The sequence below is a fragment of the Mobula hypostoma genome, chromosome 6, assembly GCF_963921235.1.
Source record: "Mobula hypostoma chromosome 6, sMobHyp1.1, whole genome shotgun sequence".
In the NCBI taxonomy this organism is placed as follows: Eukaryota; Metazoa; Chordata; class Chondrichthyes; order Myliobatiformes; family Myliobatidae; genus Mobula; species Mobula hypostoma.
The window spans coordinates 31045754-31153667 of NC_086102.1; the positions used below are offsets into that span (position 1 = coordinate 31045754).

At 40.8% G+C, this 107914-nt stretch overlaps 1 protein-coding gene across 2 annotated transcripts; it reads right to left on the minus strand.

Annotated features, from left to right (window-relative positions):
* Positions 1-5580: 5580 nt before the first annotated feature.
* On the minus strand, positions 5581-70468 carry LOC134347902 (zinc finger protein 654-like). 2 transcript variants are annotated; one of them, XM_063050499.1, is made up of 9 exons: positions 70329-70468; positions 59763-59908; positions 40607-40688; positions 40285-40420; positions 23501-23700; positions 23123-23259; positions 20757-20898; positions 13729-16204; positions 5581-9647 (listed from the first exon to the last, which is right to left on the minus strand). In XM_063050499.1, the coding sequence occupies exons 1-9, from the start codon at positions 70452-70454 to the stop codon at positions 9640-9642; spliced, it is 3453 nt and encodes a 1150-aa protein (XP_062906569.1). In that variant the 5' UTR covers positions 70455-70468; the 3' UTR covers positions 5581-9639. The 2 variants fall into 2 exon arrangements, with proteins under 2 accessions (XP_062906569.1, XP_062906568.1); XM_063050498.1 differs by having other exon boundaries at positions 23501-23703.
* Positions 70469-107914: the final 37446 nt, after the last annotated feature.

The window sequence follows — 107914 nt, forward strand, 5'->3', positions numbered from 1 at the left end:
CAAGACAAATTGGAAGAATGGGCAAAAAAAAAAGTGGCAGATGGAATATAGTGTTGGGAAATGTATCACAGTGCATTTTGGTAAAAGGAACCTTCTCCCCAATATCTAAATGGGGAGAAGGTTCAAACATCAGAGGTGCAAAGGGACTTAAAAGTCCTCATGCAAGGCTCCCATAGGTTAATTTACAAGTTAAGTCTGTGGTAGGGAAGGCAAATGCAATGTTGGCATTTATTTCAAGGGGAATAGAATATAAAAGCAAGGAGATAATGCTGAAGCTTTATAAGATGCTAGTCAGACCAAACTTGGGAGTAACGTCAACAGTTTTGGATAAATTTGTCCCGATGAGGAAGATAAAGAATGGTAGGGTGAAGGAACCATGGGTGACAAGTGAGGTGGAAAATCTAGTCAGGTGGAAGAAGGCAGCATACATGAGGTTTAGGAAACAAGGATCAGCTGGGTCTATTGAGGAATATAGGGAAGCAAGAAAGGAGCTTAAGAAGGGGCTGAGAAGAGCAAGAAGGGGCATGAGAAGGCCTTGGCGAGTAGGGTAAAGGAAAACCCCAAAGCATTCTTCAATTATGTGAAGAAAAAAAGGATGACAGGAGTGAAGGTAGGACCGGTTAGAGATAAAGGTGGGTAGATGTGCCTGGAGGCTGTGGAAGTGAGCGAGGTCCTCAATGAATACTTCTCTTCGGCATTCACCAATGAGAGGGAACTTGATGATGGTGAGGACAACATGATGTTCTATAGCATGTTGATATTAAGGGAGAGGAGGTGTTGCAGTTGCTAAAATACATTAGGACGGGTAAGTCCCCAGGACCTGACGGAATATTCCCCAGGCTGCTCCACGAGGCGAGGGAAAAGATTGCTGAGCCTCTGGCTAAGATCTTTGTGTCCTCATTGTCCATGGGAATGGTACAGGAGGATTGGAGGGAGGTGAATGTTGTCCCCTTGTTTAAAAAAAAGTAGTAGGGATAGTCCGGGTAATTATAGACCAGTGTGCCTTGCGCCTGTAGTGGGAAAGCTGCTGGAAAATATTCTTAGAGATAGGATCTATGGGCATCTAGAAAATCATGGTCTGATCAGGGACAGTCAGCATGGCTTTGTGAAGGGCAGATCGTGTCTAACAAGCCTGATAGAGCTCTTTGAGGAGGTGACCAGGCATATTGATGGGGGCAGTGCAGTGGATGTGATCTACGTGGGTTTTAGTAAGGCATTTGACAAGGTTCCACACGGTAGGCTTACTCAAAGTCAGAAGGCATGGGATCCAGGGAAGTTTGGCCAAGTGAATTCAGAATTGGCTTGCCTGCAGAAGGCAGAGGGTTGTGGTGGAGGGAGTACATTCAGATTGGAGAGTTGTGACTGGTAGTGTCCCACAAGGATCTGTTCTGGGACTTAGTCATTTTTATTATTGATCTGGATGTTGGGGTAGAAGGGTGGGTTGGCAAGTTTGCAGACGACACAAAGGTTGGTGGTGTTGTAGATGGTGTAGAGGATTGTCGAAGATTGCAGAGAGACATTGATAGGATGCAGAAATGGGAGATGGAGTTCAACCCGGAGAAGTGTGAGGTGGTACACTTTGGAAGGACAAACTCCAAGGCAGAGTACAAAGTAAATGGCAGGATACTTGGTAGTGTGGAGGAGCAGAGGGATCTGGGAGTACATGTTCCACAGAGCCCAGAAAGTTGCCTCACAGATAGGGTAGTTAAGAAAGCTTATGGGGTGTTAGCTTTCATAAGTCAAGAAATAGAGTTTAAGAGTCGCGATGTAATGATGCAGCTCTATAAAGTTAGGCCACACTTGGAGTACTGTGTCCAGTTCTGGTTGCCTCACTATAGGAAGGATGTGAAAACATTGGAAAGGGTACAGAGGACACTTACCAGGATGCTGCCTGGTTTAGAGAGTATGGATTATGATCAGAGATTAAGGGAGCTAGGGCTTTACTCTTTGGAGAGAAGGAGGATGAGAGGAGACATGATAGAGGTGTACAAGATATTAAGAGGAACAGATAAGACCAGCGCCTCTTCCCCAGGGCACCACTGCTCAATACAGGAGGACATGGCTTTAAGGTAAAGGGTGGGAAGTTCAAGGGGGATATTAGAGGAAGGTTTTTTTTACTCAGAGAGTGGTCGGTGCGTGGAATGCACTGCCTGAGTCAGTGGTGGAGGCAGATACACTAGTGAAGTTTAAGAGACTACTAGACAGGTATATGGAAGAATTTAAGGGCGGGGGAGGGGTTATGTGGGAAACAGGGTTTGAGGGTCGGCACAATATTGTGGGCCAAAGGGCCTGTAATGTGCTGTACTATTCTATGTTCCATATCTCAGAGAGTGTGTTGTGATTGGAGAAAGTCCAGAGGAGGTTTATGAGGATGATTCTGGGAATGAAGGGGTCAACATGAGGAGTGTTTGGCAACTTTGGGTCTGTACTCAGTGGAATTTAGAAGAATGTGGTCTGATCTCATTGAAACCTACCAAATGTTGAAAGGACTAGATAGGATGGATGCGTTGCCTATGGTGGAGGTAGCCAGAGCTAGAGGGCACAGCCTCAAAATAGAAGGGGGCAACATTTTAGAACAGAGGTAAGGAGGATTTTTTTTTAAGCCAGACAGTAGTGAATCTGTGGAATGCTCTTCTACAGACTGCAATGGAGGCCAAGTCCATGTGTATATTTAAAGTGGAATTTGATAGCTTCCTGATCGGTCAAGGCATCAAAGGATATGGCATGGGGTTGAGTGGGATCTGGGGTCTGGGATCAGCCAGGATAGAATGGCAGAGGAGACTCAATGGGCTGAATGGCCCAATTCTGCTCCTATTTCTAATGGTCTTTATGGATGTATACTGTCCAGTGAACTTTATGCAAAAATACAAATCATGGATCTTGACATGCTTCTAAAATTACGACTGATTAAGAACATCTTCAAAACTTCTTTAACTCAGCTCTGCCTTTTACTATGATTTTACCTTCTCACTTTTTTAAAAAAAAGTACTAAAACTCCTTGTTACACCCCACAGTCAATCCTATATATAATTGCAATTTCAAGAAGAATTTAAGAACAAACGTTGTGCTTATAGTGCAAAATCTTTTAAAGCAGAAAATTGTCACTATGACAGAGAGACATGGCCAAGTCTTTACATGTAAGCAAAATGTTCAAAAGAGAAGAACAGCAGTTCATTGGAAAATATGCTGTAAAGGACCAGTGAGTATGGTACTTCTGCAATGAGCAAGCCAAGGACCATGCAGATCTCTAAATAAAAATACATTCCCTAAAAGGCTGGCATACAAATCTTAAAAAGTTGGGTCTGACAACTCTGTACGATGTATGGGATATTTCAACAAGCATTAGAAATTCTTGATGGGCAAATAGGCGGGATGACTTCTGTCTCCTCGTGGTAGGATAATGCTGTTTAGAATCAGCTTATTTTTCAGGATCACAATAGTATCTGTACCCAAACCCAAACAAATTACCTGGTTACAACACACAAAGTGCTGGAATGACTAAGACTGTCAGGCATCGATAGAGAGAAATGAGCAATGTTCTGGACCAAGACCTTGCATTGGGACTGAAAAAGAAGGGAGCTAAAGGCAGAATAAAAGGGTAGTGGGGGAGGAGCATGAGCTGGCAGGATAGATGGAAGAGGCAAAGGGCTGAAGAATCTAAGGCTACGTCCACACTACGCCAGATAATTTTGAAAACAAAGCTTTTTCTCTTCGTTTTGATCTTCCATTCACACTGAACCAGCGTTTTCATCCCCTGAAAACGGAGATTTTCGAACACTCTCCAGAGTGTCTAAGTTTGAAAACGATTGTGTCACGTTGTAGTGTGCATGGGGTAAACGGAGAGATTTTAAAATATTGTCATGACACCAACACACCAATGCTTTTTCTGCTTCTGCTGCGCAAGCATTGCTGGACGGCTGTTCTTGGTTCTTGATCCTCCAAAATATTCCGCATGGAATTTAAACTGGAGGTGGCTTTCAAGCTGGTCCCCTCGGTTTCTCTGTTTGCATCCTCTGTTCTTCTGCCCGTACCCTCCGGTCTCCCAGTCTGCGGTGGTTGTACCCTCGATCTCCTGTACCCCGGGGACTCCAAGCCGGCACTGTCACTGACTGACCACCGGTGTTATAACGCGCAGTCGGTGTGAACGGCGTGAGAGTTAAATTGTAAAGTGAGTTTTTTTGACTAGATCTCCTAAATTGATTTGATTGAGTCTATCTTTAAAAATATTAATGTCAGAAATACTGTTCAGGTCTGGCAGCCGAAGATTCCACTCACTTGTTGATCTTGGGTAGAGGACAGCTTCATGCGTGTGTTGTTTACTTTATTGTCTACGTTAATAATTTGTTTGGAATTAAACATCCCTACTGCTTTGCTGACTTTGTAGTCGTTCGTAACTTGCAGAAACAGTTCGACCTCATTGTCTGTCTAAAAGGAGAAGTCCGGTCTGATTTTTCCAGCGGAGATTTTCTTTGTATTCTTCGAAGACATTGTTAAAAACTTTCTTTCGCTGTTGTTGGTACTCTAGTTTTATTCTATGGAAATAGCACAATGCCGCCACGGAAACGTAAATATTATACCGTTTCCTCTTCGCTTGTTCTCTTCAGATGTGTCTGCGTATGCCCAGTAGATTTGCCCAAATATCCGTGTTGGTGTGGACAGAGATATTTTGAAGAACGCGTAGTGTGGACGCCTGTCGTTTTTACTCAAAACCGGCGTTTTCAAAATTATCCAGCGTAGTGTGGACGTAGCCTAAGAACTCCAGTCCTCCATGGAAAGAGGAAGCTGAAGGCGACAGTTATGAGGATAGGGGAGGGGTAAGAGGAGTACACGAGCCATAAGCAGGAGAGAGAGAAAAAAAATCGGGGTGGGGGGGCGCATAATAGTTACAGAAAGTTAGAGAAATTGATGTTGATGCCATCAGATTGGAGACAACCAAGACAAAACATTTGCTGCTTCTCCAATTTGCATCTGGCTTCAACATGGCAGTAAAGGAGGCCATATCGGGAACACCAAATGCAATAAGTGGCACGGATAGATTTACAGGTAAAGAGCTGCTGCAGCTGGAAGGACTATTTAGAGCCCTGAATAGTGGTGAGGAAGGTGGTATAGGAGCAGGTATAATATTTAGCATTGTTGCAAGGAGGGGGATTGGTGGAGAGGCCCAAAAAGTCAACTGTTCTTTCCTTCCATGGATGCTGCCTAACCTACTATTCCTCCAGCATTTTGTGTGTTTCTCCAGATTTTCACATCTGCAGTCTCTTTTGTCTCCAAACTGTACTGTCAATTTGCATTGTCGCTTACAAGTAATGAATTGCCAATTTTAACTCTAATCTTTTAAATGTTCTCACTTTTGTGTCAGTTACAGAGAGAAAGGAGAAACTTAAAAAGGTCACCAACACATTGTTCTCCTTAGGCTAGAAACATTCACTTTTGTGAGAATTATGGATAAGAGAACATTTATAATCAAACCACCCTGAATCTCTTAATTCATTAGAAAACACGATACAAGTTACTCACCATATGTTCACTTCCATCGATTTTACAGTTACTTTGGAAAAATAATAACCACAAATAGAGACAGTGATTTTTTAATCAATAAATTCAGGCAAAATACAAAAGAAACGCTAATTTTTCAAATCGTTTTCAGAGAACTGCATCAAAATTAAATGTCCTAGGCCACATCCACTAGAATGACTGCAGTTCAATTATGGCTCAGCTTGAGCTTTGTATTAACAAACACAAAAGTAGAATAATGTACAAATGTTCAACAAGGAAGCACAAAATGTAGAACTTGCTAGACCAGATATAATCTAATTTTAAATAGCCCCGATACAAATAATCAATAGAGAAAAGTGCAAAAGTTATCATTTCAAAAGTGTATTTAATCTTGTGTGGAAACCTTTACCAATATCAATTTACAAATATAAGAAAACATTGATACCATATAAGGCTTTCCTCTCTTAGTTGTCAGTGCCTTTTTTGATAAAGAAATAAATAGTTCTTTAAAGGCTTATTCTTAAATCATAAGGAAAATAATGCTGTGATGACTTGAGCATGACAACTGTAACCAAAGTGCTAATGAAGGACAAACTTCTACCATGGACAGAAGGGCAATTTATTATGATCTGCAATTGGTTTCTTCTAAGCAAGCAAGCTCTATTTCCATGTAATCCATCTATATTTTAAAAGACTACCCATTCACAATTTAATCTCTAATAATTACAAGATTGTTTGAATTGAAAATATGAAACCAAATTGTATAAATGGTAAAAATGTCTTCAAATGTACACTTTCCTACTTAAAACAGTAGTTCATATTATTATTTTACAGGCACCACAGTAACTGTGAATGGATAAATCATACTTGGAAACAGTGTAATGCTCATTGGGAATTTACATTATGCTTCTCTGCAAATTTTACAGTAACTACCTCTAAGATACAATTACTTTCATTATTTACTGGAAATTATCAATAGAAAACACTTTCCAGCATAGTTTAGTGCACATGTTAAAAATAGACAATTAAGCATACTCAATTCTAAAAGTAGGAAAAGGCCCAAATATAAAGTTTAATCTCTGAACATTTAACAGCAATTTTAAATGCCTGCATGATTTACAATCTAGATTTAATAGCAAGTGGCCTTGTCACAAGATGGTACATCTCCAAATGGGCTCAACTTTTTCCAGTTTCATTTATACCTACTATATGTGACATTTCTCACCATATTTTCATTATTTTTCAGACAATTATCAAATTAAATGAATTACAGCTCCTGTCTAGCAGTTAACAGAAATTCATTCTTCAAATTGAACACTAACAATTTTCCTTATGCCTTATATGGCTAAAGATCTTTTGTTCAAGCCTTTATCCAGCCTTTATTTTGATTTAAATTATTCTAGTGTTGATCCAAAAAAGTAAATTTTAGAGAATATTGAGTTATGTGAAACCAATCACACAGTAATATGTGACACAATATATATTTTAACGTAAAAAGCAAATTAGTCTTCAAAACTTAGTTGGATTACATGCAGTTTGTTGACCATAAAGACTGTTCAAGGTGAATGAAAAACAAACTATAAATATTGACTGAGCCTTTTCATCATGTTACTGGACAACAAAATTGCACTGTGTAATCTATTTTTGCATCTAAGAACACTTTTAAAAAAAAGGTGCACCCTCAGGTCATCATTGTAGTAATCATCTACCACGTCGCATGCTTTCAAAATATACAGTGAGAAGTATGTTATTTTCCAGGTCCAAATATGAAAAAGTGACCATTTCCCCTATCTCCATTCAGAGCATTTATTTTGGTGCACAGCAACCAGCTTTGCCAACAGGTTATTACCAATGGAGAATGAGCGTGGTCCCTCTGTTGATCTTCGGTGAGTCAAAGAAGGTGAGTGGAGTACGCACTTTTCGCTTTGCATCTACAAATGCTTTTTTTTACAACTTCAATGGTAGAATTTAGAGGGAGCAAATTACTATAGGCAATACTCTGAAATGGCAGACTTCTTCAGCATTAGAGAGTTTAGTACATTTACCTTTTCACCTGCTTTGTTTCCTAAATGCATTAATCAACCAGCACAGAGCATTAAAGCAAATTTTTCAGTTGATGATGTCGTCTTTAAATATTATGGTGGACTTTCAGACCGCTGGCTATCATGGAATATAACAAAATCTCAAGTTATTTTCTACAAATTAATTTAAAATAAAGCCTTGTACTCTTCAACAGCCAAGGATCCCTGCGCACAACATAAGGCATCTAAGTTGAAGTCCTGTTTGCCCAATAAGTGAGTTTTCTATACAAACTCATTTTTTCATATTATCCCAAATGTGGCTTTATTGCTTTTCTAAAAAAAAACCTTGTAATTGTTATAATGCTCTGGATTAGAATACATTTAGCTTTTCAGAGATGTTACATAAAGGCAACCTCTGGTCATTCTGATCTGCAAGGTAGATTTTAAATTTCACTAAGCACTGCTTCTCCACCCCCATTTTAAAATTTAAAAATATAATTATTATGGGGATGTAATTTAATCCCCAAATCAGTCTGATTTGCAAATAACTAATTCAACGTTGGAAGTTTATTGTAAAGATGAACAAAATGTTCAGAACTGACAAGCTTCAAGAGATATTGTAGTGCATTAGGAGAACACTTAACACATTTGTTGTGGTAAACAAAACAAAATCTATTAATAGCCTTCTTCGGGAGACATACTAATGACATACTGATGTGCATGCTACTATACTTGCCACTTCATCAAAGTAACTTTAAAATCTAATGCAGGGAGTCAAAGTCCACTGTTTTATAAATGATAGGATTAGCCTTAACAATACTAATACATACATTAATATGGTATCCTCACTGCATTACAGCAGAAGATATTGCATCAAGAAAAAAATATTTATTAAGCTAGTCAAATTTGAACTTTGTGTTCATCCCTTATTTCTTCAGCAAATGCAGAAAGCAGTAACTCTTCAACATTGTTGTTTTGGAAGACAACTAGCCACATATGTAATTACACTTGTGAGCAATCCTCTTCAGCTATTATAATAAGCAGCTTTAAGGTTTTTGGCTGAATTTAAATCAAATTGGATGTGTTATAATTGTGCTCAAAGGCACCTACATTGGGCCAAATCTACCTGGATAATTATTGTTCATGATGCAGAGTGTTGCTTATTCCACAAACTGACCAGCAGATTCACAGCAAGGGATACACCATTGCACTGAATCTCCAGAACTTGCTCCATGGACTGGCTCCTAACAATGCCCCTCATCCTCAACTTTCCAATTTTAAGAATTTCTCAGATTTGTATTATTAAAAGCCCAAAGGCTTATTGCAACATGATTAAGTTTATAATTAGAAGCACATGGTCTTTTAATCCCAGGATGAAAGTCAATGAAATGCCAATATGATCACACCATTTCAGAAAGGGATTTTTTTTAAACCATTAAATCTCATTCCTATGTAGTAATATACTTCTTAAAAAGTTAAAAATTTATATTTTTTTTACTCCCTTTCTCCATTTTTGTTTTCTTGATAAAAAACATTGCTATACCATGAGATATGTACTTGATGTGGCTCTAGTTCACCCATTTCCTTTCTATCTCAATCTTTAACTATCAATGATGAGATAGCTGATCCGGTCATTACCAAGGTCCCAAATACCATGACATCAGTCCAAATGATATCCAAGCATTTACATTTGAGCTAAAGTATGCAGGAAGTTTAATTAACACCACAAGATGCTCAGCCCCAGCAAAATTTGGCCATGCAAGTTGTCAGGTGCTTCTCTATTGTGCTGTTAGATTGTTGGCCCAAAACAAATGAAAAATAAACATACGAGTTTCCAATCTGAGGAGGTAAAACAAAGGTTCTGCACTTCAAATCCATTTCTACAAGGCATCACACTTTTCTCCATACTTCTCCAGACTCTTCAGTGTAAGAGCCCTTCCTGAATAAGTGCTACCACTTTTAAAAAGATGTTCTTAAAGACAGAAGCTTGCTATTTTGTTGTCTTTGATCCTTTCTGTCCTTACATGGCACTTGGATTAAGTGAAGGTGAACTCTGCAAGTTGATTCCCTTGTTTGACTGTCAACTGCTATGTCGGAGCGGCCATTCACTTTCAAGGAATTCCTAGTCACCTGAAAGGCAGAAATTATTCACAATTATTCACATGCACTCAGTGGCCACTTTATCAGGCACACCTGTACACCTCCTCATTAATGCAAATATCTAATCAGCCAATCATGTAGCAACAACTCAATGCAGAAAAGCATGTAGACATAGTCAAGAGGTTCAACGTCCAAACATCAGAATGGGAAAGAAATGTGATCTAAGTGACTTTGGTCATGGAATGATTGTTGGTGCCAGTTGGGGTGGTTTGAGTATCTCAGAAACTGCAGATGTCCTGACTTTTTCCACACACAACAGTCACTAGAGTTTACAGAGAATGGTGAAAAAAAAACACATCCAATGAGTGGCAGTTCTATGTGCAAAAATGTCTTGTTAATGAGAGGTCACAGGAAAATGGCTAGACAGGTTCAAACTATCTGGAAAGCAACTCAAATAACCAAGCATTGCAACAGTGGTGTGCAGAACAGCATCTCTGAACACACACTTCAAACTTTGACGTGGACAGTCTGCAACATCTGAAGACCATGAACATAAACTCAGTAGCTACTTTATTAGGTAAAGGAAGTATCTAATAAACTGGTCACTGAGGGTACATTATTTTTGATAAGTATTTCTCATCATACCAGATGGTAAAATCTACTTGAATTAGAATTGCACTAGGTTCTTCTGATAAAACAGTTTAATATCTGTATATGTCCTCACTTTCTATTGAGGTTAAATAAACACCAGGGTCTTCCTGTGCAATTTAAAGGTTAATTGGTATGCTAAGTTACTCAAAGGCTGCTGCTGTTTACGCAGATATATTACATATGTGCTTTCCTATAAACTGCTCTTACATACCACCAGCGTATAAAAACACATTTATTTTGCTTTCTACAATTAAGTCAAGTATGCAGAGTCTCAATTTATTATAACAGCAAGGGTTAATTTATACATGTATCTAAAACAAAAAAAAACAGAACAGAAATATACAACTGCAAATCTTGTTCCACTGCTTTCCACAATTTCTCTGCACTAAAACTAGAAATAGTTGCAGCTTGGTCCAGGCCATTTGATACAAGCAAAAATGGATTGCTGGATCTCACTGTCTCTGTCTCTGTCTCTGGAGGCAGCTTATCTACTGATGTCTATTATAAACCCATGGACTCTCACAGCTACCTAGACCATACCCCTTCCCACCCTGTTACTTGTAAAAATGCCATCCCTTTCTCTCAATCCTCCATCTCCACCGCATCTGCTCTCAGGATGGGGCTTTTTATTCTAGAATGAAGAAGATGTCCTCCTTTTTTCAAAGAAAGGGGCTTCCCTTCCTCCGCCATCAACACTGCCCTCAACTGCATCAGTTCCATTTCACGTATGTCTGCTCTTAACCCATCCTTCTGCCACTCTACCAGGGGTAGGGTTCCTCCTGTCCTCACCTATCACACCAGCCTCTGCGTCCAGCACACAATTCATCAAAACTTCAGCCATATCCAACGGGATCCTACCACCAAGCACACCTTTCCCTGCCTCCCATTTTCTGCTTTCGGCAGGGATCACTCCCTATGCTACTTCCTTGTGTCCCGCCCTACTGATCTCCCTCCTGGCACTTATCCTTGTAAGCGGAACAAGTGCTACACCTGCTCTTACACCTCCTCCCTCACTACCATTCAGGGCCCCAAACAGTCCTTCCAGGTGAGGTGACACTTCATCTGTGAGTCTGTTGGGGTCATATGCTGTGTCTGTTGCTCACAGTATGGCCTCCTATATATCGGCGAAACCTGATGTGGATTGAGAGACCACTTCACCTGGCACCCATGCTCCATCCACTTGAAAAAGTGGGATCTCCCTGTGGCCACCCATTTTAATTCCACTTCCCATTCTGATATGTCTATCCATGGCCTCTTCCACTACTGTGATGAGGCTACACATAAGTTTGGAAGAACAACACCTTATATTCCGTTTGGGTAGCCTAATGGCATGAACATCGATTTCTCCAACTTCTGGTAATGCCCCTCCTCCCACCTCCTTCAGCATTCCCCATCCCCTTTTCCCTCTCCCACCTTATCTCCTTGCCTCCCCATTATCTCTCTCTGGTGCCCCTTCTCCCCGCCCCCCCACTACCACTTTTCTTTCTTCCATGACCTTTTGTCTCATTTATCAATTTACTTCCCAGCTCTTTACTTCATCCCCTCCCCATCCAGGTTTCACCCATCACCTTGTGCTTCTCTCTCCCCTCCCCCAGATTTAAATCTACTCCTCAGCTTTTTTTTTCAGGTTTCAGCCCGAAACGTCAACTGTACTTTTTTTTCCCCATAGATGCCGCCTGGCCTGCTGAGTTCCTCCAGCATTTTGGGTGTGTTGCTCGGATTTCCAGCATCTGCAAATTTTCTCTTGTTTGTGAATGGTTTGCTGGAGTTGTTATTCTATGCTTTTGAAGTCTTTTGAACACCATTGTTATGCTTGCTACCTTCCAGTCAGCCGGAAATATGGAATTTTGTAAGATCGTCATCACTGTATCTTTTTGAAATGGGATGCAAGCTATTAGAGCAAAAGGAATTAACACATTTTGACTACTTTAATTTTGAGTATTTCTTATTTTTTAAAATCTTCATTATCATTAGATCTTTACTACTTCATTATTTATATTTGTGTCTTCCACAGTAAAGACAGATACAAAATCCTTGGTTAATACTTAAATCATTCCATTATTCTCCATTATATTTGCTCTTACCTTTGTCTTCAGTGGCTTAAACATCTTTTTACTATTCTCTTTTTACACTGTAGCAGATCTTAATCTTTATTTATTACATTTCTGTAAAACTTATTCTCATTCTATTTCTATTTCATCAGATTTTTATGGTCATCCATTACTGACTCTCAAATTTAACAATCCCCATGCTTACCAACTTTATTGGGAGTACTTTTAACCATATTTTAATCTTTAAGCCTTTCTTTAAATCATTTGGTTTGTATTACTGATCTATTCAACTAATTTTTGTTATAACTCTGAGTTTATATTTCTTAATGGAATCAGTTGAGAAATATAGCGTACCTTTAAACATTTGTTACAGGTTATCAACTTGAAGCAATTTAATCCAGTTCACTGAAGACGAATATAATTGGTTGGAATGAAAACAGCTGACACTTCTATGCTTAAGCACACTACATTTAATGTTGATGTACCTGAAAATGGAAGAGGGGTTGCCATACAGGTAAGGCCGATCAGAGCAGAACAAATTTTTCACTATTTCGTTAGGAGTTTTAGGAGATTTGGTGCGTCACCAAAGACTCTAGCAAATTTCTACAGATGTACTGTGGAGAGCATTCTAACTGGATGCGTCACCATATAGAAAGAGCTATAGAGGGCTATTAACTCAAGCCAGTTCCATCATGGACACTAGCCACCCCATTATCAAGTATATCTTCAAAAGGTAATGCATCAAAAAGCTGGTATCAATCATTAAGGAACACCATCACCCTGGATATGCTCTCTTCTCATAACTACCATCAGCAAGATGGTAGAGGACCCTGAAGACACACATTCAACATTTTAGGAACAGCTTCTTCCTTCTGACAATATATTTCTGAACCTTCCATGAACACTACCTCACTGTTTGCTCTCTTTTTGCACCTTTTTTTGTGCATTTCTTATTGTAACATCCATTTTTTTCTGCATTGCACTGTTACTGCAAAACAACAAATTTCACAACATTATATCAGTGATAATAAACCACAGCAACAGCAGTTGGTCTGCTGCATTTCTGCTTCATTCGATCTAGACAAATGAACTTTGCAAGAAATATCAGAACAGACTTGTTCAAAATTAATAGAAGCTACAGAATTACTACATATACTGTATGGTTTTCAAATGAGCTTTGGATTTATTTTCTATGTTACAGGCAGTGGAACTCTTTGATTTGATTCACCTGTGAATCTTTATTAAGCAATGTATACAACCACTTGTAAATTTTATTCAACTCTTTCGTCAAACACAGTTTAACTGGAAAATTGTAACTGAGGCACTGCTTATCATTTCAAAATACAATGAATTTTATTAACTGAATTACCTGCTTATATTTGATAAATTAAGTTTAATCATGTACTTACCCTCATCACTATCTGATTCCATAACAAAGAGTGGTCTACAATTCTTCTGGGAGCTGTGTCCTTCCAGTGCTTCAATGCTGTTGAAGATCCTGAAACATTTCCGACATATGTGTCGATCGTTTATTACATTAACTGCATTCTCATGTGACGTGGGAGACTGGTTTATATTAGTAGCCAACTTCCTTCGTTTTGGCATACTGATATACCTTTCATCCAGGTAGCTTGGTGGCTGAGGCCTATAGTACTTGTGCTGCCTGCCACCACTTTCAGATTCTCCCTTACTGTTGCTATTATTCTTACTACTACTGCCGTTCTGTTCTTGATTGGAGGATGACTGCAAACCTGAAGGAGTCTTGTTTTGCTGTGACGGGCAGCCACTGTTTTGTGACACTCCTGTAGCTTGCTCCCTTAAAGCTTCTTTTGAAATGCTATTATTCAACACTGCTGATGTAGACTCTGATCTTGAAACATCCATTGAAAGACCGGTCTTATCCAAATCAGCAATGCCATCATTTGGCATATTACCTGAGGAAAGTGTATCTGCATTTGAATTATTGAAATTCCCTTTTAATTCATCATGTCCGTTTATAATTTGTTCATTATTAATACAATTTAAATTGCCTGATTCAACAGTCAACAATTTTTGTTCCAATTCAATGGAAGCATGTGGAGTATCATTAAGTGTGCCTGTTTCATTTTGATTTCCACTTTGCTTGCCAGACAAACTGTGAAGATAAGTCTTTGGTTCTAATAACTCTTTCCGTGACTTCCACGATGGAACTGGGAATTCCACAACGTTCTGTTCATTTTCCAAGCTCGCATCTTCATTTGCCTTTGCTTGATGGCTTAGTATTTTGTTTGCTTCAGTTTTACTGCCGTCACAATCTGTGATGTGAATAGGTTTGCTACTTAAGTAATGCTGTGCCTCATGTTCATAAAGCACATCAACTCTATCGAACAACTTGTCACAGTCACCAAAGCTGCACTGTGCTTGAAAAACTTCATGACTTTTAGAATGGGTTAAAAGCTCTGAAGCTGATTTAAACCTCTGACTACAACCACACTGTAAACAGAAGAATAGTTTGGGATACACGTGCCTTTTTAGATGGTCAATTAAATGTTGAGAGTGAATAAATTTTCTTTGGCAATAACGGCACTTCCCTTTATACCACTCCATCAGGTAATCTCGTACATTTTCATCGGAGGAGTGAAATTTCCGTGCATGCTTAATCAAAAAATGGATCTTAGTAAATACCTTTGAACAGCCATGGCTTGGACAATTAAGGAAACCATCACTTTCTGTATCATTTTCTGTTTTTTCTTTTGACATAGTTTTATCTTCTACCTGTTCTTGTTTGCATAGAGCTCCATTATGTCTGTGACCTATTGAATTTTGCTTGGCAAGAAAACTGCTCTTCATTTTCTTTTTGGTTGGAACAGCAGACACATCTGAAGCAGACTCTTCTTCTACCACCTGAGCACCTGTAGCATTATCAGCAGCTGTATCAGGAGCAACATCTTTGTTAGGATCTTCCTGAGTTTTGAAATTTTCATTCAGTGCTCCATCCAGACCAGCTGAACTGTGTGGCTCAATTGGAAGATCAACAATTTTAATATCTTCTTTTTCTGTAAACGTTTTAGAGCAAGTCTGTTCATCTGCATTTGCAGATTCTGAAGTAGTTGATACTTTTGCATCAAGAATCCCATTTGTGAGAGGATCGGTTTCCTGCGTGTCATTGGCAGCACTAGAAGATTGAGTATTTTTGTATGCAGCAAGTTCTTGTTTTTGAATCTTCCTCAGATGAGTCTTTAAATGCTTCAGCATTTGTCCCCTCAATCTGAACTTCCTTGCACAAATGAGACAAGGAAAGGCACCTTTTTGCTGATGAACCTGTGCATGTCGCATAATGTGTCCACCAAGGAACTCTTTTTTACACAACACACAACGATGCATCACGGCACTGTGGCCGTCTGCCCGGGACGTGCCTCGGCTGAGCAGCAGCCTATCAGGTTTCTCCGTGGTCTTGATATCTGTGGTGCTATTAACTGACACGTTGTTTCCAAACTTTACAAGCAAATCTCTTCCACGAGCTTTAATTAAGGCCACTTTGCCACGCATTAGAGCAAGACAGTTTTTCTTCAAAATCCGCCAGTCCCAAAATTCTGGATCAAAAGGCCAGGTGTTCTTTAAAACAAGCAGCAGCTCGCAACGAAGGAAACTTGGAACTGAGCTGGTATCTTCAGTGTATGGCTGATCTGGCTGACTGTATAGATTTTCAACAGCATGAAAAGTTTCTAATGTACACTCAGAGAAAAAAACTGTAATAGTGCATGCTCTACAGAAATCCAAATCATTTGGCAGCAGATATGACAGCGTTTTACACACTAAAGTTTTTGTATTTGGTTCATCTTGATAATCCATCCGTAGAGCACGTGCACAGAGCTCAACGCAGAATTGCAGACCTTCAGCTCCAACCTACAATGTTTCAACATTACATATTCACAAGTTTAGAGATATTCACATTACAAACAGACAAAAAATGTAAAATTATCTAGTAGCAAAAGTATATTTCTCCATAGACTTGCAATGAGACACTGATTTATATCATCATATAAAACTATTTCGATAAGGAATAATGCTAGACAGTTTATCGACAAGAAACATTTTTGAAGAGGCTATGGCAGAAGAGTAGTACTATTGTTATACCCCCAATACACTCCACTAATGAAATAACTTAACACTCTACAAACCAGTGAAGGACAAAATTTTCTTCTGAACAATTCAACCATTTAGCACTCAAAATAAAAGCTCAAACAACGACCAAAAGCTTCCACAAGAAATAAAGGTTTAGGAATTCAAGAATCTAACATGCAGACATTAAATTAAAAGGACCTACAGTTGTGAAATAAGTAGGTCATAAAGTTATCACCTACAGGGTATGCAATTATCATGCTTCCCTGGAATGTTGATCACAAAAGAAAAATCTCCAAATCTCCAAAATAAACAAGTGCATATTAGTAGGCATTGTTCATTACAATTAAGCTGAAAAGTGTCACACAATAGGATCAACTGGATAAAGATGTGTGATTCAATTCCACAGAGCAACTTTGCCCTTAATATCTGAAATGAGGAAAAAATAATTTTAAATTTAAAAGTAACAATTGACCTCATGTCAATTTCAATCTGCAAAAGACAGTTCCAAAGTTACAGTTCAATTTACCCTAATGCTTTCCCCTAATACAGGTTGAATACCCCTTATCTGAAATTCCAAAATACAAAACTTTTTTGAGTGCTGACATGATGTCACAAATAGAAAATTCCACAAGGCAACAGGTTCCCATGCAATGCGCACACCACAGAAGTTTCTGAGAATTGATCACAAATGCAATGGACAAAAATAAATGAAAAATAGAAAAACACTGCATAGTGAAAAATGAAAATCTCAATCGTGTATTGAAAGAGTTGATTTGTCAGCGTCAGAGTAAATATATGCCACTAAACAGTATGCTGAACATGAAGCAAAGATCTATCATGATGAACTGAAAATTGAAGGTAATTACGAATATTCAGCAGGCTGGTTGCAGAAATTTGAGGCTATGTCCACACTAGACTGGATAATTTTGAAAACGCCGGTTTCAAGTAAAAATGACAGGCATCCACACCAAGCGTTTTTCAAAATATCTCTGTCCACATTAGAACGGATATTTGGGCGAATCTCCTCCTACTGGGCATGCGCAGGACACACAGAAAACAAGCGAAGAGGAAATGGTATACTTGGTGCGCATTTCTCCAGTTACAGAGTAGAAAAACTTCAAAGGAATTGCTGTTGGCTCTCGCGCAGGAGGAATTAAAACTAAAAAACAACAAATACTGAAGCGTATGGAGGCAACCGATAGGGAGTTCATGGACAGTATGACCCGGCTGACGATGAATATTAAGAATCTGACTAACTCTGTTACATTAATAAAGCACCTTGTTAAATGTATAAAACATGTCTGCATCAGTGTTATCTTGTATTTCCATACAACGTTACATTAGGCTGTTACACATCTATTGTCAGAGAAGTACTTGCATAAATAGGTAAACCACCTTCATACAAGCAAGGACAGAAAACAGGGCGAAGTGAGTATACTTGTTTATTCAGTAAGCTATGGGTCAAAGTATTTGGTGAGTACATTTCCAACTCTTCTAGCTTCAGTCTCGTTGCTGTCTGTTCTGAAATTGTTAGGTTGTGTGGGGGGTTGCGTTCAAGAAAACAATGAAATGCCGCACTGCCGCCATCTGTTCCGGCACATCATGACAGCGTTTTTAAATTGTCAAAAAAGCTCACTTTACAATTTAACTCTCACGCTGTTCACACCGACTGCGCATTATAACAGCCGTACGACAGTGCTTGCGCAGTACCAAGCAGAAGCAGAAAAAGCATTGTTGTTGTGGTGTTGTCATGACAGCATTTTTAAGTATCTCCGTTTACACCGTCCACACTACAATGCGAAACAATTGTTTTCAAATTTACACACTCTGGAGAGTGTTTTAGAAAAGCTCCGTTTTCGGGGGATGAAAACTCCGTTTCAATGTGGACGGAGGGTCAAAACCAAGAGAAAAAGCTTCGTTTTCAAAATTATCCGGCGTAGTGTGGACGATTTTGGAATAGAGAAAGTAACAGAAATAGCAAATGAAATCTATGATCATGGGGAGATACCTGATGATTTAAGTAAATGAATCATTAAGTAAATGGACCCTCCGTCCACATTGAAACGGAGTTTTCATCCCCCGAAAACGGAGCTTTTCTAAAACACTCTCCAGAGTGTGTAAATTTGAAAACAATTGTTTCGCATTGTAGTGTGGACGGTGTAAACGGAGATACTTAAAAATGCTGTCATGACAACACCACAACAACAATGCTTTTTCTGCTTCTGCTTGGTACTGCGCAAGCACTGTCGTACGGCTGTTATAATGCGCAGTCGGTGTGAACAGCGTGAGAGTTAAATTGTAAAGTGAGCTTTTTTGACAATTTCCAAAGAAAGAGGGAGGAACAGAATGTGAGGTACATCATACCATAAGCCCGATGAGCCACGTGGCAAAAATTATTCTCAGAGTAATCATGATGAGAGCAAGGCGCTGTATAAAACCAGAAATCAGTAAAGAACAATGCGGCTTTGTGGAAAACACTGGAACCAGAAATGCAATTTTCATGCTACGGATGATCTGTGAGCAAGCCATCCAGGCACAAAAAGACATCTACCTATGTTTCGTTGACTATACAAAAGCTTTTGACACTGTCAGACAGCAAGATCTTCTGGGAATGCTTCAAGATCTTGACATAGATGGGAAAGATATATGTTTCTTAAGAAACTTATACTGGGACCAGACAGCATCCATCAGAATAGAAGGAGAAGTGAGTGAGTATGTGAATATCATGAGAGGAGTCAGGTAAGGTTGTGTCTTTTCACCAGACATATTTAACCTGTATAGAGAAAATATCTTGAGAAGTATCAAAGACATCAAAGGATTCACAATTGGAGGTCATAATATAAATAACATCAGATATGCTGATGACATCGTACTAATAACTGACTCAGAAACAAAACTTCAAGAACTACTCACTATAGTGGCAGCAGAAAGTAATAGCAGAGGCCTCTCAGTCAACACAAAGACGACAGAAAGCATGGTCATCTCCAGAACGACAAACATCCCACAATGATCAAAATTGGAAATACAAACATCAAGCAAGTCAACAAATTCAAATATCTTGGCAGCCTAATAACAAGTAATGGCAGGTGCAACACAGATATCAAATACAGAATAGCAATGGCGAAAGAAGCTTTCCAAAAAATGAAGACCATATTAACAGACAGAAAGATGAGCACGTACACTAAAAACAGAATACTGCAGTGCTACATTTATTCTATCCTGACTTATGGAAGTGAATGCTGGAACATTTCTTCAGCAATGGAAAAAAAGACTAAAAGCAGCTGAATTATGGTTCTACAGGAGAATGTTAAAAATATCATGGACCACACACACATCAAATGAAGAAGTTCTCAGAAGAGCCCAAGCAGTTCGATCACTCATACCAACAATAAGAGAAAGACAACTCAGATTCCTAGGACACATCATGTGGAAAGATGAACTGGAAAAATTCATACTCTCTGGAAAGACTGAGGGGAGTAAACCTAGAGGAAGACCTCTGATTATGTACACCAAAAGCATAGCCAGGTGGCTACACATCGAGGAAATGGAAGTCATCTAAAAAACGAAGGGTAGATCTATATGGAAAACCATGGTCACCAAAGTCTGCATCGGATACGGTACCTAGACAGACAGTGTGGAAGTAGCCCAAGAAAAGGCACAGCATTAAATATTTAAAGATTTGCGGTGATAAAGTGTCTACTGATCATAAAGCAGCAGAGAATTTCATCCATGAGGTTGCCAAGGTCATCACTAATGAAAATCGAACACACAGAATGGCTGCATCAGTACATAAGTGTGACGAACATAGACTGCTTATCGGTAACACATACATTCAGAGTCAGAAATAATGGTGATTCCAAGCCATCTTATTACATATTCCAAAATCTGATAAAAATCTGAAATCCAAATCACTTCCGGCTCAAACATTTTGGATATGGGTACTCAACCTGTATTTTCAAAATTCAAAACACAATACAAATTTTCCAAATGCAAGAGAACATAATTCTGATTTGTGTAACACCTCATTCTAATTCAAACAAAACTGTAATAAATGTTTGCTGCTTTCCCTCTACAGCTCATATATTCTTCCTGTGGTGCACACAATTAAACAATGTATTCAAAGTATGATTAATAGAGCTTTATAAATTTTAGCAGAGCAACTCTTAAAATATTGCCCACCAGAAATCAACAATTATGTGCTTTGTCATGTTTATTAGGTACACCATCTCTTATTCACTGCAGAGGATGATCCAAGCTTAATAAAATAAAACTATCCAAAGTAATAAACTTAAAATACACAGCCTTTCATTTACAATGCAGCGCAGTAACTCACCTCATTCTGAATAACCCTGATAAAGAGAAAGATATGGTTGACATTTCTGGATGTTAATAGAAGGTGATGACACTTCTCTAAAAAGTGTTGCTTGGATGCATCAAGTTTCAGCTGCAGCTTACTCCATACTAATATCAACTCCCTAAGTAAGGTGAAGTAGATAGCATTAAATTACAAAGTTACTGTGGGATAATTACATACTTATCTTAACTAAGTGGCATATCATTTGAAGGTATCTGGTTTGGCATGCTCAATTAGGATTTAAGCAAGTAATTTAAAGGAATACAACTTTTCAACCCAATTGTTGTTCTCCATTAAAAAAAACCAAAAGTTAATAATACTACAAACCAATGCACAGGGGGAATACCAAACTCAAGTTTATTGAATGACTATGAAATCATTTGGCTCAGCGACCTTTAGAAAGTACGAAGAGTGATTGATAAGTTTGTGGCCTAAGGTAGAAGGAGTCAACTTTAGAAAGCCTAGCACATTTATTTTTCCTACATTTATACACTTAGTCCAGTGGCCGTGGCACGGATCCCTTCTTTGTAGAAGTTGGCGTCTTCGACCTCCAGAAAGTGGTTCAAAGCAGGGGTGATTGATAAGTTCGTGGCCTAAGGTAGAAGGAGATGAGTTATTAACTTCAAACTTTCTGCATAATCACTCAAAGAGTTCAACTGCATGTGCAAGTAATAAGAGCTGTATAACTAATTTCCTTCTACCTTAGGCCACAAACTTATCAATCACCCTGCTGTGGACCACCTGGAGGTCCAAGACGCTCTCATTACATGCATGTGCAGTTCAACTCTGTGTGATTATGCAGAAAGTTTGAAGTTAATAACTCATCTCCTTCTACTGTAGGCCACGAACTTATCAATCACCCCTGCTGTGGACCTCTTCTACAAAGAAGGGATCCGTATGCTCCACGACCACTGGACTAAGTGTGTACATGTAAGGAGGGGACTAGGTTGAAAGATAAATGTATTAGGTTTTCTAAAATTGACTCCTTCTACCTTAGGCCACAAACTTATCAATCACCCCTCGTAAATTTTGAATAGAGAACTATACTCAGGTTATAGTGGGAAAGTGTAAACAAAAGTCTGGGGAATAAAAGTAATGGAGACTTGGTTAAGGCTATTTCTTTACATAGACTTCTCTGAAGCCTGGGTTTTCCTTGAATGGATCTGGCAATCTGCATTCAGCAACTACGTTCCCCAGCCCCGCAGACTGAATTTGCATGCCAGCATGCTGGCTCAACCAGACAAGGAACAAAGTCCTTAGCAACAACAGGGCCTTGAATGATGTCAAAGCCATCAAAAAAATCCAGTGCTTCTAAAGATCCATGACATTCAAAAATGTTAAAAATTAAATCACTTTAAAGCTTTAAAAATCTGAAAATGGAATTTATCCTAAAGCATTTAAGATGAGAGCTCACATTAGTTTCTGACAGAAATGCAATCACTATTCGAAGAATGGGTAAATGGATCCTACAGAAAGACTAACTGTCAGAATATTCAAAAGCAGATTTCCTTATATAAATGCAAATATAAATGTTGAGAAATCTTAGTAAGTCCCCATGAAACTGTTAGTAAACTTCAGTTTTTCATGGTTATATTGCGGTTCTGAAATGCACTGGCACTAATCTGAAGAAATGGTGGGACCATACGAACATGCAGAAAAAAATCTGGGCTAATACTACATTATACTATTACTTATGATATCACAACAAACACAAAATTCAAACATGAATGTGTGTTTAAACAACATGAAACATAGTAATTAAAAAAAGATTACTGACAAATTCATTCAAAACTAAACCACCTAAAATATTGAAGTTAATAACACAAAAAATCAAATTTATAGCAATTTACATTATTAAGGCTGAGCAACACACACAAATCTCTGGAGGAACTCAGCAAGTCAGGCAACATCTATGGAGAGGAATAAAGAGTCAATATTTCAGGCCAAGGCCTTTCATTCCTCTCCATAAATAATATATAATGTTGCTGAGCTCTTCCAGCATTTTGTGCAAGTTATTCTGGAATTCAAGCAACTGCAGAATCTCTGACGGTTATTAAAACTGTTTCCCCATTAACTAAAATAATCTGACCTGAATTTTTTTCTGTTTTTTTTACATAACAAATAAATTTTAGTTTTTTTTAAATGGAATCCAGTAAATAATAGCCATAGATCAGAAATTGATTACAAATAATAAATAACTAATTTTAAAATGGATTTACAACATGTCCATACAAAGCAAGGACAAATATAAGATGTAAACAGATCTAAAATTTAAACGGATTTAAGATCCATTTAAAATTTGCTTACTATCTGGAATGACGTTTACAAAGAAAAAGAATATTTACCTTGTACAATACATATCTCCATTTCTTAGCTGCTGAGTAAGAAAAGCCACACACAATATCCATGACAATTCCACTTGCCCTTCTGAATCCAGTCTGCAAATAACATCAAGGGCTTCCTGGCAGTCAATTCTAGAAATCTTTGAGGGAAAACAAATGGAAAAAAGTTAAAAAAAACTCATATTCCCCTAAAATTTGCAAAGTTGTGCAAACAGCCAAGAAAACTAATTGCAATTGTAAAGTGCATCTTTCCTTTGAAATATTTATCTTCCTACTCCTTTCATAGTCACATCTTCTGACAAAAATACATCACAATGTATGTTAAATTTAATAAACACTATTTTTTTGTTGAAATTTACAAAATCTCATACAAATCCTTACCTCCTGCAACATGATTTCTTCTGGGAATGAACGGCATAACCATGTTAAAAATAAGTGGAGAAAATACTTGTTTTTGCCAGTTTGCGGGTGATTCACACAGTATTTGGTCAGCGTCATTGCTTCTTTGATATGCTTATACTTCATCAAGTATTTCACTCTATATTCAAAGAACACTGGAGATTCTGATCCCAAATATTCATCTACTGTAAAAAGCACACAATAAACAGGAACACAAAATGAAGTCCACCAGATCATTCCTGTTAGTCTAATTCTATGCAGTCAAATCAATAATGAAAATGCAGTTTCAGCAAATATAACAATTTATAACACTGGTACAATATCAACATCAATGATCCTATTTATAAATTCTTCAATTTGACTTATGTGGTACATGCCATGAACTAATATTTCTATAAAAAGAAATCAATGCATGTTTCCATGCAATATTCAAGTTCAAGTTTAATTGGCGTTCAACCATACAGCACAGCCAAATGAAACAGCATGATTCTGGGACCAAGGTGCAAATCACAATACCATCAGTCACACATAGCACATACAAGCCAGCAGTAAAATACAGTCACACAAAAAAGACCAAGTCCCTGAGTCCATGAATGTTGCAACAGTCTGCAGTTGAAAACATCTTGTCTTCTGCTGAGCAAACACTGAAGAGCAGCACCAACTCCAGCATGTACACTGCCCCCCTACACCCACACTGTGTGCTGGCTGCCAATGAACCATTGAATTGGACTTGCAATATTTCACATTAATGTCCAACAGGGTCTTGCAATCACAAGAAAAGTGACTAAGACAATCACTCGCTGTTAGACTGCACACCTCCTTTACACACCCATTCTGACGCAGGCAGCAGCATGACGCGCACTAAATCCTGCTCATTCAGTTTTTCTGCATACGAGCAACTCGCTGATGGGGTAGACCTGCAGTACTCCAAGTTATTAACGTCCAGCAGGGTTTTGCAATTGCAAAAAATACATTTATAAAACACAGTATTTTTCCAAAACAAATTCACACTGTGAAAGCAAGGCAAAGGATGTGTCAACACAACAGCCCTACAATGCTTATTTAGATATATTGGATCAGCAGATGGAACTGCAAAGCAAGTCGATCATTGTTCTACAGTTGGCTGAAAGATGGAAAGAAACTGCAAATGTGCAATCGTTACAATCCATTTGATAAAATGACATTTTTGGCAATACAGTTCCCGACAGTTCTTTCAATTTGATAGATTGTTGATGGCATGCCACTATAACAATTAGTATCCTATGCATCAGAATTGTTCTGAAGATAAAGTTTTAATACACACCCCTTCGAGAAACTAGATTTAAAATAATATGCACATGTGAACACAAAAACATTTTGGTTAATTGTACACTTAAAATACAAAACTGGATGTGCAACTGCTTATTCAGATTTTTTGAACAATTTAAACAAAAAGGCAGAGTAAATCAAAATGATTTTAACTTGCATGAATAAATATGCACCATCCCCAAATACTAAGCAGGCTTGTCATTAAATCCAAATAGTTGAGGCAATTCCCTTTGCTGCTTTAACCATGACTGCTTACACTTTCAGGGAATTTTAATTCTGCACAGCATTGTTACTTTTCAAATTTTTAGTTGAAAAGCTGGGTGCTCAAACCTTTGGAACCGATTTTGTTTTATTTTAGAAGAAGTTGATTTTAGGAGTTGAAGTTTAATGATCTTCTCACAAACTGGTGAAGACAAACATAGTTTATAAATAAAAATGTCCAAGGGTCAATTTCTGTCATGAACTGATCTAGCTGAGCTCAGCAGATTGTGGCAGAACAACCATAATCACTAATGGCAGCTGGATCAAAATAATCAGCCACAATTCAAGCTTCAATTCAATATTCAAAGACTTCTCACTGAAAAATTCAAGTATATAGTTATTAGTTACAAGTAGATAGTTACCCACCTGCTTCATGCAGGCTTCAATCATACCAGTACCCAAGAAGAACATGGTGACCTATTGCATTTCTTTATGCTACTGTGAATGCCTGCAAAAAGGTGAATCTCAAGGTAGTATGGGGTGATATATATGTACTTTGATAATAAATTTACTTCCAACTCTGAATCAAGTTAAATAGAATTTCTTTTGGCTGAGATGTCCTGTTGATATGCAGGATCCAGGTTCCAGCAGAAGATGAGAACCATCAACATCCAGAATGGAAAATGTTAGGGTGTTTTAGTATATTACCACTGTAAATTATACCTATTCCCATCTAAATCTCATCTCTTCATTCCTCTATTTTGCTGTTCTATGAATACATTTCTCACATCAATTCTCAATCTTAAAAAGACATCTACACAGTTGTTTCAGCTTGTTACTGACTGAACAATAAATAACTTTCTTTTGCAACTCTTTTTCTTAAACAGTCCTTTGGGAGTAAGGATGACTTTTGAGGGTTCCAAGTTGGCTGATTAGACCAATGTGACTCAATGGACTTTTGCCATTCATACAGGAACATTGTTATTGAGAGCCTCAAGTTCATGCCTCAAGAGTGCCCAATGTTGTTTTGGGATTTCCAGCATATGCAGAATTTCACATGTTCAGGATTTGTTGCTCCACTGCAAAGTCTCTTCAAGGGATGCCTACCCTGAATACGTTTAAATCTTTGCTTCAATGAGGGTTCAATAAGACCCTCTTTTACTGCTCTCCCTCTGACATCTCTGCTGCCCACCAACTCCATGTACTCATCCAGACTTGCTACCACAGCCATGTATCCTTCATGGGAACTTGTCTACTCCCTGCTCCTATCAAATTCCTTCCTCTCGAGCCCTTTACCTTTCCTACGCACCTGGCTTCACCTATAACCTTCCAGTTATCCTCTTCCCCCTCCCTCACCTTTTTATGGAGGCACCTTCCTCCCTTCCAGTCCTGAAGAAGGGTCTCCACCTGAAACATCAACTGTTTATTCATTTCCATAATGTTTCCTGATATGCTGAGTTTCTCCAGCATTTTGTATGTATTGCTTTGGATTTCCAGAATGCAGAATTTCTCATGTTTAAAACTCCTTCACCACCTGAGCAGTCAAAGATTTCTAGATGTTTGATCTTTTTTTTTCCAGTCATCTGATACACTTTTCCCATGACAGAGCTCAGAACAAACTGTCTGTGTTGGGAGTCATTGTGAGCACAATGACAATGTGCCTGGCCTAATATATAGCTGGTTGAGGCAACACAGACCCAAAGCATCAATATCACAAAACTGCTGTTGTAATAAAATCAACGACAAAGCTCAAGAACACAACTATGATATCTCTTATCAATCAGCATCTTGCATAGTACCCACAGCTTATATGCTTCTGCACCACAAAGAATTAGGACTGGTTTGAAGATAATGGTCAGGAGATTAAGGTATTAATTAACTGCAAATGCAAGGCCTTCCTGGATTGTAACTCATTCACTCCTAGAAAGAAGGATTTTACAGACATCTGAAATGAGAGATTCAGCTGAAAACCCATGACAAGGAATATTTGGTTGATAGAGAGAGCACTCAGCAATTTGCTGACATATTCAGTTTTTCCAATGCTGTCAAAGCCAACTAAACTCAAACATCAAACATATTAGTCAAATGAGCATCAAGAATGGTGCTGAATTCTTCAGGTACAGATACTGTAGTATCCCAATAACCATTGGAAGAAAACATAGATACTTTATATACTTTACTTTATTGTCGCCAAACAATTGATACTAGAGCAATCATCACAGCGATATTTAATTCTGCGCTTCACACTCCCTGGAGTACAAATCGATAGTAAATATTAAAAATTTAAATTATAAATCATAAATAGAAAATAGAAAATGGAAAGTAAGGCAGTGCAAAAAAAAACCGAGAGGCAGGTCTGGACATTTGGAGGGTACGGCCCAGATCCAGGTCAGGATCCATTCAGCACTCTTATCACAGTTGGAAGGAAGCTGTTTCCAAATCTGGCCGTACGAGTCTTCAAGCTCCTGAGCCTTCTCCCGGAGGGAAGGGGGATGAAAAGTGTGTTGGCTGGGTGGGTCGTGTCCTTGATTATCCTGGCAGCACTGCTCCGACAGCGTGCGGTGTAAAGTGAGTCCACAGACGGAAGATTGGTTTTGTGTGATGCGCTGCGCCGTGTTCACGATCTTCTGCAGCTTCTTCCGGTCTTGGACAGGACAACTTCCATACCAGGTTGTGACGCACCCTAGAAGAATGCTTTCTACGGTGCATCTATAAAAATTAGTGAGGTTTTTAGGGGACAGGCCAAATTTCTTTAGCTTTCTCAGGGAGTAAAGGCGCTGGTGGGCCTTCTTGGCAGTGGACTCTGCTTGGTTGGACCAAGTCAGGTCATTTGTGATACTGACCCCGAGGAACTTAAAGCTTTTGACCTGTTCCACTTGCGTACCACCGATGAAAATAGGGTTGTGCTGTCCGCTACTCCTTCTGAAGTCAACAACCAATTCTTTCATCTTGCTGACGTCGAGGGATAGGTTATTGTCTTCGCACCATGCCACCAGGTTCTTAATTTCCTCTCTGTATTGAAACTCATCATTACCCGAGATACTGCCTACAATTCTGGTGTCATCAGGAAACTTAGATATTGAGTTTGATGGAAACTTGGCTACACAATCATGGGTGCACAGAGAGTACAGCAGGGGGCTGTACATACAGGATCTTCCCAAGAATATGTAACAATGATGTGAACATACTTTGTAGCAACTTATCCAACTACACATCTTGAGACTTAAAATTCCAAATCAAAGGCCACATCATCCAAACTGACAACATAATCACCTGAAATTATGGTGAATTAGGAACAAGGCAGACTTTATACTTCCTTCCCTCCATAGGCAAATCATGTAATTAAATCCTTTTAAAGTAACATCTTATTTTAAAATAGACCCTATATAAACTTTACTAAGCACTAGTACTTGGATAAATTGAAAAATCGTGGCTAAGATCAAGTTCGTTTTTTTAAACCAGGATATTTGTATAGCTGCAAGTAGCACTCAAGTTAATTTCAACAGTACATTTAAATATTTGCTTTTAGTGAAATATCTGGATTTTCCACAAGTGTGTATAGGACCCTTTCAGGGAGTCCTTGGTCAAGATTACCCTATTGTTTTTAAGACAATAAGCAACTGTATCTATTTGTTTTGATTTTATGTCTGCTTTTACACAGTTGTCATTTTCTGAGAGTGATGCAGGTGACTAAATTGGGAAAAAAATCCTCAAACTGACAAATGCAGTTGCCTATCAAAACAGATGTGGAACTTCTTTTAGTTGGTTTCAATATTTGTATGACTTCTTTACAGTGAGAATTTTAATTTTGTCTTCTTTGCACTAGTGCATTAAGTTGGCCAATTGTTGTTCACTGACAAAATAAAATTTATAGTTTTATAGAGCAATTCTCTTCTACATCATACATTTCATCAATCAATATTGAATGCATATCTCTGTCAAGAACTTTTATTTTGGAAAAAAAGGTTAATTTGTTTGAATATTTAATCATTGCAACTATCTAAGTCTTTAAACTTTTCATTGTCTTTCTCTTTCTGTATCCACCTAACTTCTAGGATTCTATACATTACAATTCAATCATCATCATCAGGTGCCATGCCCAGTTTGAGTTTTGACTGCAATGGCCCACACACTCCTGTTTCCAGTCAAGTGGATCAATTCATTGGTATTCATTTCCAGTTCTCTGGCTGCTGTCTCCATCATCATTTGTCTTTGTCTTCCTCTTGCTTTCTTCCCTTCAATCTTTCCCACAATTACCATGTATTCTAACTTCTCTTTCCTAATCACATGTCCAATGAAGTTACGTTGCCTTTTCATGATCTCATATTATTTCTTTTTGTGTTTGCTCTGTTCATGACATCCTCATTAGATATTCGTTTCGTCCATGATATTCTTTGCATCCTCCTCAAAAAACCACATCTCTGCTGCTACAATTCGCTTTTTCATATTACTAGATATTATCCAACATTCTGAGCCATATAACATACCTGGATAAAAGTAACATTTCAGTACTCTGAGGCGGGTTGTCATGCCTAGTTTAGTATTGGTCAGTATACTCTTCATTCTCGTAAAGGTGTCTTTTGCCATCCCTATTCTTCTTTTGATGTCCATGTCGCACCTGCCATCTGATGTCACCCAGCTTCCTAAGTAGCAAAAGTTCTGCATGTTTTATGTCGTCCCCGTTTATTCTCAGCCTGCAGGTAGGATTCTCCATCTTTTTGGATATCACCATACATTCTGTCTTCTTGCAGTTGATAGATAGACCCATTTTTGCACTTTCTTCAACAACTATATCAATTAAGTTTTGTAGTTCTTCTTCCGTACTTGCAATTAACACAGTGTCATCTGTATATCTGAAATTATTGATGTTTTCACTGCCAACTTTGATTCCCAAGATGTCTCTTATTTTTTGTCATATTGTTTCACTGTACATATTAAATAAATCAGGGGAGAAAACACACCCTTGTCTAACGCCTCTCTTGATTTTCGTAAACTGACTCACTTCTCCATCTATTCTTACAGCAGCAGTTTGTTCCTAGTACAGATTTCTGAATAGGCGGAGGTCTTTCGAATCTAGATCTACAGTTTTCTGTAATATTTCAAATAACTTATTGTGCTTCACTTTATCAAAAGCTTTTGTGTAGTGGATAAAACAAACAAACAAATCTTTTTGCACTTGAATAGCTCGTTCTGAATTCCGAAGATTTTTTTGGTTCAATCAATTTATTTTAGCCTATTATATCTAATTTCCTTTTTCAACCTTCCACTATGGATCAAGCTTACTTTGATTGGAGAGCCAAAGGTATAGTACGTTTTCGGGATTTATTTTTGGATAATTGTTTTAAGTCTTTTGATCAACTTTCTAATAAATATAACTTACCCAGATAACAGGAATTCTGCAGATGCTGGAAATTCAAGCAACATACATCAAAGTTGCTGGTGAACGCAGCAGGCCAAGCAGCATCTATAGGAAGAGGTACAGTCAACGTTTCAGGCCGAGACCCTTCGTCAGGACTAACTGAAGGAAGAGTGAGTAAGGGATTTGAAAGCTGGAGGGGGAGGGGGAGATGCAAAATGATAGGAGAAGACAGGAGGGGGAGGGATGGAGCCGAGAGCTGGACAGGTAATAGGCAGAAGGGGATACGAGAGGATCATGGGACAGGAGGTCCGGGAAGAAAGACGGGGGGGGGGTGACCCAGAGGATGGGCAAGAGGTATATTCAGAGGGACAGAGGGAGAAAAAGGAGAGCGAGAGAAAGAATGCGTGGAGATGTCTTCATTTTTTAAAGAAAAGGGCTTCCCTTCCTCCACTATCAACTCTGCTCTTAAACGCATCTCCCCCATTTCACGTACATCTGCTCTCACTCCATCCTCCCGCCACCCCACTAGGAATAGGGTTCCCCTGGTCCTCACCTACCACCCCACCAGCCTCCGGGTCCAACATATTATTCTCCGTAACTTCCGCCACCTCCAACGGGATCCCACCACTAAGCATATCTTTCCCTCCCCGCCTCTCTCTGCATTCCGCAGGGATCGCTCCCTACACAACTCCCTTGTCCATTCGTCCCCCCCATCCCTCACGACTGATCTCTCTGCTGGCACTTATCCGTGTAAGCGGAACAAGTGCTACACATGCCCTTACACTTCCTCCCTTACCACCATTCAGGGCCCCAAACAGTCCTTCCAGGTGAGGCATCACTTCACCTGTGAGTCGACTGGGGTGATATACTGCGTCCGGTGCTCCCGATGTGGCCTTTTATATATTGGTGAGACCCGACGCAGACTGGGAGACCGCTTTGCTGAACATCTACGCTCTGTCCGCCAGAGAAAGCAGGATCTCCCAGTGGCCACACATTTTAATTCCACATCCCATTCCCATTCTGACATGTCTATCCACGGCCTCCTCTACTGTAAAGATGAAGCCACACTCAGGTTGGAGGAACAACACCTTATATTCCGTCTGGGTAGCCTCCAACCTGATGGCATGAACATTGACTTCTCTAACTTCCGCTAGGCCCCACCTCCCCCTCGTACCCCATCTGTTACTCTTTTTAATGCACACATTCTTTCTCTCGCTCTCCTTTTTCTCCCTCTGTCCCTCTGAATATACCTCTTGCCCATCCTCTGGGTCACCCCCCCCCCGTCTTTCTTCCCGGACCTCCTGTCCCATGATCCTCTCGTATCCCCTTCTGCCTATCACCTGTCCAGCTCTCGGCTCCATCCCTCCCCCTCCTGTCTTCTCCTATCATTTTGCATCTCCCCCTCCCCCTCCAGCTTTCAAATCCCTTACTCACTCTTCCTTCAGTTAGTCCTGACGAAGGGTCTCGGCCTGAAACGTCGACTGTACCTCTTCCTATAGATGCTGCTTGGGCTGCTGCGTTCACCAGCAACTTTGATGTATGTAACTTACCCAGATCTCACTTTTTTAGATACCTACAGATTAGAAACTTTTTAATTACTGCTTCTAATTTTCCACACTCATATCCAATGGATACTTTGGAAAAAAATTTAGATCTAAATCTCTCTCAGAAAAGTGTTGTAGCAATTATTTACAACATAATTATGAATTTATGTCCTGATGTTTCCAATAAATTAAAGCTGATTGGGAAAGAGAACTTAAGATTATTATACCGATTGAAAAATGGGAAAAAAATTCTTCAATTGGTTAATTCATTCTCTATAGGTGCTAAACATGTGTTGATATAGTTTAAAGTAGTGCACAGGGCTCATATGTTCAAAGATAAACTATCTCGTTATTATTCTTATATTAATCCTATATGTGATAGATGTCATTCCGAGATAGCCTCTTTAACTCACATGTTTTGGTCATGTCCTTTGTTGGAAAAATATTGGAAAGATATTTTTGATATTATTTCAACGGTTTTGAATACAGACAACCTCATCCAATTACTGCTATTTTTGGATTACCAATGATAGACTCAAATCATTTAACCTCTTCAACACGCCGGATGATTGCATTTCTTACTTTAATGGCTAGAAGATCCATTTTGCTGAATTGGAAAGAGATTAACCCTCCTACTGTATTTCACTGGTTTTCACAAACTATGTTGTGTTTGAATTTGGAAAAAAATTAGAAGTGTGGTTTATGACCCTTCCATTAAATTTGAAAAAACTTGGAGGCCATTTATTCAGCATTTTCATATGATGTAATTTGACCATTTCTAAACTTATTTTATCTCTCTGTACTGCTGGTTGAGAGGAATGGAGTCGTCGACACTAAGGTTTTCTTCTCTTCCATTTTTACATTGTCAGAATTGCCCAAGTCTTTTTAGTTTAGTTGACTAATTCTGTTTAGTTTAGTTTCTTTTTGGGGTGGGGTTTGTTTTTTTTCTATTTTTTTTCTTTTTCATGATTTTTCTCCAGTTTTTTTTGTCCTGTATTATTCATTGTTATCCTACACGATTGGGAGTTTTGTCAATTTATACTATTTGGTTTTATAATTACTCATTTTAAGTATAACAATATATTTCCAACAATTTGTAATATTGCTATGTTATGTTTATATTTTATGAAATAAAAAGATTGAAAAAGAAAGAAAGAATAGCTCGTTCTGATAGTATCCTTAACATCAATATTGTGTTTCTTGTACCTTTGTCTTTCACAAAACCACATTGTTCTTTACCTATTTCAGCTTGTATCTTACTTTTAGCTCTACAATTCAATGGAGAAACTAATAAGATGCAAAATTTAAAAGGAAATCAAACATCAGTTTAAATTTCAATTTAACAAATTTCAAGGTAGAAACAAATTTTGATCACTTCAAAGGAAAAAAAATCTAAAAACGCTGAACTAAATGAGTTGTGATATCTTTTATCAGTTCGAATACACCACTGTCTCTACCTTCACTGACAGGAATTCTCGGTGTAGATTAATAATTTTGAAGAGATTAAATATATCTAGGGGTTTCTCTTGTCAGTAACATAAAAGTATTTACCTCCCCTTGGATGTTTTCATGTTTTACTGTTTTATAACATTGAATCACCGTGGATTTAATTTAGCTTTTCTTTGACACTGATCAATGGAAAAAGACTCTTTCGTGTCAAAGTGAAAACAGATCTCGACAGTGATCTAAATTAATTACAATTATAAAACAAACTAATTGATTCACTGGTGCAGCCAACTGGTTTTAAAAATCACATAATTAGTTAAATGGAGATCACCTGTGTGCAGTCAAGGTGTTTTAATTAATTGTAGTAAAGAGACACCTGTATCTGGAAGGTCCAACTGCTGGTGAGTCAGAATTCTGGCAAAAACTACACCAAGACGACAAAAAAAAACACTCCAGGCAACTCTGCGAAAAGGTTATGAAAAGCAGGAGATGGATACAAGAAAATTTCCAAGTCACAGAATATCCTTGAGTACAGATAAGTCAGTCATCAAATAGAAAGAATATGGCACAGTTGTGAGTCTACCTAGAGCAGGCCATCCTCAAATGACTGTGCAAGAAGGGGACAAGTGATGGAGGCCACCAAGAGACCTATGACAACTCGGGAGGAGTTACAAGCTTCAGTGGCTGAGATGGGAGAGACTGCTCATACAACAGTTGCCCGGGTGCTTCACCAGTCGCAGTTTTACGGGAGAGTGGCAAAGAGAAAGCCACTGTTGAAAAAACCTCACATGAAATCTTGGCTAGAGTTTGCCAGAAGGCATGTGGGACACTCTGAAGTCAGCTGGAAGGAGGTTCTATGGTCTGATGAAACCGAAACTGAGCTTTTTGGTCATCAGACTAAACCAGTGGTTTCCAACCACCGGGCCGCAAAGCATGTGCTACCGGGCCGCGAGGAAACGATATGATTTGGTGATATGAAACAATATGAGTCAGCTGCACCTTTCCTCATTTCCTGTCACGCACTGTTGAACGTGAAATAACCTACCAAATAATACATAAAACCTTATAGGCATCCGTTAGTCTCATGAGACCATGGATTTGCGCCTTGGAAGGTTTCCAGGGTGCAGACCTGGGCAAGGTTGTATGGAAGACCAGCAGTTGCCCATGCTGCAAGTCTCCACTCTCCACACCACTGATGTTGTCCAAGGGAAGGCCCTTACAGCTTGGCACCGGTGTCGTCGCAGAGCAATATGTGGTTAAGTGCCTTGCTCAAGGACACACACACTGCCTCAGCCAAGGCTCGAACTAGCAACCTTCAAATCACTAGATGAACACCTTAACCACTTGGCCACGAGCCAACACACATAAAACCTAAAATAACACTAACATATAGTAAAAGCAGGATTGATATGATAAATACACAGCCTATATAAAGTAGAAATAATGTATGTACAGTGTAGTTTCACTTAACAGAATCGGGAAGATTAAGCCAAAACCGAAGTTGTAGAAAAAAAATTGGCACGTACATGCATGTGCACGTCATGTATGCGTACACAGTTGCCCGCGCAAGGCTTCATGGTCATGGTAGTCTTTCTCAGGGTAAACACAAGTGTCCCATATTTGACTGTTACTTTTGTCCCTTATTTGGGAGTGGGAAAGTTGGCAACCCTACTTGAACACCCCCCCCACACCCGTCTGCCAGTCCGCAAGAATATTGTCAATATTAAACCCGTCCACGGTGCAAAAAAGGTTGGGGACCCCTGGACTAAACGCTGTATTTGGCATAAGCCAAACACCAGACATCATCCAAAACACACCATTACTACCGTGAAGTATGGTTGTGGCTGCATCATGCTGTGAGGATGCTTCACTGCAGCAGGCTCTTTAAGGATTGTGAAGGTAGAAGGTAAAATGAATACAGCAAACTACAAGGAAATCCTGGAGGAAAACCTGATGCAGTCTGCAAGAGAACTGTGACCTGGGAGAAGATTTGTTTTCCTGCAAGACAACACCTCCAAGCATGAAGCCAAAGCTAACCAGGAACGGCTTAAAAACAACAAAGTTAATGGCTTAGCAACACACACTAAATGTTGGAGGAACTCAGCAGGCCAGGCAGCATTAATGGAAAACGAGTATAGTCAACATTTCAGGCTGATACCCGTCAGCTGGTTCTGCTGAATTGTCTTAGCCCGAAATGTCAACTGTATTCTTCTCCATAGATGCTATCTGACCTGCTGAGTTCCTCCAGTATTTTGTGTGTGTTGCTTGGTCTTCCAGCGTCTGCAGATTTTCTCGTTTGTGGAAGTTAATATCTTGGAGTGACCAAGTCAGAGTCCAGACCAAAATCCAATTGAGAATTTGTGGCTGGACTTGAAAAGAGCTGTTTACTCACGATCACCATGTAATCTGACAGAGCTTGAACAGTTTTGTAAAGAAGAATGGAGAAAAATTGTAGGGTCCAGATATGCAAAGCTGATAGAGACCTATCCACACAGGCTGTAATTGCTGCCAAAGGTACATCTACTAAATACTGACTTGAAGGGGGTGAATACTTATGCAATCAACTTTGTGTTTAATAATTGTAACAAATTTAGGTAAATTTGTAGAAATTTGATTTCTCTTTGACACAAAGGTCTTCTGTTTATCAATGTAAAAAAAAAAGTCACATTAAATCCACAGTGATTCAATGTCTAAAACAATAAAACATGAAAACTTCCAAGGGGGATGAATACTATTTATAGGCACTGTATCTGACTTCTAGCTCAAAGTCTTTCAACAAAGACATTTTAGCACTTCATTTCAAAGTAAAAAGTTTTGTTTGTACAATATGGCTGTCTATGAATGCACCTACGAAAATGATAGCCATGTGTAGCAGAGGGCTCCAATAATATGTCAACACTGACCCATTGCTATCATCTGAACTGACTAACTGCCAATGTTGTAATGGTCAAGACAAATGCATTTACTTCCCAAATTAAAGCCTGCAACCTGGAACACCAAGCTTCTTGTAGATAATCCACAGTGATAACCGCTGAGAATTCCATCAATAAATTAACTGCCCCAAGTGAGAAACAATGGAGAAGAGCAGCTCAAACAACAAGGCAGCAGAAACATCTTCTTTTGGAAGGCTATACTGTAAAATGAATACAATCTTCAGATTGGCTTCAACATCAAGCATGATGGGATCCTGATGACTAATCCTGTGGAATAATCAAATATCTTGTGACCGTCCTGCTCTTTTTAATATGGATCCAGCATACTACAACTCTAATTTAGGAAGCAACAGATGAGGTCAAAGTCAATTATATTCTTACAGTACTAAAACTGAAAAGGACACGAAACTCTGGAAAATTTCATTTGTCAAGGGGTGGAGTGGAGAAATCTAACTTTAGTGTAGTCCTTCTTCTGATAAAATGCCTGGAACATAATCTTGCCATAGCCACAAGGCCTGATGGCAACATCCAAAAGTATAAGGGCCTGCACCTTCATTGTCGTTAGTGAGGGGCAGCAGGCATATCCATACCGTTCGTGTCGAGACATGTTCTGGTAATCGCCCAACCATCAACCACTTCATTCACTCTGTCAATTCACATAACCTAACAAAAACAACATTGCAAATATGGAATAATCAGGAACAAAGGTGATGAACTGAGAGCTTGGATGCAAACATGGAATTATGATGTAGTGGCCATTACAGAGACTTGGCTGGCACCAGGGCAGGAATGGATTCTCAATATTCCTGGATTTCAATGCTTTAAAAGGGATAGAGAGGGTGGAAAAAGGGGAGGAGGGGTGGCATTACTGGTCAGGGATAATATTACAGCTACAGAAAGGGTGGGTAATGTAGCAGGATCCTCTTTTGAGTCAATATGGGTGGAAGTCAGGAACAGGAAGGGAGCAGTTACTCTACTGGGGGTACTCTATAGGCCCCCTGGTAGCAGCAGAGATACAGAGGAGCAGTTTGGGAGGCAGATTTTGGAAAGGTGCAAAAATAACAGGCTTGTTATCATGGGTGACTTTAACTTCCCTAATATTGATTGGCACCTGATTAGTTCCAAGGGTTTAGATGGGGCAGAATTTGTTAAGTGTGTCCAGGATGGATTCCTGTCACAGTATGTCGACAGACCGACGAGGGGGAATGCCATACTAGATCTAGTACTAGGTAATGAACTGGGTCAGGTCACAGATCTCTCAGTGGGTGAGCATCTGGGGGACAGTGACCACCGCTCCCTGGCCTTTATAATTATCATGGAAAAGGATAGAATCAAAGAGGACAGGAAAATTTTTAATTGGGGAAAGGCAAATTATGAGGTTATAAGGCTAGAACTTGCGGGTGTGAATTGGGATGATGTTTTTGCAGGGAAATGTACTATGGAAATGTGGTCGATGTTTAGAGATCTCTTGCGGGATGTAAGGGATAAATTTGTCCCGGTGAGGAAGATAAAGAATGGTAGGGTGAAGGAACCATGGGTGACAAGTGAGGTGGAAAATCTAGTCAGGATGAAGAAGGCAGCATACGTGAGGTTTAGGAAGCAAGGATCAGGAATATAGGGAAGCAAGAAAGGAGCTTAAGAAGGGGCTGAGAAGAGCAAGAAGGGGGCATGAGAAGGCCTTGGCGAGTAGGGTAAAGGAAAACCCCAAGGCATTCTTCAATTATGTGAAGAAAAAAAGGATGACAGGAGTGAAGGTAGGACCGATTAGAGATAAAGGTGGGAAGATGTGCCTGGAGGCTGTGGAAGTGAGCGAGGTCCTCAATGAATACTTTTCTTCGGTATTCACCAATGAGAGGGAACTTGATGATGGTGAGGACAATATGAGTGAGGTTGATGTTCTGGAGCATGCTGATATTAAGAGAGAGGAGGTGTTGGAGTTGTTAAAATACATTAGGACAGATAAGTCCCCGGGGCCTGACGGAATATTCCCCAGGCTGCTCCACGAGGCGAGAGAAGAGATTGCTGAGCCTCTGGCTAGGATCTTTATGTCCTCGTTGTCCACGGGAATGGTACCGGAGGACTGGAGGGAGGCGAATGTTGTTCCCTTGTTCAAAAAAGGTAGTAGGGATAGTCCGGGTAATTATAGACCAGTGAGCCTTACGTCTGTGGTGGGAAAGCTGTTGGAAAAGATTCTTAGAGATAGGATCTATAGGCATTTAGAGAATCATGGTCTGATCAGGGACAGTCAGCATGGCTTTGTGAAGGGCAGATTGAGTCTAACAAGCCTGATAGAGTTCTTTGAGGAGGTGACCAGGCATATAGATGAGGGTAGTGCAGTGGATGTGATCTATATGGATTTTAGTAAGGCATTTGACAAGGTTCCACACGGTAGGCTTATTCAGAAAGTTAGAAGGCATGGGATCCAGGGAAGTTTGGCCAGGTGGATTCAGAATTGGCTTGCCTGCAGAAGGCAGAGGATGGTGGTGGAGGGAGTACATTCAGGTTGGAGGATTGTGACTAGTGGTGTCCCATAAGGATCTGTTCTGGGACCTCTACTTTTCGTGATTTTTATTAATGACCTGGATGTGGGGGTGGAAGGGGGGGGTTGGCAAGTTTGCAGACGACACAAAGGTTGGTGGTGTTGTAGATAGTGTAGAGGATTGTCAAAGATTGCAGAGAGACATTGATAGGATGCAGAAGTGGGCTGAGAAGTGGCAGATGGAGTTCAATCCGGAGAAGTGTGAGGTGGTACACTTTGGAAGGACAAACTCCAAGGCAGAGTACAAAGTAAATGGCAGGATACTTGGTAGTGTGGAGGAGCAGAGGGATCTCGGGGTACATGTCCACAGATCCCGGAAAGTTGCCTCACAGGTGGATAGGGTAGTTAAGAAAGCTTATGGGGTGTTAGCTTTCATAAGTCGAGGGACAGAGTTTAAGAGTCGTGATGTAATGATGCAGCTCTATAAAACTCTGGTTAGGCCACACTTGGAGTATTGTGTCCAGTTCTGGTCACCTCACTATAGGAAGGATGTGGAAGCATTGGAAAGGGTACAGAGGAGATTTACCAGGATGCTGCCTGGTTTAGAAAGTATGCATTATGATCAGAGATTAAGGGAGCTAGGGCTTTACTCTTTGGAGAGAAGGAGGATGAGAGGAGACATGATAGAGGTGCACAAGATAATAAGAGGAATAGATAGAGTGGATAGTTAGCACCTCTTCCCCAGGGCACCACTGCTCAATACAAGAGGACATGGCTTTAAGGTAAGGGGTGGGAAGTTCAAGGGGGATATTAGAGGAAGGTTTTTTACTCAGAGAGTGGTTGGTGCGTGGAATGCACTGCCTGAGTCAGTGGTGGAGGCAGATACACTAGTGAAATTTAAGAGACTACTAGACAGGTATATGGAGGAATCTAAGGTGGGGGCTTATATGGGAGGCAGGGTTTGAGGGTTGGCACAACATTGTGGGCCGAAGGGCCTGTACTGTGCTGTACTATTCTATGTTCTATGTTAAACATTGCAGCGAATTCAATTCCAAAGAAGTCAGAAAGTCTGCAAAAAGGACACTACCCAATCAACACTTGAACATGAAACTCCCTATTAATAGTAGTCCACTGACACAAGAGGTACAACAGATGCTGGAAATCTAGAGCAATACACACAGTGTGCTGGAAGAGCTCAGCAGGTCAGGCAACATCTGTGCAGTCCACTGTAACCTGTCTGCCCTGACATCCACCTGTGAAGCATTTCGAGGTTTCTAAGTCAGAAAATTAAGCAACACAAGCAACAGTATCTCACATTTGTGTCATTTTCTTTCTGAAGCATGTTAATCAACATTTGCTGTTAGTCATAACAATCATACAAATAAAAACTAGGTTTTACTGCAATAGATTAAACTCCTTAATGTTGTGAAGTTGAGGAAGAGAGAAAAAAAAGGACATTACTTGAGAAGCTATATTCAGGACGTCAATAACCGTACCTAATTCCTGAGTAACTAACTCTTGGTTAAGGATGGACATCAGAACTGGATTTTGCCATGGCCCTCCATTTTTACTCATCCTGATAAGTACATCAAGTTCTGCATTCAAGTCCTTCTGTAAAACAACGTAACATTCCTGTAAAAGATAGAAAAATAAGTTAAATGTGAAAAAGGATGAAAGTTATGTTGATTTTAATATAGAAGAGGTGTTATAAAAACTGACATTCAGCAGCTATAAATAAACTGCACATTTCTCCTTGAAATGTGGTTTACAATGACCACTGTCATCAATAGTTTTGAGACACAAAATTGCAGACGTTACCTGAATAGTTTTTAAAAATTCTTCCCAAAACACTTTTGGCGAGTCATCCTCTCTACAGTATAGCAATACTTCAAAGCAGCTCCTATAAAAAATGCACATTGAAAACAGAATTATGTGAAGAAGTGGCTAGGTTATTTTTATCACCACACCCTAAAGGATACTGCAATATTTAAGTTATAATGTTCAACAAGTTCCAATATCAATAGTTAGTATCTTGTTCAAGTTACCATCATGTAGGAAGTATACTTAATATCAAGCATATGCAATCATATAATGCCAGTGGATACAAACGTACTTCTGGCAAAATGTTTCTGGTAAGGATCAGGAATGGTAATCTATATACTACTAAAACTCTCATGCTTTGTCTGTCTGTTTGTGACCTCCAATTAGCGCATTACAGCGGCACTTTTTTTTGGCTAAATCGAATTAAGATGCACTAACTTACAGAATGCAGGCAAAGTTTATATTTGTATAAAATTGCTCATTCACCAAAAATCAACAGGTTGCCTTTCACCCTAGACCCGATCGGCAATCGTGGAATTTTGACGCCAGAGCCCAATGCATGCACACGGCCAGCCTCAGCAGCGCCTCATGATACTCACAGAGCTGCTTCCACCTTCCACGGAGACCGCGACGCCACCCCAGATGCATGCGCACGGCCAGCCTCAGCAGTGCCTCACGATACTCACAGAGCTGCTTCCACCTTCCATGGAGACCGCAACGTCACAGCCCGACGCATGCGCACAGCCAGCCTCAGCAGCTTAGAGGCTTTGGTGTTACTGCTTCCTATCTTCTACCAAGCATTAAGGTAAAAATATATGGATAGCCTAATTATGCCGCGTGGAAAGAGAAGGGGGACATTATGGTCAAGAGATGACGCCAAACATCATTGGGAAGCGGCAAGGAGAGGGAGAGAACAACAATCGGATGAAGCCAGGGCCGCACGACTCCAGGATCAAAGAGTCAGGACAATAAAAAGATGAGAGAAGACGAGACAGAGAAGGACAGGCATGCACGTCTCCAAAATGACAACAATAGGCACAGACGGAGGAGAGAACAAGAATCCGATCAGGCCAGGGTCGCACGACTCCAGGATCAAAGAGAAAGAACAAATGGTAGAAGAGATGAAGAGACGAAGGATGAAAGGGCTGCGCGTCTCCAGAATGACAAAAACAGGGAGAGGAGGAGGAGAGAGGAAGAGACAGAGGAGAAAAGGAAAGATCAACTCGAGAATGTGCAGCACAGAGTAATTATTGCGAGAGTTGCTGAAGACGACAATGGCCGTTTTCGACGACAATACCTCGACAAAGAAAGAGCAAGGCAAAATGCATGACTCGCATGCCGGCACATTTCTGCTGATGTTGGTTCGATGATGAGAGTATGCCCTCACTGTCGTGCCTTCCTATTCACTGGAGAAACAACACATTTCTGCTGTATGAAGGGAAAGGTCAGGATAGGCAATTTGCAGCCTCTACCTAATGAACTCCTCAATTTGTACAGCAATGATAAACCTATTGCAAATGAGTTCAGGAAGAACATCAGACAGTACAATTGCCTTTTCCAAATGACATCCTTTGGTGCCAAAGAAGTCATTCCAACTAGGAATCGATGGAATCTTTCTGTGATTATTCAAGGCCAAATCCATCATTACATCGGACATTTAATTCCAAACCCGACCCAGCAAGCCCGATTCCTTCAAATTTACTTCATGGATATTTTAATGTTCATTCTGGTCACATATTTGTCTTGCTATGCACCTTTCTTCTTTAATAAGCTTTTTCAATCCCTTGGGACATTGTTCCCTTTTTGATAATGGTCCTGTGGCTGAGAAATCAGAAGAGAGAACAAGCTTACTGAACAGGCTCATTGAGTAAATTATGTTTTGATACCAGCTGAAGATACCCAATAAATTGAGTTTTTGATAATGCTTGCGAAATGCCCTCAGGTATTTTGACCGAATAAAGGCCCAGCACTGCTACAGAAATACCACTCCAGCAATATTTACAAATTTGATCAAAAAAGTACAAATATTTAAAATTATCATCTAGCTATATTGAAAAAATGCAAAATAATAATAGCCAATAAAAAAAACTACATCCAACCTTGTTCACATAAAGAGTTTAACACTTACTGTCCCTTTAAAGAATATTATTCTTTGAAATAACTTAGCACATCTCTGGCAACACTAGTTTTATTACATTTTGGACCATTTGGCATGTGATACTTTTGCACCATATGATTGCACCTGAAGATATGATTGACAAATCTGTAATGCACGTTCTCGCTTCTACATGGAAACTGAATCTAGCTACAAATATTCAAATATATATCCAGTATTCAATTAGGCTGGCTCTCAGACACTTGCACCAAAATTACAAAAGACATCTAAACACAAAACCAACAGCAGCCTTACAGAAAGCAACACAATTCCTTTTTAAAAAATTTACAAATGCCAGATATCTATGTATGGAAGAAGAGGGTGCAAAAAGGCACATGCAAAACAATAATCAGGAGCACAATGGAATATTGTGCACTTGACTCTACAAGTTCAAAGTCACTAACAGTTAAGAAGTTCCATTCCACATAGCCAATAGCCCATCACATACTTCCACTTATGCACACTAGCTGCAGTATGCACCATCTACAAAATACACTGCTGCTATTTGCCCAGCCTACTCTCACAGCTTCACCCAAATTCATAACCACCAGCAACACGAACTGAGCAGATGAATGGAAACACCTTTACCGGCAGACTGCTCTCCAACATGTGCAACTTACCACCGTGGAAATACACATAGTGGCTACGTTATTAGGTACACCTGCTTGTCAATGAAAATATCTAAGCAGCCAATCATGTGGCTGAAACTCAATGCATCCAGACATGGTCAAGAGGTTCAGTTGTTGTTCAGACCAAACAGCAGAATAGGGTTGAAATGTGATCTAAGTGACTTTGACCGTGGAATGATTGTTGCCAGATGGGGTGCTTTGACCATCTCGGAAACTGCTCATCTCCTGAGATTAACACACACATTTTACAGAGAATGGTGCAAAAAACAGAAAATATCCTGTGAGTGTGGTCCTGTTGACAAAAACACTTAGTTTATGAGAGATCAGAAGAGAATGGCCAGATTGGTTCAATCAGACAGGAAGGCAACAATAACTCAAGTAACCAATTGTTACAATAGTGAATTGAACTGAATTAAATTGAATTGACTTTATTTCTTACATCCTTCACATACACAAGTAAAAACTTTATGTTACATCTCCGTCTAAATGTGCAATCATAGTAGTTTATAATAATTTATAATAAAAAGAACAGTCAATGTAACATAGAAATACACTCAAATCAGCATGAGTTAATCAGTCTGATTGCCTGGTGGAAGAAGCTGACCCGGAGCCTGTTGCTTTTATGCTGCAGTACCGTTTCCCAGAAGGTAGCAGCTGGAATAGATTGTGGTTGGGGTGACTCGGGTCCCCAATGATCCTTGTGAATGTCCTGAATCATAGAAAGTTCACAACCAGATACGCTGGGCTGTCCACATCACTCTCTGCAGAATCCTGCAATTAAGGGAGGTACAGTTCCCAAACCAGGCAGTGAGGCAGCCAGTCAGGATGCTCTCAATTGTGCCCTTGTAGAAAATTCTTAGGATTTGGGGGACCATACCAAACTTCCTCAACCATCTGAGGTGAAAGAGGTGGTGCTGTTGTGCCTTTTAAACCAGGGGTCCCCAACCTTTTTTGCATTGCGGACCGGTTTAATATTGACAAAATTCTTGCGGACTGGCTGACTGGGGGTGGGGTGGTAGAGTTGCCAACAGACAAAAGTAGCAGTCAAATCTGTTGTGCCTACCCTGAGAAAGACTACAATGACCATGAAGCCTTGCACGGGCACCAGTGCACATGCATGTACGTGTGCCGCTATCTCTCCCCTACAAATCGTTTTTGGTGACTCTGTTCGGGGGGGGGGGGGCGGAGTGTTAATCACGACCGGAATATCGATGATAAGTGGCTAATACACTCAATTTCATTTCTAAAACGGTTTCTCTAACAAATTTAATATTAAACACACAGCGCATATTTTCCTCTCATGAATATAGTGATGTCAATTACCAGGGGAGCCTGAAGTAAGTGTTGAACGAACTCCCAGTAGAAGTGGTAGAGGCAGGTTCGATATTGTCATTTAAAGACAAATTGGATAGGTATATGGACAGGAAAGGAATGGAGGGTTATGGGCTGAGTGCAGGTCGGTGGGACTAGGTGAAAGTAGCGTTCGGCACGGACTAGAAGGGCTGAGATCGCCTGTTTCTGTGCTGTAATTTTTATATGGTTATATAAGTCAATTATAAGTCAATAATATCATAACATTTTAAGTAACGTTTGGATATTAAACACACAGCACATATTTTCCCCATATGAACATATAAAATCATTGCAACGCAACAATATCGCTGAATCAGTGGGAGCCCTGGGCTGAATACTTGTTTTCCTGCAACAAGACAGTCCCATCAAGGGGTGATGGGAGACAGCGATACTCGAAGGGGGTTCCTTATGTCCAGTCTATTCCGCAATTTAGTTTTCGTTGCATTCATTGCAGAGATATGTTGGAAATGGAAGCAAAGTTCTCAGTGCTTTCGTGGCTATCTCAGGATATTTAGACTTGACTTTGATCCGGAATGCCGGCAGAGATGTTATGTCAAACATACTTTTCAGCCCGTCATCATTTGCAAGCTCGAGGAGTTGATCTCCTTCCCGCGCTGACATGGATGACGCGCGGGTAATGACCTTGCGTGCATAATAACCTCGCGCGCGCCTTCAAGCTCAACAGCGCATGACAGGGAATGAGGACAGGTGCAGATGACTCATATCGCCAAATCATATAGTTTCCTCGCGGCCAGGTAGCACATGCTTTGCGGTCCGGTGGTTGGGGCCCGCTGTTTTAAACCACACAGCTGGTGTGTACAGACCACATGAGGTCCTCAGTGATGTTTATGCCGAGGAACTTAAAAGCTGTTTACCCTCTCAACCCCAGATCCATTGATGTCCATCTCCGTTCCTCCTGTAACTCACAATTAGACCCTTTGTTTTTGTGGCATTGAGGGAGAGGTTGTTTTCATGACACCACTGTGCCAGAGAGATGACATCCATTATTGCTTGAAATCAAGCCAATCAATGTAGTGTCGTCAGCAAATTTAATTAGCAGGTCAGAGCTGTGGGTGGCGACACAGTCAAGGGTATACAGGGAGTAAAGGAGGGGCTCAGTACACAGCCCTCAGGGGCTCCTGTGTTGAGAATTAAAGGGGTGGAGGTGAGGGAGCCCACTCTTACCACCTGCTAGTGATCTGAAAGGAAGTCCAGGATCCAGCTGCACAAGGCAGGGTGAAGGCCAAGGTCTCTCAGCTTCCTGTCAAGCCTGGATGGAGTTATGGTGTTGAATGCTGAACTGTAGTCTAAGAACAGCATTCTCACATTAGCATCCTTCTTCTCCAGATGTGTAAGGACGGTAAGATGTGTAAGGACGGTAAGATGTGTAAGTGGTGTACAGAAGAGCATCTCTGAACACATAAGAGGTCAAACCTTGAAGTGGATGGGCTACAGCAGCAGACCACACCTGCTTCCAGTCCTTTACTTGATAAAGTGGCCGCTGACTGTACAGTGCCAAGAGAAAGTATTCAGCCTCCACAACTGCTTCTCTTTAAAAATTTCTCTTTAGGACTTTTTGAGTTAATCTACAAAACATTGTGCATCATGTCAAATCAAAAGAAAAATTCTAAACACTTAATTTAATGAAAATTAAAACCAAACCTGTGAGGCTGAAAAAGTATTCATCCCCTTGTTAATAACTACACTAACTTTCCTTAGGCGCAACACTGTATATTACCTTAACAACTCACTCAATTTGTTGAGTTTTTTTTTGTGTGCCATACTCTGCCAGAGCCTCCGCGACCACTTTTTTTTCCCAAGTGGTTGGCTTGGAGGAAAGATTCTGTGAGTGGTCCCCCACGTCCTTCTCACAGCGCAGTTTCTTTTTTTTTACAAGGCTGAGTTGCGAGCTTGACACTCAACCCGGCATGGATGGAAAGCATGTTCGGGAGCGGCCCGACTGGGTTCGAACTCCGGAATCTTCGCTCTGGAGTCTGGTGCTGATGTCACTCTGCCACCAGCCGGCTAATTTGTTGAGGTAGAAAACTGTAAATCATCTGTTCTCAATGAATTCATAAGAATAAATATTCCTTGCTCTGTAAAGTCCTACTTAGAACTCAATGCAGTCAAATCATGAAAAAGTCAGAAAAAAATATGAAACAACAGCCACACTACCTACATCAGGCTGCCCCTCTAAACTTCGTTGCCGGAGAAGAGAGGCACATGTAAAAGAGGCTACTGTGATGCCAACAGTCACTCTGAGACTGAGTGGCTACAAATGGAAATGAAGATTATGGCTCCACAATCTCTAAGAAGTTGCACAAAAAGGGTATTCATGAAACAGTCACAAAGAAGCAGCCCTGACTTTAAAAAAAATTGCACATCCTTGCCCATAAAGACTTTACAAAGCATCACTTAGAAGATACAGGTGTCCCCCGCTTTTCAAACGTTCGCTATATGAAACCTCACTGTTACGAAAGACCTACATTAGTTACCTGTTTTCGCTAACAAAAGGTGTTCTTCACTGTTACAAAAAAAGGCAGCACGCGCCCCAAGCACCCAAGCTTCTCCCCCAGAACTACATTCTAGCCAGCACTGCTTAAACACGTGCCTGTGAGCAGCCGTTAGCAAGATGAGTTCTAAGGTATCGGAAAAGCCTAAAAGAGCTCGTAAGGGTGTTACACTTAGCATAAAACTAGACATAATTAAGCGTTTCAATCGTGGTGAACGAAGTAAGGACAAAGTGAGTTTGGCTTGTGGAAGTTGACAAAGATGATGTTGAAGAGGTTTTGGCATCCCATGATTAAGAACTGATAGATGAAGAGCTGATGCAATTGGAAGAGGAAAGGATAACAATTGAAACTGAATGCAGTAGCGAACGGACTGAAAGTGAAGTCGTCCAGGAACTGAACGTGAAGCAACTCTGTGAGATTTTCCCCGCAATTATTGCCAGAAAAGTACGACTTTAATTTTGAAAGGGTACATCAGTTTAGGGCATATTTGCAAGATGTTTTGAGTGCTTACAAAGAACTGTTTGACAGAAAAATGTGCGCGGCTAAGCAGTCGAGCATAGTGTTGTTTTTCAAGCCTTCCACATTAGCCACAGCAGACGACGAACCTCAAACTTCGACACTGAGGCAGGCAGACACAGAAGAAGATAACCTGCCTGCCCTGATGGAAAGAGACGACAATGAGATGACACCCCAGTGTCCCACCACCCCAATCCCCGGGCCACGGACCGATACATTGCCACGGAGAATGCAGCAGTAGCCGAGACGCACCCAACACATCCTTAAGAAAAAAGCTAAAATGAACAAGCTAATTAATTAGGTAATCACAAAATAATCTGCAGATGCTGTTGTCAAAGGAACACTCATAATGCGCTGGAGGAACTCAGCAGGTCAGTCAGCATCAGTTGAAAAGATTAGTCGACGTTTCAGCCCGAAACGTCGACTAATCTTTTCAACTGATACTGACTGACCTGCTGAGTTCCTCCAGCGCATTGTAATTAATCAGGTGCTGCCCGGCACGTAAATGTCGGCCCAGATCAGAGGCGATTGCCGATTGCGTTGCCTCTGATCTGGGCCAACATTTACGTGCCGGGCGGCACCTAATTAATTAGCTTGTTCATTTTGCCTTTCTTTCTTAAAGATGTGCTGGGTGCGTCCCGGCTACCGCTGCATTCTCCGCGGATCGGTATCAGTTTGCTGCCCGGAGGTTGGGAACCACTGCACCACCCCAACCTCCAACGACTCAGCCTAACACACAATCATCAGTGTGCTCGGCACTGACTTCTCGATTCCGGTAAGTGATTCTACACTGTACATACATTATTTCTACTTTATATCGGCTGTGTATTTTTACGTGTTATTTGGTATGATTTGGCAGCTTCATAGCTTAAAGGTTACTGGAGAGTGTTTCTGCGGTGAGCGCTTGCGCTGTGTTTCTGCCGACGGCACTTGCGTGAGATTTTTGCTACAGAGAACAGTGCGGCAATGATTGTAGAAAAGTATTTCTACTTTATATAGGCTGTGTATTTATCATATCATTCCTGCTTTTACTATATGTTACTATTATTTTAGGTTTTATGTGTTATTTGGCATGATTTGGTAGGTTATTTTTTGGGTCTGCGAACGCTCACAAATTTTTCCCGTACAAATAAATAGTAATTGCTTCTTCACTTTACGACATTCCGACTTACGAACTGTTTCATAGGAACGCTCTACCTTCGGATGGCGGGGGAAACCTGTACTGTAAAGACGTTGGAGAAGGCCTTGTTGTCGGATGAGACTAAAGTGGGACACTTTTGGCCTCAACACTAAGTGGCACAAATCTAATACTGCACATCAGCCAGGTAAGGTAGCATCATGCTCTAGCGAGGCTTTTCTGCAGCAGGGACTGGAAATTTGGTCAGGATTGATGGGAAGATGAATACTGCTGAATACAGGGAGATCCTGGATAAAACCTGCTAGCCTCTGCCAGATAGCTTACACTTTGGAAGAAGTTCATTTTTCATCAGGACAATGACCCAAAGCACACTGCCAGAGCAACCACCGAGTGGCTTCAAATGAAGAAAACTGATATCCTAGCATGGCCCATTCAAGTCCTGATCAAAATCTCGGACAAGATCTCAAGATTGCTGTCCACCACCAATTCCCAACTAACCTAGCACAGCTTGAGCAATTTTGCAAGGAAGTATGGGAAAATCTTGCTCTATCACGTTGTGCAAAGCTAATACCGTCGGCCCTCCTTATCCACGAGTTCCGCATGCGCGAATTCAACCAACCGCGAATCGAGAAAACCCGGAACTGCTCTTCCAGCACTTACTGTTCAAGCAAGTACAGACCTTTTTCTTGTCGTTATTCCCTAAACAATGCAGTATAACAACTATGTTACATAGCATTTACATTGTATTAGGTACTATAAGTAATCTAGAGATGATTTAAAGTATACAGGAGGATGTGTGTAGGTTATCATGGATTGGGATCGAAAAAAACGGAAGTTCTCTTACTAGGTAAGTCGGAACAGGTACATCTGGTATTATTTAGCGTCAGTTAGTCAAATGTTTGTCTTAGCATATAGTATATACTTTACCTTTCTATGCATATAAAACTTAAGAAACGCATGTTTCAGCACTGGGCTTGGGAACAGAAGTTCTCGAGTTTGATCCAGTGACAGACCGCTCCCGAGTGCGCTCTCTATCCATGTCGGGTTGATGTGAGGATCAAAACCCCAAACCCCAAAAATCCAATAACTAAAGCACTGCGTTGCTTAGTAATAATTGTTGCTTTCATTGGGGCAGGGCCTTTCTTAATTCATCCTTTAAAATTATTCCGATTGTTGACCGACTGTAGCCTAACACTTTTTCAATGACCGATGGTGTTTTACCTCCTTCCGATCGCTTTATTATTTCCACTTTATTTTCAATCGTGATTATATTCGTGAACAGAAACATTGCAGATTCAGAGCTCCGCCGCCGGGTCCTAATGTCCACCGCACTGAGACAGGTTAAATAAGGTCCGGGGTTCCACTGGGTCCTAAGGTCCATCGCATCGAGACAGGCTGAATAAGGGACTTGAGCATCCGCGTTTTTTGGTATCCACGAGGGGTTCTGGAACCAATTCCTCACGGATAAAGAGGGCCGACTGTAGAGACTTATACAAAAAGGCTACTGACTAAACTAGCTGTGAGAGTTGGTTCAAATAAGTAACTGAGCAAAGGGGGGAAAATGAACACTTTTAAACTGCTGACATCTCAGCTTTTGAATTTTTAATTTTTCATGCCTTACAACTTTCCCTGTTTTGGGGGCTCTGTGAAAAAGGAGCATGTGATTCACAAATAAAAATTCTCAGTTAAATTCATCAAAATCCCTGGTTGTTATACTCATTTATGTGAACAAAGGGTTGGGGATTGAATACTTTTACTCGGCACTATAATTACTAGTCCTTCGTCACTAGGTCCAAATCCTGGAATTTCTGTCCAATAGCACTGTGTGAGTAACTTCAGCAGAACTGTTGAGGTTCAGGAGTAATTAGGGATGAGCAATAAATGCTAGCCCAGCCAGTGATGCCCAGATGCAGAGAATAAATATAAAACCCAAGGGCAGAGGAGACAGGGGAGAAGGATTTAATTAGATTATAATGCATGTGTTGTTAATTGGAAGTTACTCAATTTCTAATGAAAGACCAAAGGGAGCAAGAGAATGTCACAATTTTTTGGAAGAAAAAGCTTAAAAGGAAAAGTAATAAACAAGTTTATTACATTGTTCTATTTTCAAAAATATATTAAGTTTCAACGACAACAACTCCAAAATATTGGATTTTTTTTAGAAAACACATTAGCTAAGTTACAAATCCAAAAACAAACCTAGGCCCCGAGCTTCCTTCCAGTTAGAAAGGAAAAAAAATACCTTTTTCATAGTTTGAAGTTATTCCAGGACAATCTGTAAAGATGTGGGAGTTTTGGCAACCTAAATTGCCAAACAATAGTTTGTTAGCATTTACCCGCAAGAAAAAAAATCTCATGGTAGCGTATGGCGTCATTTATGTACTTTGATTAGGGTGTGTGGAAGGGATACCACCTCTGGTGAAGGAGCTTGTGGTGTTAAATCAGCTAATACCAGATACTCAGCACTCACCTGTGGCTCCAAGTCGCTGTTTGGATGTGACAGCGGCCGCACCCCAGCAAATAGTTTCAACAGGCGGGCCTCATGCCCAGGTGAGATATGGACATGCATGTTCTAGCATGCAGTCAGCTCCAGCGGACTGGGTGGATGAGGTATACAGTGAGATCCAATGGCCAGGGAGGTGCTTCTGCAACACTCTATGGAGAGCGAAGGGCAGAACGGGACACAGAAGACAACATGTTCATCCACGCCAACCAAGAGAGACTCCAGTTGTGAAGTTTACTCATACCACTGGACCTGGACTTCTGAGGTTGTGAGAGTAGAACTGCTGCAATGCAACAGTTTCTCTTCACTTCTAAAAACCCTGCCACATAGGTCTTTTGTCATCATCAGATACAATGTTCAAACATTCATATATACTTTGATAACAGATTTACTTTGAACTTTGATATTTCATGAGAATTTCATAGATGAATTCTCTCCCATTCACTGTACTTTTGATAATAACCTAAAGTTAATTTCTCCTTCCAGTTTAGAAGTTGTATGTGAACTGTGGCAAGTAAAACAAGTAACATGTTTCTCCATAGAGTCATTCTTCAATACTTAACTCTTTCAAACTTCACAGTAGAGATAGTTAGCACCCACTGGAAGTAGTACTTGGAAGAACTCCTTAAAACAAGCCTGTCTTTGATCCTAGCCTCCTTGATTTATTTCACAACATATTTGGAGATTCTGCCTGGCTGCTACCTTGGCAAAGAGGAACTTCTGGCACAAATTCACCTTCTCCTCCTTTGATCTTGGAACAGCAGAGCCTGCCAGAGCACCTCAGATTTTAAACAAGCAGTTAAATCCATCCATGCAAATTACAGAGTGGTTCGTCTACTTTGAGAGGAATTATACTGCCTTCGCAATGTATGGATCCTCCGCATACACTCCTTCCAAATAGCTAAACAGCTCCTCCTCAAGTTAAGAGTGCATATTCCATCCACAAAATAGAAGATCATATACATCATACACCTAGCAAAAACTTAAGCAAAAATTGAGGAAGCAGTATCAATGACTTGATAACCAAGATTATCTGGAAACATTATGTATTTTTTTCTCTAATGTTTGCCCCAATGACACATATGCCAAGAAGAATCTTAGCATAAATACTGTATGTTTGTAAAAGATGGAATTGCAGGCAATAGCTCCATTGTTACATCTTCTAGCTGCTCAGGAAAACTGGGATAGATGCCCTCCTCTCATTCAGACAGAACTAACACAAGGATATTAATGTCCCAACTGATGTCAAATATTCAAATGCTCTGCTCTGTTCTCTTCAGCAGAATTAGCAACTTGGTGACACCACAGCCAAGGCTACAACCAGAGTACAGTCGTCCCTCGGTATCCGCGGGGGACTGGTTCCAGGACCCCCCGCGAATACCAAAATCCGTTGATGCTCAATTCCCTTATATAAAATGGCGCAGTATTTGCATATAACCTACGCACATCCTCCCGTATACTTTAAATCATCTCTAGATTACTTATAATACCCAATACAATATAAATGCTATGTAAATAGTTGTTATACTGTATTGTTTAGGGAATAATGACAAGAAAAAAAAATCTGTACATGTTCAGTACAGACGCAACCATCGTAGCTCTTCTGGGAACGCTGATGCTGCCTCGGCATCAGCTGATGTCGATTCCCCCCACCCCCCCCGATCTTTAAGTTCTTGAGGCTGTAGCGCTTTACATAGCTAGCCAGCCATCCCTTACTAGCCTTAAACTCCTTCCTTTCGCTCACAACACAAGTAGCGAACGAACGAGACGCGAGGCGAACAATGCTCAAACAATGAGTGCTGGAGAGAGACTGTGGATCTGTGAAATGGCGGGAGGCTACAGCTGGGTATGCCTACACATCACTTCATTCACGTGGATTCTGCGTAGTGCTCGGCATGTGGCAAATTCAAGTTTTGCTTTTTGGAACTTTCTGGAACTTTTTTTGAATATTTTCGATCCACGGTTGGTTGACTCCACGGATACAGAACCCGCGGATACGGAGGGCTGACTGTACTTCTGTGCATTTTTCCGTACCAACCTGACCTACTGCTACAAGGCACATACATTCAAAGTGAATTTCACTGTGTGGCCAGTTAATTAAATTGTCAAGTTTTATTTCCAATTTGATGCCTATTAAATGGTCTTAATACTAAGCTGCAAGTTACATTTTGCTGTTCAGTTTAATGTACATCATTTCACTTTCATTTGCTGTGTAGATCATATTTACACCACAAAATAAAATTTGTAATCACTTTTATCCTACATATTAATTTTAAAGATAAACAAAATTTTTGTAATCAGAAATTACTTTGCAACCCATTGTAGGGGGGGTTTGTCTCTACTGCCTAGGCTAATTAAAATGGCTTCTTTGTTATGTTATACTTGGGAATGCTTCTTTGTTATGTTAAATGCTGAGAAAGCCCTCCCGCTAGCAGTTTGTTGAATCACGTTACTGATAAGAAGGTGTTATGAACCAATTGGGATAGTTGTTATGTTTTTGGTGTATCTGTAAGATATTGTATGTGCGGGGTTTTGGGGCAGAAGGCGGGAGAGCGAGACAGAGGATGGACCAGGTGCTGTGAAGTCCACTAACGGAGTCGGACCCCGAGGAGGGCGTTCGGCGAGGAGACGGAGACGGACTCGGACTCATGTGGAGCGTCTGGTTGACCACCGTTGTTGCTCCCAGGTGGCCGGTCAAGGTGGTCCGAGGGGTCGCAGGGTGAAGAAGGGTCCTGAGCTCCAACTTGTGTGCACGAAGAGATTGAACTTTGATAAGTGTGGCGCCTTTTATTTTCCTTTTATATTTTATTCTCTATTAATTATATAGTTCCAGTAATATCTATAAACTGTAAATCATTTAATCGTATCTGGTGTATTGTCTGCTATTTGGGCGGGGTGGGGTACATCACACAGCATCCACATAAACTATTACCCAGTTTGGCGGGGCCGAGGGCTGTTTCCCTAGACGACAGCGAGCCAAGCGACCCTGAGGGTGGCCAGGGGGGCTACATTGTGTGGGCTTTGTCCAGGATTGGGTCTACTGGTATGCTGTGTGGGTGCCCTGTTTAAATCTGTAGTGTGTGTCTCTGTGGGTTATTTGCTATTGATTGCTGTATGCGTTGTGGGTACAGTCTTTGTTCGAGATCGGGCTGGCATTGACGAGTTGGAGGTGGCACTCGGGGCTATCCATGCGGTTGGGAGAGAGAGGAAAGAGTGGTCTGATTTGGAAGTCGGGTCTGCGAATAAATGTTCTAGCTCTGGCAGACTCCGCCTGGCGTTTGGGATAGTGTCCACCCCAAGAGGGGCGGAGACATGGGCGGAGCGGATCTCTCAGTTGTTAGATGAGTGGCAGTGCTCGGTTGAGGGAGAGTGACAGGGATTGGTTGAAAGTTTGAGTAGGTGGGCTGGTGACGGTATTAGAGCTGTCAGGTTCACTTACACCGTAGTGACAGCTATCAGTTATTTGAAAGAGGGGGGAAAGTTTTCAGTGTGTCTTCTCTAGCTAGGAGGGCAGCTAAGTTGCATGCAGTGCCAGGGGGATCATTTCAGGGGATCATGCCCCTCCTTCAGTTGTTCAGCTGATCAGAGAGGTGTCGGGAAACTTAGTGGAGGCCCAGTGGGGGAACAGCTTGGGGTCTCTGGGGAGACCATCAACATCAGAAGTCTCCAATTATATAGTTAGTAAGTTCTCAATTTTTTCTTCAAATTCTATTAATACCACGTATAAAACATTTATCCCTTTGAGCAACATACAAAATCCTTCATCACGGTCTCAGCCTGAAACGTCAACTCTTTATTCCTTTCCAAAGAAGCTGCCTGACCTGCTGAGTTCCTCCAACATTTTGTGTTTTGCACCCTGGATTTCCAGCAACTGCAGGATCTACTGTGTTTTTCCTCTTTGAACAGCAGTACAGTATTGGAATAAAATCTGCAGAACTGCAAAGCTCAAATAGTTCACCCAGATTTTCCTTAAAATTATCTAATGTATATAAAACTACTGGAGTACTTAAGAGTCTGCTTTCATTCTCAGTTTTGAATATTCTGGAATGTTTTCTTGTTTTACTTATTACTGCTATAACCACTAGCATGAATTAAATTTAAAATGTTGAGTCCTTTAAAGCACAGAAAACAGATCATTGTTCACATTAAATATGTAAATGAAGTAAATCAAAGAAATGAGTGATGGATTTTCATTTAACCTGTACTCATTCAACACCTGCTCAAGGATGCTCCCCATGAGTTCCATCAAGTCAAATGTGCTCTAACTAATCTTTATATTCCTAAATATGGATAAATGATCTGCATGGCAGAGATTACATAAGAATACCTTATTTTGGTCACAAGACAGTTTTGGAATAATGCAAATCATGGAATCTTAGTAACAATGAAATCAATGGCTCTAATCATACCTACCACATAGAAGTGACCAACTACCCAGCCTCAGGATTTTTCTCTAAGCACTTCTCATGGAATTGGCCTTGGTCTAACCATTTTTAAGCAACTACACAATAAGAAGGGAACATGTTTGATGTTAACTACATATCCTTGCTATCATTCACAATTCCAAAAATTATGAAACAACCCTTGCCTGATGTTGATACTACAATCAAAATTTCAACATGCAGCAAATGAGTCGATATTGAGCAGAAATTTAAACAAGCCAGGTTTAACAATGAACACAAGTTTTCAGAAGTGCCCACCATATACATACTAGAAGGTGGATGCAAGGACTATTTTACCTGACAACTCTTTATAGGACACTTTTATACAGTATCTTTAACCAGGCAAAATATCCCATGTTACTCAACTAAAGCATTTTTGTTACTGATCAAAAAAAAACTCAGATGACCAAGGATGGTGGACTTCAGAAAGGGTCAGGATGCCGTTCAATGACTACATCTCAGCATTTAACATCTTCATTCCTACAGCTCTGACAGAAAAGTTGCAGAACCTGGGCCTCTATACCTCCCTCTGCAACTGGATCATCGACTTCCTAACCAGATCATTATCTGTGCAGATCGGAAAGAACATCTCCACGTCACTGACAATCAACATAGGCGCACCTCAGGGATGTGTGCTTAGCCCTCTGCTCTACTCTACAACCATAACTGCATGGCTAGGCACAGCTCAAATGCCATACATAGATTTGCTGATGTACAACCTTTATTGGCAGAATCTCAGATGGTGACCAGAGGGCGTATAGGAGCGAGATATATTAGCTAGTTGAGAGGTATCGCAGCAACAACCTTGCACTCAACATCAGTAAGCAAACACGAGGAAATCTGCGATGCTGGAATTTCAAGCAACACACATAAAAGTTGCTGGTGAACGAAGCAGGCCAGGCAGCATCTCTAGGAAGAGGTACAGTCAACGTTTCGGGCCAAGACCCTTCATCAGGACTAACTGAAAGAAGAGCTAGTAAGAGATTTGAAAGTGGGAGGGGGAGGGGGAGATCCTGTGTCTATCAGTAAGCGAAGGGCTGACTGTGGACTTCAGAAAGGGTCAAATGAGAGAACATACACAGTTTGAGGACATCTGGTTTGTCACCTAAAACACTCACAAATTTCTACAGGTGTACCGTGGAAAGCATTCTAACTGGCTGCATCACCGCCTGGTAATGGGGGAGGCGGGAGCCTATTGCACAGGATCGAAGTAAACTGCAGAGAGGTGCAAACTTAATCAGCTTCATAATAGGCACTAGCCCCCATATATCCAAGACATTTTCAAGGGCCAGTGCCTCAAAAAGGTGACATAAATCATTAACGACCCCTCCCACCCAGGACATGCCCTCTTCTCATCAAGAAGTGGGTACAGAAGCCTGAAAGCGCACACTCAACAATTCAGGAACAGCTTCTTCCCTTCTGCCATCCGATTTCTGAATGAACCCATGAACACTACTTCATTATTATTTTTACTGCCGTTTTTGCACTACTTAATTAACTATTTAAAAAATATATTAATTCTCAGGTTTTTTTTCTATATTATCGTGTATTGCGTTGTACTGCTGTGCAAAATTAACAAGTTTCACGACATATGTTGGTGATATTAAATCTAATTCTGATTCAGTATGGTGGAATTAAATGACATCTTTTTATTAAATGACGTCTGGGAACAGCTTCTTTCCAACTGTGATAAGTCTGCTGAACGGATCCTGACCCAGATCTGGGCAGTACCCTCCAAATATCCGGACCTGCCTCTCAGTTTTTTTGCACTACCTTACTTCCCATTTTTCTATTTTCTATTTATGACTTAAAATTTAAATTTTTAGTATTTACTATTTTTAACTATTTAATATCTTTAATATTTAATATTTGTAATCAGGGAGTGTGAAGCGCAAAATCAAATATTGCTGTGATGACTGTACGTCCTAGTACCAATTGTTTGGCGACAATAAAGTATAAAGCATTATTAAAGTATTACCCATCTTAAAAGGAATAAAGATAAGTAAACACAGAGGGATTTAGAGGACAGATCCTATTGTCTAGTAGCAAGCTAGAAAGCAGGGGCTGGTAATTTGAAATTAAAGGATTTCAAAAATATTTTGTTAACAAACTGGAAGATAATGCAAGTTAGTAAGTACTATGGATGTTTTTTTTTCTCTCCAGCTATTCCTAGTTCTCACAAATGGAACCATTTCATTCTCCATTGATATTGATTCTCCATAAACAGTGTTGGGGACCATCATCAACAACGATGAGACAGCCTACAGAAATAAGGTGAAAAAACTTAAGGCCAAATGCTTATCTCAACTTCATTCACCTCAACACTGAACTGGTTCCAGAACCTATGGACTCAGTTTCAAGGATTATAATTTATATTCTTGATATTTATTGCTTATTTATTATTATTCTGTCTTTACCCCCTTTTTGCATTTGCAAATTTGTTGACTTTTGCACATTGGTTGGCTGTCTGTCTTTGTTGTGTGTGGTTTTTCACTGATCCATTTGTGTCTGTTTGTATTTACTGTGAATGCCCACAAGAATTTGAAACTCAGGGTAGTATATGGTGACATGTATTTTGATAATAAATTTACTTTGAACTGAAGTCCACTGTTCACTATAATTTTTCATCTGTGACAACTATTGTTCTTAGTAGCTAGAGCATTAACACTGGTGCATGGCGCAGGTGAGTAGGCAATTTTAAATTTATAATAGTACATACTAGTCCCGAGTAATGAACTGAAACATTTAAATAAATCCCATGACAATACTGAAAATCCTGATCGTTCTTTTTTGACATGAATTAAAAAGCCAATTAGTAACTTTGTAGGTTTACTGACTACTATCCACTTGAAGTTTTAACTAAATTGCAGGGATCATAATTAACATTAGCCTCCCCAGAGATAACACCAAGTACAAATGTGTGTACAGATTTCTAAACTGCATCATGTTACTGTGCTGAAGAAATTAGGAAATATACGATAATCCCCAAAGGAAAGGAGAAAAGAGCAAGGTCACACTGTTAAGTAGACAGCCAAGAGCAAAGCAGAACAGCCTGGCAGACAACAATTCATACTTAGCTGAAGCAGCATCTAGAGAGAAATTGACAGTAGACGTTTCAGGCCGAGACCCTTAGACACAAGCGTTTCGAGCCAGGTCCAAGAATTCGGCTATTCATTTCCTTCCATGGATTCTGTCTAACTCGCTGAGTTCCTCCAGCATTTCGTGTGTTGCTCAAAATTTCCGGTTTCTGCAGTATCCCTTAAGTGCGACAGTTTGTATTATAAGATGCAACTGGGAAGAGAAATAAGGAAAGCATACATCTAACACAAAAAGAGCTCCAATCTTGCTGAAGGGTCTCTGCCCAAAACAGCAACTGTACTCTTTTCCATAGATGTTGCCTGGTCTGCTGAGTTCCTCTAGCATTTGTGTGTGTTGCTCCAATAGGCATGCATGTTTATCTGAAGATCCAGTGAATACATACCAAGATAGACTCATGGGCAGTTGTCGGCCATAAGTCTTGCACAATTAATTTGTATAAAACTGTAGAGCAGCAGATACAGTAACCAACATTAACAATTACATTTATCAATTTCACTTTTCACAGTAACTCTGATTATCTATTAAGCAGTTGGGAGACTTGGGAAACTCACCCAAGTCCCATTTCCTGCACTCCCTTGAAATTCACCACAGGCCCTCTTCCTGCCATCCCCTCATACTCTACAGGTTCTTACTATGTTCACTAGAAAATAAGTTAAGTAGTTTAAAAAGTATGCTGGGGTAATAGTCCAGAAAACTTGGCAGCCAGGCAGGCACCATAGAAATCCCAAGTATGCCAGATTAAGAGTATTACTGCAATGATATTAAAGCCAGATACACTAAAATAGAAAGATTAAAAACTACTTACAAAGCCAGCCGGCTCAAGACATATTGAACATGTTCACATTCTGCAGCGAGAAGTGGTCTTGCTTTGGTAAAACAGCAAATCGCATTTTTAAGCACTTGAAGTAGTGGCAAAGGCACCTGCCATTTCCCAGCATGCCATTCAGTTACCTGTTTGAGGAAGAGAAGACAGAGGGTTATATGCTGACTTCTTTGGCCATCACTTTTCTAGCTTTCTACAACAGTTACTAAAATGTTGCAGATACAATCCAAATCTCTATTTGCATAGTTCACAATTCAATTGTCAAATGTAGAGATTAGGACTGAAAGAGTTAAAAAATATATTATCCTGAAAGAGGCATCAGAATAAATGGATTGGTACAGGCACAATGGACCAATGCTGTGACAAATCCGAGAATAAAAGCAAATACACAATCTGTTGAAGTGTAATCCAGAGTGAAAAAATACAGTAAAATGCAATCTGGTATCTTTTATATACTGTACCATCTTTCTTTTTCAATAAAAAATATTTTATATTTAAGAAATGGTTTTGCAATATTAAATGGTTGACAAACAATCCAGCAAGTTTTATCTTTTTTGCCCCACGTTGATCACAGCAACAAAGATTATAATCAAACATCAAGTCAGACAAACACCCTTCATGTTACAGAAGTTTTTTCTTTTAACACGTGGTTAATTTTTGCTCAACTATTTCCATGGGGGTTCTACAGAATAAGGATTTACTTTTTTGTTAAACTTGCTCAGCAGCAAGTGACTCCACTATCGCTAAGTACCTTATTAATTTTAAGGATACAGATATATAGCTATGAATAATGCAAGGCTCAGAGATCAAGACATCCAAAAGGTGGTCGCGGGAGACTGAGGAACGATTACAAGATTGCCTTGAGTTAGTGGACTGGACCTCGTTCAAGAACTCAACTAAGGACCTGAATGACGACACCAGGGTCGTTACAGACTTCATTAATTAAACAGGTGTGGATGAGTGTGTCCCTATGAAATCACTTAGGGTTTTCCCCAATCAGAAGCCCTGGATGAACAACGAAATCTGTAACCTGCTGAGAGCCAAATCAGAGATATTCATAACTGGAGATCAAGAGTGCTACAAGAGGTGCAGGTATGGTCTCCAGAAAGCCACCTCTCAGGCAAAGTGAAGAATCTGGACTAGACTGGAACCAGTGAGGGATGTTTGACAGCTGTGGCAGGGTTTGAATGCCATAACCTCCTACAAAGTTAAATCTTATGACATAGGGCGACAGCAGAGTTTCACTTCCAGATCAGCTTAATGTCTCTATGCTCACTTTGATCACCAGAACAGGGAGGAACCATCATACACCACCATGTCTCCTGATGATCCTTTGGTTTCAGTGTCGGAAGATGACATGTGGGCTGCATTCAAGAGAGTGAATCCAAGGACAGCATCTGGTCTGGACGGAGTACCTGGCCAAGAACAGAAGACCTGCACTGACCAACTGGCGGGTGTATTCACAGACATCTTCAACCTCTCATTCCAGCAGTATGTGGTTTCTACATGCTTCAAGCAGGCTTCAATTGTACAGGTATCCAAGAAAAACATGGGAACCTGTCTAAATGACAATCGCCCAGTGGCACTTACATCCACAGTGAAGTGTTTGGAGAGACTGGTGTTGAAGCATATCAGCCCTTGTCTGAATGCAATCTGGATCCACTCCAATTTGCCTACCAAAAGCAACTGCTGTAGACTTGTTGCTATCTTGTTGACTCTTCACACAAAGACAGAACATCTGGATAGCAAACATGCATACATCAGGATGCTCTTTATTGATTACAGCTTGGCACCTAACACCATCATTCCCTCAAAACTAATCAGTAAACTCCAAGACCTGGGCTTCAATACCCCCTTGTGCAATTGGATCCTGGATTCCTCGCTTGTAGACCCCAGTCAGTTTGGATTGGCAAAAACATCTCCATCAGCACAGGAGCACTGCAGGGATGTGTACTTAGACCTCTGCTCTACTCACTTCACAACTTGTGTGGCTAAGTACAGCTCCAACACCAACACCATATACAGGTTTGTTGATGAAATCACTGTTGTGGGCTGTATCAAAGGGGGTGATGAATCAGCACAAAGGAGGAAGACGAAACACTTGGCTGAGTGGTGTCATAACAACAACCTCTTACTCAATGTTAATATGACCAAATAACTGATTGTAGACTTCAGGAGAAGGAAACCAGAAGCCCATTAGCCAGTAATTATCAGAGGATCAGAGGTGGAGAGGGACAGTAACTTTAAATTCCTGGGTGTTACTATCTTAGAGAACCAGCTATCATATAAATATTATTGTGGAGTTAGGACAACAGTGCCCCTATTTTCTCAGGAGAGTGCAGAGGTTCAGCATGTCATTGAAAACCTTGGCAAACTTCTATAGATTTGTAGTGGCAAGTATGCTGATTGGTTGCATTACAGACTAGTATGAGAACATCAATGCCTTTGAACAGAAAATACTACAAAAAGTAGTGGATTTGACCCAGTACTTCAAGGGCAAAACCCTCCCAACCATTGAGCACATCTACATGAAACGTTGCCGTAGAAAAGCAGCATCAATCAAAGATCATCTAGGCCATGATCTTTTCTCGCTGCTGCCATCAGGTAGAGGAGGGTACAGGTGCCTCAGGACTCGCACCACCAGGTTCAAGAGCAGTTTCTACCCCTCAACCATCAGGCTCTTGAACAAAAGGAGATAATTACACTTATCCATTGAGATGTTCCCAGAACCAATGATCTCACTTTAAGGACTTTTTATCTTGTTATTTCAAGTTCTTGTTATTTATTTATAGTTAGACATTTTAACAGTCTTCGATGCTTGTTCTTTCATTGATCCTGTTTACATGTACTATTCTATAGATTTGCTGAGTATGCCCGCAGGAAAAAGAATCTCAGGGTTGTATGTGGTGACATGTATGTACTCTGATAGTAAATTTCACTTTGAACTTTGTCTCAGATGATAAAATTCCATTGTATTTAAACCAAGCTATTGGCAATCAAAAGCTAATATATCAACTACAGGTAATTTAGCATTTCAAATCACCTTTGCAACTCCCATATATTCTTCAGTAAAAAATGTTTCAGGCATGTTTTTTTCTGAACTATGCATAAGCATTTTGAACATCTAAACGTGTATTTGACAAAAATGCACCTTATTTGTCACCTGACCACTCGACAATATAATTTTTAATAAGTCTTAGCCATGTTTTAATTCTTTAAATAATGGTTCCAGACAAGCCTGACTACAAGATACATAGTTTATAATCGAATAAAACCCATCTAAAGGCCCCAGACCTGTCCCATTCAGACAAGTGTGCAAGTGACATTGGTCATTTGATCAATGTATACCTCAAATCTAGCTATCCATCTCTGTACCACACATCTAACAAATAACTATGGAACTGAACATTTTAAATGAACCAGCCTCTACATTAGTTTGGGGTGGCAAAACCACTGTAACAGTTCAATTTCTTCCAAGTAATTTTAAGGTTGCTCTCATGCTCTGGATTCAAAACACATTTCCTTTTGCATTTTAACCTCAACTAGAGGAAAACGAGACCTGTCAATCAACCTTGTCAACAGATGTTAACTCTTTACTCTTTAGTATCACTGAGGTAAATCTACACTGTGCTCTGATTAAGACAATGTCAAAATGCAGTACCTACAACTGAACAGTCCAAATTATACTTACTGCTAAACCACCCATAAGGTGCTCTTCATGAAAAAGAATGACTCCAACTCCCATAGATGCTTCATATAGTGATTCATGAAGTGAAATAAGCTGGAGACCATATACACAGATATCTGATCTCTCGCTCCATTGCTGGATTTAGCATGTTCATGGGAGGAACTCAGTCACACTGAGCTGCCAGGCTAAGTGCACTTTGTGTCTGGCCCCTCAGCTTTATGCCAGTCATAGATGGAAATGTAACACAATTCTATTTATATAAACAGGGTCACTGACCTAGATTGAAAAGCACAGGTACTTTTTCTTCCAGCACATCTTACAAACTTAAGGGTTTGCTATTACTTAAGTAGTTTCTTAATGCTATTAATTGTTTTATATGGCTCATTGACTTCCGACAGCAGCCAGCTGTCAAAGGATAGTGTGGTGGCAAGGGCCGAGAACTTGCTGTTTGTGGCGGAGTCACCTCATCAGCAGTCAGACACTTTGTTTCAAGAAACAGTCATGGCAGCAAGATGCTCAGGAGCATAAAGTAACTGAAGTCGCAAGGACAATATCAGAGGCAAGCAGAGGACATAGGGCAAGCCCAACATATGAGGAATGACTTCCACACCTTTATACTTCCAAAATCAAAGCAAGCTTTCCATATGTTTTGTGATTACTTTGTACATATGTACATCCAAATCATCTTGTACTTTGCAACTCTTAACTTCAGTAAAAAAAATCCTTACTTATCTTTACTCCTCATATCCAGCGTGAAATGACATCACACTTCCCCATATTATATTCAGCCTACAATACTTCTGCATGGTAAACTAATCTATGTTTTTTAATGCAATTTCCTCCTCCCAACAAAACAATTTGTTTTGCTTTCCAACTGACCATCATTCAAAATCCTCAATTTACAACTCCCTATTCGTGCATTTCAATCATTGTTAAAAAGGTTCACCCAAACAGTTACCAGCCAGTTGTAAGGTTGTTGACTCAGTCATACAGCATGGAGAAACCCACTGAATTTGAGCTGCCGGTTGAGCATTCACTTCTATGAATCCCTCTTTAATCTCCCACATTCCTGTCAACTCCCCTCAGCTTTTGATACTCATCCACATGGTACAAGCAATTTACAATTTCCTAACCTGCAAGTCTTTGAGATGAGAAAGGACACCATGTAGGCAAAGGAAGAACATGTGAACTCCACATATCAGGACACAAAAGCTGTGAGGCAGCAGCTCTGCCGGCCACACGCAGTGCTACCCCAAATCAAATCATATCACCTCTAACCCATGTATTTTTTACTGGAAGCATCTCGTTTGCCTTCTTAAAGTCCATGTAGACATCAATAGATGAAGTCTGAAGTACAGATTCATTAACCTTATTTCTCGGTCTACTGACACTACCCAACTTACTGAGGATTTCCAGTGTTTTCTGTTTTTGTTTTAAAAAGACATCAATGGACATGCCTCATATATGACTTATTATTTTAACTAGAATTTATCAAAAATAAATCTTCACGAAAATATTCTGCTTTTTCACAATACTGATTTGCTTTTTTGACATTGATATACATTTAAGAACTCAGTTACACTGTCCATAGACTGCGAGCATACACTGCTGGCAAACTGACAAGTCACTAGTTTCAAAGAAATATAAAAAATATGTATATGTCAGCGAACCAAATGAGCTTGAGACAAACACCAGAAAAAGGGCACCAGTGAATATAAAGGAAGTATGGGAAACAGAACCAGGTGTATCAGGTGCCAAACTATCAGTATCTAATAAATAATCATAGTTTTACAGTATTTTAATTTTTTATTCCAAAAACAGAATTCTGAATTCCAACTGGATTGCTTGGAAAAATTAAAATCAGCAGCGATCCAGAATTCCTCTACTATTTCTTGAACCATCCTGGTCTGCAAAACATAGAAACATAGAAAACCTACAGCACAATACAGGCCCTTCGGTCCACAAAGCTGTGCCGAACATGTCCATACCCGAGAAATTACCAGGGTTACCCAAAGCCCTCTAATTTTCTGAGCTCTATGAAGTCTCTTAAAAGACCATATCGTATCCACCTCCACCACCGTCACTGGCAGCCCATTCCACGCACTAACCACCCTCTGTGTAAAAAACTTATCCCTGATATCTCCTCTGTACCTACTTCCAAGCACCTTAAAACTGTGCCCTCTCATGCTAGCCATTTCTGCCCTGGGAAAAAGCCTGACTATCCACACAATCAATGTCTCTCATCATCTTGTACACCTCTATTAGTTCACTTCTCTGCCACTACAAGGAGAAAAGGCCAAGTTCACTCAACCTATTCTCATAAGGCATGCTCCCCAATCCAGACAACATCCTTGTAGATCTCCTCTGCACCCTTTCTATCAAGATCTACAGATTTGTCAATCTTGAGTTTTCTTATATTCAATACTTAAAAAAAAACTTAAGGGTTTTATCCTTGCAACTACAGTAATTTTTAAGTTCTCTCTGAAGATGTTTTGAACTTGACTTTTAGCTGGCAGAATGTTATAACATTTTAATGAACAAGTTTGCAGTTTCCCTGGTATTCATTATAGTCTCATGCATGTTCCCAACAGATCCACATACCAGTTATCACTCAATTGAGTTCCTGTACACTATTTTTCATATTTTATCCTACACAACCAGAATTTTTCTCAGCTTCCTTATTTCTCCCTTTTGACTGGACTTCCACTTTGCATTATCCCTGTGGTGCAGCATCAGATTTTGGTATGAGATGGTTTGCCTTACCCTGATGATAGACAGTTACACACATCACACTCCATCTAAAGTGTCTGCACTCTGAAAGGGATATGAAGATATTCAAAGTTTTCCCTTGGTGTGTCACTATCTCTTTAACTAATAAGAGTTATTACAGTTTCCAACTCTGAGAAGGAATGATCCAGGATACAAATATTTCCAAAGGAGCCATGCCTATTCAGGACAATCCATCAAATTTCCACATTTAAACAGCCTACATTGGCGTTCTCAATTCTAAATTTATTGTCCAGAAGATGGATTTCATTGGTTTACTTCTCAAGCTACTCCCAGGATGGCGGGATTGTCATATGTCGAAAGATTGGAGCGACTGGGCTTGTATACTCTGGAATTTAGAAGGCTGAGAGGGGATCTTATTGAAACATATAAGATTATTAAGGGATTGGACACGCTGCAGGCAGGAAGCATGTTCCCGCTGATGGGCGAGTCCAGAACCAGAGGCCAGTTTAAGAATTAGGGGTAGGCCATTTAGAACGGAGTTGAGGAAAAACTTTTTCACCCAGAGAGTGGTGGATATATGGAATGCTCTGCCCCAGAAGGCTGTGGAGGCCAAGTCTCTGGATGCTTTCAAAAAAGAGATGGATAGAGCTCTGAAAGATAGTGGAATCAAAGGTTATGGGGATAAGGCAGGAATTGGATACTGATAGTGAATGATCAGCCATGATCACAGTGAATGGCGGTGCAGGCTCGAAGGGCCGGATGGCCTACTCCTGCACCTATTGTCTATTGTCTACTTTATTTTGCTTATTATTTCAAAATAAAGAACAACATTGAGTTTATCTTTGCTGTATTAATTTTTTATTTTCCGATTCCAATGTCAAACATTCTTATAAGCAAAATATTGTAACTATCAGGAGAAAACTTTATTAGATATGCTCAAATTAGGTTAAATGTCAATCATGAGCAAATCTATGATTGCTAAAATATAAAGCAAAACCTGTTTGTACTCTTCTCAAAAACAAAAAAGGCAAACTATCATTTACACTTACGTCACACAAAATTCAGCATTGGGACTTCTTAAACATTTTGGGCCCTGATATAGTAACGCAAATATTTGCTAGATTTCGCAGACTATAGACATGTATGTAATGAGTAATGTAATGACCAGACCGGATAAACCATCACACCTCCTTCCGCATCAAGTAAAATGCAGAGGCAGAAAACCCAAAATAAAAAGGAAACTGCTAGAAACAATCAGCATGTGAATGAAGCAGCACCCATGGAAAGAGCAAAGTTAACATTTGTCAGAACATTATCTGTTTCCACAGATGCTGCCTAACCTGATGAGTGTTTCCAGTATTGTCTATTTGTATTTCATATCTCCTTGGTCAATTTTGTAACTTTTTGATGAAAGATTCAGAAATGCTGTTCTCTATAAGAAAAAAAAAGGATAACTTGCTGAAAAATAATTTCCAAGATCCCTACCATCTGATTTCTGAATGGACATTGAACCCATCAACAACACTACTATTTTCAATTCCTAGTTATTGAAACTAAAATATGTATACTTATTGTAATTCAGTTTTCTTTATTCTCTCTATTCTTATGTATTGCTTTGTACTGCTGCTTTAAAGTTATATTTCATGACATATGCTGGTGATATTAAAACTGATTCTGATTTATTAAAAGAACACTACTGCTTTATGAACTACACTATATAATCCCCTTAGGTGTCTTCTCAACATCGAACCCTTTCAGAAAATATAATTTGAGCAATAAACCAGGGCAATCACTAATCTTCATATTGCATGCAATAGAAAATAGTTGCTATTTTGATGATCAAATCTTAAGTGGTTTATTAAAGAACTGTCGTGATAAAATCCACATTAAACATCGATGATGCAAACGCAAATCCAAAGGGGAAAAAAGTTACTGTATATACAACACGTCTTCCCATAATAACTATAAACACTCAGTTAAAAACGAAGATGTTGTAAATTCGAGTAGCAACATTTATGCTATAATGTAAAATAATCAGTGCAAGAATTATTAATATCAAGAGTAAACTACGGCAGTGTTGAAGTGGTTGTAATGGTCCAGCAAGGCAAGAAAATTTGCATCAATTATGTTTCACGCTTACAATGCAACTTTGCTTAGCTATTCTCTACAATAGATATAACATGGTCTCAGCTACAGATTAACAAGCCACAGGAATTGTAAAGTAAAATCACAGTTTGGAAGCAAAAAACAAGTGCAAAACTGTAAAATGCATTATATCTTGGAATACCAAGAAGTGGAATGCTGCAAATGTACAAATCCCTAAAAAGCATCTGCTGTCAATTTCCTCTCAATCCTCGGACTCCCTTACTTGGCATGCTTACCTTACCACCTGCCTTCTTGCTGGTAAGAGTCTCAAGAGTCATCTTTGTCTCCTCTTGGCCCCATTTTAGATTAGATTAGATTAGATTCAACTTTATTGTTATTGTGCTGAATACAGATACAAAGCCAATGAAATGCAGTTAGCATCTGGCCAGAAATGCAAAGAATAGTGTTATTTACAAAACAACTGTGAATAAAAAGTAAGTGCTACAGCACACAAATATAAAAGCACTGAGTCAGAACAATATGGGTGCAATACTGCTTAGCGCTGTGATATGAAGTTCAGCAGGGTCACAGCCTCAGGGAAGAAGCTCTTCCTGTGTCTGCTGGTGCGGGAGCGGAGGCTCCTGTAGCGCCTACCGGATGGGAGGAGAGTAAAAAGTCCATGGTTAGGGTGAGATGCATCCTTGATAATGCTTTTCACCCTGCCCAGTTTAAACCTCAGTTTAAGCAGCACACACAAAATGCTGGAGGAACTCAGCAAGTCAGGCAACATCCATTGAGTGGAATAAACAGTCGCCTGCATTTCGGGCCAAGAGCTTTCGTCGTGACTGGGAAGTAGTGCAGAAGCCAGAATAAGAAGGTAGAGGGAGGGGATGGAGGACAAACTGCAGGGGAATAAATGCCCTGGTGAAGGGGAAGAGGGGATGCAGTAAGAAGCTGGGAGGTGATAGGTGGAAGAGATAAAGTGCAGAAGGAGGAACCTGATAGGATAGAGAATAGGACAGCCAGCTGCTTATTCCCTGCCATAGATGCTGTATCAATTGCTGAGCTCCTCCAGCATTTTGTGTGTGGTGCTCAAGATTTCCAGTATCTGCAGGGTCTCATGTGTCTTTTGGCTTGGTTTGACAACAGTCAGTGCTTCACTGACAGCCTCTGCACCACGTGCCTACATACAAACACAAAGTATGAACTATGTATGCACCTTTATAGTATCAACCATATAAATGCTAATATTGCAGATTTAAGGTACCCCATTGACATATTTACCTACATATACAGCTGGGAGGCACTTAAACATCAGACTGCTTGGCCCAACTGGCCTGAAAACAATTATATTTAGCCAAATACTGGGAGAGAAAAAAATCTACATGTTACACAGGTCAGGTTCTATATCAGTCCTAAATTATTTAATGTAATAAATTCTGGAAGTTTTAAAAAAAATAACTAATGCATTTAAATTAGCACAATATTTTAACTGCAGGTTGAAAAGCTGAAGTCAAACAAACAATCCATTCCTTTCGCCCTATTCAGGACAGCAAACCCTCTCCAGTTACCAGAATCCAATTAACTGATAGGCCAACGATTATCCAGTCGATAACACCTTACCATCTTTCACCGAAACTTTAGTTATCATCATAGGGCCTGACAGTTTTGTTGATACACAGTGATAATAAAATGCTGCCTTCAAGATTGAGAGAGCGATCACAACTCGCACTTACAAAAAAGGAGTTTCAGATGAGACTTAACAACTCTATTCCGGGGGGGGGGTAAAAAAAAGTTTCTTATATGAAGATCGTCCTTCAAACTCTCACAATTAATAGCCAAGCAAGGTAGAGGAAAGGGTCAAACAGCTCCACCAGGAACAAGACACATCAAGTACTGCAACTGTGGCATTGCCCAGCGATGGGAAGGAGGGAGGGAGGGGTACTGGGGGCTGTCAGGCAGCTCACTCCCACATCACTGAATTCCTCCCTAGCACCCCCCTCCCCCCCACAAAATTAAATACCCTTACAGTGAGGCGCACTCACTCGACAAAACTTCAGGCAGTATTCGTTGGACGCAGCGACCAGACCCAGGGACATCCGCAGTTCGTTCTCTATATATTCCAGTTCTTTCCTCAGACTCGCTCCCTCCAACTCCTCTTCTTCCGCCATGCTTCTCAGCCCTACCTGCGCGTACCCAACGTACGGACGCGCCTCCGTCACCGCACCACGCTCGGGCACGTACGTTGCCATCCATGGTCCCGCCCCCACCGTCTCCTATCCCCCACATTCCAGTTGGTTCCCCCTCGCCGCTGCGTTGCACGAGGACGTGACGTGTCTCCGCAGTGACGCCCGAGTTGTTGTGCTGGCCTTTACGGGAAAAGGGGGTGGTTTCTCTGGTGATTGACGCATAGTCAGCCAATAATCATAAACCACCATAAAAAGTGGAAACATTGCTGCAAAATTGGCAAATGCGTCTTAGTCTTGCCGGGTTCTAGCTCATATCCAAGCTTCACAAACAAGACTGTCCTAGTATGTCCATTGTTTCGGCTTATGTTTGCCCCACTGAACATCTCCAAGCATCCAGTTTTCCACCCCACCTCCATCCAGTCCCTTCTCACAGGCTCTCCACCCTTCTGACAACTTCCAATGCCGTGGCTGTCACCATTGGCATCCAGTCCGTATATACCCCCATCCCTCCTCAAGAAGGTCTTCGTCTCCATTGTGTATGGAACATAAACTGGTACAGCATTGGAACAGGCCCTACCGTCTACAATGACTGTGCAAGCAATTATACCGATCTGAACTAATCCTATTGCCTGCATGTGGTCTAAATCCCTCAAGCTTCTCCTTTTCACGTCCCTGCCCAAATGTCTCTTGAATGTTGTTACTGTATCTGCTTCCACCATATTCTCTTGAAGCACATTGCAGGCATTTACCACTCACTGTTTAAAAATGTGTATTGCAAATCTCTTCTAAACTTTTCTCCTCTCTTATGAAATCTATGCGCACTACTATTTGACACTTCCACCCTGGGGAAAAAGGTTTCTGACTTTCAACCCTGTCATTCTGGAATGTAGATCCAATCAAGTTCCTGTACTAACATTCTCCTCTAGCTGTCACTTGTTCTTATCCTGAAAAAACTTTTGATTCCTTTCACTTCCAAACAAATCAATGGTCTGGCAATGGGCACTCACATTCTCTCTAGCCATCCCTGCTTTACCAATAGCTATATGTCGGGCATATATCTACTGTGGCACAGCTAAATAACTCTTTCTCTGCTACATCTACAATAGGACATTTACAAAGACAGGTGTGAAAAGAAGGATCATTGGGAACCCGAGTCACCCCAACCACAATCTGTCCCAGCTGCTACCATCTGTGAAGTGGTATCGCAGCATAAAAGCCAGGACCAACAGGCTCTGGGACAGCTTCTTCCACCAGGCCATCAGACGGATCAACTCATGCTGACACAATTGTATTTCTATGTTAAATTGACTGTCCTGTTGTATATACTATTTATTTAAAATTACTATAAGTTGCACATTGCACATTTAGATGGAGATGTAATGTAAAGATTTTTACTCCTCATGTATATGAAGGATGTAAGTAATAAAGTCAATTCAATTCAATTGACTTGGTATTTGCACCTGCATTCATGTGTAACTTATCAATTTTATTAACTTTACTGATAACTTCCAACTTTCACTAAAGTTCACTTCTACCATTTCTGATAAACTCCATCCTTTTTCTCGAACTTTCTGTCGCCATCTTATTTACTACAAAATACAAACCCACTGACTCCCATAACTACCTAGACCACACCACCTTCCACCCAGTCTCTCATGAGCATGGCATCCTTTCAATTTCTTCACCTTTGCCTCACCTATTCTCAAGATGAGTGTTATGTTTTTAATATTTCAGTAATATTTGAGTAATACTGTAAATACGTTGTTTGATTAAACATATTGCATTGTGGGTTAAAGTAAAAGTACATAAATGACATACATAATTGCACCACTGTGTTATACAAACGTGCATGCCTCACTTGAAGTACAGATGAAATTAGACTCACACTCTGGATTTCCTCGTTTTTCTTCCAATTAGTGTTTTATGTTTTGGAGTTATAAGACATAACTGTGACAACGAGGAAATTTTAAATGAGCCCAAGACAACTCTCTGCTTGTTTAAGCACAGTGAGACGTTCAAGTTAAAAGAAAAGCACAGTAATTTTTTTTCCTTTGGATTAGCATGTATCATTGCAAGAGAAGACTGTCAAGATAAAAAAAAAGGCAAATAAAGGATGTATTCACTGGTTCATAAACAGTGAGTACCAGGTGATAATAATCATAAAAAAGCAGAAATGGCTGACTGCATTGGAAAGATTGACGTCTTTGATTACACAACAGATAATTGTACACTGATCAAATTGAGCTGTATTATAAAGCAAACACAATCACCAATGAGAAACGAGCCACAGTTTTGCTGAATGCATTGGGTTGAAAGGCAAACGCTTTGCTTAGAAGTTTCACTGCTACATCCAAACCAGCCAAAATGAGCTTTGCTGATATCATGAAAATAATACAGGAACATTTAGAACTGAAACCAGAGCCAGTTGGAGAAACCTTTAGGTTTCATAAGCAGAATCAAAAGGAATGAGAGTTAATTTCAGTGTACGTGGTTGAATTGAAGAGATTGAGCATTATCAGTTCACCAATGGGCTTAACAATGCCCTGAGAGATCAATTAGTTTGAGGAATATCACAATAAGGCATTCAAAAACAGCTCCTAACTGAAGCACACATTTCATTGAAAAGAGCAGTTGAAATAACTACTTCAATGGAAACAGCAGAAAGAGACCCATTTGAGCTGCAGTCAGGAATGGAAGTGAGCATGAACCAAATGCAACATCTAAACAGAACCTGCCTGGCTGAACAAATTGTGTTACCATTGTGGCTGGTGCTCACATACGCGAGACCAATGCAGAGTTACAGATGAAACTTGTGAAAAATGCAACAAAAATGGATACATGCAAAAAACGTCAGGCAGACAAAAATAAATGTACTGCACAGGGAAAAGAAAAAGAAAGTCAAGTTGCAGTTTCAAAAAGAGCACTAATCTGCATGCTGCAAGTCCAAAGGACATGTCTCGGTTGTGGTCTTTTTCAGGATTTGTCAATTACGGTAACAGGTTCCTGCCAAACCTGGCTACTGTGCTCCACCCCTTGAACTCATTAATACAGATTGGGAAAAAATGTCACTGGGCAAAGCATTTCAAAAAGACAAAGGAAAGGTGATGTCAGGCACTGTGCTCATACATTATGATCCACATCATCCAGTGAAGCTTGCCTCTGACACCTCACCTTATGGGATAGGTACAGTCTTGTTACATGTTATGACTGATGCAAGAGTACGCCCGTAGTGTTTGCATCATGTTCCCTTACCACTGCAGAGAGAAATTACGCACAGATTGATAAAGAGGCTTTGAGTCTGGTTTGGGGTGTAAACAATTCAACCAGTACTTGTATGGGAGCAAGATTACCCTTGTTACCGATCATCAACCACTGGTGTCCATTTTCAATCTATAGAAGGGTGTTCCACTGACAGCAGCAGCACGAATGAAGAGATGGGCTCTGTTTCTTGGAGGACACAATTACAAGATTGAATTCAGGTGGATGCCTAATCATGGAAATGTTGATAGATTGTCCTAATTACTCTTGGAATAGGAAATACCTGAAAATGTACAAAAGATGATACTCCTCTTTACATATTTGACCTAATGTAAATATCTGTCTCCCTCTTATGACAGGGATGTTGTGAAGGAAAACCAGAAAATACCCCCACACTGTTGTAGATCTACATGACCACCCAAAATAGCTGGGATGGGCAGCAGCAACTCTAGTTCCCTCATTTTTACCAGTGTTAGGATGAGCTTACCCTTCACTGGAGTTGCCTAATGCATGAGATTTAAAAGGCCATTCTTGTGAGTGTGCCAGTATTTAGAATGGCCTTGGCTCATCAGGCTTGGGTGAAGTAAAGTATCTGGCAAGTTTCTCTCTTTCTGTTCTCATTTGTTCATTCGACATCTGTTAGGGCATAGTAGTGTAGTGAGAATGGCTCCAGGGGCAGTGTATTGTACTGTGTGTGGGATGTCGGAAGTCTGGGAGACCTCCAGTCTCCCAAGTAAGCACAACTGCACTAGGTACAGCAAGCTGCAGCTCCTGATAGAATGTATTAAGGAAGTGGAGCTGCAGCTGGATGATCTTTGACTCATATGGGAGACTGAGGTGGTGATAGACAGGAGCTACAGGGAGGTCGTTACCCCTAGGTTGCCGGAGCCAGGTAACTGGGTGACTGCCAGGAGAAGGAGGAGAAATGCACAGCCAGTGCAGAGTACATCCGTGGCCATTTCCCTCAATAATAAATATACAACGTTAGATGCTATTGAGGGGGATAACCTAATGGGGGTGGAGGCACAGAGACTGGGTCTCTGACTCTGGTGCTGTGGCTCAGAAGAGCAGAGAAGTGGAGGACTGCGGTGTTGGTAGGAGATTCCACAGTCAGAGGAATGGAAAGGAGATTCTGTGGGCGCAATAGAGACACACACACACATGGTATGTTGCCTCCCTGGTGCCAGGGACAGGAGTATCTTGGTTCAGGTCCATGGCATTCTCAAGGGCAAGAGTGAGCAGCCAGAAGCCTTGGTGCGTACTGGCACCAATGACATAGGCAGACAAGGTGAGGAGATCCTGGAGAGAGATTTTAGGGAGCTCGGTAGAAAGCTAAAAAACAAAGACTCCAGGGGTAGTTACCAGAGGACAGAGCCTCGGAATGGAAGATCATCCTTTTAGAATGGAGATGAGGTGAAATTTCTTTAGTCAAAGGGTGGTGAATCTGCAGAACTTGTTGGAATAATGGAAAGACATTATTCCACAAGAGTAAGAAATCCTCCATAGATTTAGGCCTGAATGGGACAATTTGAATTTAACTAAGCTGTAGATGTCTATATAGTAATTGTATTTAATAGCATGTGTTTTACATACCATGTGTACACACTGTATGTATACACACTGTATGTATACAGGCTGAGCTGCATTCTATATTGAGTTGGAGTTTATATCTAAGCAGTGAAGAGTGTTGTGTATTTAATATTTCAGTAATATTTGAGTAATATTGTAAATATATTGTTTGATTAAGCATTCTTTGTTTACATCATGCATTGCGGGTTATATGTAAATAGCATACGTCATTCCGCTGCCATATCATACGCGTGCACTTTGCTTAAAGTAAAAATGAAGTTGGACTCACATTCCAGATTCCTTTTTTTCAGGTTTTGGGGTTACAAAACTTAACAATGAGTCTTTCCATTCCAGGATATCTGGGATGCGCTCCTTTTTCAGGAAGCATGGCTTCCTTCTGCTGTGCTAATAGCCTCACTCACATCTCCAAAGTTTCACTCACTTCTGCTCTCACCACACCTCTCTGCAGATAGAACTGTGATAAATTTACTTCTTTTTTTTTCATCTTTCAACTTACCAGTCGCAGCATCGAATACATTATTTTCAACACTTCTGAAGCTATATTTAGTTCCCATCTTGCCTTCTGATTGGTTAGGCATTCTTTCATCAACAAGCAAAGATTCATTGGTAGCTATCAAACTCAGTTGAGGTCCAGTTTCTATATTGACAAAAGTAACCATTATGTAGCACTAAATTGCTCCTAACACATAGGCAAATAGTTGATGATGAGAATGGTGGGAAGAATAAAAAAATGTTTTTAATGTAAGATTAGTGCTAATGGGTGATTGATTGATTTGGGGAGGTTAGAATTTACCACCTGCTCCACCCCATTAAAATGCTTTCATTGCTGTTTAAACACAAAATAAGTTGCACTTACATAATCCTGTGGTGCTACAGATGGTGCAGTTGTCTCACTGGACCAGTGACTGAGATTTGCTTTTGGCCCCTGGTGGTATTGCAGGTTCTCCCTGCAAATGCATGACGGTACACCCTACTGCCCTCAATTCCTCCCACATCCCAAACGTGTGCTGGTTGTTCAATTAATTTGCCACTGTAAATCACCCCTTCATTGTAGTATGAGGATCCAGTGAGAAGGTAGGCTACAGGGGGGTAAGAGGGTAGACGTCGATGATGGGATTGTGCTGAGAGCTGGCCTAGTCTCAATAGGCCAAATTGTTTTATTCAATCTCATAAGGAATTATGACTAAAGATGAACACCTCATCCTATGTGCCTTTGCGTGCTTTGCAGATAGTATTTTGTTTGTTGTTGGTCACTGCTGGAAAGCAGCGCACAGAAGGATCCCACAAACTATGATACAGTAATAAGTATGCAACGTGATTATCAATGATGTGATTTGAAAAATAAATACTGCCATCGCAAATTAACACAAGTGTTTTATTTTATCTTCGTCTGGAAGGCTGAAGTGGCCTCTATTGTTTAACTTGTTCATGGAACGTTAACCTCAGTAGCAATCATTGTGTTTTGCACATCCTTAATTACCCTCAGATGAGTAGCTTGTTCCATGTCAGAAGACAATTAAGACAATTAAGTTCTAGGGTTCCAGAAGGTCATCTTCTTCCCTGGAGAACTTTGCTGAACTGTGTTCTTGGCTTTAATCTTGCAATCAACGGCAGAACATTGTTGACAATAAAAGATATTGCATATAATTACCCACTGAATTGTGGGTTCTGGTTTTACCATTTCTGGTTGCAGTTAATGTCAAACATTAGGAGAAAAGATCCCTGGCATCCTGAAATGGTGATATCATAATGATAGTAATGAGCCAACCCACTGTCAAATTAACACGGACAACAAATAGGAATGTAACAAGCAAAATTTTTAATTAAAATTTTAAACATTAGAAATATAGAATGGATTGAGTTGTTTTTCAATCTTGGCAATTTACTTGCAAACATGTTCCCTCATGTGGTGATGAAATGTTTCCAAGTAAATTGCCAAGATTGGAGAACATCTCAAACAAACCATCAGCCACTCAAGCGACACAGTTTCTGAGTTATTTCCAATATAGATTAGAACATTGAACGTAGAACATAGAAAACCTACAGCACAATATAGGCCCTTCGGCCCACAAAGACATGCCGAATTTGTCCTTACCTTAGGAATGTTGAGAAATAATTCATAGTTTCAATTAAAGTGAAAATAAATACATCTCCTAGGTTAGATATTATTTAAAAATCTTACTTGAGAATCTGGTGAGGAGATTGGAGAGATAGAAATGATCATTATAAGACCTTTCATCAAAGGGATATAGTTACAGTGGGATGGAAAGACAAACTAAAATAAAGGTTCCGAAAATGCAGGGATAACTACAGACGTATCAGGCATAAATTTTATAAAAATAATGGATTAAGATTAGAATTCACAGCATAGCCAGTGCAATATTCACTACTCGATCTTCAGAGCTTTCTGCTCCCTAAGCATCTTTTCCTTAGTAAAAGCAACTACACTCACTTTTTCCCCGAGACTTGAATTTCTGGAATGCCACTGGTGTCCACAGTGAAGACTGACGCAGAATACTTACTCAGTTCATCTGCCATTTCTAGATCCCCCTTGATGTCTGTTGTGTCTTAATTCTTATCTAACTTCTTTTTAAATATATTCAGCAACCGAGCATCCAGTAACTTTTGTGGCAGACAGTTCCAAGTTGTCACTATGCTAAGTGAAGCAATTTCCTCTCGTCTTAGTCCTAAATATTCCAAGACTATTACCGCGGCTCTCGAATTCCAGCAAGGAAAAACATTCAATGCATCTAGCCTGTCAACGTTGCAAGAACACTGTATGTTTCAATAAAAGCAGTTTTCATTGTTTTAAAGTTCATTTCTCTGACACAGAAAGGCTTGAAGGTAATTTGTTAACTAAAAGATAACATACTGGTCATACATCAAAGTTGCTGGTGAACGCAGCAGGCCAGGCAGCATCTGTAGGAAGAGGTGCAGTCGACGTTTCAGGCCGAGACCCTTCGTCAGGACTAACTGAAGGAAGAGTGAGCAAGGGATTTGAAAGTTGGAGGGGGAGGGGGAGATCCAAAATGATAGGAGAAGACAGGAGGGGGAGGGATAGAGCCGAGAGCTGGACAGGTGATAGGCAAAAGGGATACGAGAGGATCATGGGACAGGAGGTCCGGGAAGAAAGACAAGGGGGGGGGGTTGACCCAGAGGATGGGCAAGAGGTATATTCAGAGGGACAGAGGGAGAAAAAGGAGAGTGAGAGAAAGAATGTGTGTATAAAAATAAGTAACAGATGGGGTACGAGGGGGAGGTGGGGCCTAGCGGAAGTTAGAGAAGTCAATGTTCATGCCATCAGGTTGGAGGCTACCCAGACGGAATATAAGGTGTTGTTCCTCCAACCTGAGTGTGGCTTCATCTTTACAGTACAGGAGGCCGTGGATAGACATGTCAGAATGGGAATGGGATGTGGAATTAAAATGTGTGGCCACTGGGAGATCCTGCTTTCTCTGGCGGACAGAGTGTAGATGTTCAGTAAAGCCAGAGAAAGCAGGATCCGCTTTGCTGAACATCTACGCTCTGTCCGCCAGAGAAAGCAGGATCTCCCAGTGGCCACACATTTTAATTCCACATCCCATTCCCATTCTGACATGTCTATCCACGGCCTCCTCTACTGTAAAGATGAAGCCACACTCAGGTTGGAGGAACAACACCTTATATTCCGTCTGGGTAGCCTCCAACCTGATGGCACGAACATCGACTTCTCTAACTTCCACTAAGGCCCCACCTCCCCCTCGTACCCCATCTGTTACTTATTTTTATACACACATTCTTTCTCTCACTCTCCTTTTTCTCCCTCTGTCCCTCTGAATATACCTCTTGCCCATCCTCTGGGTCAACCCCCCCCCCCTTGTCTTTCTTCCCGGACCTCCTGTCCCATGATCCTCTCATATCCCTTTTGCCAATCACCTGTCCAGCTCTCGGCTCTATCCCTCCCCCTCCTGTCTTCTCCTATCATTTTGGATCTCCCCCTCCCCCTCCAACTTTCAAATCTCTAACTAACTCTTCCTTCAGTTAGTCCTGACGAAGGGTCTCGGCCTGAAACGTCGACTGCACCTCTTCCTACAGATGCTGCCTGGCCTGCTGCGTTCACCAGCAACTTTTATGTATGTTGCTTGAATTTCCAGCATCTGCAGAATTCCTGTTGTTTACATACTGGTCATATTCTTTTTACAGCACTGGTAAAAAAAAATGTTTGCAGCAGTTGTATATAGAATGTAGAACAGTACAGCACAGGACGAGGCACTTCAGTCCATAATGTGTCTGCAGAATACAACACTGAACTAAACTAAGTCTCTTCTAATTGTATATGATGAATCTACCTCCATTCCCAGTATATTCATGTGTCTCACAGGCTCTTAAATTATATCATTATCTCCAATTCCACCGTTCCACCTGGCAGCCTGTTCGACACCTTCCCTAACTTGCCTGACATAATTCCTTTAAACTTTCTCCCTCTCACTTTAACTGCAAGTCCTCTAGTCTTGACATTTTGATTCTGGGACAAAGTTTCTGACAGTCTGCTGCATCCATGGCTTTCATAATCTTATAAACTTCCATCAGGTCTCCTCCTAGCCTCCAGTAAAAGTAAAGCAAGTTTTGTCCAACCACACTTTATGTTTCATAACTTCTAAACCAGGCAGCATCCTGATAAACCTCTTCTGTACCCTTTCCAAAGCTTCTGCATCCTTCCTGTCATGGATTGTCCAGAATTGCACAGAATACTCTTAAATGAGGTCTAACCAAAGTTTTATATAGCTGCAACATAACTTCCTGATGCTTGAATTCAATACTGTGGCCAATGATGCCATGCATGCCAAATGCCTTTTTAAAAATCATCCTATCTACTTTTGTCGCACTTTCAGTGGAATTTGGAATAAGATCCTAAGATCCTGCTGTACATCAATGCTGAAAGATCTTACCATTACATTATACATACCTTCCAAAGTGTAATACCTCACACTTGCTTGGATTAAGTACTATCTGCTACTTCTCCACCCATAAATGATCTATATTCTGTTGTATCCTTTGGCAATCTTCTACAATATCAACTGATTATTGAGTTGTCCGCAATATTTTTAACTTAGTTGAATATTGCAAAGCATCAGCACCATTATGAAATTAAACATATTATATTCAATAAAAGTTAATTTTGTTGTTTCTCCAAATTCCTACATGATAGAAGTAGTCTGAAATTATATTTGTGTTCATCTTCAAGCAGTCTATCATAAACAAAAAAAAATTCTGAGGAAGCAACACTTTTGAAAAAATTTGTTGTCCAGAGTTATGAGACATAGGAGCAGACTTAAGAAATTTGGCCCAACGAGTCTGCTCTGCCATTCAATTATGGCTGATCTTTTCTTCCCCCTCCTCAGCCCCACTCCCCAGCCTTCTCTCCATAACCTTTGATGCCATGTCCAATCAAGAACTAATTAATCTCTGCCTTAAAAACACCAATGGCCTGGCCTCAACAGTTGCCTGTGGTAACAAATTCACTGGGCTCTGGCTAAAGCAATTTCTTTGCATTTCTGTTCGAAGTGGACACCCCTCTTTTCTGAGGCTGTGCCCTCTTGTCTTAGACTCCTCACCATGGGAAACATCCTTTCCACATCTGCTCTATCTAGGCCTTTTAACATTCAGAAGGTTTCAATGAGATCCCCTGTCATCCTTCTAAATTCCATCAAGTACAGACCCAGACCTGTTGTTTGCCATCAAATGTTTCTTGCATGGTAATCCTTTCATTCCTGGAATCATCCTTGTGATCTCCTTTGAATCCTCTCCAATGCCAGCTCATCTTTTCTTTGAGGAGGAGCCCAAAACTGTTCACAATACTCAAGGTGAGGCCTCACCAGTGCCTTATAAAGCCTCAGCATCACATCCCTGCTCTTGTATTCTAGACCTCTTGAAATGAATGCTAACATGGCATTTGCCTTCCTCACCACCAACTCAACCTGCAAGTTAACCTTTAAGGTGTTCCACACAAGGACTCTCAGGTCCCTTTGCATCTCAGATTTTTGGATTTTCTCCCCATTTAGAAAATAGTCTGCATATTTATTTCTACTGCCAAAGTGCATGACCATGCATTTTCCAACATTGTATTTCATTTGCCCCTGCCACTTTCTTGCCCATTCTCCTAATCTGTCTACGCCTTTCTACAGCCTACCTGTTTCCTCAACACTACTCTCCATCAATTTTCACATCATCTGTAAATTTGGCAACAAAGCCATCTATCCCATCATCTAAATCATTGAAAAACGGCATAAAAAGCAGTGATCCCCACCCCAACCTCTGCAGAACACTGCCAGTCACTGGCAGCCAACCAGAAAAGGATTATTTTATTCCCATTCGCTGCCTCCTACCAATCATCCCATGCTCTAACCATGCCAGTAAATCTCCTGTAATTTACGTATTGCCTACAACAGATGCCCCAAGAGCAATCCCTGTGGAACACCACCGGTCATGAATCTCTCAGCAGAAAAGCACCCTACTGTGGCGACCCACTTTCTGGCACACACGAACCGGCTCACAACAGCGCGCGCAGGCAGAGGGCCGGCCCCAAAAAGGGCGCCAGGCCATCTTCACCAGCAGGAGGAAAATCCCGTGCGCAGAAAGGGTCTGGGAATATGCATTCTCCACAGCAGTCCTGCCCCAGGGAGGGCGGGAACGGGAAGGCTTTAAAGCAGGCTGTGAAGTTTGAATAAATCTCTTTCATCGCAACTCTAACTCACCGACTCCGTGTGGTTATTCCAGCGCTGTGTGTAGCACACCGCTACAATTTGTGACCCCAACGGCCCAAACGATATTTGGACCAGAGATGACTGACGCTGCATCTGTTCACGCAGTTTCGTTAAAACTGCCAAGCTTCTGGACGCTGCGACTCCAATTATGGTTCGAACAAGCAGAAGCACAATTCCACATTCGGAAGATAACCTCGGAGTCCACTCGCTACTACTACGTGCTGAGCTCACTCGACCAGGAGACAGCCCGACCCAACACAATCAAAGGCCTGCAGGAATTCGTGGGTATGGTGAATTTCTACCACCGTTTCCTCCCCTCAGCAGCCCGAACCATGCGACCCCTGTTCACCCTGATGTCGGGTAAGGGCAAGGACATTACCTGGGACGAAGAGGCCGCAACCGCTTTCGTTAAAACCAAAGAAGCCTTGGCAAATGCCGCGATGCTAGTGCACCCCAGAACAGACGTTCCTACTGCCCTCACAGTGGACGCATCCAACACAGCGGTCGGTGGAGTGCTGGAACAACTCATCGAGGGTCGCTGGCGACCCCTGGCGTTCTTCAGCAAACACCTACGACCACCTGAACTCAAATACAGTGCTTTCGACCGGGAGCTATTGGCACTATACCTGGCAATCCGGCATTTCAGGTACTTCTTAGAAGGTAGACCCTTCACCGTGTTCACAGACCACAAACCGCTTACCTTTGCGTTCATGAAGGTGTCCAACCCCTGGTCGTCTCGCCAGCAGCGACATCTGTCCTACATCTTCGAGTACACGACGGACATCCGGCATGTCTCTGGAAAGAACAACGTAGTGGCGGACGCACTTTCCAGACCTACCATACAGGCCCTGTCCCAGGGGGTGGACTATGTAGCGCTGGCAGAGGCACAGCAGGCAGACGCTGAGATCCCCAGTTACAGGACTGCAGTCTCCGGTTTGCAGCTCCAAGACCTCCCTGTAAGCCCAGGTGAGAGGACCCTACTATGTGACGTAGCTACCGGCCAACCCCGCCCCGTCGTCCCAGCAGCCTGGCGGCGGCAGGTTTTCAAGTCCATTCACAACTTAGTGTACCCCTCCATCAGGACAACCATCCGGCTGGTTGCCAACACGTTCGTGTGGCATCGGCTTCGTAAACAGGTCAGTGAATGGGCCAAAACGTGTATGCAGTGCCAAACGGCCAAGGTGCAGCGGCACACCAAGGCTCCACCGCAGCGGTTCGAACCCACCAGCCGGAGGTTCGACCACATCCATGTGGATATCGTGGGGCCCCTGCCAGTGTCACGAGGAGCGCGGTACCTCCTAGCTATGATAGACCAGATGGCCAGAGGCAGTCCCGCTCACCGACACCACCTCCGAATCCTGCGCCCCAGCACTGATCGCAACCTGGGTAGCACGCTTCGGGGTACCGGCCCGCATTACCTCCGACAGGGGCGCCCAGATCATCTCCAGCCTGTCGTCGACTATGGCCAACCTTTTAGGATCTCAGCTGCACCACACAACTGCCTACCAACCACAGTCGAATGGACTAGTGGAGCGCTTCCACCGTCACCTGAAATCGGCTCTCATGGCCCGCCTGGAGGGGCCTAACTGGGTGGACGAGCTTCCCTGGGTCCTGCTTGGAATCCGCACGGCGCCCAACGAGGATCTGCACACCTCGTCGGCCGAGTTGGTGTACGGCGCACCCCTGGTAGTCCCAGGAGAGTTCATACCAGCCCCAAGGGGGCAAGAGGAAGAACCCACAGCAGTCCTGGACAGACTACGGGAGAGGCTCGGTAACCTGGCCCCCATCCCCACTTCACAGCACGGTCAGAGCCCGACCTACGTACCCAAAGACCTGCAGAACTGTAAGTTTCTTCTGGTACGACGGGGCGGACACCGGGCACCGCTACAGCAGCCCTACGAGGGGCCATTTAAGGTGATCAGGAACAACGGGTCCACGTTTGTGCTGGACATTGGGGGGAGAGAGGAGGTTTTCACGGTGGACCGACTCAAACCAGCCCATGTGGACTTGGCACAGCCGGTCCAGGCTCAGGCACTGCGGCGCAGGGGCAGACCTCCCAAACAGAGGCCGATCCAGACTGTGGACATTGGGAGTGGTATCGCCGGTTCTGGGGGGGGGGGGGGTTATGTGGCGACTCATTTTCTGGCACACACGAACTGGCTCACAACAGCGCACGCAGGCAGAGGGCCGGCCCCAGAAAGGGCGCCAGGCCATCTTCACCAGCAGGGGGAAAATCCCGCGCGCAGAAAGGGTCTGGGAATATGCATTCCCCACAGCAGTCCTGCCCCAGGGAGGGCGGGAATGGGAAGGCTTTAAAGCGGGCCGCGAAGTTTGAATAAATCTCTTTCATCGCAACTCTAACTCACCGACTCTGTGTGCTTATTCTAGCACTGTGTGTAGCACACCGCTACAATACCACTGTTGTCCTCTGTCTTCCATGGGCAAGCCAATTCTAAGTTAAAACAACCAAGTGTCCATGGATACCATGTATCATAACCTTCTGGATCAACCTACAATGAGGGACTTTGTCAAATTATTGTATGAAATAATGAAGATGTAGTTTTTCTTCTTATTATTGATATATTGTTCAGCTTTGTTAATCAGTTATTTGATACTTTAATTCTCATTGCACACATTGACATGTTGACTTGATTACTTTAATGTATTTTTTGTTGATCTTCAATAATAATTAATAAAAAAGATTCAAAAATGAAAAAATGAAGATGTATGGATCAACAAGTTAATATAAATTTAATCATCCAATATTTAAAAACACAGAAACATAGAAAACGTACAGCACAATACAGGCCCTTCAGCCCACAAACCTGTGCCAAACATGTCCTTATCTTAGAAATCACCTAGTGTTACCCATAGCCCTCTATTTTTCTAAGCTCCATGTACCGGTCCAGAAGTCTCTTAAAAGACCCTGTCGTATCCAACTGCGGCGCCGGCAGCCCATTCCACACACTCACCACTCTTTGCATAAAAAACTCACCCCTGACATCTCCTCTGTACCTACTTCCAAGCACCTTAAACCTGTGTCCTCTCATGTTAGTCATTTCAGCCCTTGCAAAAATCCTCTGATTATCCACACGATCAATGCCTCTCATCATCTTATGAAGGATTTGCAAATCAAACTAATGTGCGATAATGCCCAGTCTATATGTCATTGTTAAAATATGAGTTTACTTTTAGTGGTTTAATGCTAGTCATTTGGAACACTGAGCATTAGCTAAGGGAGATTTTTTTACCTATATGCCCGGGCATGATGAGTATTGAAGCAGCACAAACCATGAACCCACCAAATTGTCTTCTACTTCACCCATGCCTTCATTAAGTAAGTTCAACTTATTACATATCCCAACCACGTCACCAGAAAAGCAACCCTTTTACCACCAGAAGAGAACACACGTAATAACGGTCCTTCATTACAGCAATTACAACATCAGCCTTCAAAATAATGTTGCTAATTGGTGGCATATTTAAATTTTAAAATAAATGCTCGCACTTATTTTAAAAGATGCAAAACTATACTTCTTTTATTTGTCCTGCGTAACTTGTCTTGACCCAAGACACTCAGTTTTCTTTCATAACAGAAGCAAATATGTTTATATCAAATATCTCACTTCGATCTATCCATTAATCAGTTGATAATTATATTTTCTGCCGGCTTTATCTGCAATATTTGTTTTCCCGTTGCACTCGCCTTTAAACATGTGCCTGGAATTTCCATGCCATCTTTAGTAGAGCAAGATTACCCACTGCATGGTATGCAAATGATGAGGCCTACAGCTAGGAAATCTGGTAGCACACAAACTCCAAGATCTTGCCCTTCTTATCTGGCCATGCTTTATATTCTTTCTTTGTGCACTATGGAAGTACAGGGAACTCAAAAGGTTTTCAGGCAAGGACAAACATCAGGAGAAGGAAACCGTAGGGAGGTGGAAAATCGTGAATCGTAAAGGGGACAGTGATCAGTGACGGTGAGGTTTGTCACCCTCAAGTAGTGCGTTAGGTAACTCGGATGGGAGTGTTTGAAGCAGATGTGATTGTGCATTAAAGATAGTGGATGAGTGCATTTGATTCAGGGAATGGATGCAAATAAAGATTTCAGGTCAGACGATCAGCATCATGGGCAGAAGAATTTTGGTCATGTGGTGTGGTAAACCATATATATATATGTTGTAACTGGGTTACCTGTCTGGACATGCCTGGATACATCCCTCTGCTGACTGCTCCTGTGGTTCCTCCCACAGACCCCTGAATAAAGGCGATTTGGCCACTTCTCCTCCTCTCAGTCCAGGGCAGATACTCAGCATGGTCGAGGTCACATTTTACTGCTAATAAAAGCCTTTCAGTACTTACTCTACTTCCAGTTTTTTGGAGTAATTGATAGTGCATCATGTGTTTAGTGTCTGAAGAGCGGTGATGGAGTGTTGAGGTCATGTGATTAATGTCCGGCAGTAGACAGGGTGCGGGTGGAGGGTACAGCCAAGGAAATAAACAGCTTAGCTATAAAATGGTAAAATTTGCAGAGTGGGTCAACAACCATGTAAAACGACTATCATATTACATTCTGGGTAATATCCTGCCAATTTGCTTTTTCAAAGCAGTGCTCATTTAGGCCACTAGAGGATGCTAGTTTACAAGATTTGGAAACTTACTGGCATGAAGGTGAAACATTGCACGTGTGAGACATTTTAAATAAAGCCATAAAATTATCAGCAATTCAAATAGCGACTGTTTAAATAATATTAATATTAATATTTAAGATTAACAGAAAATCACTTAAAATTGCAAATGTGAGACTAGAACAAGGTTTAATTATGGTTTCTAAAAGTTTAATTTCATCCCTTTTTACACTCTATATGTCAATGCCCTTTTATACAGTAACACAACATGATGCCATAGTTATTTTAGGAGCGCTGGCACATGTGAAAAGAAATGAAAAGGGAAGGAAGGTAGGAATGTAGGAGACAGACTGTTACAGCCTCAGGCAAACCTAAGCACCCAAAGTACTTTTGCTATGTTATTCCTTGTTCTTTAATAGGTAGTGTCACAAGATTTTCAAATGGTCTTGGAGCCAAAAAAAATGACTGAAGATCCAATTTCAGCCCAAGGTGTATCTGTCTTGTCAGGGGTAGTCAACTGACAAATATAAACACTCGGTGGCCACTCTTTCAGATACTTTCCAAGTGCATGTTTGTGGTCTTCTGCTGCTGTAGCCCATCCACTTCAAGGTTTGACATGTTGTGCACTCAGAGATGCTCTTCTGCACACCACTGTTGTAACATGTGGTTATATCATTACTGTCAGCTTGACAGAATGGCCATACTCCTCTGACTTCTCTCATTGTCATCCACAGAACTATAGCTCACTGGATTTTTTTTTTGTTTGTTTTTTTTTGCACCATCCTCTGTAAACTCCAGAGACCATAGTGCATGAAAATCCCAGGGGATCATTAGTTTCTGAGATGCTCAAACCACCCCATCTCTCATCAACAATCATTCCACAGTCAAAGTAACTTAGATGACATTTCTTCCCCATTCTGATGTTTCGTCTGAACAACAACTGAATCGCTTGCTTTTATGCATCGAGTCACTTCCACACGATTGGCTGATTAGATGTTTGCATTAAGAGCAGGTGCACAGGGGTACCTAATAAAGTGGCCACTGGGTGGATGTTCTGATCTCCAAAACCACCCACATTTCCTAAGAGTCATTCTCTGTGTTTCTACCCATTTCACATACGTAACCACGAAAGAATTCTGTCTATTGATCCACATTGTGAGATTTCCATTGCTATATACCATCTGAAGATGCGTTTACCACAACACTTCTCTTTGTAATATATTAAATTATGAGAATTTGATGAATGCCTGCATCCAATACAATCCAACGCTCCTTTTATTTAAAGATTCAAAGATTCAAGAAATTTTAGAAGAAATGACGAAAGCATTGTCACTCTTTCACACTTAAGTGTTCCTTACTTGTCCAGTGCAGATTATAAATTTACATGTATCAATCTTTAATGCTTTCGCATTAAGAGTCTCACATTTCCCAAGATGACTATCTGAAATGCTATAAGATTTCCTTAAACCAGCCAGGAACTCTGGTTCACATTTTTATGGTTCAGTGCCATTTACTGCTCCTTTATCTGACTTCATGACCTTATCCTTCCTGCGCCCCCCCCCCATCTACATATACTACTTATCTGTCTGCTGATGCTGCATGTCCATCTGAATATTCCCAGCATTTTTTTTACCCAGTAGATGGCTCTGTTATCCACTATTCTTAACCAAAGGTTGGCTTTGTCACATGTGCATCGAAACATTCAGTGCAATGTGTCATTTGCATCAATGACTAACAGAGTCTGTGGATATGCTGGGGACAGCCTGCAAGTGGTTCTGGTGCCAACATAGCATGCCCACAACTACAAGGGTAGGTGAAGGTAAATGTAGAAGATATTCAAATCCTGATTAATGGACGTTATGGTAAAAAGGCAATGATGCCTCTACCCAAGGCAGAATGCTACAAATTCTGATCCACAAGTATCCTGGAAGTTTGCCTGGACGTGAATTCCCACGTCTTTAGGGAACGAGGAGAAAAAAGTAAGGGAGAAGCAGAGCGTGATCTCACATACTACCAGTATTTACCCGTCATATAAATTTCTTCCTTTTTTAAAAATTAATTTGCTTTAACATATATTTCCAAAACAAGTTCAGAAAGTGCTTTATATTCACAGAATTAACTTGACAAATGTATTAACTGTAGTCATAGTAACAAGGAAAATAATTGGGAATCTTTAGAAATATAGTGCTGCTATATTGAAACATTGCAATAATTATGCTATCACCCATAGATGCATGTGGAATTTTGTCATCTTTTGAGTTGTCAGAGAATGAGTGACAGCATAATTTCGCTACCAGTCATTTTCCAATTGAAACATACAGGCTTTTAAGTTAATCTGAACTGGATTATCTGTTCATACCTTTATCACAGCCAAAGGAAAAATTCCCAACTGCTGTAACAGATTCACGTGTCAGATTATTGAACCTGACCTTTAAAATAAATTTGAAGTAATTATAGTACTAAAGTGGGAATCAGAGCTGAGCAAGGCTTCAGTTAATTTCTGGTCATGAATCAAGGACTCATTTGAATACAAGTCGTCAGTGAACTGTATATTCTGGATGGTAAGTGATGAGTGCCTACATAAAAATGCAGTTGTTGGAATCCTGCCTAATTAACCCAGGAAGTTTCTGATCATGGAACACTTCAGGCAAATTGACTCTGACAACTCAAAAGATGACAGAGTTCCTCATGCATCTATGGGTGTAATTTAATTGCAACTCCGCTTGATCAGTCTTTTACACTAATTTATTCAATTCTCTACATTTTACACTGATATACAAGATAAACTAACTAACCACACTTTGTCTGGTTCCTGGATTTCAAGTATGTGTCAATGAACACTTTCTGTAGCTTGCGGAAAACTGTGAAGTTGAGCAGAAATAAGAATATGTTGAAAATATGGAAAACGCTGACTAGGGTTGTTTTTAAAACCTAGGACTATGAGGATTTGAATACAAAATGAACAGATCTCAGATGGAAGATCAATGTCATCTTCTTTGCAAAGTCATAGCATTCTGGAAGAAATTTTATCAAAAGCTGAATCAGCCATTACTTATCTAAGGAGGTGTATGATCACCAGTGAAGTTTATGAAGATGAATGCAGATGGTTAGATATGAATTGGATTCCTATCCCAGAAGTCAGGGAAGGGCATTAGAAAAAAGAATAAACAATTTAAGTAAGAAAGCAAAATACATATTTTTAAGGTTTTCTTCACTTACTCTTGAGCGAAGAAGATTAAACTGTATAATCATTTTTAAGAAATTAAAGTGTACGGAAGAACAATTTGGACATTATCAAGAGAAGGAATGAGATAGGAAGTGCCTTGGTTAAATTTGTAAAAATACTTTAAAGAGATCTTTTAAAATTTAGCTTCATTGGTGAGATGTACATCAAAACATGGAAACATACAGTGAAATGTGTGGTTTGTTGTCAATGACCAACAGTCTACATATGTGCTGGGGGCCACCCGTAATTGTCACCACATTTCCAGTGCCAACATAGCATGCACACAACTCATCATCATAGCTTGTCACACCAGACAGCCAGCTACTCTAGTGTTGTTTAGTGTTGTTCAGCTAAATAAAGTAAGAGAGGGCAGTTGCACAGAATGTGTTCAATGTTCTGCACCCTTTCGCCACACTCACAGGATTCGCTGGTCTTTAAACCCCGCTTCACCATATTGTCTCCCGTCCTACAAACTCCCGCTCTCGCTCTGTCGAGAGTGCACCACTTCCGTCTGTCAAGCAGTGCCCTGTCTGGCAACATTTCTGTGGGGTCTTGCACTGTACTGTTTGGTGGAGTTCTGGCTTCTGTTTGTTGCCAGAGGTCAATCCTGTATGTTTGGGGGGATGTTCTGTGTGGTAGTTCCTCCACTGTAGCAAAGCTTTTCCTCGATTTTAGGCAGTTGGAAACTGGCACATGATGATGTGGGTGCTGTGGATCCGAGTTCTGTTTACCTTTTTCAATTTTTGTTGTAGTGTGTCTTCTGATCTCTGGGGGAGCAATGTTTGCAAGTCTGTAAATGATGTCAGTGGGTGTGGGGCGCAGTGTGCCCGTGATTATTCGGCAGGCATTATTCGCCGTGACCCCGTTAATCCAAAAGGACACCAATCCTGACATTACGTGCTAGACCAAGTGATCCAGTGGGTGGTAAAATGATAAACCCTTGGCCCACTGGAAATCATGCAAATCGTTAGCCACAAAATCAAAGGCTTCAGCCACAGTAAATGCCCACAGCTTACTAACTGTAACTGGTATGACTTTGGAATGTGGGAGGAAACGAAAGGATCTGGATATCACAGGGAGAATGTACAAACTCCTTACAACCAGCAGCAGGATTTGAACTTAGACACTTGCACTGTAAAGCATCACAGTAGCCGATGCATGAGAAAGATGATTCTTTGATGTGGCACATCTTTGTGAGGGTAGCTGACAACAGTTACAATCTGGTAATCACTCATCAGAACTGGCCAAAATGTAAAACTGCATTAAACCTATTTCAATCCTTAGTGACCAGGCCATTATGGATAAACACCTCCCGAAATCATCTGCTCACCAGTTTCTTCCTTCCTTCCCCACACTCACCGGTGTCATTACCCAAACTAAGCCTTAAATTTCTTAAAAATGATTATACAGTTTAATCTTCCTCCCTCGAGAGTAAGTGAAGAAAACCTTAAAAATATGTATTTTGCTTTCTTACTTACATTGTTTATTCTTTTTTCTAATGCCCTTCCCTGACTTCTGGGATAGGAATCCAATCCATATCTAACCATCTGCATTCATCTTCATAATCTTCACTGGTGATCATGAGTGAGTGGAGCGTACAGCAATGGCCTTAGCACACATGTTGAAGATGATGAGGAGGAAGGAGTGGTTGTGCATCCTGACTATCTGATGCCTGTTGCCTGGGAAGACCAACTCCCAGTTACACAGTTCAGGAATAGTGCACCCATCCAATTAAATCAATCACCATCATCCCTGTACTAGAAACACAGAAACATAGAAACATAGAAAATAGGTGCAGGAGTAGGCCATTTGGCCCTTCGAGCCTGCACCGCCATTTAGTATTATCATGGCTGATCATCCAACTCAGAACGCTGTACCAGCCTTCCCTCCATACCCCCTGATCCCTTTAGCCACAAGGGCCATATCTAACTCCCTCTTAAATATAGCCAATGAACTGGCCTCAACTGTTTCCTGTGGCAGAGAATTCCACAGATTCACCACTCTCTGTGTGAAGAAGTTTTTCCTAATCTCAGTCCTAAAAGGCTTCCCTAAAGAACGCTACACTTTCAGAACTAAACAACTGCCGCTCACTGGCACTGATGCCAGTTATCATGAAGTGCTTTGAATGGCTGGTAATGGCACATATCAACTTCATTCTTGCCACACTTGACACTCACCAGTATGCTTACTGACAGAACCCACACTACGGCAGATGCCATCGCATCTGTCATGCACCTGGTCCTGAGAAACCTAGCAAACAAGGATACTATCAGACTGCTGTTTCTGGATTTCAGTTCAGCAGTCAACACTATTGACCCACGGACCTTGGTAAACAAACTCCTACCCCTCTGTCTAGATGCAGCACTGTGCAACTGGGAGTTGGACTTCCCAGCCAGCAGGCATCAGGGTAGTCAGGATGCAGAACTGCTCCTCCCTCCGCATCATCCTCAACGTGTGTGCTGGGGCCATTGCTGTACACTCTACTCCCTCACGACTACACAGGCAAACACTCGAGCACTCACATTGTCAACTTTGCCAATGGTACAACAAGAAAAAGAACCGCTTTCTCAATGTCAATACGACGAAGGAGGGCTTATACCACTCACCTCACTCTTTATCTTGGCGGCACAGCAGTGGAAATGTTGCGCTTCTTTAAGGTCCTGGGAGCGCATATCTTGCACGGCCTCTCATGGTGCCAGATCACCAGATACAGTTAACAAAGCTTGGCAACTCCTCTGTTTTCTGAGGAGGCTGAAGAGGGCTGGACTATGTGTGCCTGTACTCATGACCCTTCTACAGTTGCACAGTAGAGAGCATCCTAACATACTGCATCACTGCATGTAACAGAAAACGCACTGCAATGGACAGAAAGGCTTTACCACAGGTAGTCGAAGCTGCCCAGCGTATCACTGGCATCAGCCTACCATCAAGGGCATAAATACAGAAAGGTGCTGGGAAAATGCCAGCAACATCATGAAGGATCGAGCACACATGCTCTGCTCATGGGCTGTTTGTCCCACTCTCATCTGGAAGGAGGCTACGCAACATCCCACCAGGACCACCAGACTCAAAAGCAGTTACTTTCCCCAGTCAGTAAGACTGATCAACACCTTCACCCACTACCACTATTTTATCAGCTCCTGTCAGAGTCACCTTATGTACAGAACACTCCCGTACCTAGCGTCACTTTATGTACATACAATCAATCTTTGTATACTGTATAAGCAACAGTATCTTATATTTATTGCCCTTTTTATTATTGTGTTCTTTATTTTAGTGTGTCTTTTTATATGCTGGATCGGATCCAGAGTGACACTTCGATCTTCTTTACACTTGTGCGCTGGAAATGACATTAAACAATCTTGAATCCTTTACTATACCAATGGCAACAGTTTCTCTGCACTTACCTTTGGAAATCTGTGCACAATAACATTTCTTCAGTTTTCTTCACTCCATCTGTTCTGCCGAAATGTTCACTGCATTTCAAGTTAACCCTGCCAACATGCCAGACAACACATTTGATAAAGTTAAACACCACTAAAAATCATGAGTCCCATTTTCTTCGTGCATTTATAATATTTGAAGTCAACAGCAGGAAAAGAAAACAGTTAATGTCGTCATTAGAGCACAGATACATTTTGGCTGACTGGCTTACTCGCAGCATTTTCGGTATTTCAGATTTCTGGCATCACCAGCATTTTGATTTTGTAAGGATTTTGGAATTGAATCGTCTTCTTTACTGTTAAATAGACACCAGTTCCATGTACAAGTATACTTGCTGTACTCCGCTCATTTATAATGACAATTAGAAGTAGTGGTATCAAGATCTATCTCAGGTGGACACTGCCATCAACTGAATCTACAGTAGAATTCAAATATTCCGGTAGGTTTGAAGCAAATATATTAGCCAAAGTTTCAAATTTCTATCCTGTGAGGTAACTTAGTGAGAGGTTTATTTTCAATGAATTTATGACAGTTCAGGGTACCCTAGATCATTGGCTTTGTTATTGGACTGGCGATCAAAAGGCCTGAACAAATGCTTTGAGCCATGAGTTCAGATTTCATTTTCACAGCTAGTGAATTAAAATTCTCAGTTAAATCTTGTGTAAAAAGTTGGAATCAATAATGGAGACCATGAAGCTAACTGAACTGGAAAATCCAATCTGTTTTGCTGAGTTCATTCAACCATAAGATATAGGAGCAGAATTATGCCATTTGGCCCATCAAGTCTGGTCTGCCACTACATCATGGCTGATCAAATTTTTCTCTCAGTCCCATCTCCTGCCTTCTCCCTGTATCTCTTCATACCCTGACCAATCAAGAATCTATTAACCTCTGCCTTAAATATATATAAAGACTTGGTCTCCATGGCTGCCTGTGGCAAAGAATTCTGTAAGATTCAACACTCACTGGCTGAAGAAATTCCTCCTCATCTCCAGCTAAAAGTACACCCCTCTATTGTGAGGCTGTGTCCTCCAGTCTTAGACTCTCTCACTATAGTAAACATTCTCTCCACATCCACCTTATCAAGGCCTTTCACCTTTGGATAGGTTTCAATGAGGTCACCCCTCATTCATCTAAATTCTAGTAAATACAGGCCCAGAGCCATCAGATGCTCTTCATATGAAAAGCCTTTCAATCCTGGAATCATTTTCATGAACCTCTTTTGAACTCTCTCCAGTTACATTACATCCTTTCTACGATAAGGGACCCAAACCTGCTTACAATACTCCAAGTGAGGCCTCACCAGTGCTTTATAAAGTCTTGACATTACATCCTTATTTTTATATTCCAGTCCTCTTCAAATGAATGCTAATATTACATTTGCTTTCATCACCATAGACTCAACCTGCAAATTAACCTTTAGGAAATCCTGCTCAAGGTCTCCCAAGTCCCTTTGCACCTCAGATTTTTATATTTTCTCTCCATTTACAAAATAGTTAACCCTTCCATTTCTTCTACCAAAGTGCATGACCATACACATCCCGACACTGTATTGCATCATCCATTTATTTGCCCATTCTCCTAATCTGTTTAAGTCCTTCTGTAGCTTCTCTACTTCCTCAAACTACTTGGCCCTACACCTACCTTTATATCATTAGCAAACTTCGTAACGAAGCCATCAATTCCATCATCCAAATCATTGACATATAGCGTAAAAAGAATTCATCCCAACAGAGACCCCTGTGGAACACCACTAGCCACTGGCAACCAATCAGAAAAGGCTCCTTTTATTCCCACTTTTTGCATCCTGCCAAACAGCCACTGCTTTATCCATGTTAGAATCTTCCCTGTAACACCATGGATTCATAGCTTGCTAAGCAGCCTCATGTGTGGCACTTTGTCAAAGGCACTCTGAAAATCCAAGTACCCAACATAACCGATTCTCCTTTGTCTATCCTGCCAGTTACTTCTTCAAAGAATTCCAGCAGACTTGTCAGGCAAGATTTTCCCGTGAGGAAACTATGTCGACTATGGCCTATTTTATCCTGTGCCTCCAAGTACCCTGAGACCTCATCCTTAATAATCGACTCCAACATCTTCTCAACCACTACGGTCAGACTAACTAACCTATAGTTTCCTTTCTTCTGCCTCTCTCCCTTCTTGAAGAATGGAGTGAACTTGTAATTTTCCAGTCTTTTGGAACCATTCCAGAATCTATTGATTCTAGAAGGATCATTAATAATGCCTTCACAATTTCTTCAGTCACCTCCTTCAAAGCTCTGGGGTGTACACCATTGGGTCCAGATGACTTACTTACCTTCAGACCTTTCAGTTTCCCAAGAACCATCTCTTTATCTATGGTAATTTCACCCACTTCATGACCCCTGACATCTGGAACTTTCAACACACTGCCAGTGTCTTCCACAGTTAAGACAGATCCAAAATACTTATTCAGTTCATCTGCTATTTCATTGTCCCCCATTACTACCTCTCCAGCATAGTTTTCCAACTGTCCAATATTCACTCTTGCCTTTCTTTTGCACTTTATGTATCTGAAAAAATATTTTGTTTCCTCTTACAATATTATTGGCTAGCTTACTTTTATATTCCATCTTTACCTTCTTAATGACTTCTTAGTTGCTTTCTGTTGGTTTTTAAAGCTTCCCAATCCTCTAACTTCCCACTATGCTCTATTATGTGCACTGTCTTTGAATTTTATGTTGGCTTTGACTTCCCTTATTAGCCATGGTTATGTCATCTTTCCTTTAGAATACTTCTTCCTCTTTGGGATGTATATATCCTGTGCCTTCTGAATTGCTTCCAGAAATTCCAGCCATTGCTGCTGTACCATTATCCCTGCCCATGTTCTTTTCCAGTCAACTCTGGCCAGCTCCTCTCTCATACCTCTGTAATTCCCTTTTCTCAACTGTAATACTAATACATCTGACATTAGCTTCTCCTTCTCAAATATCAGGGTGAATTTGATATATTATGATCCCTTGCCCTAAAGGGTTCTTTTATCTTCAGCTCTCTAATCAATTCCGGTTCATTGCATGACACCCAGTCCAGAATTGCTGATCCTCTAGTGGGCTCATCCACGAGCTGCTCCTAAAATCTATCTTGTAGACACTCTAGAAACTCCTCCTCCTGTAATCCAGCACCAACTTGTTTTTCCCGATCTACCTCGGTATTGAAGCTCCCATAATTATTGTAACATCTCCCTTTTGACATGCATTTTCTAGCTCCTGTTGTAAATTGCGGGCCACATCCTTACTACTGTTAGGGGGTCTGTATACAACTCCCATCAAGGTCTTTTTACCTTTCCACAATGATTCAAAACCTTCTGACCCTATGTACCCTCTTTTTAATGATTTGATTTCATTTTTTACCAATAGAGCAATGCTGCCCCCCCTGCAATCCTGCCTATCTTTTTTGATACAACGTGCATCCTTGGACATTAAGCTCCCAGCTATAATCTTTTAGCCCTGATTCTGTGATGCCTACATCATACCTGCCAATCTGCAACTGTGCTGCAAGTTCATCGACCTTATTCCATATGCCTTGCACACTCAGATACAACACCTCCAGTCCTGTATTCACCCTTTTCAGTTTTGTCTCACCATGCTCAACGTTTTGATTTTGAGAAAGAAATCTACTTCATAACTGCTTTTAAGTTGGTCCAGCAAATAGCCGATCTAGTGAGGTCAATTAAGGGCGGGCAATGAACTCTGCCCAGAGATTGTTATGTATTTTAATAGTCATTGACTGCTGCTTTAAGACAACCATGAAACATACATGAAGAAGGCATCTTATTAGATACAGGAGTGGAACCCTGTCTTTAGTTGCTGTACACCATCCACTTTAACCTTTGATGTTTTATGCAGAGATGCTCTCCTGCACACCACTATTGTAATGCATGGTTACTTGAGTTAGTGTTGCCCTCCTGCAGCTTGAAACAGTCTGTCCATCCTTCTCTGACCTCTCTCATTTACAAGGCAACTTCACCCATAAAAATGCCGTCCACTGGATTTTTTGTGTTTCCAACCGTTCTCTGAAAACTCTAGAGACTGATGCTCATGAAAATCCCAGCAGATCAGCAGTTTCTGAGGTACTCAAACCACCCTGTCTGATATCAATCATTCTGCCGTCAAAGTCACTTAGATCATATTTCTTCCCCATTCTGATGTTTTGTCTGAACAGCGACTGAATCTCATGACCATGTCCGCATGCATAGCGTTGCTGCCACACAATGGCTAATTAGATATTTGCATTAACGAGCAGCTGTACAAGTGTGCCTATTAAAGTGGACACTGTGTGCATCCAGCATAGTTTAATCTTTGGCTGGGGTTATATTGTGAATTTGTAATGTTTCTTCTCTTCTAAACATTACCGTAAAGTTGTGGATGGTGTTTGACTGGTCTCCCTCTCCAGCCTCCTCAGAGTCCAAGCAGCACAGCTTGTTTGGCAGCTAGGCCTCAGGCTCTGTATAATGGAGCACTTCCCCAAAGCAGCTTTGACAGCCTTTGCCAGTTGTGAAAACCATCATAGGAGTGAGGCTTAAGAACAGAGTATGTTTCACATGTTCCTAAGGTCGTCATAGCCAGGGGTGGTAGTCGGGATAGGCTCCCACTACCTATAAAGTGCTCCACATGGCGTGCGACTCTAACAGCCTCTGACAACCAAGTCCAGCTCTTGGCCTTCACGTGTGGCTTAGCTACTAGGCCCGGCAGATCTGTTTGACTGACAAGAGAAGGGGCAAAGGAGGACCACAGGTGGGGCTTGTCAGCCTTGGACGGCAGCCCACCTAGGAGAAGGAAAACTCTGATTTTAAACCTCCTCTGCCTTGCAGCCATACCCATCCATGGGAAAGGCTTTGGGAGTAAACCCCGAGGAAAAATCTGGAGCCAGGGTCCCTAAGGCAGTTTGATGTTGTTTACAATTTTACTCTGGCAAACTCTGTGACAACACTGGTGCCAAGCTGTATCAGCGCTTGCTCTTCAGTGATGTGGAGTGGGGGATCCCACTGCACGAGCAACATCCGGTTCTTCAAATCTTCCTGTCCAGGCTAGCGCCCTGGAGAGGACACAGTCCACCAGAGGTACAAACCCATGATCTCCTGGGATCGATGGCTGCCCACTACTCTGTAGCAAACCATATAAATATGTTGTAACTGGGTTACCTGTCTGTATCTACTCTACTTCCAGTCTTTTGGAGTAATTTATAGTGCATCATACCCTAGACTTTGTTCTGCCATTAAATCCAGACAAATCTAATCTTCAGCTCAGCTCCACTATTCTGTCCGTTTGCATACCTTTCATTCCAAAGGCAAAAGCTAATCTATGTTGGCCTCAAAAGATTTACAATGATGAAGCCTCTTTGAGTTAGAAATTTCCAATGAGTTATAATCCTTTGAAGAGAGAAATTGTTTCTAATCTCAATTTAAGTGGTCGACCCCTTAAGTTGATATTCTGCTCCCTTGAGGTAGATCTTGTCCAGATCGCATGAAACATCCTATTAGCATCTACCCTCATAAACCTTTTAGATTATTGTATGCTTCTACAATAATTCCTGTCATTCTTCTACACTCAGTTCAGTATAGTCCAACTTGTTCATCTTTTCCTTCACTCCAGAAAGTAACCTGGAGAAACTTCTCTGTATTTGCCTCTAATGTTAGATATTAATTTTAATGGTTATTAAATGTTCTAAATCAATAAAAACAAATAATTAAATAAAAATATTTTCTTATTACATTCTATTGTTTCTTTAATCTTTGCCTCACATTTCCCATTGAAATCAGTGAATCCTAACCTGCTGCCAAATCCAATGGGTTATTCCATGATTCCATTGGTGAATTCCAGCAATTTGTGCTCCTTTGCTGGATTCCACTTGGAGTACAGCAGCAGGACAAACAGGCAGTTCTTCCTAACCCACCTGCAGATCCTGGAGTGTTTGCACAAAAAAAAACTGCTTTAGGAACTCAGCAGGTCAGGTAACACCTGTGGAGGTGAAGGAGTAGTTGATTTCATGGGTGGAGATCCTGCATCAGAGCATATTTTGGGGCTTTGGGACTCACTTCAAACTCAGCTCCAAACTCCTGCATCCCAAAGGCAGATGTCAGCATGATTGAGCCGTATGTATCGTATATCATTAAGGAATTGCTTATGACCATAATGGTCTCTTTTATGATCTTCCAGATAATAACCTTCTGACTTCAGAGCGCAGTACTCCATTTTCGACAATAGAAAGTTCAAAGTATATCTATTATCAAAGTTTGTATACAGAATACAACCTTGGAATTTGTCTTCTTGCAGACAGCCACAAAACAAAAAAAAACACCATCCAACCCATCTGAAGAACAGCCCCACACAGGAAGACAAACCAGACGTGTGAAAAAAAGAATAAATTGCACAAACAGCAAAAAGGGAACAAATATACACACAAAACATTAAACATCAAGCCATAAAGTTTGAGCCAGAAGTTAGCGACATGAGTTAATTCCAGTCTAAAAAATGATTTTTATTTTATTTTGAGAATTTTTATTACAAATATGTTATGTGTTCTTAATTAACTGTAGTTTTTTTATATTTGAGGAGGTCCGGATTAGACTGAGGTAATTCTCCTCCATTAGAATTCTACATGGGATGTTTTTGTATCATATGAATTTAAATCCTGGTATTTACAGATCCCAGTACTCACAAATCCACAGCTCAAAATTGTCCTTCATTTGGCTTTAATTGTTGTACTTTATTAATGTTAGTCATTTTTAAAGCATTCTGTAGTTTGTATTCATTGTCTACAGCTGGGAAAGTTGCCACTCTGCGCACTTACCACAAAATCCAGGCATTGGCAATCAGCCACATTTCTCAATGCAGCAAATCTCTCTTCAAACTGGAAAAGCAAACATGTTAGATCTTTTGCAAGCTGCCAGCAGCTTATCAAAGCTATGATTTCAGCCAGTAGATGGGGAAATAAATTAACAAGTTGGCCGCTTTTAAAAAACGGAATTGGATAATATCTCATATTGCATCACCTTTTGCCATTAGTGCTTTGTTCCCATTTCCATTTCAATGCTTGTGTAAATGGCCATTGCTATTACCAAGAGACTTATTTTTCCCTTTTCAAATTTTTGAAATAATTAACTCTCCAGAAATTATTTTTGCACAAGGTGACACAGAGATTTTTTTAGACAATGTAATACAGGGATTTTGTGATCACATATTCCATTCCCTCTGCCTCCTTCACCCCTCCAATTCCCAGGAATCATTTATCATGTATATGATGAATGGGTATTGACGGGAAGCAGGGTGAGATGAATTTTGGTTTGAACTTAAATTCTAATGTGATTCCCAAACTTCAAAGCTCAAATTAACTATCAAGTTCAAGTTCAAATTATCAATCAGCTGGAGGCAAGGGATAGACCAGTGTTCAGCTCGCTGCTCTGTGAGGTTTTCTCATCTCCGCCCTGAACTGAAGCTGTGCCTTTAACTAACGGGCTCCTGGATTGGCTGTGACTGGCTTTGTGGCTGTGGACTCACTTTCGTGAACTTCACATCTGAATTTTACTTGTTTATTTTGATTATTTGCACAATGTGTCCCCTCCACCCCAGCCCGCATATTGGGCATTTGACGGTCTCTTTTTTAACATGGGTTCTAGTGTGTTTCTTAGTTTTGTGGCTGCCTGTAAGGAGACAAATCTCAAGGCTGTATATAGTATATATACTTTGATAATAAATGTACTTTGAACATGTATACCACTGAATGAAACAACATTCCTCTGGACCAAGGTGCCCAACGCAAAACATTACTCACACACGAAGTACTATTACCACATTTATTATTAAACTTGCTATCAAAGTACATGTACATCACCATATACCATTCTGAGACTTATTTTCTTGTGGGCATTCACTGTAGATACAAAGAAACACAGTAGAATCAATGAAAAGCTACACACATAGATGGACAAACAAACAATGCGCAAAAGACAACAAATTATACAAATACAAAATGAAAAAATAATAACAGAAGATAAATAGGTAATAAATAATATTGAGAACATCAGTGTAGAGTCCTTGAAAGTGAGTTCATAGGTTGTGGAATCAGCTCAGTAGTGGGGCCAGAGAATTATCCACTCTAGTTCAGGAGCCTAATGGTTGAGGGGTAATAACTGTTTCTGAACCTGGTGGTGAAGGACCCAAGGCTCCTGTAACTAATTAATATGTTTAAATCAGGACTTCCCAGTCATGCCCCCATCCCCAACATCTCACAGCCACTTCATAGATCATGGTTGAGAAACAGCAGTGAAACATGGAAGAAAACCAAAAGCTCTACATGGTTAAGTGCTTTTTCAGAAATTTCTTGTGGGTTACAAAGAACAGGAATGTCTACTCTCAGATATTTATTTTCAATTGTTGTTTTCGCTCTACAATTTTGGCTGTAATCACCAAACTCTGCAAACTCAAATCTACTGTACTCTCTCCTTGCATACCCGACAAAAATTCACTTCCTGCAATGTTAGTGGTCTTAACTGATGAACAGAGACCTTATCTAAAAGTCTCTGGCCGATAATTTTACACTCCTAGCCAACAGACAAGCAGCCAATTTAGCAGCTGTTTGATAAATATATTGGGAAGTGATTCTGACTTTTGCCATTAAGTTTGACAAGACTTGCATAATTCTTTGTCTTGCAGGATTTATTGGTCTTAGGCAAATTCACCCATATTCTCCCTGTAGGTATCTGTATTTCCATTAGCCCATCACTTTTCATAAGGTCATATTTGAAACAGATAGAGCGATTGGTGAACCTACAACTGCAATCTGCTAAGCTCTTTCACATTTTAATCAATCACTATAACCTGACTGCTCCAGAACCCATATCTAGTTCCAGTTCGATATAAACACAAGAAATTCCACAGATGCTGGAGATCCAAAGCAATGCACACAAAATGCTGAAGGAACACAGCAGGTCAGGCAGGATCTATGGAAATGAACAGTCGATGTTTCAGGCTGAGACTCTTCTTCAGGATGGATATTTTTATAATTCTGATATATTTTTAATTCTGTATATTTTTCATGAATTGATTAATATTCAATCAATCTCAATAGCAACTGGATTATAAATTTCTGTTTCTTTTGGGCATTTATTTGCAAAGTGTGGATGTGAATAAAATATTATCAACATGCTAAACTATGAAGTCAAGCAGCTGATGATGATCATCACTCCATCCAGGAGATTGCTGATAGAAAATATTTTTTCTGATTCCTATGGAATTAAAACCTCTTTTCTAGCCTAAGACAGATCATTGGTATCCAACTAGATAAAGAGTATTTCTCATTTATTGATTGAATGAAATAAGCTGTGTGAGTCACAGAGTCATTGTCAAACAGCATGTAAACAGGCCCTTCAGTCCAACTGGTTCATGCTGACATGCTGACCGATATTCTGATCTAGGCTAGTCCCATTTGCTGCATTTGGCCCTTTTAATGTACCTGTCCCAACCACTTCTTTTGGAAGATTTTCCCCCATATATGGACCGCCTTCTGGGTAATAAGTTGCCCCACAGGTTCCTATTTAACCTCTCCCTTCTCACTATCAACCTATGAGCTCTCGTACTTAATTCACAAAACCTGGGATAAAGACTGTGCATTGTCTCTATCTATGACCCTCATGATTTTATACAGCTCTATAAGAACATCTCTCATCACCTGCTCCAATGAATAAAGTCCTTGCCAGAATAAACCCTCGCATATCTCCTGCTAACATCCTTAAATCTTTTCTGCACCCTTTCCATCTTTCTTACAGCAGGATGACCAAAACTGAAGGCAAAATTCCATATGCAGCCATATCAACATGTACTGCAACACAACATCCCAACTTCTATATTCAGTGCCCTGATTGACTAAGGCCAACATGCCAAAAGGCTTCTAACCATCGTGTCTACATTTAATGCCACCTTCAGGGAACTATGCACTCGGACTCTAAGATCTCTATGTTCTACAACACTTGCCAGAGCCTTACCACTTGATAGAAAGTTCTGTCTTAATTTGTCTTCCCAGAGTACCACACTTTGCACTTTTCCAAATTAAAAATCATTTGTAGTTCCCCACAGAAATCACCACCACATCTCTCCACCCAGAAAAAGTACTGTGGTCCACAGCTACCAAGACAGTCCTCCTCATTGAGTTAACCATCTCATGGGAGGAAGGAGTGGAATCTGTCCATGAGTGGAAGAGACTGAACTACTCAGCTGAGTGTAAGGAAGCTGGCCAGAGGACTATCATCTACCCTGCAGAGGTAGGATGCCAGGGCTTTGTCAATGTACCGATGACAGGGTTACTCCCTGATATGGCACTGACAGCAGTGAGGCTCAAGAGGACCACCAGAGAGCTGATTGAAGAAGCAGAAAAGGGCAGCTTTTAGCAATGGCTGAGGAGGAAGTCCAGAAATTGAGGGACTAACTAACCCCATTGGAAGCTGCCGGGGGTGGTAGGAAGACGTTCCTGCCACTGCTCCGTTAACAGGAGATGTATGAGAGCTTAGGGAGTGAAACATCAATGAATGGTGGTCCCTGGCTGTTGAACCTACAGCTGACTCAAGGGCAGTGTTGGTGATGTGGCAGGCAGCAATACTAAGCAGGAAGTAACATCTTCCCATGCATCTCATTGCCATTCCTCATCCCAATTATCCAGCTGTTCAAGATCCCTCTAATTCCTGATAGCCATCTTTATTGTCAACAAAACTGTTATTTTAGAATCATCTGTAAATAAACTAACCGTGTACATTCTCATTCAAATCATTGATAGAGATGACAACCAACACAGGGGTCAGCTCCAATCCCTGAGGCACAGGTCTCCATTCCAACAAACAACCTTCCACCTTCACCCTCTACTTTCTAACACGAAGCTAAGTGTGTACCCTAGCTAGCCCTCCCTGAATCTCATGGCATAGCAATCTACCATGAGGAATCATAACTAAGGCCTTACTGATGTCAACATAGACTTTGTCTAACATTCTGTCATCATCAATATCCTTGGATACTTCTTCAAAAAACTCAGTCAAATCCATGAGATATAATCTGCCATGCACAAAGCCTTATTGACTATCCCTAATCAAAACCTGACTTTCCTAATTCTTCTGTAACATATCTCTCAGAACCCCCTCCGGTAACTTAACCTACCACAGATGTCAGGTTTACAGGTCTATGGTTAGCAGCATTTCCTTTGTACCCCTTCTTAAATATAGGCAAACATTAGTCACACACCAGACCTCTAGAACCTCACCTGTAGCTAAGGATAATGCACACATTTCAGGCAGAACTCTCATAATTTATGCTCTAGTTTCTCATACAGTCTTCTTGGATGTACCCGATCAGGTCCCAGAAAGTTTTCTACCTTCACAAGTTTTGAAATGTCTGGCACTGCTTCTAGTGTATTGCAGACTATTCCCAAGGCATTCCCATCAACTATCTCAAATTCCAAAATTCCCATCAACTATCTCAAGTTCTTGTCTTTCACCACAGTAAAAACAGGAGAAATAGTCAATGCCCAACTCCTGTGGCTTCACACATACATGTCCATTTTGGTCATTAAGGGGTCCCAGATTCTATTCACCTACCCCCTCAATATACTTGTAAAATATCTTTACAATCTCCTTAATCTTCTCTGCTAAAGCTAATATTGACCCCTGTTTGCCCTTCTGATTTTGTTCTTAAATATACTCCTGCATTCCCTATGCTCGTGAGGGATTCACATGATCTAAAGTGCTTGCTCCTGACCCATGCCTCCATGTTTTCTGAACAGGGTTCACTACTCTTATCTCTCTATCAAGAACATGAATACCTTGAACTCTCATTATCTCACTTTTAAAAGCAAGGCTCTGTTTTGCTGGCAAACAACTTACTCCCATTGTCTAATACTGTCAGAATTTGTCTTACTCTAATTTAGTACTTTATCTAGTGGACCAGATCTGTCCTTTTCCATAACTAATTAAAAACTAACAGAACTCTGGTCAGTGTTTCCAAAGTGCTCCTCACTGACACCTCAGTCACTTGTTCTGCCCCATTGCCTAAGAGTAGATGAAGCTTTGCCTTCTCCCTAGTGGGGCCCTCTATATATTGCCGGAGGAAACTTTCCTGAACTTACTGAAATTCCGGTCTATCTCAGGTCTTAGTTCACTTTGGCAGTTCCAGTCTATAATAGGAAAACTAAAATCCCCTACTCAGTTTCTGGGGACTAATTAGGTATCCAAGAACACTTATTCTTGCATCTTTTTGCAAACTCCCTGCATTCTAATTTCTGTTGCCCATTAAGGGACCTTTAGTACATTCCTATTTCTCAGCTACACCTATAAATTCTCACAGGATGACCCTTCAGAAATTTTATCTTGACCACGGTCTGGATGCCTTCCTTAATCAGATATACAACCCCTTCTCCTCTCTTGCCTCCATTTCAATCCCTTGTAAAGCACTTGTATCCCGGAACATTTAATTGACAGCTTTGAGTCATGTTCATGCAAAGGCTGTAATTTCCCAGTACCACATAGCTATCCATTCCCTGAGTTCCCTGTAATGTCTCTTGCATTGAAATAAATGTTATTTAGTCCAACAATCTTTTCTTTCTCCCAGCAATGCTGCTGCCTGTATTGTCTATTGAACTTACTGCAGTTGAATTCTGTGACATCTTCCAGCCACCCATCAGCTTCAACACTGCTTTACTTGCCACTCCCTGCTAACCATGTTTTCACCCTAACCAGCAATGCTGACAAATCTGCCCGCCAGGATAGTAGTTCCTCCCTCTAGTTCAGTGCAACCCATCCATCTTGTACAGGTCGCCTCTATCCCAGAAGAGGTCCAAAATTGTCTAAAAATCTCAATCACTGCCCCCACACCAACTCTTCAGCCACAGATTCACCTGCCATATCCTCCCATTCTTACCCTCAATAGCACGTAACCCAGAGATTACTTCATTCAAAGTCCTGCTTTTTAACCTCCTTCCTAACTCCCTATTTTCACTCTGCAGGACATGATACCCTTTTCTACCAATGTTGTTTGCACCAAAGTAAACATCTTCTTGTTGCTCCCCCTCTCCCTTGAGAATATTCTGCAACCACTGATATAATTTTAGAGCTTTTTTCTCAATGGCTGTTTTGAGCTAAGCTTATACAGATCAGCTTTATGCCATAGTTATTTATCTGAAAGAAGTGTGATTAACTAAATTATTAAATAATGCTAAGTATTAATACATAATTCATGCTAGTTTCCTCTGATCATTCCTACCTTTTTGAAAATATATTGCAGCACTTTATCAGGAAAAGAGCTGAGTTTTACTTGTAATGGTGAATTGAAAGTCACAGAGTAAATCAAGCAGAGAGCATCACAGTCCATCAACAGGGCCGGGGTGATGAGTTTAATAATGAAGAGGATTTACAATTATCACCACCATGGCAAGGAAAGCTCATTACCTCCCGCTCAGAAACAGGGACAAAGTGGCTATTGACGGTTATATTACTCTGGAGAAGAGGATGAGAGCACCCCAGCGTAAAGAATAAGTGAGACGCTCGGATCTAAATAAACACCACTCAAGGGTGTCCAGAGTCAGATCTCTGTCCAAAACAGTGGATCACAATGTTAATAATGACAACATGAGTCTTTATGCAATGTCTGGAACTTAGTTAAATATTTCAGCAATGTTATCAAATGACATCTGTGGAATGCTCTGCCTCAGAAGGCAGTGGAGGCCAATTCTCTATATTCTTTCAAGAAAGAGTTAGATAGAGCTCTTAAAGATAGTGGAGTCAAGGGATATGGGGAGAAGGCAGGAACAGGGTACTGATTGTGGATGATCAGCCATGATCACAGTGAATGGCGGTGCTAGCTCGAAGGGCCAAATAGCCTGCTCCTGCACCTACTGTCTATTGTCTACTGACATTTGATACTATTGATATTTGCCATATTAAGGAACTTCTCGAGATAATGATCAAAACAACTGGTCAGAGGTAAGATCTTTAGTGAATAGTGTTAGAGGAATTTGTAGACAGAAATTCACCCAAAGGCATTTGACTGAATTATCCTGGTGCATGGACACGAGACAACGGTCACCATAACCTGCTCTTGTTTCTACATTAAGGGGTTCTGCTCTGGTCAGTAAAAACAGTATTTGCATCTGTGATGGTACAATATTAATGTAAAAAGATTCAATATCCAGTTTATAAAGGAATATGTTATTAATAATTTTAATTGCAACCCAAAATTTATGAAAGCACCTTGTAGATCATGAAGACTTATTTGGAAGTATTGCCTAGATTTCTTTAAGTATCGTGCCATATGACTAACAGCTCTCTAGGCTGCATCAATATTCACACAAAGTTCCCGAGGGGCCGGATGTGAAATGCCTATGAGTAAAAAATGGGCATGCTTTGATATTAGCATGTCATGTTTCACATTTTCATTGATATCCCATTTAATGAAACGGGGGAATTTGACAAACTATTTCTACTAGTATTTTCAGAAATCACAAAGAGTAATACATTTAGGAACCGCATTCGAAAGTTAG

What these genes read in the sequence shown, in the direction of transcription:
- LOC134347902 (XM_063050498.1), bottom strand. Translation starts at nt 70,454, where the DNA reads ATGGCGGAAGAAGAGGAGTTGGAGGGAGCGAGTCTGAGGAAAGAACTG. An exon ending in GTTAGTTACTCAGGAATTAG is followed by an intron (nt 23,704 to 40,284) that starts GTACGGTTATTG and finishes TGCTTTTTACAG; the next exon opens with TAGATGAATATTTGGGATCA. An exon ending in TCAGGGTTATTCAGAATGAG is followed by an intron (nt 16,205 to 20,756) that starts GTGAGTTACTGC and finishes GAAACATTGTAG; the next exon opens with GTTGGAGCTGAAGGTCTGCA.